A 142,976-nucleotide genomic window follows, 5' to 3' on the forward strand; every position below is an offset into this window, starting at 1 on the left:
GCACAGGTCGTCCATGAATGTGAGACATGTGCTGCCGTCAAGGAACTAAACTGTTAAAGCCCCTTTGGTGCAGGGGGTGATGGTTAAAATATAAATATGGGCAGGCCTGGCAGATTGGTTATATCACACTCCCACAAACTCAGCACGACAAACGCTGTGTGCTTACAATGGTGGAAGCAGCCACGGGTTGGTTGGAAACTCAGGCCGTGTCCCATGCCACTGCCCCGAGCACCATTTTAGGCCTTGAGGAGAAAGTCTTATGGCGGCATGGCCCGCCAGCAAGGATTGAGTCAGATACAACGGGACACATTTCTGAAAGAACCTCACAGACACTTGGGCCAGAGGACACGGCACTGAGGGGGCGCATCACATCCCCGACCCTGCACCAGCCTCGGAAAATGGAGCGGCACAATGCATTGCTGAAAACCACACTGAGAGCCACGGGGGGTGGGACTTTCAAACCCTGGGACGTGCATTTAGCAAAAGCCACCTGGTCAGTCAGTCCCAGAGAATCTGCCCACCAGGCTGGCCCTGCTCAGTCAAACCTCCTACGTACCGCGGATGGGGGTAGAGCCCCCGTAGTGCGCATCAGGAATGTGCTGGGGCAGACCGGCTGGGTTACTCCTGCATCGGGTAAAGCTAAACCCATACGAGGCATCGCTTTTGCGCAAGGACCTGGGTGCACTCGGTGGGTAATGCAGAAGGATGGAGAGGTCCGACACGTGCCTCAGGCAGATTTGATTCTAGGTGAGAACAGCCAATGAACCGGACTGCCGGATAACCCTGTTATGGCAGTTGGTGTCTTGCAGCATCCCTGTGCCACGTCCAAAGCCTCCTGCTCCACTAACTGAGCCAGCTCTGCCTCATTCCTCAGCCTTAGAGACTGTCAGGGCAGACGGAACCCGAAGTTACGGACTAAATGAACTCAGCAGACGTTGTGGAAGGATGGCCCAGAGACTGAGGGAATGAGATCTCTGAGACCCAGGGGAGGGGTGGTGGTGCCTTAGGATGTGTTTGGAAACCTGAGCATGACGTCGGTGGTGTGGAACAAAGGGTGGAGACTGTCCTGCTTTCGACAAGGACGGAGTTAACTTTCATGGCAGTATTTCACACCACATGATGCCATGCCCGGGGACAGGGGGGGCTGGGCTCTCTCAGGCAGACGCCAACTTTGGGTCCAGTCCAGTCGGGTGTTGCTGCGGGGTGGGGTGGGGGGGCGATCACTGCGCCCGGTAAGCCACTGCTGCATTTTACCCATTTCTTTTTGCACTCACTGTTTTTACTAAATATAACAAATTCTTTCTTTTTATTCAACCTATGACTTTTCTTCTTTTTTGTCCCTCCCCTATCTCACGTCACGGGATGCGGAACACTCCAATGGCCAGGCTGGGGCTGGCACTCCAGCTGTACCCCCTCCCAGCTCAAGAAAATTAACTCTACCCCAGCTGAAACCAGGACAGTGTCATAGCAGATTAAAGATACTCCTGAGTGTAGGAGAGAACTGGACACAGGCCAGCAAACGCTTCAGGTGATCGCAAAGTAGGGATGGGGCAGTCTGGAGTGTTTCTGTCGGGACCGAAGCAGAAGGCCCGGGGGCTGTGCCGGGGTGTGAGAACCCTCTGGGACGAGCCCGAGGGTACGGGAAGGCGCCGAGGGGACATGATGGGGGCCTGGGGAAACCCCAAGAGGAGCTGTCGGCCAATGGCGAGCTGGGTCCCCACCCCCCGCAGCGGAACCCTGCCCCACCCGGCCTGGGTGACGCGTCACAATGTGACCCCCTTTGTGACACGTCGCCGTGTCTCCCCCGGCACCGTACCTGAGCAGCGCAGCCCCGCAGTGCCTGACAAGTCGGGGAAGGGACAGGGCAGGAGCACAGTGAGGAGACTCCTGAGCACAGCCCGCGTCTTCCCACCACACCCGGGGATTCCCTTAAGCTGACCCCCCCCGCACTGTCCCTCAACCACTTCCCTCCATTTCTGAGGATGGCAGAGAGACCCCCCAGCAGCCCCAGGGTGGTCTGGGAGGAGGTGGGGGCTCCCCAGGAGAGCAGCTCTCCTCCGGAGCCCCACGAGGTGTCCATGGTCCAGCCCCTGCAGATGGGTGAGTAGAGGGCTCCCCGGGGCGGGCTCGGTGCCGGGACCCCGTTCCCTCGGCGTGGGGCCATTTAAAGCTCTTCGCCGTCTGGGAGGCTCCTTGGCGAAGGTGGGGTGTCCTACCGACTCTTCCCTGTTTCCCTGTAGGCGAGACGCTGCTGGAGGAGGATCCAGAGCTCCAACCAAGACGGGACTCTGAGAGCACCTTGCTGCTTTCTTCGCTCGACAGCAGCGACATGACAACGGTAATGAGCTTCCCCCTCGCGGGGACCCTGGTCCGTGGCATCAGCTTGTGCAAGAAAAGGGAGGGACCCAGGGATGGTTGAGCTGATCAGCCGTGCAGCACCGTCGGCATGCTGGGAGTGACACGTCTCCCCCCCCATCCCTCCTCCCGTAGGTGTTTGGCGAATACCTCCGGCCTTCTCAGAGGACGGACGTTCTCCTCGTGGCCATCGAGGCCTTGACAGCAGATGATGTCCAAGACAGGCAGATGGGCAGAGACATGGTGGACACGGCCATGAGAGACCCCGCGTCCTGGCTGACGGATGTAAGTGCCCCGTGGCTGGACTGTCCTCCTGTGTTAAAACGTGTCAAGCCTTGTTCTTCCCTCCTGCCCTAACCCGGCTCTCTCAGGCACCCGAAACCCATTTCAAGGCAGCAGGGAGTGGGTGGGAACGGCAGCACCACCCTTACCCATGTCCCCTCCAGGTGCCAAAAATTATGAGATACATCCACAAAAATGTGGAGCACATCCGCACGGAGCCAGCCCGGAAAAGCTTGGACTCGCTGCTGCTGCTGCTGACCAGGTGGAGCTGCAGGGAGGTGGTCCGGAGCCTTCTGAGGATCTCTCCAGCGTGTGACAGGTACCGGCCCTGACAGCCTTGTACCACGGGGAGAGTGGCCCAGAGACTCTCTGGCTGCCAGACCCACGGGAAACTGCGGGACAGCCCTGAGGAGCAGGGCTCTCCATCCCACCACGCTTCCCCCTTCAGCCAGAGCTGGCCCAAGCGGAGCCCCTGCCCCACGGGAACAGAACCTCACCCCCCTCTGCCTCCCCGGGCACCCCGAAATGAGGGGGTGGGCAGGGCCGGGCTCCGGAGGAGCCGAGGCAGCCCGACTGACCGAGTTGGCTCTGGCTCCGCAGCGCTGCCGTGGCCATGTGGGAGGTGATGATCTCCATGCCCTGGGATTTGAGCAGTGTCTTGCTGGAGCTGGTCGATGTGCTGCAGGACCGGCGGCTGCGCAGGGTGTTCAGCTCTGCCGCGGAGGACGCCTGCATCTACCCCTTGGCTGTGAGTGACCCACGCCCAGCCCCACCGCTCTGCCTTCCTCCTCCTCCTTCCCCTGCTCAGCACCAGCCAGACCCCCGTGCCACACGCTCGGGCCCACCCCACGCTGGTTTGGCCCCACCAAGCCTGTCCCGGCACGGGCAGCGCTCTGCCCTCCCCCCTGCCTGCATCCCCCTGCCCAGCTCCGCAGCCTGGAGACCCCGGGAAGGGGCAGAAACCAGAGTCAAGGCGGTTGCTGGTCCTGGGTCAGAGACGTGGGGACGCGGAGGTGGCTTCAAGGGGAGAGGGACGCTTGCCATGGAGCGTGCTGGTGTCGGGGCGGGAGCCCTGCAGCTCTGCTGGTCTCTCACCGCTGTCTCCATTGTAGCTCCTGCTCTGCACTGACATTGCCACGGAGGAGTTTGCTGCCCTCTACCAAGCCCAGCGGTACCTGAGGCGTCCCAGCCCGGTGATGCTCTCGCTGGTGCTCACGGGCCTTGTCACGCTCTCAGAAACACCTGAAACGGTGAGCGGGGGGTCGGCAAGGGGAGCCGCATCAGCAGCTGGGGGCTGGGGCGGTGGGGGGGGGTCTTTCACCGCTTCACAAAAAGGCAACGGTGTGTTTCGTACAGGCCAGAAAACTCCCGGTGCTGCTGCCGGACGTACTGGAGACCCTGACGGATGCCGACGCCGATGTCAAGAGGAAGGCTCTGGTGGTGTTCATCAACGTGCTGGGTCACATGGAGAGGGAAGAGGCCGACCTCATCTCCCTGAGGCTGGCGGAGAAGCTCCTGCCCCTCTTCGATGATGTAAGGCTGCCACGGGAGCCCGAGCAGAGGCGATGGGTGAAAGATGGCTGCCCTCCAGTGCGGCCATGCGGGAAGCATTTGGGCAGGGGTCCCCCCCTTGCTCCTCTTGCGTAGCCTTTTGGGGCTCTTCCCCTCCCCGCTCCTCTTCCGGGGCTCCGGGGCCGTTGAGCCGCAGCTGCAGGTCTGGCCGACGGCTCCTGCCTTCAGGATCCGGCCCCGGAGCAGCTCCTCTCCCCCGGCCACGCTGACGCCCCTGCTCCCCATGGGCCGGGTGCTGAGCTCCCTCTGTCCTCTTCCCTGCCAGGAGTGCAGCCGGCTGCGGGAGCTCTCCATCCGCCTCTTCAAAGACGTGATGAAGATCGCGATGGGGAGAAACAAGAAAAAAATGGCGAAGAAAGTGCGGAGCGTGCTGCTCCCACTGTTATTCCGTACGAGTGACCAGGTGGAGAGCGTGGCCAAGGTGCAGTGACCAGCGACTGGTGTCGCGGGGAGGGGCGTGCTGACACCACGGGGGTGGCCTGGGCGTGAGGGACAGTGGGAACGTGTGTCACCGCGGGGTCCCGCTGCACTGGTCCCAGTGCTGCAGAGCTGGAGGGGGAGGTGGGGTCCCCCCGGCCCACAGGAAGGGTCCCTGCAGCCCCAGCACGAGCAGGGCCAGAGAGCCTGGCACAGACAGTTCCCTGCTCAGCCGGGGCCGGCTCCCAGAGCGCGGCATGGCCCCAGCAATGAAGGGGGAGCCAATCCCGGGATCACCCCGTGCCCCCAGCTCAAAGCCAGGCCCAGAGCAGGAGGATGCCAGCTCTCCTTCCCCGGGCTCTGGTGCCATCTCCCAGCCTCTGCTTCTCCGCAGGCTTCCCGGGACACCCTCATCGCCTGTGGAGACTTCCTGGGCTGGAGCAGGCTCAGCTCCGCGGCCAAGACGTGGCAGACAGTCCTGATCGGAGAGTGCTTGGTGAGGACAACCCCCAAAGCCCAGGGCTGGCTGGACGGGGGCTGCGCGCCTGGGGCAGGGGGCACCCCTGGGGAGGGCTGTGCCGCTCTGCATCGCCGCCCTGCCCCGGCCCCGCTGCCCCAGCTGCAGCCTCCTTCCCTGCCCTCCAGCACGCAGCCCCCAGGGGCTCTTCTCCAGGAGAGCCCGGCCCAGCTGGGCCCTGGCAGCGGGACGGAGGGGTCTCGGCACCCCCAGCCCCCTCTGCCTGCGGCTCTCTCTGCCCCTCAGCCCCACGGGGCTCCCGGCTGGGAGACGGGAGTCACTGGGAGGCAGCGGGGGTGCTGGCACGAGGGACTGGTCTGGACGGCTGCGGAGGGTCCGTACCAGCCCCGTGCCCTTGTGCTTCCACAGATAATGCACAACAGGAACAGGGTGGATGACTATCTGCTGCAGTGCCTGCCCTACCTGAAGGACCCTCAGGCCACCGTGCGAGAGGAGGCCGTCAGGTTCATCGGTGAGTCCCCGGGGCCCCATTTCTGGCCGCCCAGCCCCAGTCCCCACTGGTGGGCTCGCTGGGGGTCTTGCTGGGTCCCAGCGCCCTTGGGTGCTGTCCTTGCCAGGGGCCAGCCCTGCCCAGGGGGAGCCGAGCTCTGACATTAGTTCTGTGCCCCAGGGCTTGCTGTTCGGCAACAGAAGACCCGCAGCCCGGAGAGCGTGTGGGAGATCTGCGACGGTGAGTAGGGGACAGAGCCCGGGCAGGTGCTGCCGTGCCCGGCCCCGCCCCAGGAAAACGCTCCGGGGGCAGACGAGCCGTTTCAGGAGGTTTTTTTCAAGAGCAGTTTCACAAAGTTGTTTGTGTCTTAACACATAGGTTAGCATATCTCTTTAGTAAGGTCTGGAAAGTGGAGGAATTATGTTTTCTCACCAAAAAGGAAGGGAATTTGTGGGGAGAGAACAGCCCTCTCTGTCCTGCCCCTTGCCAGGAGGCTGATGATGTCCAGACTCCACACTGATGCTCAGATCAACACACGGGCTCGTTGAGGGCACACACAACTCTAGACCAGCTCGTATGGCAAAGAGAAAAATTACTCTGTGGCCTGGCCCAGTCCTGAGCTCCTTTGTGTGCCGGGGGCACACGGGTGGTTCCTGAGCAGCAGCTTCAGGCGCTCTGGGGGTCTCACCGGCTCCTCCTGGCAGGGAAGGAGATGGATGGGGCTGGCATGGGCTGGGGGGGCCCTGGGGGTCCCTGCGGGCACTGGGGGCTCACGGCTGCTCTCCTCCCTTCTCTCGCAGCGCTCCTGCCCTTGGGGAAAGACCCAGAACTCTCCATCAGTTCCCTGGCAGCCGACACCGTCACGCTCCTGACAATAGAGCAGAGTCCGACACCAAGGTGGAGCCTGCGGTCGCTGTGCTGCTGGCTCTGCTGAGCCTCCGAGAGATTAAATTCTCTGGAAAAAGGCCGTACTTAAATATTGGGGGGTTTTAAATAAAGGTGGAGCCACAAGCTGCTGGGACTCCGTAGCATCCTTCCCACAGGCACCACGCCGAGTGTGCTGAGCAGGGTCCCCCCCGGCCTCTGCCGCTGCCCCCAGGACCGCACACCCGCACCCAGCCCGGAGAGGAGGAGGAGGAGGAGGGAAGCTTCAGCCCATCCTGCCCCTCCCGAGATACCTCAGGGCACAAAAAGGCACCCGTGTGCCAAGCTGGCACATCGCCATCTGTCCCAGCACCAAAATCCTCTCCTGTACTGGGGAGCTGGGCTGGTTTTGACTGGGCACTGGTTCGTTGCTAGAACATTCTGGGGTCAAACTGGGGGATTCTGTGATTCAAAGAGAATTTGGGGGTGAAAGTGGGGGGCTTTTGGGGGTGCTGGTGCGGATTTTGGGGTAAAACTGTGACGTTTTGAGATTCAAGATAGATCTGGGGATGTAAAATAGGATTTTTGGGGGTGCTGAGGCTGATTTGGTGTCAAACTGGGAAATTCTGCGATCCAAAGTGGGAGATGTGCGAGTCAAATGCGGAAATTTTGTGGCAAAATTGGGGGATTTGATGGCGAAACATGGATCCTGGGGCCACGGATGATTTCAGGGTGAAAAGGGGGTTTGGGGGTCTCACTCCACAGCACCCAGGTGAGCGTGGGCCCGGTGATGGTGTCAGCGCTGTCCCCCACCCCCACGGCTGGAGGACCACCCGAGCGTCCAGGGCACCTGTCAGGGTCTGCACAGCACCTGCCCAGGGCTCCCAGTCACCCCCAGTTACCCCTGCCCCCCCACCTCCCTCCCGGCTCCTTCCCAGTCCTTCTCCTTAAAGCCCAGACACCTCTGTAAGAGTCGGTCAGAAGATCAGCATTCTCTCACCACTGTCATCAGGGACACGGACAGCGAGGTACCCAACAACGGCCTGCTTGGCCTTGCCGATCCCTGGAGTGGGATGTGGCGCAAGGGCTCCAGAACACAGAACTGTGCGGCACGGGCACTGCCGGGCTGTTCCCCCGAGCGCCGACCCGTGCGACACGGGCACTGCCGGGCTGTTCTCCTGCGCACAGAGCTTTGGTGCTCAGTGTGGGGCTCGAAGGTTTGAGACAACAGCAGATTTGGTCAGTGTGTCATAACAATTCGGTAGAAGCATTCATTATATCGGCTTATCAATTGCTGGTCATAATGTCGATCACTTGGCGCCTTAAAATTTCATCGCCTCATTTGCTGTATATCGTCCCTCTGCTGCTGCTCACCACCCGTGGGAGGTGGATTAAGATTTTTGTTTTGCTGAACTGTGTAACACTGATTGATGGCACGATGAAGTTGTCGGTCCTGCGGCTACTTACAACTGTGTTTGAGAACTTGGGGAATTCTGAATACCCTCGGAATGCTGAGACGAACACTGTCGTCTTACCGCTGGGAGCCAGCGTGTTCCCGCAGGGTTCAGGCTTTGTTCAGGGCTAAGCAAGTATTTAAGAGTATCACCAGGAGATCTATCCCCAGGTTGGAGAATCATGAGTGGCTGGGGGTGTGGGACAGCATGGGCAAGGGCCCAGGACAGCGGGCACCTCTGATGTGTTGGAACTTCACTCCCGAGCAGGTGCAGAATCCCAAAAAACTAGTGACGTATTTGGAAAAAGGTATGGTGCCACCCGGGTAATTCCAGAGAGACCCAGCTCACTGCAACGTGCTGGGGCCTGGCCCGTGCCTACCGCGTCAGTGTGCAGAGGTGAACGCCGTCCAGCTGGCCTTGGATGAGCGATTGCTGGCCTATTGCTGAGCGAGAAAGGTGGCCAGTGCTCTGTCCTGCACTGACTCGTGGGGGGTGGCAAACGCGCTGTGGGGGTGGTTACGGCAGTGGGAACGGAGCCGCCGGCAGCGCAGAGGCAAACCCGTCTGGGCTGCCGGGGGAGGGCGAGATCTTGCGAGATAATGGAGCGCGGGAAGCTTCCCTGTGTGGCTTTGGTCCTGGGAAGCACACGCGGCGGGCTGGCTGTGTCCACTGCGGCGCTTCTCTCTCTTTTGTCTCGTTTATTGTTATCGCTGTTTGTTGTTATGGTTGTTGTTCAGATTGTTATTTATTGCACTGTTGTGTTAGATTTCTTCTTATTTCAACCCCGGGGTCTGTGCAGCACTTCCAGCCTGTCCGCCTGAGGGTGGCGGAGGGACAACAGCAACGTGGTCTCCGGTCCCAGCAGGGCCTAAACATCAATCAGTGTTACACAGTTCAGCAAAACAAAAATCTTAATCCACCTCCCACGGGTGGTGAGCAGCAGCAGAGGGACGATATACAGCAAATGAGGCGATGAAATTTTAAGGCGCCAAGTGATCGACATTACGTTCCGTCGGGGACAGATGGAACATAGAGATGGGCTCATGACCGAGGGGTGGACTTAACCATGGATGTTATTGCACAGGTCGTCCATGAATGTGAGACATGTGCTGCCGTCAAGGAACTAAACTGTTAAAGCCCCTTTGGTGCAGGGGGTGATGGTTAAAACATAAATATGGGCAGGCCTGGCAGATTGGTTATATCACACTCCCACAAACTCAGCACAACAAACGCTGTGTGCTTACAATGGTGGAAGCAGCCACGGGTTGGTTGGAAACTCAGGCCGTGTCCCATGCCACTGCCCCGAGCACCATTTTAGGCCTTGAGGAGAAAGTCTTATGGCGGCATGGCCCGACAGCAAGGATTGAGTCAGATACAACGGGACACATTTCTGAAAGAACCTCACAGACACTTGGGCCAGAGGACACGGCACTGAGGGGGCGCATCACATCCCCGACCCTGCACCAGCCTCGGAAAATGGAGCGGCACAATGCATTGCGGAAAACCACACTGAGAGCCACGGGGGGTGGGACTTTCAAACCCTGGGACGTGCATTTAGCAAAAGCCACCTGGTCAGTCAGTCCCAGAGAATCTGCCCACCAGGCTGGCCCTGCTCAGTCAAACCTCCTACGTACCGCGGATGGGGGTAGAGCCCCCGTAGTGCGCATCAGGAATATGCTGGGGCAGACCGGCTGGGTTACTCCTGCATCGGGTAAAGCTAAACCCATACGAGGCATCGCTTTTGCGCAAGGACCTGGGTGCACTCGGTGGGTAATGCAGAAGGATGGAGAGGTCCGACACGTGCCTCAGGCAGATTTGATTCTAGGTGAGAACAGCCAATGAACCGGACTGCCGGATAACCCTGTTATGGCAGTTGGTGTCTTGCAGCATCCCTGTGCCACGTCCAAAGCCTCCTGCTCCACTAACTGAGCCAGCTCTGCCTCATTCCTCAGCCTTAGAGACTGTCAGGGCAGACGGAACCCGAAGTTACGGACTAAATGAACTCAGCAGACGTTGTGGAAGGATGGCCCAGAGACTGAGGGAATGAGATCTCTGAGACCCAGGGGAGGGGTGGTGGTGCCTTAGGATGTGTTTGGAAACCTGAGCATGACGTCGGTGGTGTGGAACAAAGGGTGGAGACTGTCCTGCTTTCGACAAGGACGGAGTTAACTTTCATGGCAGTATTTCACACCACACGATGCCATGCCCGGGGACAGGGGGGGCTGGGCTCTCTCAGGCAGACGCCAACTTTGGGTCCAGTCCAGTCGGGTGTTGCTGCGGGGTGGGGTGGGGGGGCGATCACTGCGCCCGGTAAGCCACTGCTGCATTTTACCCATTTCTTTTTGCACTCACTGTTTTTACTAAATATAACAAATTCTTTCTTTTTATTCAACCTATGACTTTTCTTCTTTTTTGTCCCTCCCCTATCTCACGTCACGGGATGCGGAACACTCCAATGGCCAGGCTGGGGCTGGCACTCCAGCTGTACCCCCTCCCAGCTCAAGAAAATTAACTCTACCCCAGCTGAAACCAGGACAGTGTCATAGCAGATTAAAGATACTCCTGAGTGTAGGAGAGAACTGGACACAGGCCAGCAAACGCTTCAGGTGATCGCAAAGTAGGGATGGGGCAGTCTGGAGTGTTTCTGTCGGGACCGAAGCAGAAGGCCCGGGGGCTGTGCCGGGGTGTGAGAACCCTCTGGGACGAGCCCGAGGGTACGGGAAGGCGCCGAGGGGACATGATGGGGGCCTGGGGAAACCCCAAGAGGAGCTGTCGGCCAATGGCGAGCTGGGTCCCCACCCCCCGCAGCGGAACCCTGCCCCACCCGGCCTGGGTGACGCGTCACAATGTGACCCCCTTTGTGACACGTCGCCGTGTCTCCCCCGGCACCGTACCTGAGCAGCGCAGCCCCGCAGTGCCTGACAAGTCGGGGAAGGGACAGGGCAGGAGCACAGTGAGGAGACTCCTGAGCACAGCCCGCGTCTTCCCACCACACCCGGGGATTCCCTTAAGCTGACCCCCCCCGCACTGTCCCTCAACCACTTCCCTCCATTTCTGAGGATGGCAGAGAGACCCCCCAGCAGCCCCAGGGTGGTCTGGGAGGAGGTGGGGGCTCCCCAGGAGAGCAGCTCTCCTCCGGAGCCCCACGAGGTGTCCATGGTCCAGCCCCTGCAGATGGGTGAGTAGAGGGCTCCCCGGGGCGGGCTCGGTGCCGGGACCCCGTTCCCTCGGCGTGGGGCCATTTAAAGCTCTTCGCCGTCTGGGAGGCTCCTTGGCGAAGGTGGGGTGTCCTACCGACTCTTCCCTGTTTCCCTGTAGGCGAGACGCTGCTGGAGGAGGATCCAGAGCTCCAACCAAGACGGGACTCTGAGAGCACCTTGCTGCTTTCTTCGCTCGACAGCAGCGACATGACAACGGTAATGAGCTTCCCCCTCGCGGGGACCCTGGTCCGTGGCATCAGCTTGTGCAAGAAAAGGGAGGGACCCAGGGATGGTTGAGCTGATCAGCCGTGCAGCACCGTCGGCATGCTGGGAGTGACACGTCTCCCCCCCCATCCCTCCTCCCGTAGGTGTTTGGCGAATACCTCCGGCCTTCTCAGAGGACGGACGTTCTCCTCGTGGCCATCGAGGCCTTGACAGCAGATGATGTCCAAGACAGGCAGATGGGCAGAGACATGGTGGACACGGCCATGAGAGACCCCGCGTCCTGGCTGACGGATGTAAGTGCCCCGTGGCTGGACTGTCCTCCTGTGTTAAAACGTGTCAAGCCTTGTTCTTCCCTCCTGCCCTAACCCGGCTCTCTCAGGCACCCGAAACCCATTTCAAGGCAGCAGGGAGTGGGTGGGAACGGCAGCACCACCCTTACCCATGTCCCCTCCAGGTGCCAAAAATTATGAGATACATCCACAAAAATGTGGAGCACATCCGCACGGAGCCAGCCCGGAAAAGCTTGGACTCGCTGCTGCTGCTGCTGACCAGGTGGAGCTGCAGGGAGGTGGTCCGGAGCCTTCTGAGGATCTCTCCAGCGTGTGACAGGTACCGGCCCTGACAGCCTTGTACCACGGGGAGAGTGGCCCAGAGACTCTCTGGCTGCCAGACCCACGGGAAACTGCGGGACAGCCCTGAGGAGCAGGGCTCTCCATCCCACCACGCTTCCCCCTTCAGCCAGAGCTGGCCCAAGCGGAGCCCCTGCCCCACGGGAACAGAACCTCACCCCCCTCTGCCTCCCCGGGCACCCCGAAATGAGGGGGTGGGCAGGGCCGGGCTCCGGAGGAGCCGAGGCAGCCCGATTGACCGAGTTGGCTCTGGCTCCGCAGCGCTGCCGTGGCCATGTGGGAGGTGATGATCTCCATGCCCTGGGATTTGAGCAGTGTCTTGCTGGAGCTGGTCGATGTGCTGCAGGACCGGCGGCTGCGCAGGGTGTTCAGCTCTGCCGCGGAGGACGCCTGCATCTACCCCTTGGCTGTGAGTGACCCACGCCCAGCCCCACCGCTCTGCCTTCCTCCTCCTCCTCCTCCTTCCCCTGCTCAGCACCAGTCAGACCCCCGTGCCACACGCTCGGGCCCACCCCACGCTGGTTTGGCCCCACCAAGCCTGTCCCGGCACGGGCAGCGCTCTGCCCTCCCCCCTGCCTGCATCCCCCTGCCCAGCTCCGCAGCCTGGAGACCCCGGGGAGGGGCAGAAACCAGAGTCAAGGCGGTTGCTGGTCCTGGGTCAGAGACGTGGGGACTCGGAGGTGGCTTCAAGGGGAGAGGGACGCTTGCCATGGAGCGTGCTGGTGTCGGGGCGGGAGCCCTGCAGCTCTGCTGGTCTCTCACCGCTGTCTCCATTGTAGCTCCTGCTCTGCACTGACATTGCCACGGAGGAGTTTGCTGCCCTCTACCAAGCCCAGCGGTACCTGAGGCGTCCCAGCCCGGTGATGCTCTCGCTGGTGCTCACGGGCCTTGTCACGCTCTCAGAAACACCTGAAACGGTGAGCGGGGGGTCGGCAAGGGGAGCCGCATCAGCAGCTGGGGGCTGGGGCGGTGGGGGGGGGGTCTTTCACCGCTTCACAAAAAGGCAACGGTGTGTTTCGTACAGGCCAGAAAACTCCCGGTGCTGCTGCCGGACGTACTGGAGACCCTGACGGATGCCGACGCCGATGTCAAGAGGAAGGCTCTGGTGGTGTTCATCAACGTGCTGGGTCACATGGAGAGGGAAGAGGCCGACCTCATCTCCCTGAGGCTGGCGGAGAAGCTCCTGCCCCTCTTCGATGATGTAAGGCTGCCACGGGAGCCCGAGCAGAGGCGATGGGTGAAAGATGGCTGCCCTCCAGTGCGGCCATGCGGGAAGCATTTGGGCAGGGGTCCCCCCCTTGCTCCTCTTGCGTAGCCTTTTGGGGCTCTTCCCCTCCCCGCTCCTCTTCCGGGGCCTTCCGGGGCTCCGGGGCCGTTGAGCCGCAGCTGCAGGTCTGGCCGACGGCTCCTGCCTTCAGGATCCGGCCCCGGAGCAGCTCCTCTCCCCCGGCCACGCTGACGCCCCTGCTCCCCATGGGCCGGGTGCTGAGCTCCCTCTGTCCTCTTCCCTGCCAGGAGTGCAGCCGGCTGCGGGAGCTCTCCATCCGCCTCTTCAAAGACGTGATGAAGATCGCGATGGGGAGAAACAAGAAAAAAATGGCGAAGAAAGTGCGGAGCGTGCTGCTCCCACTGTTATTCCGTACGAGTGACCAGGTGGAGAGCGTGGCCAAGGTGCAGTGACCAGCGACTGGTGTCGCGGGGAGGGGCGTGCTGACACCACGGGGGTGGCCTGGGCGTGAGGGACAGTGGGAACGTGTGTCACCGCGGGGTCCCGCTGCACTGGTCCCAGTGCTGCAGAGCTGGAGGGGGAGGTGGGGTCCCCCCGGCCCACAGGAAGGGTCCCTGCAGCCCCAGCACGAGCAGGGCCAGAGAGCCTGGCACAGACAGTTCCCTGCTCAGCCGGGGCCGGCTCCCAGAGCGCGGCATGGCCCCAGCAATGAAGGGGGAGCCAATCCCGGGATCACCCCGTGCCCCCAGCTCAAAGCCAGGCCCAGAGCAGGAGGATGCCAGCTCTCCTTCCCCGGGCTCTGGTGCCATCTCCCAGCCTCTGCTTCTCCGCAGGCTTCCCGGGACACCCTCATCGCCTGCGGAGACTTCCTGGGCTGGAGCAGGCTCAGCTCCGCGGCCAAGACGTGGCAGACAGTCCTGATCGGAGAGTGCTTGGTGAGGACACCCCCCAAAGCCCAGGGCTGGCTGGACGGGGGCTGCGCGCCTGGGGCAGGGGGCACCCCTGGGGAGGGCTGTGCCGCTCTGCATCGCCGCCCTGCCCCGGCCCCGCTGCCCCAGCTGCAGCCTCCTTCCCTGCCCTCCAGCACGCAGCCCCCAGGGGCTCTTCTCCAGGAGAGCCCGGCCCAGCTGGGCCCTGGCAGCGGGACGGAGGGGTCTCGGCACCCCCAGCCCCCTCTGCCTGCGGCTCTCTCTGCCCCTCAGCCCCACGGGGCTCCCGGCTGGGAGACGGGAGTCACTGGGAGGCAGCGGGGGTGCTGGCACGAGGGACTGGTCTGGACGGCTGCGGAGGGTCCGTACCAGCCCCGTGCCCTTGTGCTTCCACAGATAATGCACAACAGGAACAGGGTGGATGACTATCTGCTGCAGTGCCTGCCCTACCTGAAGGACCCTCAGGCCACCGTGCGAGAGGAGGCCGTCAGGTTCATCGGTGAGTCCCCGGGGCCCCATTTCTGGCCGCCCAGCCCCAGTCCCCACTGGTGGGCTCGCTGGGGGTCTTGCTGGGTCCCAGCGCCCTTGGGTGCTGTCCTTGCCAGGGGCCAGCCCTGCCCAGGGGGAGCCGAGCTCTGACATTAGTTCTGTGCCCCAGGGCTTGCTGTTCGGCAACAGAAGACCCGCAGCCCGGAGAGCGTGTGGGAGATCTGCGACGGTGAGTAGGGGACGGAGCCCGGGCAGGTGCTGCCGTGCCCGGCCCCGCCCCAGGAAAACGCTCCGGGGGCAGACGAGCCGTTTCAGGAGTTTTTTTTCAAGAGCAGTTTCACAAAGTTGTTTGTGTCTTAACACATAGGTTAGCATATCTCTTTAGTAAGGTCTGGAAAGTGGAGGAATTATGTTTTCTCACCAAAAAGGAAGGGAATTTGTGGGGAGAGAACAGCCCTCTCTGTCCTGCCCCTTGCCAGGAGGCTGATGATGTCCAGACTCCACACTGATGCTCAGATCAACACACGGGCTCGTTGAGGGCACACACAACTCTAGACCAGCTCGTATGGCAAAGAGAAAAATTACTCTGTGGCCTGGCCCAGTCCTGAGCTCCTTTGTGTGCCGGGGGCACACGGGTGGTTCCTGAGCAGCAGCTTCAGGCGCTCTGGGGGTCTCACCGGCTCCTCCTGGCAGGGAAGGAGATGGATGGGGCTGGCATGGGCTGGGGGGGCCCTGGGGGTCCCTGCGGGCACTGGGGGCTCACGGCTGCTCTCCTCCCTTCTCTCGCAGCGCTCCTGCCCTTGGGCAAAGACCCAGAACTCTCCATCAGTTCCCTGGCAGCCGACACCGTCACGCTCCTGACAATAGAGCAGAGTCCGACACCAAGGTGGAGCCTGCGGTCGCTGTGCTGCTGGCTCTGCTGAGCCTCCGAGAGATTAAATTCTCTGGAAAAAGGCCGTACTTAAATATTGGGGGGTTTTAAATAAAGGTGGAGCCACAAGCTGCTGGGACTCCGTAGCATCCTTCCCACAGGCACCACGCCGAGTGTGCTGAGCAGGGTCCCCCCCGGCCTCTGCCGCTGCCCCCAGGACCGCACACCCGCACCCAGCCCGGAGAGGAGGAGGAGGAGGAGGGAAGCTTCAGCCCATCCTGCCCCTCCCGAGATACCTCAGGGCACAAAAAGGCACCCGTGTGCCAAGCTGGCACATCGCCATCTGTCCCAGCACCAAAATCCTCTCCTGTACTGGGGAGCTGGGCTGGTTTTGACTGGGCACTGGTTCGTTGCTAGAACATTCTGGGGTCAAACTGGGGGATTCTGTGATTCAAAGAGAATTTGGGGGTGAAAGTGGGGGGCTTTTGGGGGTGCTGGTGCGGATTTTGGGGTAAAACTGTGGCGTTTTGAGATTCAAGATAGATCTGGGGATGTAAAATAGGATTTTTGGGGGTGCTGAGGCTGATTTGGTGTCAAACTGGGAAATTCTGCGATCCAAAGTGGGAGATGTGCGAGTCAAATGCGGAAATTTTGTGGCAAAATTGGGGGATTTGATGGCGAAACATGGATCCTGGGGCCACGGATGATTTCAGGGTGAAAAGGGGGTTTGGGGGTCTCACTCCACAGCACCCAGGTGAGCGTGGGCCCGGTGATGGTGTCAGCGCTGTCCCCCACCCCCACGGCTGGAGGACCACCCGAGCGTCCAGGGCACCTGTCAGGGTCTGCACAGCACCTGCCCAGGGCTCCCAGTCACCCCCAGTTACCCCTGCCCCCCCACCTCCCTCCCGGCTCCTTCCCAGTCCTTCTCCTTAAAGCCCAGACACCTCTGTAAGAGTCGGTCAGAAGATCAGCATTCTCTCACCACTGTCATCAGGGACACGGACAGCGAGGTACCCAACAACGGCCTGCTTGGCCTTGCCGATCCCTGGAGTGGGATGTGGCGCAAGGGCTCCAGAACACAGAACTGTGCGGCACGGGCACTGCCGGGCTGTTCCCCCGAGCGCCGACCCGTGCGACACGGGCACTGCCGGGCTGTTCTCCTGCGCACAGAGCTTTGGTGCTCAGTGTGGGGCTCGAAGGTTTGAGACAACAGCAGATTTGGTCAGTGTGTCATAACAATTCGGTAGAAGCATTCATTATATCGGCTTATCAATTGCTGGTCATAATGTCGATCACTTGGCGCCTTAAAATTTCATCGCCTCATTTGCTGTATATCGTCCCTCTGCTGCTGCTCACCACCCGTGGGAGGTGGATTAAGATTTTTGTTTTGCTGAACTGTGTAACACTGATTGATGGCACGATGAAGTTGTCGGTCCTGCGGCTACTTACAACTGTGTTTGAGAACTTGGGGAATTCTGAATACCCTCGGAATGCTGAGACGAACACTGTCGTCTTACCGCTGGGAGCCAGCGTGTTCCCGCAGGGTTCAGGCTTTGTTCAGGGCTAAGCAAGTATTTAAGAGTATCACCAGGAGATCTATCCCCAGGTTGGAGAATCATGAGTGGCTGGGGGTGTGGGACAGCATGGGCAAGGGCCCAGGACAGCGGGCACCTCTGATGTGTTGGAACTTCACTCCCGAGCAGGTGCAGAATCCCAAAAAACTAGTGACGTATTTGGAAAAAGGTATGGTGCCACCCGGGTAATTCCAGAGAGACCCAGCTCACTGCAACGTGCTGGGGCCTGGCCCGTGCCTACCGCGTCAGTGTGCAGAGGTGAACGCCGTCCAGCTGGCCTTGGATGAGCGATTGCTGGCCTATTGCTGAGCGAGAAAGGTGGCCAGTGCTCTGTCCTGCACTGACTCGTGGGGGGTGGCAAACGCGCTGTGGGGGTGGTTACGGCAGTGGGAACGGAGCCGCCGGCAGCGCAGAGGCAAACCCGTCTGGGCTGCCGGGGGAGGGCGAGATCTTGCGAGATAATGGAGCGCGGGAAGCTTCCCTGTGTGGCTTTGGTCCTGGGAAGCACACGCGGCGGGCTGGCTGTGTCCACTGCGGCGCTTCTCTCTCTTTTGTCTCGTTTATTGTTATCGCTGTTTGTTGTTATGGTTGTTGTTCAGATTGTTATTTATTGCACTGTTGTGTTAGATTTCTTCTTATTTCAACCCCGGGGTCTGTGCAGCACTTCCAGCCTGTCCGCCTGAGGGTGGCGGAGGGACAACAGCAACGTGGTCTCCGGTCCCAGCAGGGCCTAAACATCAATCAGTGTTACACAGTTCAGCAAAACAAAAATCTTAATCCACCTCCCACGGGTGGTGAGCAGCAGCAGAGGGACGATATACAGCAAATGAGGCGATGAAATTTTAAGGCGCCAAGTGATCGACATTACGTTCCGTCGGGGACAGATGGAACATAGAGATGGGCTCATGACCGAGGGGTGGACTTAACCATGGATGTTATTGCACAGGTCGTCCATGAATGTGAGACATGTGCTGCCGTCAAGGAACTAAACTGTTAAAGCCCCTTTGGTGCAGGGGGTGATGGTTAAAACATAAATATGGGCAGGCCTGGCAGATTGGTTATATCACACTCCCACAAACTCAGCACAACAAACGCTGTGTGCTTACAATGGTGGAAGCAGCCACGGGTTGGTTGGAAACTCAGGCCGTGTCCCATGCCACTGCCCCGAGCACCATTTTAGGCCTTGAGGAGAAAGTCTTATGGCGGCATGGCCCGACAGCAAGGATTGAGTCAGATACAACGGGACACATTTCTGAAAGAACCTCACAGACACTTGGGCCAAAGGACACGGCACTGAGGGGGCGCATCACATCCCCGACCCTGCACCAGCCTCGGAAAATGGAGCGGCACAATGCATTGCTGAAAACCACACTGAGAGCCACGGGGGGTGGGACTTTCAAACCCTGGGACGTGCATTTAGCAAAAGCCACCTGGTCAGTCAGTCCCAGAGAATCTGCCCACCAGGCTGGCCCTGCTCAGTCAAACCTCCTACGTACCGCGGATGGGGGTAGAGCCCCCGTAGTGCGCATCAGGAATGTGCTGGGGCAGACCGGCTGGGTTACTCCTGCATCGGGTAAAGCTAAACCCATACGAGGCATCGCTTTTGCGCAAGGACCTGGGTGCACTCGGTGGGTAATGCAGAAGGATGGAGAGGTCCGACACGTGCCTCAGGCAGATTTGATTCTAGGTGAGAACAGCCAACGAACCGGACTGCCGGATAACCCTGTTATGGCAGTTGGTGTCTTGCAGCATCCCTGTGCCACGTCCAAAGCCTCCTGCTCCACTAACTGAGCCAGCTCTGCCTCATTCCTCAGCCTTAGAGACTGTCAGGGCAGACGGAACCCGAAGTTACGGACTAAATGAACTCAGCAGACGTTGTGGAAGGATGGCCCAGAGACTGAGGGAATGAGATCTCTGAGACCCAGGGGAGGGGTGGTGGTGCCTTAGGATGTGTTTGGAAACCTGAGCATGACGTCGGTGGTGTGGAACAAAGGGTGGAGACTGTCCTGCTTTCGACAAGGACGGAGTTAACTTTCATGGCAGTATTTCACACCACATGATGCCATGCCCGGGGACAGGGGGGGCTGGGCTCTCTCAGGCAGACGCCAACTTTGGGTCCAGTCCAGTCGGGTGTTGCTGCGGGGTGGGGTGGGGGGGCGATCACTGCGCCCGGTAAGCCACTGCTGCATTTTACCCATTTCTTTTTGCACTCACTGTTTTTACTAAATATAACAAATTCTTTCTTTTTATTCAACCTATGACTTTTCTTCTTTTTTGTCCCTCCCCTATCTCACGTCACGGGATGCGGAACACTCCAATGGCCAGGCTGGGGCTGGCACTCCAGCTGTACCCCCTCCCAGCTCAAGAAAATTAACTCTACCCCAGCTGAAACCAGGACAGTGTCATAGCAGATTAAAGATACTCCTGAGTGTAGGAGAGAACTGGACACAGGCCAGCAAACGCTTCAGGTGATCGCAAAGTAGGGATGGGGCAGTCTGGAGTGTTTCTGTCGGGACCAAAGCAGAAGGCCCGGGGGCTGTGCCGGGGTGTGAGAACCCTCTGGGACGAGCCCGAGGGTACGGGAAGGCGCCGAGGGGACATGATGGGGGCCTGGGGAAACCCCAAGAGGAGCTGTCGGCCAATGGCGAGCTGGGTCCCCACCCCCCGCAGCGGAACCCTGCCCCACCCGGCCTGGGTGACGCGTCACAATGTGACCCCCTTTGTGACACGTCGCCGTGTCTCCCCCGGCACCGTACCTGAGCAGCGCAGCCCCGCAGTGCCTGACAAGTCGGGGAAGGGACAGGGCAGGAGCACAGTGAGGAGACTCCTGAGCACAGCCCGCGTCTTCCCACCACACCCGGGGATTCCCTTAAGCTGACCCCCCCCGCACTGTCCCTCAACCACTTCCCTCCATTTCTGAGGATGGCAGAGAGACCCCCCAGCAGCCCCAGGGTGGTTTGGGAGGAGGTGGGGGCTCCCCAGGAGAGCAGCTCTCCTCCGGAGCCCCACGAGGTGTCCATGGTCCAGCCCCTGCAGATGGGTGAGTAGAGGGCTCCCCGGGGCGGGCTCGGTGCCGGGACCCCGTTCCCTCGGCGTGGGGCCATTTAAAGCTCTTCGCCGTCTGGGAGGCTCCTTGGCGAAGGTGGGGTGTCCTACCGACTCTTCCCTGTTTCCCTGTAGGCGAGACGCTGCTGGAGGAGGATCCAGAGCTCCAACCAAGACGGGACTCTGAGAGCACCTTGCTGCTTTCTTCGCTCGACAGCAGCGACATGACAACGGTAATGAGCTTCCCCCTCGCGGGGACCCTGGTCCGTGGCATCAGCTTGTGCAAGAAAAGGGACCCAGGGATGGTTGAGCTGATCAGCCGTGCAGCACCGTCGGCATGCTGGGAGTGACACGTCTCCCCCCCCATCCCTCCTCCCGTAGGTGTTTGGCGAATACCTCCGGCCTTCTCAGAGGACAGACGTTCTCCTCGTGGCCATCGAGGCCTTGACAGCAGATGATGTCCAAGACAGGCAGATGGGCAGAGACATGGTGGACACGGCCATGAGAGACCCCGCGTCCTGGCTGACGGATGTAAGTGCCCCGTGGCTGGACTGTCCTCCTGTGTTAAAACGTGTCAAGCCTTGTTCTTCCCTCCTGCCCTAACCCGGCTCTCTCAGGCACCCGAAACCCATTTCAAGGCAGCAGGGAGTGGGTGGGAACGGCAGCACCACCCTTACCCATGTCCCCTCCAGGTGCCAAAAATTATGAGATACATCCACAAAAATGTGGAGCACATCCGCACGGAGCCAGCCCGGAAAAGCTTGGACTCGCTGCTGCTGCTGCTGACCAGGTGGAGCTGCAGGGAGGTGGTCCGGAGCCTTCTGAGGATCTCTCCAGCGTGTGACAGGTACCGGCCCTGACAGCCTTGTACCACGGGGAGAGTGGCCCAGAGACTCTCTGGCTGCCAGACCCACGGGAAACTGCGGGACAGCCCTGAGGAGCAGGGCTCTCCATCCCACCACGCTTCCCCCTTCAGCCAGAGCTGGCCCAAGCGGAGCCCCTGCCCCACGGGAACAGAACCTCACCCCCCTCTGCCTCCCCGGGCACCCCGAAATGAGGGGGTGGGCAGGGCCGGGCTCCGGAGGAGCCGAGGCAGCCCGACTGACCGAGTTGGCTCTGGCTCCGCAGCGCTGCCGTGGCCATGTGGGAGGTGATGATCTCCATGCCCTGGGATTTGAGCAGTGTCTTGCTGGAGCTGGTCGATGTGCTGCAGGACCGGCGGCTGCGCAGGGTGTTCAGCTCTGCCGCGGAGGACGCCTGCATCTACCCCTTGGCTGTGAGTGACCCACGCCCAGCCCCACCGCTCTGCCTTCCTCCTCCTCCTCCTCCTTCCCCTGCTCAGCACCAGTCAGACCCCTGTGCCACACGCTCGGGCCCACCCCACGCTGGTTTGGCCCCACCAAGCCTGTCCCGGCACGGGCAGCGCTCTGCCCTCCCCCCTGCCTGCATCCCCCTGCCCAGCTCCGCAGCCTGGAGACCCCGGGAAGGGGCAGAAACCAGAGTCAAGGCGGTTGCTGGTCCTGGGTCAGAGACGTGGGGACTCGGAGGTGGCTTCGAGGGGAGAGGGACGCTTGCCATGGAGCGTGCTGGTGTCGGGGCGGGAGCCCTGCAGCTCTGCTGGTCTCTCACCGCTGTCTCCATTGTAGCTCCTGCTCTGCACTGACATTGCCACGGAGGAGTTTGCTGCCCTCTACCAAGCCCAGCGGTACCTGAGGCGTCCCAGCCCGGTGATGCTCTCGCTGGTGCTCACGGGCCTTGTCACGCTCTCAGAAACACCTGAAACGGTGAGCGGGGGGTCGGCAAGGGGAGCCGCATCAGCAGCTGGGGGCTGGGGCGGTGGGGGGGGGTCTTTCACCGCTTCACTAAAAGGCAACGGTGTGTTTCGTACAGGCCAGAAAACTCCCGGTGCTGCTGCCGGACGTACTGGAGACCCTGACGGATGCCGACGCCGATGTCAAGAGGAAGGCTCTGGTGGTGTTCATCAACGTGCTGGGTCACATGGAGAGGGAAGAGGCCGACCTCATCTCCCTGAGGCTGGCGGAGAAGCTCCTGCCCCTCTTCGATGATGTAAGGCTGCCACGGGAGCCCGAGCAGAGGCGATGGGTGAAAGATGGCTGCCCTCCAGTGCGGCCATGCGGGAAGCATTTGGGCAGGGGTCCCCCCCTTGCTCCTCTTGCGTAGCCTTTTGGGGCTCTTCCCCTCCCCGCTCCTCTTCCGGGGCCTTCCGGGGCTCCGGGGCCGTTGAGCCGCAGCTGCAGGTCTGGCCGACGGCTCCTGCCTTCAGGATCCGGCCCCGGAGCAGCTCCTCTCCCCCGGCCACGCTGACGCCCCTGCGCCCCATGGGCCGGGTGCTGAGCTCCCTCTGTCCTCTTCCCTGCCAGGAGTGCAGCCGGCTGCGGGAGCTCTCCATCCGCCTCTTCAAAGACGTGATGAAGATCGCGATGGGGAGAAACAAGAAAAAAATGGCGAAGAAAGTGCGGAGCGTGCTGCTCCCACTGTTATTCCGTACGAGTGACCAGGTGGAGAGCGTGGCCAAGGTGCAGTGACCAGCGACTGGTGTCGCGGGGAGGGGCGTGCTGACACCACGGGGGTGGCCTGGGCATGAGGGACAGTGGGAACGTGTGTCACCGCGGGGTCCCGCTGCACTGGTCCCAGTGCTGCAGAGCTGGAGGGGGAGGTGGGGTCCCCCCGGCCCACAGGAAGGGTCCCTGCAGCCCCAGCACGAGCAGGGCCAGAGAGCCTGGCACAGACAGTTCCCTGCTCAGCCGGGGCCGGCTCCCAGAGCGCGGCATGGCCCCAGCAATGAAGGGGGAGCCAATCCCGGGATCACCCCGTGCCCCCAGCTCAAAGCCAGGCCCAGAGCAGGAGGATGCCAGCTCTCCTTCCCCGGGCTCTGGTGCCATCTCCCAGCCTCTGCTTCTCCGCAGGCTTCCCGGGACACCCTCATCGCCTGCGGAGACTTCCTGGGCTGGAGCAGGCTCAGCTCCGCGGCCAAGACGTGGCAGACAGTCCTGATCGGAGAGTGCTTGGTGAGGACACCCCCCAAAGCCCAGGGCTGGCTGGACGGGGGCTGCGCGCCTGGGGCAGGGGGCACCCCTGGGGAGGGCTGTGCCGCTCTGCATCGCCGCCCTGCCCCGGCCCCGCTGCCCCAGCTGCAGCCTCCTTCCCTGCCCTCCAGCACGCAGCCCCCAGGGGCTCTTCTCCAGGAGAGCCCGGCCCAGCTGGGCCCTGGCAGCGGGACGGAGGGGTCTCGGCACCCCCAGCCCCCTCTGCCTGCGGCTCTCTCTGCCCCTCAGCCCCACGGGGCTCCCGGCTGGGAGACGGGAGTCACTGGGAGGCAGCGGGGGTGCTGGCACGAGGGACTGGTCTGGACGGCTGCGGAGGGTCCGTACCAGCCCCGTGCCCTTGTGCTTCCACAGATAATGCACAACAGGAACAGGGTGGATGACTATCTGCTGCAGTGCCTGCCCTACCTGAAGGACCCTCAGGCCACCGTGCGAGAGGAGGCCGTCAGGTTCATCGGTGAGTCCCCGGGGCCCCATTTCTGGCCGCCCAGCCCCAGTCCCCACTGGTGGGCTCGCTGGGGGTCTTGCTGGGTCCCAGCGCCCTTGGGTGCTGTCCTTGCCAGGGGCCAGCCCTGCCCAGGGGGAGCCGAGCTCTGACATTAGTTCTGTGCCCCAGGGCTTGCTGTTCGGCAACAGAAGACCCGCAGCCCGGAGAGCGTGTGGGAGATCTGCGACGGTGAGTAGGGGACGGAGCCCGGGCAGGTGCTGCCGTGCCCGGCCCCGCCCCAGGAAAACGCTCCGGGGGCAGACGAGCCGTTTCAGGAGGTTTTTTTCAAGAGCAGTTTCACAAAGTTGCTTGTGTCTTAACACATAGGTTAGCATATCTCTTTAGTAAGGTCTGGAAAGTGGAGGAATTATGTTTTCTCACCAAAAAGGAAGGGAATTTGTGGGGAGAGAACAGCCCTCTCTGTCCTGCCCCTTGCCAGGAGGCTGATGATGTCCAGACTCCACACTGATGCTCAGATCAACACACGGGCTCGTTGAGGGCACACACAACTCTAGACCAGCTCGTATGGCAAAGAGAAAAATTACTCTGTGGCCTGGCCCAGTCCTGAGCTCCTTTGTGTGCCGGGGGCACACGGGTGGTTCCTGAGCAGCAGCTTCAGGCGCTCTGGGGGTCTCACCGGCTCCTCCTGGCAGGGAAGGAGATGGATGGGGCTGGCATGGGCTGGGGGGGCCCTGGGGGTCCCTGCGGGCACTGGGGGCTCACGGCTGCTCTCCTCCCTTCTCTCGCAGCGCTCCTGCCCTTGGGGAAAGACCCAGAACTCTCCATCAGTTCCCTGGCAGCCGACACCGTCACGCTCCTGACAATAGAGCAGAGTCCGACACCAAGGTGGAGCCTGCGGTCGCTGTGCTGCTGGCTCTGCTGAGCCTCCGAGAGATTAAATTCTCTGGAAAAAGGCCGTACTTAAATATTGGGGGGTTTTAAATAAAGGTGGAGCCACAAGCTGCTGGGACTCCGTAGCATCCTTCCCACAGGCACCACGCCGAGTGTGCTGAGCAGGGTCCCCCCCGGCCTCTGCCGCTGCCCCCAGGACCGCACACCCGCACCCAGCCCGGAGAGGAGGAGGAGGAGGAGGGAAGCTTCAGCCCATCCTGCCCCTCCCGAGATACCTCAGGGCACGAAAAGGCACCCGTGTGCCAAGCTGGCACATCGCCATCTGTCCCAGCACCAAAATCCTCTCCTGTACTGGGGAGCTGGGCTGGTTTTGACTGGGCACTGGTTCGTTGCTAGAACATTCTGGGGTCAAACTGGGGGATTCTGTGGTCCAAAGAGAATTTGGGGGTGAAAGTGGGGGGCTTTTGGGGGTGCTGGTGCGGATTTTGGGGTAAAACCGTGGCGTTTTGAGATTCAAGATAGATTTGGGGATGTAAAATAGGATTTTTGGGGGTGCTGAGGCTGATTTGGTGTCAAACTGGGAAATTCTGCGATCCAAAGTGGGAGATGTGCGAGTCAAATGCGGAAATTTTGTGGCAAAATTGGGGGATTTGATGGCGAAACACGGATCCTGGGGCCACGGATGATTTCAGGGTGAAAAGGGGGTTTGGGGGTCTCACTCCACAGCACCCAGGTGAGCGTGGGCCCGGTGATGGTGTCAGCGCTGTCCCCCACCCCCACGGCTGGAGGACCACCCGAGCGTCCAGGGCACCTGTCAGGGTCTGCACAGCACCTGCCCAGGGCTCCCAGTCACCCCCAGTTACCCCTGCCCCCCCACCTCCCTCCCGGCTCCTTCCCAGTCCTTCTCCTTAAAGCCCAGACACCTCTGTAAGAGTCGGTCAGAAGATCAGCATTCTCTCACCACTGTCATCAGGGACACGGACAGCGAGGTACCCAACAACGGCCTGCTTGGCCTTGCCGATCCCTGGAGTGGGATGTGGCGCAAGGGCTCCAGAACACAGAACTGTGCGGCACGGGCACTGCCGGGCTGTTCTCCTGCGCACAGAGCTTTGGTGCTCAGTGTGGGGCTCGAAGGTTTGAGACAACAGCAGATTTGGTCAGTGTGTCATAACAATTCGGTAGAAGCATTCATTATATCGGCTTATCAATTGCTGGTCATAATGTCCATCACTTGGCGCCTTAAAATTTCATCGCCTCATTTGCTGTATATCGTCCCTCTGCTGCTGCTCACCACCCGTGGGAGGTGGATTAAGATTTTTGTTTTGCTGAACTGTGTAACACTGATTGATGGCACGATGAAGTTGTCGGTCCTGCGGCTACTTACAACTGTGTTTGAGAACTTGGGGAATTCTGAATACCCTCGGAATGCTGAGACGAACACTGTCGTCTTACCGCTGGGAGCCAGCGTGTTCCTGCAGGGTTCAGGCTTTGTTCAGGGCTAAGCAAGTATTTAAGAGTATCACCAGGAGATCTATCCCCAGGTTGGAGAATCATGAGTGGCTGGGGGTGTGGGACAGCATGGGCAAGGGCCCAGGACAGCGGGCACCTCTGATGTGTTGGAACTTCACTCCCGAGCAGGTGCAGAATCCCAAAAAACTAGTGACGTATTTGGAAAAAGGTATGGTGCCACCCGGGTAATTCCAGAGAGACCCAGCTCACTGCAACGTGCTGGGGCCTGGCCCGTGCCTACCGCGTCAGTGTGCAGAGGTGAACGCCGTCCAGCTGGCCTTGGATGAGCGATTGCTGGCCTATTGCTGAGCGAGAAAGGTGGCCAGTGCTCTGTCCTGCACTGACTCGTGGGGGGTGGCAAACGCGCTGTGGGGGTGGTTACGGCAGTGGGAACGGAGCCGCCGGCAGCGCAGAGGCAAACCCGTCTGGGCTGCCGGGGGAGGGCGAGATCTTGCGAGATAATGGAGCGCGGGAAGCTTCCCTGTGTGGCTTTGGTCCTGGGAAGCACACGCGGCGGGCTGGCTGTGTCCACTGCGGCGCTTCTCTCTCTTTTGTCTCGTTTATTGTTATCGCTGTTTGTTGTTATGGTTGTTGTTCAGATTGTTATTTATTGCACTGTTGTGTTAGATTTCTTCTTATTTCAACCCCGGGGTCTGTGCAGCACTTCCAGCCTGTCCGCCTGAGGGTGGCGGAGGGACAACGCCAACGTGGTCTCCGGTCCCAGCAGGGCCTAAACCACCACAGGCACCTTCTGACGCACCCTCACTTGCCAACATTTGTCCACCTGAGCAGGAAAAAAAAGTTGTGTGAGGTCTCCTTAGTCTGCGAGGACAGACCCTCGTTCCTCGCAGTGCTCTGAGACACCGTCACGGTGCCGAGGGCACCCACAGCCAAACCAGCCGAGGCCACCCCTGGCCTGAACTGGAGGGAAAACACGTCGGCAGGGCAGGCAGATGGGGAGGCACCGTCCTCAGAAGAGGAGGAACAGGGGAAGGTGGCAGAGAAGTGAAGCACCACCTAATGCCCAGGTCCAGGTGAGCCAGCCTTGCTCTGTACCCTCCAAAGCTTCCTCAGACGAGCCGTAGCCCAAGTGCTCATGCAGCCACAGGGGCAGAAAGGGCAAGAGCGGCAAAGAAAACCCAACCGAGAAGGTACGTGTTACACATGGTCTGTGCTTTACCTTCTTAACAGGCTCATTTATAGTGATGAGCCGGTGACGGGGGAACTGGAGCCGATTCTGGAGCTGGATGGTTTCTTACTGGCACTGCCCACGGTGGAGAGTGGAGGACTCGTCTGTCCTTGGAGACGCGGAGCGATGGCAAAGCCACGCTGGCACGGAGGCGGACGTGGAACGTGGGGCCTCCTGCTACCTAGGGGACGGACAGAGCATCCTGCTGAGAGCCCCGGTGACATCTGCTGCTGTCCCCGACCCTCCACCCGCCCCGAGAGGCGTACGGGCATGGCGGGGTGAGGAAGGTAGTAGGTACCTTGACGGGCAGGAGCACGTCCACCTCTCCCAGCGGCAGCTTGGCACTCTGCGGGTCGAAGCGCACTTCAAAGATCTTGCTCTCGCGGCAGGGCAGGTGCTTCACGCGGTCCAGCTCCACACGGAAACCTTGAACAGATGGAAACAAAGCAGCTGAGATACACAGTCGACACAAACGTGTCACAAGCAAGTTAAGGCCGTATGTCCTGGCTGGCAGCTCTGTGAAGGACCCCTTTGTACCTGTGGAGAAGACTGCCACTCCTTCTCCCTTGTCACTGCACAAGGAGAAAGGGTTTCACAGCCAGAATGCAAGACCCACACAGTAAAAAGGAAACATCTCAGTTGAGGAGCTCCAGCCATTCCTTCACTAGGCATCCCAGGGAGGGATGCACAGACCTCTCCAAAGGAGAATTTCCAACTAAGATTCCCCCATGCCATGGTGCTCCATGAAAAACCATTTAGAGGAGGCACCTGATCACCCTTCAGACACAGCGAGGCACCGTTTGCTGCTGCCTTACGTCACGGCCTGTTTCGGAAGCCTGTTTTGATACAGCAGAGGACCTCACAGACTGCCTTCTCAATAAAGGCTGAACAGAAGTGCTATGGCATTATGAACTTTTAAACAAAGCACTTCCAAACCACAAAGGGTCCATCTGTTTGCAACACAAGCCTCTGGAGTGCCCATCAGATGCTGCTCATGGTAGCCAAGAGCAGAAGATGCTGGGAGGTGACCAAGGCGATCAGCCCGCCCAGCCCCGGCAGGGAAGTGTTAAGGCGGGCCCGGGCGGGCCGGGTCTCTGAGCGCTGCTGGCCAGGAGGACTCAGGCTCTAAAGCACCAGGCAGCGGGTCCCAAGGAGGAGAAAGGTACACATACAAGCACTCAGAAAACCTCCCCATGCCCAGTGGCTTAAGCTAAACTGTCAGAGACAGCTCCTTCGAGCCCACGCGAAGGCTCTCCAGCACTGGTTACCTGTGCCACGCAGGACCCGTCTGTCAGCGCGGAAGGACGCAGGGAACTGCCCGGTGTTGGTGACCGTCACGACGTGCGTGGGGGTGTTACCAAGAACCACGCACCCAAAGTCCAGGAGGTACTCGGGCAGCTCGGCTCTGAAAGGAGTAAGGACAGTCCTTAAACCACAGCCTGGCTACATTTCCAAGAGCATGGAAGATGCAAATAAAGTGTGTATTTCTGGATTCACTGCTGTAAAAACACAACTCAAGCCCATGAAACCCAAGGCCTGACCACCTGGTAATAAGACTTTGGTAAGTCACGAGGAGCACAGCACCTAGGTTTTATCAGCTACCAGTGGGGCCTTAAAACGTTTAAAATGGATACTGGTCACAGCTCCTCTGCTGTGGAAAGCCACTGTAGGTAAGTCCAGCGGACCTCCACTTGTCTCAATGAAACAGCTAAGCCCGATGTACAGCCCCAGCCTGGAACTGCTGCAGGACCTTGTCGTAAGATTTGCCTGCGCAGGAAATCTTCACTGCTCTGCAACCTGATCTGTCCCCAAAGCAGCGCCAGCAGATGCAGTAATCAACACCTAAAGATTCACGGGAGGGGCCTTTTCCAGAGCAGTCACACTCGGGAACGCACCTACGTGATCTGTTTTTGCAGAGCATCTTCCTGAGCCGGAGCCTACCGTGTCCGTGCCTCCTCATGGAGGAGCAGAAGGAAGTTATCGAGGTAAGCCCTGCAGTCCCACCAGCACCCAGGCCACCTGATTTAGGGTTTGTCAAGGGTGTGTCAGCCTCTGCGGTTCCCTACTCTTTTTGCTCAGTGTGGTCTGTTAGCCAGAACAAAGATGCCAGCTTTGAGTTGCCTCTTGCAGAGCTGGTCAGCAGGGACGGTGCTGGTGCTCTCTGGAAGGGCCTGATGCTCTGCACTGGCCCCCTCAGCCCGAAGAGCAGGACCCAGCGCCTGTGGGGAGCTGAGCACCTCCAAAGCTCAGGGTGGCTCTGTGGCAGTGAGGACACTCAGCTGCTCACAGGGAGTATGTCAAAGCTAGCAGGATCAGACCCTTTCTGGAGTCCCCACTACCCCCAGCTCTGCAGACACAAGGAGCTCTCAGGAGCAGGGGGGCACTGCTGGGTGTTACCCTCCTGGAGACAGGGTACGGGAGCCCCGACTAACCTGAGAAGCCTCTGACGAGCGCGCTGGTCAAAGGCAGTGGCCTCTGGGGGACCAGAGGTGAAGGCTTTCTGCTGCTCCAGGGCGTGTTCCTCTATCAGCAGCCGCTCCATCTGCATCTGCAGCCCAGGGTCCAGCTGAGGGAAGGAAAGGCGGCGGCGGGTTAGCAACGGTCCTTCCCAGGCTCCCCCCTGCTCGTGCTGGAGGGGTGATGGGGTCCTTCTGTCTTGCAGCTCAGTGTCTGTGACACCTCCTGCTCTCTCAGTCAGGGCCTCATCTCAAGGGCAACAAACTCCAGCATCTTCACCTGCCCAGTCACTGTTACAAAGGCTGATCTGGACAGACAGACAAGCCAGGAACCTTCCAGAGCTCCAAGTCTTTGCCTGCCCCCAGCCAGTGCCAAAGCAGCTCCAACAAAAATCTCTCTTGTAAAGGGAGCCACGATAAAGCTGCTGTCTCTGAGAGATCAGCACTGGCAGCACAGTCCCAGAGCACAGTCAGGCTGCTCTATTAAGCTCTGTAAACCCGGCAGGGCTTGGGTTGTGAGCAGCAAATCCCCCCGTGATGACCTACATCCCATCACGAAGTGCCATAAATTTCATCACTTGAGCAGGGTCTTCAGGATCTCTCCCTGGGGCAGCCCCGGGGGCACTGCTGAGCTGTGCAGGATCATGGGCAGGTGTGGGCAGGGAGGTCCCAAGTGCCAGCAGGGCCCCGGGAAGCCTGCTGCGGGCTGCCAGGGACCCAGTGACACCGGGGGAGGGTGGCACGCGTCAAACGGGGCAGCAGCCATTCTCACCACGGCCTCCAAGGGATCTGGGGGTGGCTCCGCGGCCACGGCCTCCCCTGCTTCCTCTGTCCGGCCATCTTCTTCCATCTTTTCTATCACCTTCTTGAGGACCTTCTCGTATTTTTCATTTCCTGAAGGAAGAAAATATCCACAAATGGAAGCGTGGCACAGCGCCATTCCCACTGAGGCTGGGAAGCCCCACTCCCCCGACCCTGGCCTCTCCCAGAAACACCCTCCCCAAGCAATGTATGGAAAGTGGATGCTGCTTCTCCTCTATCAACCCTGATGTTCACTCCCACCCATCTGCCTCCCCACATGGGAGCACCTCATCCCCTGCAATGTGATGCAAATCCAACCCTGCCAAAATCCCTGCCAGCCTGTGCTCAGCTTTCCAGAGCATTTCCGTCTAGCCATCACCTTCCCAGGACCCCGACACATGCTGGCAGGCTCTGCAGGATGGTTCCTGGGGCAAAGCCCACACGGGCTCATCTGCCAGAGTTTCGGGAAGCAAGCGGGGGGGGGGGGGGGGGGGGTTGAGTGTTGGTCTGACAGCCCTGAAACCTCCAGGCATGGTGGAGGCAGGTGTGAGCTGCCCTACGGGCATCTGACATGGGGGAGAAACAGGGGCCCCTCCTGGGGAGCAGACAGGCCGTGCTCACCTTTGATGTTCCTGGGCAGGTCCAAGCAGATCCTGGGAAAGCTCCCCTCTCCTTTCAGGGAGATTTCTTCAGGCTCCAGGTGACCCACTTGGATCTGGAAAGTCCTGCGGAAGGCTCCAGGCACTCCTGGCAGGTAATAGACTTTGAGCTCTTGCTTCTTGCCGGGTCCAACGTAACCCTGCAGGATGGGGGAGAAGAGGGAGGGAATGCACCAGAGAGGGTTTGGTGGAGGGACGGCTCAGACGACAGACATGCCGAGAAGAGAAGGCAGGTTCTCATATATAACAAAGTATCAGACAGCATCGCCTTCTATCTTTCTTGTACCCAGAAGCTGAAGTCTCTTACCCAGGTCCTTCGGAGGGCCCGTAGGGATGCACTCCCCCAGGACAGACCCACAGACCGCCCCCTGCTCAGCATGAGCACAGCTCCGCCCCTAACAGTGTTTACCCTCTGCTAGCAAGAGCCAGGCTGAAGAAATAAAAGCTCTTTTGCCAGCAACTATGCAAAATAAGTGAAGTGCCCACAGTACATCAGTTGCCACAGTACATCAGCTGTTCCCAGGCTGGTGGTGAAGGGCTTGACCCCTTACAATGATCCCAACCAAACACCTCCTGCCTGTGCGGTTACCCCAGGGTGCGTGAGCCTAACCAGACTCACGGTGACCTGCAAACATGCATCTCTGGAAAGGCAGGAGCAGAGACTAGGACGAGATCTAGGGAAGGTGTTGCCAGGAAGGGCACCTGCTCTCCGGGCTTCCAGAAAGGCTGCCCCAGCCCCAGGCTAGGCTCACGCCAGCCAGGCTGAGAGCAAATGCAAACGGACAGCAACACAGCCCTGGGTGACGGGACACAGCCGCAGCTTCCCTCGGCTCGCCCTCTGCACGCTGGGCTGGACCCTCGGCTCCCCGCTCCCCTTCACGCTGCAGGGAGAAGCTGCTGCGCGGGACAGATCCTGCCACTTGGTGCCCTGAGCCCCTGGTGCAGCGCAGAACACAGCTGCAGCGAAAGCCAGCCCTGCCAAGCCGCCAGCGCCGGTTACAGCGACCGACTGCACGGGGCCAAGCAGAGCTGGGTCTTGGGAAGCTGGCAGGAAGAGGGCGTCAGTGTGTCACTCCTTGTAGGAGACAGGCATGAGGAAATGTGAACGCCGTTTGGCTTCCTCTTCCCAGTACAAAAAGGGACGAGACAGGAATGCTGCTCCAGCCCAAAGCCAGCCATGCCGGACTCAGAAGTTGGGACGGTGGGATGCTGCAAACTCCTCACTGTTCCAGCCCTGCCCCTGCCTGCCCCCCTCACTGCCCCACAGAGCTGCTGCGGAGCAGCAAAGCTGGGGGAGCGGGGGACCGGAACAGGGGAGGCTACAATTTCTGCCAAAGCAGCTTCATGCCCAAGTGAGAGCATTGGAGTCCCGCTCAGTGCTGGCAGGGGCCTGCCAGGGTGTGCTACAGGCAGCGACAAGGAGTAAGCCCTGTCCGATCACACAGCCTGGGCACGGTGACCCCCAGGAGAGCCGGCACAGCCCGGCCCCGGTGCCCGCACAGCCGGGGCGCTCAGCAGTTGGGGTCCCCAGAGCCACCGAAGCGCTGGTGCCTCCGGCCGGTGGCTGCTGTGTGACGGCAGGGTCACCCGCCGGCAAAGGCCGTGAAGGGGGGCCATTAGGACCGCGCTTGCTGGACCCTCCTGCCCCCCAGCAGCAGCTGCTTACAGCCCTGTCTCTCCTGTCTGATTTTGTGCGTTGTTTTTTTTAAATTTTGGTTTTTTCCCCTACAACCCCCTCCTAGGCAGCCTGACCCAGAGCCAGGGTCAGTCACTCACCGTGCTGGGCAGGACCAGGGGCACGCCGGGCAGGGGGCTGTCTGCGGTGCCCGCGCTGGGCTTCAGCACCTCGTAGGTGAATCCCATCTTCCCGCTGTTCTGCAGGGTGACCTCTGCTTCGGTGACTTTGTTAAACAGCTGAAGAGAGGACAGAGGAGTGGCAAGATGAAGGCACAGGCCTGGTACTGGGAACCTCCTTCTGCTTTCACTGGGATGTGAGCAAGTGAACTCAGCACAGGACAAAAGCAGAGGCAGAGGAGGTACGGGCACTTGAGTCTCCCCGGCTAACCCGGGGAAGCCACCGCCACAGGGCGCCCCTCAGCCCTACACAGGAACAGACACCGATGGCGGCACGCAGAGGGGCACTGCCAACCACAGAGATCAGTCATAAGGAAAGCAAAGAGGACACAAGCTCTCTGCACCTCACACCCAGCTGGAACAAAGGAGGTGGCATCAAGACATTGCAGAAGAAAAAGCACCTGCAGCGACAGCAAAATGGCAGACAGGGCAACACAAACAGGGCCAACGGCTGGAAATACCTGTGGGGTTTTTAACTGAAAGAAGTGGGGATTGTTCTAGGACATTCTCTCCAGCTACACTGACTGGGAAGCCCAAGTTAGCTTCCTCCCTGGTTTATTCTGATGATTAATCAAGACCATCAAAAGAGAGCGCCTCCTGGGACCTCAGGCTTTAGGAGCGGATCAGCAGATGGACGTCTTGAGGCACGTCCCCCTGGAGATCACTACTGGGACCCTGCCTGCCCCAGGAGGCGGCGTTAGTTACCTTGAGGAGGAGGAATTCTCAGCTGGAGGGGGGTGGAGACGGCCATTAAGAACCAGCTTGGATGCAGGACGTATCACTCCAAGGTTGTACTTCCAAGCCATAGAGCCAAAAAAGTAGTTGGGAAGGGGAGAGAGCCCCAGCCCTAGGAGGGCAGCAACCCGCCGGTGATGGTTTCACGACAAGGACCTCTGCCAAGAGAAGCTGCCGTACCTGCAGCCCGCAGTCGATCTCCGTGACGTCTAGGAGGTAGCTGATGAGCGAAGCCTCCCCCCTCAGCGCGATCTCGTAGGTCGGGCCTCCCTCCACCTTGCACAGCGCCGTGACACGGGCGGCGATATTTGTGTGGCCAAAGAAGGTGAATGTGACCCGCTGGCTCTCGCCTGGCTGCAGCACACCGTAGGGCGGCAGGACATCGAAAACCTGGAGGTAGGCGAGGAGAGATCAAGATGTCGAGCGTGGAAATTGAGGCAGAAGAGCAGCCACGGCTTGGAGCAACGTACAGACATGGCTGGAGGGGGCTCTTCTTCAAACACAGGCAAAATCACCTTAATCTCATCCTGTACCCATTCCACTTGCCAGTAATTTGGGCTATCTCCTGGCAGCAAGGAATTCTCTTTGCTGCAGAACTTGCCTTGAAAAGCACCTTTTACTGCCTTAAGAAAAACACAGCACTCGGAGGTGAAAGCCCTTAGAGCTGGGGGGAGGACTCCAGCCCAGCTCATCTGACTCCTGATGCTTTTCCCTCTCTCCCATTCGCATGTTGCACTCTCTCAAGCTGCTACAGCAAAAGCTACTGCAGAAATTTCCTGCTGACCACTTGATTAGCAACGAGATGAATAACGCCCTGCAGAGCTGCTGCGCAGGTCAGCCCTACGACACGTCCTGCGTGGCCTCTCCAGTGACCAGCTGCTTCAGCAGCACTGTGTGATGGGCTTGGAGGGACGCGAGGCACTCTGCAAGCAGCAGTGAGGGCCACCAGTGGGAGAGGGGGGGCTACAGAACTGCTTGCCACACTGGAATCGTGGCACAAGATGGATTCCCACTTACCTCCTCCATTCCCAAGCTGACAGGCTCTGCCTCCACAGACTGCATCCGTCTGTTGATCCCCACCAGGCTCTGGGGAGGCACCAGATCCTCCACAGCCCCTTCCAGCTCCTCAGCAGGGGATGGCAGCACCTGCAAAACAAGCACCATGGGCTGCAGCGAGCAGCTGGCTGGTCTGGGTGAGACCGCTCTGCTGCAGGCTCCGCCACCTCAGCCAGCCAGGAGCAGCTGAGACGGGACCTGGGTGCAAATCCAGTACGGGTATGTCCATGCCAACCGTTGAGCGGGTCCAAGCCCACCCACAGGTGAGACACGGGCTCTGCCTGCACTTCCTACGTGCAAGCGTGCATGGGGAAGCTGAGTGCACCCAGCCCTGGCAGAGACCTCAAGGGCATTTTGTACCCTTGCGCCAGACCAGCTTTGATCACTCCTGCCCAGGGAACGTGCCCAGAACCCCATGCCTCGACAGGTTAGGTGCTTCATGGCAAAAACAGGAACACAGCTGCAAGTGTGAAGTATCAAAACCAGGAAAATGAGGGCTTGGCACAACTCTCCAATTTCAGAGAGTGCTTAGGTTTCATCTCGTGCACTCATCAGTGCTGGAGAGCTGAGGATCTCCCCCAGGTCATTACCCTGAACGACACCTTCCTGAAGAAGGCAGCCGAGACGTTCTTCTGTCTCCCAGCAGCTGAGAGCTGGTGTTTGACCTCAGAGGTGCCATCTTTCAAAAGGAACCTCGTCCCTGGCCTTCTGTCCCCTATTTAATAAGCGAGGGCTTTGTGAGTGCTTGTGCAAGGTACTGATACCTGCTTCTTCAGTAACATGAAGAAGTGCTTTGTGCTGGGGCCTTGGCATCAGCAGAATCTGCAAGAATATTTCTGGGCCATCTTTACACCTAATCAGAGGTTACATCTCCCTGGTAGATGAAGCTCAGAATCAGACGATTCAATGCTCCTTCTCTCGAGTCCACATTTTCAAGCCTAGCAAAGCTTTGCCAAGCGCCTATTCCCAAAGATTCTAACCCGCATCCTTCCTAGGCCTATGGTCTCCCACCTCCCCAGGGAGGCTACGTGGATATTGCCTTGATACAGTCACACAAGCAGAAGATGAAGCTGCAATCCAGACGTATCCTTTGCAGCACTTTTGGATCCTACTTAGCCACATCTACTAGAATTCCTCTGGTTTATTTCTGCATACGTGGCAACAAAGCAGGAAATGAAGATAACTGCACACTTCTGTCCAAAAACATTCAGCCACACTATTCTTGATGTCTACGGGGTATCATTTCTCATGATTCAGGAAGAATGTGCTGTTATAATGTTAAAGTGACCGATATTTGGATGTGAGCAGGTGCAACCCCTCTCCTTGAACTTAATGCCAAGGCCAGTGCTTTCAGAACTTCCCATGCTTTCCTGCATCCTTCTGTATTGCCCCAGGAGCAGCCTCTGTCCCGCACAATGCAGAACAAGGCGCCAGGTCCGACTAGCACGGACGTCAGGCTCCAAAGCACCGAGGTTCACCAGGAAGGTCAGCAGACCAAAGGCCATTTTCCATGCCAGGAGGAAGAGACAGTGACTTTGCAAAGTCTCCTTTTATCAAAGACAGCTCTGTGGCCGTCCCTGCGATACTGCAGGTCTTGGGGGAGAGAAGGTGGTACCTGGACATCACAGTACTTGGCACAGCTTGATACAGGAAGGAAACCGGAAGCCTTCACATCCTGACGCCGATAAAAGCCTCATTTTACGGTTTAAAAACAAGTCCAAAAACCGCAAACTCAGCATAGGTCTGTAGGATCCCAGTGGGCTTCTTCCAGGCAAAACTATCCGATTTCTCCCTCCCCAGAAGCCCGTGTCCAGCTGCTGGCCCTGCTGCCTGCCCAGCCCACCCCCAGGGCACATGACAGCAAGGCAGCAAAAAGGGGGGTTGGCACAAGCACGGCTTTTTGGTGGCAAGCTGGGGGAGGCAACGCAAGCGGTAGGTGTACGAGAAAATCTACCTTTGCTTCCAGGGAGCCATCTGCATCTGCTGGCTCTTGGGCAGGATCCCCTGCAGCTCCCAGGGCTTCGGCTGGCTCCTCCACACCTCCATCCCCGCAGCTGCTCCCGGCAGACACCGAGCGCTCCGACCAGGCGGCTCCCTCCTTTGGTGGTTGGGGTTTGGCGAAAAATGTAGGTACTGGAGGGCTGAACCTGGAAAATAACGTAACCTTGATTGTGGACCTGCAGTGGGAGGGAGGGAAGCCTGCACGAGCAGCTCCTCGGCAGGATGCGGCCCCCGGCTGGGCACTGCTGCTGTGAATTCAGTAACGGGTCTGAGCCAGCAGCTCCCAAACCAGGATGGAGCAGGTCAGCATACGGGGCTGCCTAGGGATGACGCTGGTGTAGTGGCGGCGCAGGCAGCTGGCAACCGGTTGCAAGGAGAAATGGAAGAGGACACGGGTGAAAGCCTTGTAGGGAGGTAAAAATCACAGCAGGAAAGGAAGAGACACACAGACTGTGCAAAAAGGTGAGCCTGAGACACAGAGGGGCAGATCCGGAGAGCAACAAGCCAGTGCAGAGCCGCCAGTGCCCTCCCGAAAGCACCCACAGTGCAGACTGGGCCTCCCCCACCCAGAGGGCCAAGGCGAGAACTTCTGCAGCTCCACCAGGTGCTAACCCGGAATATCTCCCCTGACACCATCCGCAGCTGCAGGTCAGCGCAAGCAAGCAGCAACGCCCGAGGCTTTCTCCAAGCGCGTGAGGCAGGAGCAGGGATAGAGCCCGGAGCCTGCTGCGCCCTAACCCCGACAGAGCCCAGCGCCGTGCGGGGCACCCACGGAGCCCGGCACGGGACACCCCACACACGCGGGGCAGCGTGGAAAGACCCGCTGAGCAACTCACGGCTGAACAGCCCATTGATCCCCGAGCAGCACCGAAGCAGCAGCCATCGGTGCTCTGGGGAAGGCAGCTTTGGGCATTTGTAATCAATACACGGCACACGCCGGTGACAAGGTGCAGCTCCCTGCTGTGCCACCGGCATGCCCTGGTGCTGAAACACCTAAAAGGTAAACGCTAAAAGGGCAGCAGCTCTGCCGAAACAAGGCTGTAACCGACGTGGCACTTACCAACGGCATGATCACCTCCCCAGCAGCTTCTACACGCAAACCATTTGAGGACCAATGTGGCAAATGGTTCAGCAAAGCAGTTCAGCAGCTCCTCTTACTGACAGAGCTGAGTTGATAGTCTGACCAACACGTGCCAGTAAAAAGCGTGTGGTTTGACACTCTCAAACACTCCCAGTGACTCAGACCACATTCCCTGTTGCAAAGCGCAGCAGGTGCTCACGGTAACTCTGTTCACCCTTCCAGTGCCCCGTGGAGGGACACGCTGGAACCGTGCCTGCCTGTCACCACGCCTATCTGCACGTGTTCCCGGGGGCCAACAGGCCCATCGTTCACAGCACTGTGGGTGCTCCATTCCCAGCTGGGAACTCGGGGCCTTTAACAACGTGCTCCCAAATGAGTATCTGTCTCTGGCTTTGCAGCTTATCATTAAAGGCTGGCTTCCATTTCTGGATTAGAGGCTCTGCTCCGCACAACCCCCGAGAGATCCCATCTGACTCGTCCTTCCTGCAGCCACAGGCAAGAACAAGGCTGGGCCCGGGAGACCTGCCCCAAGCAGGGACCGATGAGCAGCAGCGCCGTCACCCCTCCCCAGGCCCCCCTCTGCCTGCTCCTGGGACCCCAAGGGGGACCCCAAAGGCCACCTCGGCACCGTCCACGTGGAAGAGCAAAGCAGGGCTGGAGGGGACGAAGGCGCGCGCTTGCCCCTGCAGAGCATCGCCCATCTCCAGTCCCGCCAGCGCGACCTTCGCTCCTCTCAGCCGAGGCGCCTTAACAAGTATTGGGGAGCCCTGAGGGGTGACCCACCTGCTCCACACCTCCAGCAGCCACTAACTTGGGCATCTGCCTCAGGATGAAACCAATCCAGCTCATCTGCAACAACGGTGCCTCCGGGCAGCCTGCAGCTGAATGCTGCCTGTCCCTGGTGACAGGGAGATGCCCGCAGCACAGGGGCAGACACATCCAGGGCCCGGAGCACTCGAAGCCCTCCAGCTACACACCAGTCCGTGCACCAGTTCAGCCCATGGCTCTGGCCATTGTCATGGTGACTGTCCCAGAACTGCTAGCTGTGACCCCTCCTAGCCAGGAAATGAAAGCGCAGCTCTCCGAGCTGCTTGTGATAAATACTGCAGATTAAGAGCAGCTCCTGAGGAGGGGTAAACCCCCAAGATGCAAAATCCAGAATCACTTAGGAAATTACCCTCAGTTGTATAGAAGGGCTTGAGGCAACTTCATGGGTTTGTGGTGCCGAGACAACAATATTTCTCACTCTAAAGCAGAAGCCCTCTGGGACCTGGTGCTGGGAGATGATGTGCTTAGTGAGTCCTGCTGTGGAGAAGCACAAAGCACGGCGAGGGACTTTTTCCAGTGAGGGAAATCAGAATATGAGCAACAAGAAGCGTAACATGAAAAGGAAGGGAGAGGGGAACGCAAGGTGTCAATAGAAAGCTGACCCCTGGACAAGAAATCTTCCTGGTGCTGAAGAAAAGGGGGTTGTCTTCAAAAAGGAGAAGAAAGGGGAAGATAACAAGATGCTCAGCATCAGCCCAAGCTTTAGGCAGCTCTTCCCCTCCAGCACCTCCTGGCCAAGGCTGTGAATGCAGGGAGGAAGGCCAGGAGCAGAGAGCAGCTCCTCCACCTGCAGAGAGGACCCATCCCAAACCAGAGGGGCCGAAGGGCTGTGGACGTGCCTCCACCAGCACCGTGGAGCGGAGATGGAGCCTCCGGACATAAGCAGGTCAGCAGTGTCTGATTGATGGTGGGAGTCTCTGGTGATCGGCTCCAGCAAGGCCAGATGGATGAACCGTTAAACTCTACTGATCTCACCTTCGTGACACCTGACGCTCGATTCCCTCGCTGTCAGACTCAGTTTGATCTGATCATTTAGAATACGAACAGTGCTTAATGTGGACCAGAAATCACATCTGACATGCTGCCCTTCTGCCAGGCTCTTAATGAGCCACTTGAGGTGCTAATAGCTTGGAGACCATCTTCCCTTCCAGCTCTGCCACAGAGAATCTCATGGTGTCTGCTGAGGGACCCACAGAAAGTACATTTCTGCTTCATTAACATACAGAGCAGAAGAGGGAGCTGCCACAACGTCCCCAGTGCATACGAGCCAGTGAAGGGGCTACGCCAAACCCTTCGGAGCAGCGGCCGCTATCCTGCCAGATGCTCAGGACCCTCAACTGCTCCCGACTCCGCAGAGTTGGCTGACTTGGCCTCCCCTGGAAGAACAAGCACCTGCGGGCTCGGGTCCAAAGCCAGTTTAGGTGGAGACAGGGTAATTGAAAGCTGAAAACTGATTCAGCATTCACATTTCCAAAAACCTAAACTCGTTCTAACAAAAGAAAAGAACAAAGATAGACAGGCAACTGGCCAGCAAGTGGCCCCCAGAAGAAATTAATTCTACACAGGCTTCGCTGTAACATGCTCACTTCTCTGTTATTATAAAATACATCCATTGGTCTACCATCAAAATTGGATTTTCTCTCTAGCTTGCAATTAAACCCTAATCTAATTGACCAGGAGATGACAGGGGCCTCCAAGCAGACAGAGCTTATAGCTCTGCTCCTCCTCCCCTGCCCACCTCCCTCCACCTGCTTTTGTGGGCTTTCCTCTGCATTGTAGGGTCTTTTCTTGCAGGTGCCGTGCATCGAGAAGGGCCACACTGAAGACGGGTTGTTACTTGGTAAGATCCAGCTGTGAACAGGCTACCCCCGTGCCCACGTCTTCTCCCCCAAGCTCTCCTCATAGCCACAAGCTAATCTCCAGTTCCCAGTAGGTTGTCTCCTCTGAGCCAGATCCCAGTTCTCTAAACAAACCTGATTATTGATGATCTCTATCATTTGTAATGGCAGCACTTCAACGCACAAGGGTTAACTTTGCTGGGTTTCCTAGGGCGCTATGGAAAAACCATTTGCTGCTGTAATTAAAACTGCCCGGACTAGACTTTTGTGCTATGCAGAGAGGCCACAGCGGGAGGAACTGCTAGAAATGTGTTTATAAGTGTGCTCCAGCACGACCGCTCTTCGGCTTGGAAACCACAGCCCAGCGCTGGCTGGCCCTGCTTCCCAGGACGTTCAGACAAGAGCTCCCACCAACACCTAGAGCAGAACCTGCCCTCTCCCTGTAAGGGACTACATAGCTGTTTGGGGAACGTGATGTGCAATTTAACAGATGAAAACTCATCTCACCAGTGTGGTGTTCGCCTCAGGCCACAAAGGCCTGAGAAAGCAGCTTCCCAAGAGCAGCCTTCCTTCCCAGGGGAACCAGCATGGGGGCTACAGCAAAGCAGCAGCAAGAGACTGGGGCAGCAGCACATGGTTCTGGTGGCAGTGCCTGTGTAGGTTCTTAGTGTAAAATCACAACACATGGGGTTGGCAGGGAAGAAAAAGAGGTCACATCATACATCTGCTTGTCCCAGTGCCTAAGTACAGATTTGTAGCTCCAGAAATAAAGCAGGACTCCAGGTTACGGATGACGCGAAAAGCATTGGTAGCATCTCACAGCCCCAGCTTGGCTGGAGAACGCTGTCTCCTTCCCAGCGTCAGACAGGTGGAGATCACTTATTCCCTGAGCACCTAAGCCCGACCACGGCTGGGAGGTGTTACTCCCCCAGGGAAAGTTGGAAGCAATTTCTCAGACCACAAGCAAACAGCCTTGGTCTTTGCCAAGCACAAACAGGAGACGAGGAAGGAGAAGAGCTTCAAGGAGAGGGCAAAGGGGCACATACCTCATCTGGCTCACGCGGCTGTCCATCAGGAACGACCAGTGGTACTGGACAAGAAGCGGGCTGCAGTTGGTCATCTCGATGTAACGCACACCTTTGGTGTCGTTCAAGATGCAGCCAAAGTCCAGGGCCGTGGGCTGGATATGGAGATTTGGGAAGCAGACTTCTCCCCGAACGGTGACCTGCTCCTCATGAGAATGCTCCAGAAACCGTATCTTCAGAACCTTCTCCACTACCCGGCTACACAAATCCTCTTCATAAGCTGGGTTAAATCTGATGGAGAGATGAAGTTCCTCCCCTGTCTCCAGCTTCACGGGCTGCAAGGAAACGAAGAGCATCAATCACCAGTGTGATGAAGTCCCAAGGTCTGGCAGCATGGAACGTGTAAATGTTCAACGTGTGACCCCAGCGTAGGCCTCTCCGTTCATCCTGTCTTTTCTCCAGTGTGTGCCTGACTGCAAGCCCCACCACACACTGTCTGAGACCATCTCAGGCTCATCTCACTGTGCCCTGCATCAACACACGAGGAAAATAAATATTCTTCTGCTCAATTCGGGCCCCACAGAAGCGATGTGCTAAACACACAACTAAATCAGCACTGGCACACCAGGGCCTTTTGCCCCAGCTCTAGAGGAACTGCTTTGCCCTCCCGGCACTGCAGCCTCACCCTTGCAGGGGCTAGTCACTGGCACAGCACAGAAGTGGTGGCCGTGCCTACAACAAGCGTTTGGCAGAGCCCACGTCCAACACCTTCCTCCAGCAACAGGGCAGGGGCCAGGCAGCGGCTGGAGGAGCTTCCTCAGCCTTCCTGGAGGCAGGGCTGCCCCTGAGGAAAGCCAGCTGCTCTGGAGGGTGTCTCAGAATGGCTGCTGGAGAGCTCAGTGACTTCCAAGAGACACCGTTATCCACGGCTTGCCCAGGCCTAGCTGCCTGCTCCCCTCTCCTCGCGCCTTAGAGCCAGGATGTATTTCCCCAGTTCAGATGATATTTCGTTTCCTTCAGCAGCTCGTTCCAAATCTGATTTAGTTCAGGCCAGTCTACCACTGAGTCTAAAGAAGAAACTTCTCTACTAGAGGACCTCCCAACAGAAACGTACCAGCACACCCCCCTCTTCAAACCCCACAGCGGGAGGGCCCACGGCTGCTCACCTGAGCGTCTGCAGAGAGGGGCTGCCGCTCCGCGTCGCAGATTAAGAAGGGCTGCTCTAAGGCCAGGACGACGCTGAGTGGCAGGGCCGAGGCGTTTCTTAAAGACAGAGGCTGGTGCTGCAGAGTTAGGACATCACTGGGTCGCTACAGGAACAGGACACAAGGGAAAAAAACGACGTGAAGTGGCCACCGAACTCCTTCCCTTTCTGATGCATTTCAAGTTTTTCAACCCCAAAAGTGCATACACCTCTATTTATATTTTTATTAGTTTCTACCCTTCTAGGTGGTTTTTCTCGAAGTATATCAGATCCTTTCATGTTTAGAAACCACAGCATCCCCCGGGGACAGGGAAACACTCTGGCACACAGAGGAGGGAACAGGACCCCGAGAGGAGCCAGCTGCAATGATCAAGATCAACAGCAGAAACTGAACCCAGAGCACTTGTCTCCGTTTTGTATCCTCTCTCGAGAAGAATGGCACAAGAGGATTTTCACTCACATACAGTCATTTCTTACAGCCTTATCAGCTCTAGTAGCCTCATAAGAGCAGTGATGCTGGTCAGAGGAGAAAAGCGAGCAGGATTTGGCCCATAGCGGAGAGCCTGCAGCAGCCTAAGGTTGGCTTTGAGCATCTACAGGCACATACAGCCAGGAGAAACCTCAACAGTTGGGCCGCAACGGGTGTCCTGCTGCCCCTGCTCCAGCGACAAGCTGTCTGTAGCCTCAAAGCTCAGCTCCGCCTAAGCTTATTTCTTCCTGTTTATGCATTGCTCTGGGCTTCCTGCATCGTTTATATAAAAGAGACAGTGTTTGGGAAGCTGGTTCTGGAGGTATTGATATCAAACAGCTGCAGTGTCATTAACACTCGAATAATCAGAGTGCGTGGCATCAAGGAGACCACAGGCGGGCATCAGGGACAGCTGAAAAGCTTCTAATTAAGCCTGAACTGCCCGCTCACAGGAATTTGTGCTTCTCTGGAAGCCTGGGAACCAGAGGAGAGACCTGAAAACACAGGAACTAAATAAGGAAATACCTTCTCTTTTTCAGACACCTCGCGGGAGAGGGAAAGGTGATGCAGGAGTCAGGATCCAGAGGCTAAAGGGCACCTGCTTTGCACTGGTGTTACCACTGCAGCTGAAGGATGTCTGCAGGTCCTTGGAAGAAGGTGAAGCTTGGGGAATTGCAAAGAGCTCCCACACCAACAGCAGAGAAGGCCAAGAGAAACAAGAGATGACAGGTTTTTCTCATCGGCCTGAGGAGCTGACAGGAATCTCAGTTCTCAGCTTCCCTACAGGATCGGTGTTCAGACATCACCGTGCCTTGGGGGATATCCAAAAACCTCCCTTCACTCCGAGTACAGGAACTGCTGTCTCTCTAAAGTAGCCATGATGCCTCTCAGCAGAGCAGCTGTTATCTCATTTTTACTTGGGTGAAGTTAAAAACCAGTCCCATCTCTAAAGACACCCTCACTTACTTTACGAAGCCCCTCAGGAAGGGTGAGGAGGGGGTTTAGCATCGCTCAGATGCAGCACTCTGCTCGCCCACCTGCAGCCCCAGCACACGAGGTGGCTGTGCAAAGCCCACGCTGTTCTCGTGGGTCCCACACGTCTCGCCCTGTGCCCTCGGCTCAGCAGCTCAATTCTGTCTCCACATCAGGAGGGCAGAATACAGCTGGTGGGTCTGCTCCCGATCCCAGAGGAGCAAATATTGATCTCAGTGTTAATGACAAAATCTTGGTCCAGCTCAACTCCATAGTCAAAGCCCCAGGGATTTGGGACTTATTTTCATCCTTTGAACACAAGCACACCCCCCACCAGGCTTTCAGTCACCAGCCACGCTATAAAATGCCGGGATGAAATCCAGAGACTTACCTTCTCCACCCGGAAAGTGATTTCCCTGGAGGACATTTGCAGGACAGGAGCAGTGAACTCGCAGGTGACATCCACTTCCATTATCAGAGCCTTCTCTGCCTTGCTCCCCACGACGGCGTGGCACAGCAGCCGCTCCTTCACCACCTGCACGGAGGAGTCACCCGTCACCCGGCGGGGCCCAGCAGGGCGTCCCCAAAACGCACTGCGTTTGCTGCCCACCCAACCACAGACCCTATTACCGCCATCAAGTTACGGCCACAGGGCTCCTCAGCAGCCCCCTCTTCTTTTTATGCTGCGTCCCAGTTATTCTGCTCTCAAACGTCCGTAACGCCACACCCCACTATCCACAAAAAGCCCTCGTGAGTCATCATGTGCTGCTACAACTGTAATAGTCCCTGCCCCAGGTTATTACTGTTTTGATTTGTCCCACTGCCAACCACAAAACTTACAGACAGCTGTAGGAACTGACTAAAAAAATAATAATACAACTATATTAAGGGAAACAGGTGATAGAAGGGCCAATGCTAGCAAACCCTCCCTTGGAAGCTTAGGGGACAGGATCCATGGGAAAAACCCAAACAGCCAGACTGCCTTCAGGTAAAGGGGGGCCCACTCATTCCTAGCAGGTACTGTGCCCTCCTAGAGCTGGTTTTGAAAGAAACCTCCCCAGGAAAGAGAGGTCTTGCAGTTCACATGAAAACCCTCGGCTTAAGCTGGATGCTCTTACACTTCACACTTTTTCCTGATTTCTCAGGGTTTCAGTTCCCCCAAATCCTCCCTCCATTCCTCACTCTTCCCTCTGATACACCACCCCAACCCAACTCCTCCTCAGAGTCTACGGACTCAACATCATCCGTGCTGCGTGTGCGATGCAGGGAGTTGGGCTGCTGACCAGCCTCAAGAGTATTAAGTTCTCCAGACCCGAGGAAGGTGGAAAGCCCACTCCCAGGGTCTTGGCTTTGACTGCAGGAGCCAGGTAGCCACAGCTCAGCTCACAGATCCCCTTTTGGCTTTCCAGGCAAGACAGCCTCACCTGCACTCTGAGCACTTTATTTCCTTTCTGGTACCTCTTCCCTGCTTCAGCAAAACCTCTGGGCTCCAAACTGCACAGGGACAGTCCCATCGCAGTCAACCAGGTGAGTAATCAAGTATTCCTCAAGCTACCACCAAGGCAACAACCCTTTACAACACCTTTCAAAACACAAGTATCAGCAGGAGGTTGGTGCAGATTTATTCCACATTCGCCTAAACCTCTGGTCTTGGAGAGAGGGGATGCACACCAGGGTTAGCTGGCAGCTTCTCTGCAGAGTTGGATTGCCCCTGGAAAGAAGGGTCCAGGGAGGAGAACGCCCCATGACCCTGCTGAAGTCTCCCCCCCGAGCTGCCATCCAAGGGTGCTGCGAGACCTGCCTGCCCTTGGCACCCCGGGACTGGCTGAGAGACTGGGGCGAGCTGTTATGGAAATACTGACAAAGTCAAGCTGTCAGTTATAACGATCCCTGCGACCAGTTTCCCACGTGGATGAACATCACCCCAATCACTACAGCTGACACACCGTGTTCATTTTTCTGCTCCAGGACTCAGTGCTAGACAAGCCCTCTGCCCATGCTTGCCTACAGAGGAAAAACAATGCTACTCCCAGACACTCCCTCCCTTCACAGGTGGTTTGTTTTACTCACTGCTTCCCCCACATACATTACTTGGCACTTTTTAGTTTACTTTCTGCCTGTGTTCCTAGTCTAAGCATAACTTATTTTCTCTGCCCTTCCTTTCTGCCTCAGCACATGACACCTTGTAACCTGCCATTTGCCCCCGAAGGAGCAATATCTCCTTCAGCCCGTGTTTTGGTACCAGCAGGTTGGGTTTACGGTAGCCATGGAAACATGAAAAAGCCTTAGGAACTGATGGTGGCCAGCAAGGAAAGCAGCTGGTGCTGCATGCTAACTTGTGCTGTTAGAACAGTTTCTGAAAGCACTTGCTCCTGATGGGGAAGGCTCAGCCCTCGGGGGGGACCTCACCTGGGAAATGCTGGAGAAGCCTTCCAGCACCATCTCCACAGTCTTGCCCGGCATCAGCTCCACCCACGACGGTTGGACCTTAAACACAGGGCGGGCAGGTCTGGGGCTCCGGGAGGAGCCTTGGCCCTCGGTGGTGCTGACAGCAGGGACGCGATCACGCTGGCGAAACGGGCCGAAACCTGCTGTTGACCAGTAGAGCCGATGGGTGCGCCGTCCTTTGTTTGTTACCTTGAAGTGGTAACAGCAGGGATCCAGGCTGGAAAGGAGATGGAAAATGTCACGGGAGCTGCTATCTCCCAGCTGTCACCCAGCTTCAGCACCCTGATGGCGTTACCCGACTGCACACTCAGCAATAAATGCACCTCCAAAAAGGCTGACCTAGCTCAAAGCTTCGGCAAAAGCCAGACCTTGGTTGCCCCTAAGTTTATCAGCATCCAGCAGCTGCTCTGTTTGCGTACAGCAAGGAAGAGCTGCATGAAGATCATCATCTCAGCTGCTGCAGACAGAGCATCACCAGCCTAGAGACCGCCGGTGACCCGGGCACCCCCTGCCTCGCCCGCCCCGGCACCCACGTTATCCCCTCACCCCCCATCCCTTAGGGAGCATCCAACCTCATCACCCCCAACATGTCGTCCTTTGCCTGAACCGTGCAGCTGGTTTTGTGGTTTGGGAAAGGTACATGCAACCGTGAGAACACAGGAGCAACAAAGTTTCCCCAGTACAAACGTGGCAGCAAGAACAGGTCTGGCTGCTGAGGGGATGGAGCAAAAACGAGGGGTGAATAAACAGAGGTAGATACAAACCAAAATGAATATTCAACAGAAATTGATTTCTTCATGTAAAGAAACACTAACTGCAGGCCAGTCTGGAATAATTATTTTACCCTCTATAAATCTGAGCACAACCAGGACATGAGTTGTTCCTGGAACAGTTACTGGTTTTCTGAAAAGGACAGAATACACAGCTTACCAAATGCATGTCCGCCACAAGCAGCTAAATACACAGACCTGAGAGTATAGAACAAACCAGCCTTTGAAACAGACTGTGAAAACATGATGTGTACAAGCTTAGCGTGAAACCGTTTATGTGCTGGACAGCACAGATGAAAGCCCGGAGAAGCTCTGGGTGGATGCAGAATCTGTGGCTCTGGGAAAGCCCAACTCATCTGAGATGTTACCTGGGCCCCGTCTCAGCTCACCTGGGGCAGCTCTGCAGCCGACAGCAAAGGCAACAACTCCAGAGTCTGCAGAGCAAGACGTGAAGGGGGGCAGAGGACCATGACACAAATCACACTGACATCACCCACTCCGTTGGGTAGCCAATTTGTGGCTGCACAGAGCACAGGACACGCCGGACAAGCACCAACCTCCCGGCGACGTCCCTGCTCTTTCTACCCTGAAATTTAGGTATCGGACCACTACGGACCCTCTGCAGCCAGGGAAAGGAACAGGCACCTCAGGAAGACTATTCTCCTCCTCCCAAGCGGTGTCCAACACAAGGCAGGCAGCGCTTTGAAAGGTTTATTTTTCTCCCATTTACGGGAACATGCCTGGTTTCAGACACAGGCGTTAGGACCAGTGAATCCCCTCCCTTGAGCTAAGCTCTTTCATTAACACCTTCCATTTATCCTGCCCAAACTCAGTGGACTCCTACTCCTCTCCCTTCCAGAGCTGGTCCTGCAGCCACCCTCGCCTGCCCGCGCCTCAGGCTCCGCTGCGGCGGCGACACCGAGGAAAGCCGGTGGGAGAGACGAGGGAAGAGCGGCTACGTCTGGTGAAGAGCAGCCCAGCAAGGGAGCAATCTGACGGGTGATATGGGGCAAAGAAATTCTGCTGCTCCTCCAGGACTGCTGGGCACAAAGCAGCATCATTAATTTAGTCAAGGACCTGCTAACAAGCTACCACCAAGGTTTTCCGCTGTTGCGAGATGATGCTCCACAGGGAAGGGAAAAACAAGCCACGTTATTGCAAAGGGAAATATGTTTATACTTGTAATGTGGCATTTTCCACCCAGAGGCTTCCAGGACCTGCTGTTTTCCTCCAGATCTTTACTGGATAAAGTGAGGAAATAGAAGTATTACAACTAAAGACAAATCAGTGGCGATTTAACAGCTGGTTTCCATTTTGGTGGCTTTTGAGGGTACCTAACAACTTCCAAATGGCCACGGAAGGTTTCGAAAGGAAGGCCGGTGCCTTCAGGAAAACAGAGCCAGGACCTTGAGTGCTGAAGAACAACCAGCCTGAAGGACTACAGCAAAACTGCCCCTTGCTGAGCCCAGGGCAGGAGCAGACACTGAGAGATACCCTACCTGAAGTGGGGCCCCAAGTTGAGCTCCGGAGCAAAGGGTTTGTCAGTGACAATCGTGGTGCCAGTGCCAACAGCCCGGACGGAGATAACGTAGGTGTGGCTGTTCTCGATGAACAGGTTCACCTCGTCCTTGAATTTCTCTGTGTCGTCCAAGTTCGCTATGACAGCCACAGACACCTCTGTCTCGGGGGGAATCACTCCTTCACTGGGTTCAATCCTCCAGCGCGAGCATTTGCCAGCCTGTAAGACAAGCCGAAGACTAACTTAGCGTGGAAACCACGGACCCTGGGCTCTTGTGGGGTGCAGGAAAAGGAAGGAATAAAGATAGGAGGATAAAAACCAGAGAGGCTCCATTTCCCTAAATCCAAGCTAGTGTCTGGAAACAGCAACTGTGCAGGAGCTTCTACAAGCTGTATTTTACCTTCCTTTAACAGACTCACTTCATTAACCCAGTGCTGCCCAACCCAAGGGATGCCCATCCTCAGGAGGAGGTTATTCCCCCTCCGCTCTCTTCTGGAGCGCACGCCAAGGGAAGCTCCTTCACCTCTCCTGGCTTCCTGACAACGGGGGCTGGGTTGGCATAAAGGCTCAAGGCCAGAGCAAGCCAGGACGGCTCAAATCCCACCGCAGCAGCCACACGGCTCGGGGATACTGCTGAGAGCCGGAAGAATAACTCTGCAAAACCGGCTGATCAAAACCCTGACAGCGACATCTTCTTTCCCAAGAGTTACTCAGTGCTTCTCAACAGCCCCCGAAGAACAGACGCGCTCAGTTCCCACTGATCACCAGCTGCGGTGAGGTGCCCCAGTGCCCTCTGCTTTGGAAAATTCAGCTATAAATGTTCATAGCAGGGCAGTAAAGCGATAAGCAGAAAGCAAACCGGAAGGCACGTGCCCTGTAGGCATGGCCCGAGCTTCCAAGCACTCTCTTCCCTCTGGTTTCTCAAGGACCTCCCTCCACATTTGGGGCAGCGAAGGTGCTGGACCCCAGCCCCTCTAAAACCACGTTCCCAGGGAGCAGGCCTGCAGAGAGGAAACACACACCGTGCTCCCTGGCCAGCGGGAAACGCACAGGGAGGCTGATGTACAGCTTCCCAGTGTCCATCACGGTGGCGCCTGCACCCCACAGTTCAGTGCTGTGTTTGGGATGAAGGCACTACTCACCCAAAACTCTGCAGTATTCTAAGAGAAGAGGTTCCCATTCCCCACCCACCCCCCCCTTTTCTTTTTTTTTTAATGGAAAGAAACAGTGTGCTTGGAGGCCTGACATGATCCAAGCAAATGCTTGACCCAGGTGTAGTTAGCTTGAGTTTCCATCCGATGGATGGGATGGGATGGCTGCCCTAAGGGATCACTGAGGAGCCACCACACTCAGTTCTCTTGACGCTACTTAAAGCCAGTTAAAGTGATCTGGTCATTCTGGCCTTGCACAAGTGAAAGAGGAAGCAGAACTCAGTATTAAAAATGCAGCTGTACTTTACCAAGCCACAGCTCTAGCGAGAGCATTCACATCTTTGCCAGCCGACCCATCGCTCCTCACGGAGGCTGCACATGAAGGGGAAATGACACCCCGTCTCATATTAGTCGTGCTCAGAGCTCGTCCCAGGTGTTCCAGCAGTCCTGAGGTGGGGGACCCTGCGTTCTTCATTCCAAAGCTACTCTTTACCCGCACAAACTGCCAGTGGCAGAGGAGAGCTCCAGACCGCCCCGAGCCCAGCAGGAGGTGGAGGTCGGGGCACGAGGCCGGCTGGATGCTCCCACCAACCACCAGCCGCCTCCTGGCACCTCAGCACCAGCATCTCCTCAGCAAAAGCACAGATGGGGACCACTTTGGTTTAGCCTCTGCCCCAGAGCACCATCAAGGAGATGTTTTATGAAATCAAAACGCAGAGGCTCTTAAAAAAAAGTAGCGTGGCACTCACCGCCACTGACAACAGAGCCTAACTTGCCAAGCTGGGTTCCGCCAATAGCAGACTGCTGAGCGAGCTAACGAAGCTTGTCTCCATTTGTGTCCCCGGCCCATAGCTCACCCCTCCAGATCCCATCTGTGCTTCCTTGCTGGGCTGGGGAGATCAGGGCCACCTGCTTTGATAACCAAACCCCTCCTGCTTTTCCTTTGGGAAAAGCACCCGGCTGAGTCACTCTTGCTTCTAGGAGCATAATTGCCTTGAAGTTTCTACCCTTCTTTAATTCAGTTCACCAACAGGTGCAGCACGATACGTCAAATTTAGTTTCCCAAGACAAGCAGAATAACAATTTCTTCATTACTGAAAACCAGCAGTTCTGAAAGGGCATGAACTCATGTAAGATATCTTACATGAGAAAAGCCAAACTCCCTTGTGGCCAGGTTTCAGGCACCTTTTCCAAGGTCTCCTCCACACCTCTGCTCCCCTGTAGCACATGACAGACCCAGCATGGTCGTTATGCAGGCAGAAGAAAGCTGCCACTGATTAACAAAAACTACACCTCTGTCTTTTCTTTCCTGATCACACAGGCATGACATGCAGCTGCCTTCCATGGTGCCAAGAGGTGTCATTCTTAGTAGCTGAATAAATGATCCCCAAGAAGACAGTGACCAAGAACAAGTAGGAAGCGATCAAAGAACGATGCTTTTTCCTTTCTGCCTTTCTCCAGGGAGAGCAAACACTTCCATTAACCAATACAACTCTTGTACACTTGCCAATATGGCAAAAAATCCCAGACACTTGGGGAAAGAAGATGACAGCAGCAGCAAGGAGGAGAAACAGACATCTTTTTCAGCAGGCTGCATCAGTCCCCAGCTAAGCTGCAGCAGCCCCTTCACGTTGACCCGTTCCTCCGGTCTTTTCCACCCAAAAAGGCGCAAACCCTCCCCTTGCCGGATCCAGGGGATCCTCCAACAGGGCTGCCTGGCAGCTGGGAAAGCAATCTGACAAGGAGAAGCACATCAGACACACACAGGATTCAGCACGCGATGACACACTGGTCCCAGGGGTCACTGTCCTGCAGACACCCTGGCACGCAGGCATGAGCCAACAGAGAACAAGGCTACAAAGTCCCTGTGCTGCTCTTCAAACCCAAACCAGCCCCACCTCAATGCACAGACTTGGAGGGTTTTTAATTCTTTCTTTCTGGTGGCAGAGATGTTCAGCGCTGCTCCCCACAACTCAGAACATAATGGACTCAACTCATCCAACAGAGAGAAGAGGAGGCAGTACGGGGAAGCCGGTGCACGAGGGGTACTCCAGGTAATTCCTTAAGTCACCAGCCCAAAGTGAAGTTACCCACAAAAAAGCATCTTGGCTTGCTCAGATAATGCTCTTTTCTCCCATAGAGCAAGAAGAAATCTTGACTTGACAGGAACAGCAATTTGCATGTGATGGTTAATACCACCACCAAGGTGGCACCATGGCCATCTGCAGTACAGTGTTTTCCTTTCCTGTTTTGAACAAGACACCAACCTTTCACTTGCCCTGTTGCTGTCTCTTAATTTAACCTCATTCAGTTTGTTGAGCTGCCAGTCAGCGTGCTGTAACATTGCTGATCCAATGCTGCTGTGAAAATTTCTATCACAGCTCCTTCCTTTGAGCAGGGACCGTGATCTATAAGCCTAACAGCAAACAGCCACGGTTTCGAGATCAGCCATCAAACGGGAGGACAGGGAAATCACAGCTCACCGTCCTGCAGCAATCTCCAGGCAGGAAATCAAAGCAGCAGCTTTTCTGTCTTAGAGAACACAAGACTTGGGTTCAGGGGCACAACTGGATGCAGGATGCCCAAGTCACCCACCAGCTGAACTAAGGGACAGCCTCTGCTCTCAGATGTACCTGTGCAGTTCACCCTGACGCCCAACTGCATCTCAAGTTTTATCTCCAAAATCATTCAGTCCTCTCTTCTTCCCATCCATAAACGGCCAGGCAGCCTAAGGCGGCAGCAGCAAAGGGCAGAACTTCAATTGAGGCACCAAAGGAGGCAGCTGCTGGGGGCAGGGAGCAGCTGGAGCACACCTCGCCTGCCGCAGTGCTGCTCCCCCTGGCAGCTCAGCATCGGGGGATGAAGAGTCTGAAGAGCCCTTGCTGAAACGACTGATCGAGCAGGTTCTCAGGACCTGCTCCTTGAACACCTCCGTGAGAGCAGCAGCTGTCCTGAGAAGCCGAGATGCTCACGGTGGGGTAAGTCAAGCCTGTGGGGTCAGCAGGGGGGACTACGGAGCAGCAGAGCCCACCCTTACTGCAGGGCAAGAAACCATCCCTGACCCCCCTGCTATTATGGTTCTATTTATTGATCAGCCACAATATTTGCAGAGATGGCAGTGAAGCAGGATAGGACTCATTGCCCAGCCCCACGCCTTAGGGCCCTGAGGCAATGCAGAGGCAGAGACACCCTGCGAGCCCCCCGGGACACACAGGCTGCCCGGGGAGGGAGGGCAGGCGAGAGGCCGGACAGCAGTGCCGGAGCAGCTCTGCGGGTCAGGGCCTGCTATGAGCACGCAAACCCCGTCCTTCACACACCAGCACCACCCACCCCAGGTGGCTTGCTCTCTGCAGAGATGGAAAGCAGGTTTTCATTGTGGAATCAAAGCAAGCTGCCCTGGGAATCCCCCACTTTGAGGTTACGTTTATCCCCCAAACAGCTGGAAAAGCAGCACGAGGGAAATTCAGCCCCGTCCTTGGCCCAGGAGGCTGAGCCTGTACTCTCACACACTGCCTGATGCTCCAGCCACCACACCCAGTCCACAGTGCCAGGCCTGGGATAAGCAGCCCCACAAGTCCGACCCGCCTGGCACGGAGAAGAACAAACCCCCTCCCAACCCTGCTTTCAAGCCCCTCACAGATCCCCCCTCCAGTGGGGAGCACACCCCACCCGGCCTCAGCGCACGAGCCCGCGCTGGCTGCATCAGCCCTGCTCCCCCTGCCAGGAGCAACCCACCCCCCCTGGGCCGTGCAGCTTCTCACCCTACGCAGCCTCCAGGATTAAAGAGCCTTTCTCTGCAGCCAGTCTCCAGAGGTGCTCTGCAACGCGACGGACTCCACCGTGGGTACACCACCATTACACGTACATTCTTGTGCGACAACCCAGCTGGTTTGACTCCCAGGAGGTGTGAAATTCACTTCACTGCGAGCAGTTTGAGGCCAGACCTCGCACCCCAGTCTCTATCATTAACAGCAGTTCGACACAAAGCAAATGCAGTTCTAACGGGGAAACCGTGCGGAGACCCGTGCCCTTTCAGGAGCAAAGGGCCACGGCGTTCTTTTGGTCTCAGAGCTCCAAGCACACAACTCTTTGAGCTAAATACCTTCCACAAAATGAAGGGAGAACTTGCAAAAATGATCCAGACTCATTTCTGCTCAAACATCTAAACAAATTCTCTCTTTTACTGAGGGGTCCCCCAGCTAAAACTGTCCCCATACCAGGCTCCTCTTGCTGCGCTGTGATGGAATACGTTGCTTTCTCAATCATCTAGTGATATGCAAATGTCGCATATAAAAATCAAGTCACAGGTTACTTGTCAGTCACTTTTGTTGGAAAATAGCCCCACAGACACTTACCATCTTTGCCCTGAAGGAGGCAGGGATGATGCTCTGATTGGAGAGGTGGAGAGTTCGGGAAGCATCTTGCAGAACTTGGACACTGCCAAAATTTATCTTACGTGGATGAACATAGACAACTGGTCCTACTCCAGTGCTCGCTAAATGGATTTTCTGCTCCAGAAAGCACGTAGGAAAGATCAAAAAAAACAGAGAAAGTGTAACAAGATTAGACAGCTCTAAGGGTACTCCTAGACTGGGGTATCATTATGGCTGTTTGAAGTTCAGGGTTGTAAAACCAAAACAGAAGGCCTGGAGCAAGTGTGGGACCTGGACTGATCCCATTGAAAGCCACAAGCTCCCGTTATCGGGGGATAAAGAAACCCCGTTTCCCGTGCTTGCTTTGCCACACCTCCTCCACGCTGGTAACTCTCCCTCCTCTACCTTGTGCCTGCTCCCGCTCCTTTTACTGCTCAGTCTTGCCCCAGAGCACCCTCCCTGACTCCTGCTGCTGCACAGCACACTGGGACAGTGGCTTTAGTCCCAAAGCTGCACCTGTGAAAGCCAACACCAGCCAGAGGCAAAGCAGGCCCTCCAGAGTAGAGATCACACAAGTTCATTGCTTCTCATTTGCACATACGTGTATTCCTGGTATTATATGGACAATGGGCATTAATAATTAGTTACATCGTTCAAGCAGTGTTTGTTCCTTTTGACAGTCTGAGACCCAAAAGTTCTGTTCTTGCAGAACTGGCACAGACTATTGGAGAAGGAATGTTAAACCACCTTCTGACATCATTAAAACCATTCAGGAGGCTTTCAGGAGGTTTAGCAGCACCACTCCCCTTCATTTTATTAAAAGTTGGAATCCCTGTAGCTACTTTCAAAATGTCAGCCTTTCTTTCTGCTTAAAGCTTAAGGTTCCCAGGAATCCTCTGACATCCTCTCTCACGCTCAGAGAGATGAGAAGATGTTTTAAAACATCTGCTTCAAAAGTTGATCTCATTTTAAATTAAAGTGTAATTATATTTGTTCTCGATTTCAGCTAGACGAAGCCAGGACTCTACAGACAACATTCCCTTGCCTACATTTTGTGGTCATTGCTGCTGGTGTGTATGCCTGACTGTGAACATCAGCTTTCAGGAGGCTTTAGGCCACAAATACTTTGCTTCGTCCATTCCCAAGCTCGATAGAAAAAAAGTCTGTGCTCCAGGTGCAAGCGGTGTGGAGCCTCATGAGTCTTTGGCTGGGGCTCTTGGCAAAAGAGCTGACGGGTGTTTCTCAGACGTGATGGGCCTGACTTCCAGCGCGGCCTCTTACGCAGCAATTGCGTTAGCAGGATTCAGGGATGTCCCCGTGTGCTCCTGAACAAAAGGCCTAACGAAGCACCAGAGCTCTTCATCTAATTGCACAGCAGATACGAGACCCGGGGGTTGTTCTGGGCTTCAGACTGGCCTTCTTATCCCATCTGACCTAGCTGCGATTAAATGCTGTCTCAGACACCGAGATCACCACCTGGGATGACACCATCCCTCCTCTGCTCTAGGTGAAGGGAAGTGGCTGCAAGTATACGTGAGATTACAAGACCTCCTGACCTTGCTAATGTATAGGAACCAGTGAAGTAGGACGTTTAGTTTTAACATTAACCATCACTTGTGTTTCACTAGTTTTTCTTTTTCCTGTATTTTACTGCAATGTATATAATTTCATTTATCCTCTTTTCCTAACTACCCTCTGACATCTTACCCACTTGTAAAACATCCCAAAACCTGTAACCCCTTGCCTAGTGGAGATTGAACAGGCCTTGGACATTCTGGTAAACTCCCCGAGTACATCCCTGATAACAGGGACCTAAAAACGCGAGACAAGCGCCTGAGAAGATGCCAGTGTCAAGAAAAGCGACTGGGAGACGGTTTAAACCAACCCCCTCGGAACAAACGGGAGCCGAAGGACGGGCGAGGTCACTCCACGAACAGGCGTGGACACGGGGAACCTAAAGTTCAGCCAGAGGGCAGTGTGAGGAAGACGATGTGGACCACCAAGGGGGGAGAAGGCCCTCAGCCTAGTTTTACTACCCACGCTCAGACTGTGTAAATGAATTCTGAGAACCCATGAGCATAAGACTGCCTTTTCTAAGGAATCTGATGCATATGTGCGCTTTTTGTGTACATTAGTCAGAGTTTTGTCAGCAGGTGCAGCACTTGTGGTGGAGTGATGCCCAGTGCTGCCCAGAGCTGCGAATGCAGGATCCCTGCTGAGCAGTTCTACTCCGTTCTGACTCTGAGTGCAGCTCTTTGTTTCACAGGCCTTAGCTGTCGCGTATGCCACAAACCCCTTCTTTCCTTGTCCACACCAGCATATATTTTAAGGTCTCGTTTTCCCGGGAAGGATCCCCGGAGTTAGCAACCCTGCCTGAGGCTTCACACCCCACCAAGAGGAGTCGCACCAAGGCCCACGTCCCCCGGAACTCACCAGAGGGGATCCTTCACTCCCAAACACTGCAACATGAGCAACAGTGTCCTGCTCTCCCGTCACCTGGGCCTCCAGCGTCAACGGGACCTCCACCGAGCTGCGAGGCTGGACAATCCCCCACGGCACGGGGCTGGAGTACCACACAGAAGCGTCCTCCTTGTGTTCCTGTAAGGGACAGAGTCAAACGCAACACACAGGAGTGACCTTGGAGCAAACTCTGAACTCCTCAACATCTACCACAATGGCAATTCACGCACATTTTCAAAAATCCCTAGGAGAAAGCAGGAAGGTACAAAGCAAGATGCAAGACTTGTATGGGCTTAGCATCCTCAGGGGGTCCAAAAGCTGCTGCACCCACAAACACCCACTCCTGTGCTGGCAGCCTCCTTGCAGCAGCTTTTCACAAGCCTCTAACTTCTCCTGCATGAAAGCACCCCAAAGACTAGAATATAAACTGCTTCCTAAAATGTTTAAACTGCTTCCTAAAGTTTATATTCAGTAGGTTCCTATTTAACTGCTTCCTGAAGTTTATATTCAGGTAGCTTCCTTCTCTCAGCAACCTTTAGGTCTGAATATAAACCAGCAAGGTCTTAGCCAAAACCCTTTTTTTCCCTAATGAACCCTTGGCAACATCTGAGGGCAGGAGGCAGATGCAATGCCAAACCTGAGGAAGAACCCTGTAGCAGCCTGGAAGATCGCTGTCGTTCACAAGGGTCAGCATCTGCTGGTAAGGGTATTTTAGAGAGCACCGTCCGAACATCACGACGGGGTTGAGCACTCGCAGCGCAGGAACCACGCATCTAGGCAAAGAGAGGACCAAAAGGGAATTAGAGATACGAGAGAGCGTGGGGTTTGCTTACTCCCCAAGTAGCGTGAAACAGAGCACAACACATTTGTCAAATAGACACTTAATACCCCTACAGCGATAAATGGCCTTTAACTGCTTCTGACTCCAGCACCCCCTGTAAAGCTGGGGCAAACCCCGGGACTCGGCCTCGCAGAGGCTGCCAGGTGCCCGGGCAGCGCACGGTGCCCTGTGCCAGAGCTGCCTGATCAGCTCTGCCCGCTCTTTGCCCCAGGAGGCTTGCAGGGACCCTCCCAACAGTCCCGGCAAGGCGTGAGCTCTGGGGCAGCCTTCCCCCCGAGTGCTCACCAAGGCTCAAAGGGCACAAGACCCGTGTCTCAGTGAGAACGACTCCCTCCTCTCCCACACCGCTGTTGCCCTGCCTGAGAACTCAGCCCTTTGCCCCGCGATGGAGGGCACAAGCCACCCCTGCCTCAGGCAGCGGGGGATCACCCTCTCCCAGCTCCTGCACCCCACGGCTCCAGGCACTCGTGTTTTACTAAACCAGCCCAGGCACTGACTGGATGACTCTGCCTGGAGAGGGAACAGCACAGTGAACTCATCCCTCTTGGAATTAAACCGACACCCACCGCAGCACAACAGGGCTGAATCTGGCGGCAGCAAGAACAACTTTTGGCTTCACTCTGAGAACATTAATGCTCAAAAGAACCAGAGGGAGGCAGAGAAACCTGAGCTCACCTTCCACATCAAGGACTATTTTCCCCTTCATAAGATCTTGCTTTGAGCTTCCCCTCACCCGCCCTCCCATAAGCCCCTTTCCCATTCCCACGCGCCTTCGTTAACTGACCCAGACACCAGCTCCCAGCAGGCTGCTCGCTGCGGCCCAAATGGATGCTGTATTTTGGCTGCAGCCCAGCATAAGTCCACCACTTGCAGGAAGGAGGAAACATGGCCCCTTGGAAACTTATTACACCTCAAGCACCAAAGAACAGGCCAATAATGACTATCGTTACTGTTCCCTTTAGAAAAAGGCTCAGGGCCACGCCTGTCCATGGAGCACAGGTGCTGCTTTCAGAACACTGCCCATCTCACATCTAGCTGGGCAGAACTGGCTCATTAAGCAACACTTGTCACTGGGAGGTGGAGCCAGCAAACCACGTGCAAGGCAGCGTGGCGCTGGATGCACGAGGAGAGACGACGAGCTGCAGGGAAGGCGCCGATACCTGGCTGTGAGGAGCAGCGCCGACACCGCCCTGCCAACACCGCACACGTCCACCACCAGAGCCAGCTCGTAGCTCTGCAGAGTGTTGGAGCACAGGGTGACCTGGTGGAAGAGAAGAGCATCGAACACTTCATCACTGCCAAAAGCCATCGTGCACCTGTGCTGTCCTCCGGTTCTCGTTCCACGGGCAGGAAAGGGAGGATTTTGCCCTGACCCTTCTGCTGGTCCATGTGCAGAGCACACTTGCTGGGAGTAACAAAAGTCTTGTGACTAATCTGCTTTGTTAGATACACCTTGCGCTTACCAGGGCATATGTTAAGCACAATTACATTAATGCTCTACTCCCCACTGTATTAAAATTGAAGAGACTGATTTTTAGTCTCAACTACAACAGCATAAATACAGAGGCAATCTGCTGACTTCAACAGATTCAGCTTTACACTGGGAAGCTGAGGGCAAAAAATGCAGCCCAGCAGGTGCTGTGCAGTTCCTGGCTGCCAGAGCTTTGTCAGTCCCCACTGGAGATCACCGCAGTGAACACAACTCCTTCTGCTCATCGGGAGAGGAGAAATAAGACCGGGAAGAAAAGCAAAGTGCTTTCTACAATGACATCTCTCTTTTTAACAGCCACCTTCTGTCCTCAGCCTTCCTCTGCTCACTTTAAAATCAAAGAAACTGCTCCAAGCAGCTCTCAAAAACACATGAATGGCTTCTGCACTTGACCATATGGGACATGATCTTCAGCTGACCATTCTGGGAACAAAGCAGTGGTCCTTCAGAAAAGCCCCAGAGTAACCCAGCTAACAAAAGCCCAACACCAGTGCAGATATCCTCCCCGCGTTACGCTCAGAGCTAGCGGTGCTAAAGCCCTCCCATCCCTCAGTGGAGCTCCAGCTCCACCTGCCGAGCACATACGGCCGGACTCTTCCCATACCTGGATATCCAGGAATCCCAGGGGGCGGATGGTCCCTCTGCGGGGTTTTATGCTGAATTCTCTTGGCCTGAGGTGACGTTGGGCTCCCTTTCTCTGGAGTAGGTGAGCGTTGTCTGCCGCGTGAGCAAAACTGCTGACACTGGGCTCTCCCAGGCCGTCCCCAGGAACGCGAAGGTTGAAGGTCAGGGGCACCAAGGAGGTGTTAGTGAGGCGACACGACAAGGTGTGAGGAAAGCCTAGGAAAATGACACAAATATGAATTTATGCACCAACTGTCCCATGATTCCTGGTGTGAATAGCCTGTTGTGATAAAACCGGGCTTGGAGTTTGCTCTTTACAATCTGAAGTACAGCTAACTGGGAAGCTACGCAAAGAATTAATTGTCACTTAAGTTCCCTTTTACGCTGATCGCAGAGACTGTTCCTTGGAAATGCCCACTCTTGGCGATGCTGAACACCACAAGTTTCTCTCTAACTGTGAGGAGCTCTCTCACCTACCCCCAAACCAGCACCAGTTAGTTCTCTCTTACGAGTGTCCATCCAGACAGACCATTTATTCTGAAAATTCAAGCCGTAAAATGCCCCGTGAACTCTGCGAACACTCCCACAGTTTCAGTATATAGAAGCAGGGTATTGTCACCGAGGAGAAGCTACAGTGAAAGAGAGGAAGGGTGAAACTGGGAACGACAGCATGACCCAAAGCACTCTAACGCAGTTTCTCGAGGCAGGACCCTTAAGGCATCTCCTGTCTGGGGCTACCAGACTGAGCACATGACAACTCGCAGCCCCGCACTGGACGCAAACCTGATGCTTGCTCAGAAATCAGCAGGAGCCATGTGCCACCTCACCCAACAAACGGGACACGGCTTCCACACCGGACACTGCCCCGCACAGGTCGGCATCACTTGAGCTGTGATACTCGCCTTCCCTCACGGAAAACCAGCGACACAGCCACACCTGGGGGGTGTTCTGCAGAGACAGGACATCAGCCCACAGCCTGCTCTGGCCTGGACAGCTGGCTCGGCTGGCCAGCTCTGCGAGAAGGAGACATCTCCCGTGGCCTGCTCACCAAGCGTTGTCTGAATACAGACGGGGAGGAAAACCAGCTGCAGCCACAGCAGCCGTGTCCAACAACAGTGACCGCTGCCCGCCTCCAGCAGTTACTCCAGCAGGGAGGCAGGAGGGGCACAAAAAGGACAAACACAGACTTCACAGTTCCAAACGAGACCGAAGTCGCCAGATGCAGGCCAACAGTCAGCAGCACAGTTACAAGAAGCAAAAATACAATAGCTGCCTTCAGCTGAAGAGGCCTTATTAATGGAATGAGACCAAGGAGGATGAATCTCCTATCACATAACCACACTTCTGCCTGGTGTGTTTCCTGTTGTTTTATCCAAAAGGAAATAAGTGGCAGAGTGGTGATGGGGGCAGGGGAGAAGCGGCTCAGGAAAGGCAACGAGTCTTCTTAAAAAGTCCAGGAACAGCATGAAAACACAGAGGCATCCTGGGCACAGCTGATTTCACTTTTAAACTATAGATTATCTCAGTAAGAAGCCTTTGTGAGCCCCAGATGGAGAACCAGAAGCTGCATTTCAGCAGAGACGCTCTGGATGCTCAGCCACCGGCTCGGTCAGCAGAGCTGGGCCTGTGGTGGGGAAGGAGGAGCCCGTGGTCCGAGGACACCAGTGCCTGATTCAGAGCTACTGCTTGGGCACGTTACCTGGTGGGTGACAACGAGGGGCCCTCACAGCGTTAGTTAACATCTGGCACTAAAGGTCAGGAGGGTAACTGGTATCCTCGCCTTGCCACAGGAACATTTACCCAGAGCAGCTACAGGCCATACGCGGCTTAAACTCCCTTCTGCTGCAGTCCCGCCCCTGGGCCCTCTGGGACAAGGACTTTCACGGTCATTCTGCTGCCAAGGATTGGGAGGCTGGGGCTCCACAGACTCGTAGGACACCGGAAAATACTGACTGTATCCCTTGGTCCTATTTGATCTCACGATGGCACAAGACTGCCTAAGCAACCAGCAGCCCTGGCTTTAACACCCTGAAGGCTGCTATGGAGGAGCACAAGTGACAGACGGTCTTATGTTGAAGTGCTCTGTTTTGGTAATTCCCAGAGCTCTCAACCCGTGGCCCAAGAGCAGGGCACACTCACCGAAGGAGACATCACCGAAGTGGAGGGCAGGGACGTTGAAATGGAAAGTCGGTCCAATGACACAGCCCCTGCAAGGAGAAAGACAGGCAGAGGAGGCGTTGGCTGGGTCAGAGAGAATGGATTTCCTCACCGCTCGGGTGGGTAAAAGCTGCTCTCGGAACCACGGTGGGATTCAAATCGACCTGTCAGCCCTGTGCTCAGCACAGCACCCATGGGGACAGCAGGCAGCCAAAGCAAAGCGGTCAGCAGCCAACAGATGCTGCTGAGGCTCAGGGCACCGCGGCAGGGGGTGCCCCCAGGCTGCTGCTGGCCCCAGGAAGGTCCCGGAACAAGTGATGGCTCTGTGCCTCGGTTTCCCCACCCGGCATGTGATGGACAGAGGTGTCCACACACAAGGGGACTCACTGGAACGAGCCTTCCCAGCCACAGGTTCCCTGCTTTGGTATTTCTTAGCTGGAACTGGCGTTTCCACGGAGTATAGGAACACCTTTCTCAGAAGACCTGATCCACACAACCATTACACATGCAGGACTTAGAGACATGAACCCAGGGGAGCCCCAAACATCCACTGAGAAGAGCAGCAACAGTTGTACACAGCAGACACTTGAATCTTGGAGGGAAGTATCAGCTTGTCACCCGTGCACCAGCTGACACATCCCAGAGCAACACGTCTTAAACCGCCGAACACGGGTGTCCTGAACCCACCTCACCCGTCCTTCAACTCAGCAGACAGGCTCCAAACTCCAAAACTCACTCACATCCGCTGAAATCAGTACTTGAAGCTGCACAACATTCATTCATTGATTTCATGGTTGATGACAATCAATGCCAGCTCTACCTCCGTTAAAAATCAAGGGCCACAGTGAACAGTGCCTACTCATTTTATTCACAGGACTGCCACTCTCATCATCCACAGGTTCTGCACATGAACAGACCCCAGAGTCCCGCAGCTAGTCCCAACCCACGAGCATGAGAGGTGATGCCGAGGCTGCTGCTGCTGCCTGTTTGGGATGGATTATTAACAGAGGATTTTAAGAACACAGCCTCTGGCTGCAGCCACCCAGGCTGGCCCATCCCCAAAGCCTTGCTGTGTGTCTGGGGGGGTGGTCCAGACCAGCTACCGCCCAAAGCTGATGCCATCCCGCTGCCTGCTGTGGCCCAAGGGGGAGCGAGCTACTGTAGGAAGGAGTCACTCCAGCTCCTGGGTTCCCGGACTGGGCAGCAGGCATCTCCACACCTTTCCTGAACAGCCTCCAGTCAAACTGGTTTCCAGCACGGGTAGTCACTTAAAGCCCCGGGGCCCTCACACAGACACACGTGAGAACCTGCTGCTGGCAAATCCTGTGCAAACAGTGTCCTGCAAAGTCACAGGGCCACCCGCCCCAACCACGAAGGCAAAGCTGCTTCCCAGAGGAACCCAAGACTCTGAGAGTTAAACTGGCTATTGAGAGCACAGGAGGCATGGTCACAGGTGGCAGCAGGGTGAGGGAGCTGATCCTGCCCCTCTCCCCGGCTCTGCTGAGACCCCCCTGCAGGGCTGTGTCCAGCTCTGGGCTCCTCAGCACACGGAAGACGTGCATGTTGGAGCAGGGCCGGAGGAGGCCACAAGAATGATCAGAGGGGTGGAACACCTTTCCTGCGAGGACGGGCCCGGAGAGTTGGGGTGGTTCAGCCTGGAGCAGGCTCCGGGGAGACCTTACTGTGGCCTTTCAATACTTCAGGGGGGCTTGTAAGATTGAGTTTGACTGGCTTTGTAGTAGGGCCTGTCATGACAGGACAAGGGGTGATGGTTTCAAACTTCACGAGGGAAGATTCAGACTAGATATAAAATTTCTTACAGTGACAGGGGTGAGACACTGGCACAGGTTGCCCAGAGCGGTGGTAGATGCCCCATCCCTGGAAACATCCAAGGTCAGGCTGGACGGGGCTCTGAGCAGCCTGATCGAGTTGATGATGTCCCTGCGCACTGCCGAGGGGTTGGACTAAACGACCTTTAAAGGTCCCTTCCAACACAAACTACTCTACAATTCTACCGTTTCCTCTCGCAGACAATTACACTTCATTTGCTGCTGCAACTGCAAGGTTCAGACTGGAGTCAAGGTTAAAAAGCCTTGGCTCTTAGTGTGAGGATACCAGGATCCAAGCCAAGACTAAGACCTTAGACAACACCTTTTGTTCTCTGTTTCATCCTAAAATGAGGTAGGGGGGAGATGATTACCCAGAGACAGCTACAGATGTGCCCACCAAGCTCCTACAACCCTCCTCACCTGATCGTCAAGGTCACAGGCTCAGGGGATCCATTCACACTGAACCTGAACTCTTCTGTGAACTTCCCCAGGACGGTGGAACTGAAGGAGATCCGGATGACTTGGAGCCCCCCCGGCAAAATGATGCCCTCTTGGGGGAGGAAGGTGAAGCAGGAGCCCAGAGCTGGAGCTGGAGGGACCAAGCTGAAGGCAGCATCGATGGCTCCTTTGTTAAACAGGACCACCTGCAGCAGCAAGAAAGAAAAAGGGAAATACATAAGGAATCTTCCTTTCTTACAGAAGGCTGATTTGTTTTCTGATCAAGCAAATAACATCTGTAAACAGCAGAAGATGCTGTGTGCTGCTGCTTGGCAGAAGCCAAAGAAAATCCAACAGGACAAGTTCTGCCTGTGGGTTTTTCATGCAAAGCAGCGACAGCTTCGTAGAACCAGTCGCTTGGGGTTTATTCCACTGACACGGAGCAGCCCACTTCGACCTGCAGCGCAGAGGAGCCGCTCAGCATCACCAAGGCGATTCAGACCTGTCCCTAAGAGCAGCGAAGGGCACTTGCAGCTTTACTAGTGAATCGTCACACAAGCGATTCTGCTCCCGACGAGTCCGATCCTGCTGAGGGCAGAACACGTTGCAGCCAACAATTTACTGCAGGTAGAAGACACCTCAGGGCAGCACCATCACCAACTTCAGAAGCACTCCCCAACTCCGCTGTGCTATGTAATTTAGGTTTCTTATTTTTTCTTTAACGGGATACTTTCTTAGTCTTTGCTCAAACAGACATGTCAGGAAAGGATGAGCATGCGGTGCACAGCAGCTCCATCTACTCCAAAGATTTTCTCTTCCCTAAATATTCACAGCCACCACCTAAGACTTTACCATTATCAGAATAAACTGCAAATTTAGAACTAAGCCGTATTTTGTTGAACACTCGAGGGATCTGCTGCCTCGAACAAGCGACACAATCCCACGGCACTTGTTGAGATTCAGCTCTTCTCACGTTGGACCAGCAATGCCCGCAGCTGCTGCGAGTACCAGCACGCTGTCGGCCACCACCAAACCCACCCGTGGCAAGGCAGTAAAGGTTCTGATTGCTGCAGGGTGAAGTCCTGCCATTTCCATGGACTTAACTATCTGCTTTGGATTTCTTTTCCCTAATTTTTGTCCTTGTAAAACCTGGTAGAAAAGTTGAGACAGAAGCAGAAAGATGTCCCTTATTTTTTCATTTTGTAGCTGCTGTTAAAAATATTCATGTATTTAAGCTCTGCAAGGGTGACCTGAAAACTACTCTCTCCTCTCATGTCTTTTACACCTCAGTTACAAATTGCACTCAGGGATCCTGCGCTGAGCTGAGGTTTACCTCCAGTCTAGCTGCTCAGCACAGCACTAACAGTGTCACCTACTTAGTCACATTTTCTCAAGTAATGAACATAATAAAATGATAGAGAAGCAATAAAGTATCACCATTAAAAATGCATAGAGAGCACAATATTTTGGTAAGAAAACACCTTAATGTGTCCTTCCCTGCCACAGTCCAGCTTTTGCAAGTATTGCCTCCTTTTCTACCTCTTTCACTTGCCCTATCTTCTTTTTTTGCAGAAGACTTGACGTCATTGGCAGGGGGAGGCAAATATGTAGAAAGTGCCTTTGCTTCCCTTCCAGAAATGCTTTGCTCCTCATAGAGATGCAGCAAATCTGAAGAGTGGCGAGAGACTGGTCAGCAAGGGGAAGCACTCCCAGTTCCGCGGCCAGACCCCGCTCTGAGCCAGGGGCTGGACAGCTTTCCTCCAGCTCCCAGGACCGGCAGCACGCACTCGCCCGAAAACTGCCTGCAATGGCCTGGAGTTCAAACACAGTACCTTTGTTCCAGCTGCTTTCTAACAGCCGGGGTACAAACGCGCATTGCATCCAGGGCTGAAACAAAAGCCTCTGAATATTTTTTTTTTGTCCCAGTGTTGCTTTCATGTGTCAAGGGGGTACTTTTTCACAGGAAACCTCCCAGCTGAACCCCAAGGAAGGCTGACAGAAAGCAGGGATTAAGACTTCACAAACCACATAAGCACCTTTTAGATCCCATCAGAAGTATCCAGATTCTGGGAAAGCCCCCAGACTTGACTAGTATGTCAAATAGTCCCTGCTCACAATGACCCGAGTTGCCAGAAATCCCACAGGTCCACGAGGCTCACTGCAGCCCCGGGAGCCATCAGGGTCCCCCCCAGCCCCTCAGAATCCCGACTCTCACCTCATAGCTGTGCTCCAATCCAACAAACACCTTCCCGATGTCCAGCCGCTCACAGCTGAAGCGGAGCCGAGGCCCTATGCCTTCCCCTTGGATGCGCAGGGGCAGCCTGGTCTCGCGGCCTGCAGAGAGATTTCCACTTCAGTACAGCGATTCCCTCTGTTAGTCCGGACTGTCCCGGCTGCCTCAGTGCCACTCCCTGACTCTGGGCTGGATGGGACCAGCTCTAGGTGCTCCACGAGGAGATACAGGAATACAGGACTCTTCCCTGCCCGCAGGAGATATGCCTTGGGGCTGGCTTCTAATTTCTAACCAACCCCTCGGGCTGGTTTCTCATTTAGCCATCAGTTTGCACCCTGAAAAAGCGCTGCTGAGTTGAAAACACAATCGCTGAATTTCTTCCCATGTGCTTAGATGAGCTCTGAAATCCATTCAGTGAAGGCACAAAGCTCATGAAACAGAGCTGAAGATAAAAATACGCCATCTGTACTGATGAAATCGGAGACAAGAGCACGGAGGCCGAGACGTAAGAGCCCAGGCAAGGCAAAGCTCCCTGCTGCCGGCAGTGTGCACCTCTGAGCGCTGCCTAGAGCGGGCAGAGCATCTCGGCACTGCCCGCGCCTGACACACGGCTCCGTGCCCGGGGCTCCAGGGCTCCCCTCCTGCAGCGGCACCTAAATACGACAGGGCTCTGTGATCTCCAGCGAGCAGCACTCGCCTGTGCCCACCACGATACCGAGAGCTCAGCTTTGTAAAGACGCCTTACCTGAAGCATGCTGAACCCGTATGGAAAACCTCACTGCTGAGGTCAGAGAAGCCGTGAACATACTGGTAATACACACAGCCCTTGCTGCAAAGGGAACCGAGACGGCAAGGCTTACAGCTGAACTCTAAGATGCTCATCTTCTTCCGTAAGCCTGCTAAGATGACAGGGTGGGATCCTGGAGCAGCTTCAAGTGCCTGAACCCTAGCTCCAGTCGGGGCTTGGGTCTCCCTGCCACCCCATCTACTCTGCACAGAAAGTGAGTAGCACAAGGGGAAAAAAGAAAGGCCCAGAAGTTGTATCTAACCTTCAGTGTAGCTTTCGTGCAAAAATATTCCTCTGTCTTTTCGTGTAATGCTCGCCATTAATTAACGATTAGGGACCGAAGGTTGATTTATCGGCTGCATAGTTATTCCAGAATGTCCAAAACTACTTCCTATTGCAAAGAGCAGCCCAGGTGGGACAACACAGTGATGGGGTCACAACTTGAAAAAACTCTCCTGGGAACAGCCCTTTCAGTGATTGCTGACTTTCTGGTCTTGCAACCATGGAAAGAGGATGTTTGATAATGTCCAAGCCAGAAAGGAAGAGCAAGGGAGCTTTTGCTGAATTCAACATTTTTTAAGTGGATCCAGACAAAGCCCAGCTGACAGCAGAGATGAGAGTTAGGTTGCACAGCTCAGGCATTAATTGGAGGGCTGTGTATTTCTGTTTCACGGACACCCTAAAAGAGACAGTATTGGGTGCCATCTGTCAAAAGATCACTCCACCTCGCATCACATGTGGCTTAATGTTCTTTCTCTTTCTGGACACAGATCATTTGCCCAGCTCTGTTTCCTACAACTCTCAGACCAGCTCAAGGCTTTCATGCAAGCAGTTTTCCTATTTCTCTGCAACAAAAACACTCTCCCAGCACAACCCCTGCAGACGCCTGCAGCAAAGCGACAGACGCCCCCAACACCAGAGCAAAACTCCCAGAGCCAGGAGCACAGCACTGAGCAAGGAATCCCTCGGGAGCAACGTTTTAATTCAATCCTCTCCTTCCACAGCTCTAGCAACTGCAGCTGGCGGGCAGGAAGACGCTTTGTTAACACAAGCCCTGGGTAACGACTGTAGGTGGCCTTTGCCAAGTAAAGCCTACGCAATTACAGTATAAGGAAGAAGCTGTTTCGTGACACTTGTATCCCTCAGCTTAGGGCCGTAAGGAGAGCAACAAAGCAGCTGGGTTAGCGACTTCAGCACACTCCAGAACAGGCGCCTGGCTACTGGAGGAACACGGGCCTCGCACCTCTTCCTCGTAGATGGGGAAAAAACATCATGTTCCCTGGATGGAAGACTGACAGCGCTCTCCCGGTCTTGAAAAACACCTTAAGCAGCACCACGCAGAGACAGAGAGGAAGGACGAGGTCACCCGAACCCCGCAGCCTGCTGCAGGCACTCCCTGCCCCGTGCTAGCACAGCAAAGCCATCACCTCTCCCAGGGCACAGAAGGTGCAGCTCAGGAAGGCCAGAGACAACTGCTCCCAGCAAAAGACACGATGGCACTTCTGTCAGACAGGATGAGCATAAAGCTTGCCTAGCAGACTGCTCGGACTCCGATTTCCAGGGAGGGCGCTCACCCCGCCGAGCACAGCAAGCCCTGCGCAACCAACCCGGAGGCACCACAGACTCAGAGCCACAAGGTGACAATTCCCACGTGCTGGCCAGAGGTGTCCTTCTGCAGACAGCCCGTGCTCAGCAACCCGAGGCCTAGCAGTGTTGGGGTAGCGAGAGGGGATCCAGGCTCTGGAAGCACATTTGTAGCTCAGCTCCTACCGCCTCAGGACTCCGATGATGCATCCGTGTAATAAGGACTCCTCCTGGAGGCAAATGGTCTACGGGGACTTGCTGCTCGCCCACTGAAGCTGTTTAGCTCTGTAGCTCTTTGGCCTCTACAGACACCTGGCAGCAGAGCAAATGCTGGCAAACCCACGGCATGAGAACTTATCCCGGCACTGCCTCGGCTGTTCTGGGATCAGCGACCCAGGCTTGTAGACACACATCCTGAGGGCTGGCCTTGGACAGGAGACCGCCTGGAAACCGCAGGGGCAGCGGGCACGTGCCAGCACCCTGATGACCACTGACCCTTCCTACCAGCCCCACGAGAACCGAGGGGGCTGCAAGACCACGTGCGCCTCCACTGTGGGTAACAGAAGCAGGAGAGAGGAGCTGTACCTGAGATGTCGCAGTAGACCGTTTGTTGATAGACTCTGGCCTCTTGGGGTCTGAAGATCACATTAATTTCAGCTGAAGAATTTGGCCAGATATCTCCCTCCTGAAACAGAAGGAGACAGCAAACCATTTATCTTCAAATGTCACATCTCTTGGTTTTGAACACAGCCCGCTAGCCTTCATTCACAGCATCACTGAAGAGCAGGAACAAGCAACAGTTACCAACAAAATTTATGGGAGTTTGGAAGCAGCTGCAAAAAAGCTTTCTAAGTCTCTTACCTTTACTGGCATCTGGTAGAGGCATTTTGTTAAGTTAGGGCCATAACAAAGCAACCAAAGTGGCTCACGCTCCAGTAAATCAAGCAGGATTTCTCCAGAGGTACCAGCCAGTTTAAGAAAAAGGTCCCTCTCGCCTCCAGACCTTCCCGTATACACCTGTAGCACCCTGGCTACGTGACGACTTTTACTCAGATCAGGAAGGATTTAACTAATCAAACAGAATTTTCCATTCTTAGCTACGAGGGTGCTGCCTCTTATATCCTTCACCTGTACATGCACGTAATTATTTAACATACTGCGGTGAGTGGGGCACTCAGCACCAAGCAGAACGAGCCCTCCTGCCCGGGGATAGAAGAGCAGGCTCCTGCCCGCTGGCGGCTGCTTCTGCCCTGAGCTGCGAGCAGCCAGCCAGCACGCAGGCTCCTCCAGCTGACGGATGATCTGGGAAAGGAGCTGAGACACAGATGCACCCTGTTTCTCTCTGCAAGGTGCACACACTCCTCTTTCCCTGAACACTGGCTCGGACAAGAAGAGACGGGATTTGCTTACAGCTCCACACCTCTTTCAACCAACAGGCTCTTTTCCGTGCCATGCTCTTGCTCAGGGATTTAAGTCTGAGCCATGACACCAGTGTGTCTGCAACTCTCTGCTGCTTCCTCGGGGTCTTCTCTCTCTGCTTCTCGCCCAGAGAGTCCCGGCACTGGCGCTCAGTCCCTGGGAGCCTTGTCGCACAGTTTCGAGGCATGCCGGGTTTCTAAAGGCTCTCACTTCTTGCAACGGGTTTAAACAAAGACACCACTTACACCCCCTGAACCCCTAGCATTACAAATGTTTCTTTGTGGGTTTGTTGACATAAATATAGGCACCTCTGACAACTGCAGTAATACTCTACAAGGAAGGAAAAAGGCCGTTCATAAAAGGAGACGAACAGAGTTCTTTTTTATCAACAAAGCGAGGCTTTGATTCTGCATGCTGCTGGGTATCCTCGCTGCTTTGTCCAGAGGAGTCTGGAACTGAGTGGGGCCTCCAGCACTCCTGCAGCATAAATATTAAATAACTCTAATACTTCCTTGGCCCTTATAGCTCAAAGGACAGCCCCCACAAAAACTGAAGAGCTATGACGTGGTGAGTTACTGGGCTGCAGCTGTGAAGAATTCCCTAATGCACAGCCTGCTGAGTTAACAGAACAGAGGGAAGAACTGTGAAATAGCTCACAGAAAATACTGCGAGTTATTTCTCCTGGGAAATTAAAATAGGCTGTTGAAGAGGCTCTTTGCATTCCTGCTACCGCACAGGGGAAAGAAGAACGGCTGCTTGAAAGGAAATGCTTCATTACCCACCCTTGCAGGCTACTGCTACACGCGTCCGAGCCTCGGGGCAGCTCAGGAGCCAGCCACGTGCCCGGGCTACGTGCTCTCTATAGGATGGCAGTCGAGTCAGAGCATGGAGAGCCACCGTGGACAGGTGGACAGACGTAAAACCACGCAGTGCTGCGAACATGGTATTGCAACACTTCTGGCTGAAACGCTTCTGGCCTCAGACAGGCTGCAGCTGGCAGGTGGCATAAAATACAGACGGTGGATGTACGATGGAACAGCACAACCACTCCAGCTGTCCTACCCTGGCTTTGCTACAGCATAAAGCACGGTGATACGGGAGGGCACGGCACACCGGGACTCACAGCCACACAAGTGATCTCTCTGCAAGAGCCCAGCCGTAAATACATGCAGAACCCATTTCTCCTCCCTCAGCCCCTAAATGAGGAGAATCTGCTAGATCTCCACCCGTCGGAATAAGAAAAAGCCGGTCTTGAAAAGCCGGGCACCACCAACTGCTGGCCAAATCACCTGCTTTGCTTTGCAGAGGGGGGAGGCAATCCATGGAAGGAAATCACTGCTCAAAGCAGTCACAGAAACAAAACACAGAGCTGGCAACAGAAGTACTAAAATGACACTCAGAGTGCATCCTTCTCAGCTCAGGGCACTCAGGAGAAAGGCAGGGCCAAAGCTAACACCTGCCTCTTTCCATAAATAACTGAGCCCACAGGGAGCTGTGGGACGGACCATGGCATGGACCTCGGCTCCCACTGGAGATGGCGCCTTCCGACAAAAAACAAAGTGCTCTGCAGTAGCCTCTCCTCTGGATGGGGACCAGCTTGGCCCCCCAGCTGAGGTACAGATCTGCAGCAACCAACAACACTGTCACCTCCTGGCCCCACCTCCAGATCAACAACAGTAGCACCTTCGTAACCTGGACATGTTGTCGACCACCTCCATCAGCCCAGAGTTCACACGTGACATTGAGGAGTCACCACCAGGCAAGGACAGGACAGTGAGGACTTGTCGAGGTCAGTGTAACAGCAACAAGTCCTCGCCCTCCCTCTCCTCTGGTTGCCCCTTCCAAGGAGTCAGCTCCCACGGGTCTGCAACGGGACTTAGAGCCGAGTTGTGGCGGGGAGGATGCAGCAAACAGCAAGGACTTTGTCCCTTGATAGCCACCCGGGCCTCTATCACGGCCGCCTCTGCTGACGCATCATGTGCAGATGTAAAAATAAACCGAATTTCAGATGTGCTCGGAAAGTCAGAGCTGCATATCAGCTTGTTTCCCACAGGCTTGGACAACTGCTCAGAATGTTCTCGGTCACATGGTAATTCCAAAAATCACACCTCCTCCTCTTTGTTATTTTCATCAGCGAGTTAACCCTATACAGGCTGAAGTGACCTGCTGCAGCTGCTACAGACTGCAGCACCTGAAAATACTGGCAGCTAGCGGTCCACTGGCACAGCAACGCTTCTGTGCAAACCCTGCAAAGCCATCCTGCCCAGAAAGCGTTTCCAAGACTACTCTCCCTCCACCAGCTTCCTGACCTCTGGAAGCAATTATTTCCTCCCGTCACCTGTTACAAGGGTTTCCTTATTCCGTGGGGTGCTCCCACACATCACGGGTGAGAGGTGGGAAGAAGAGAGCAGCCCCTTTTGGCCAGAAGGTCTGAGGCAGCAAGGTCCCATCTCCGGGGGGCCTCTCCAGCAGATTTACATGGCAGTGCCAGAAGGGTGTCTGCCCAAGGTAAGAGTTACAGGGCTGTCACCGGAGAGAAGGCTGTGGAAGCCAGCAGCAGTGGGTTTTTAGATGCTACATTTGACAAAGAGGAGAAAATACTTACTACCATTTGATTTAAAGACACACATATGCCAGGGGGAAAGACAGGCACGAGCAAAACTGAATGTGAAACTGATGGTTCCATAAATAATGGAATTAATGCAAATCAAAAGGTTGATAATGCTGGACAATACAGAAGGGCAGAGACTCCTGCGGTAGCCCTCTTGAGTCAGTCCTAGAGCAACCTGTGTTAACATTAACACAGCCATTCAGGAAAGGTTTCCCCTCGAGACTTGAGGCCAGGCCACGCTTTACGCCCATACGTCACTACACGGAGTGCCACAACTCGGCGCTGTGAGCAGCCGGAGTTCTGGACCTCACCTTAAGGCACTTCAGGAGCTCAAGAGCAGGTTAAGCTACTTGTGGACACAGTCCGACTAAAGCAGCAGGAGCCCTGGGACACACTCCCAAAGGAGCTCTGACACACCACAGGCTGCTCTTAATGCTCAGATGATCAGCTCCCACTCTCGGCAAGATTCCCACCGCTCTGACACAATCTCTTGGTCACATCATGCTGCTGTCAGCTACAGTGGTGTGAAACTGCAGCTGTGCCAACATTGGTGGCTCTCAGCCTTATATGGGATATAGGAGTAACTGACAAGAGGATTCCCTTCCTTGAAAAAAAAAAAGCCACATTAGTTTCACCTATTTTAAAAGGAAGAAGAGGTTGAGATTATCCTAGGATTCACTCCAGGATGAAAGGACATTTTGCATTGCTCGAACAGTGGGCATCCTTCATCTCAGATCAGGGCAAATACTCAGAACCGGGGCTCTGGCTGACTTAATGATATGGGGTTTTGTTTGCATAAACGGAAAAGGCCCCCCAAAATTCTGTACCTATGCACAATGAAACTCAGAAAGTCCATTTAAACCTGCCAGCCTTGTGTGCAGGCTCACAGATGACACTGGAAGGGAGATTCAGCCGTGGTATCCGTCCAGGTTACATGAAGAGATTGGTATGTCTGTGATCACACTCGGGTTGAATTTGGCCTCCTTTCCACAGAGGACCGTTTCATTTCTCAGGTCAGTATGTGAACTGAGAGTGCTCCAATATCCTCTGTTAATCCCCACACGCTATGCGTAAGCTGTGCCCTCCCTCATGATTATCCATAGCTCTCAACAGTGTAAGGACACTACGAAGGGCCCTTAATTTACCACCCTTGCAGCAGAGCTCAGCTTTAGGCAGCCCCTCGCTCTGCCAGGAGCCCACAGAGATGCTTTTTGCAACAAGCTCTCGCAGCCTCCCTAGAAACCTGGTGTTTTCTCTCAGCACGTCAAGCCAGCTGATGCAGGGACCTGCCAAGTGACCTCAGCCAGGGAGGAAGAAGGAAGGGAGGTTCTCAGCTATCACTTACCAGCGGCTCAAGGGTGAACACATCGTCGGAGAAAAGCATGGAGTCTCCTTGTGCCTTTTCCTGCTGGATCTGGAAGGGGCAGGAGAGAAGGGGAAGGCGTTCTCGGAGAGCAGAGTCCACCTCGCACTCCCTCAGATGATGACCCATCTTGCCCTCTTTCCGCCTCTGCAGCCTGCAGCCACGGGGAGAGACAAACCAAGCAGATAATTTCATGAGGAACATATTTGCAGAGACTCGTGTGAGCGCAGGGGCAGCAAAGCGCTCGGGGAGGATCAGCAGCAGCTCAGCGAGGGGCTGACCCCAAGCTGCGGGGTCCCGCACGGGTCAGGTTATCGCTCGCTGGTCACTGCCACGGCACGCAGGTTTACTCCACGCTTACAAGCTCAGAAGAGGTTTCTGAAAGCCGGCAGCCCTCGAGAGCCTCCCGGCTCAAAGCCTCTGCCACAACTGAGGGAGAATCCACCGACCACCCCAACTGGCTTTTCCTACCACAGAGCTGCCTGGGGGAGGCAGATCAGGATGAAGGAGCACCCACTGCAGGGCTTCACTGGCACGGGGAGACGCAGCTGGGTTTCAGCTGCAGGCCACTGGCACCACTCCTTTTTTCTTCCCCTTTGGACCTGCAGGGGTAAGCAAGCTAAATGTGCTCTCCGTGCCCTATACTGCCTCGCACCAGAGGATCCCAGAGCACTGTGAAAGCAAACCAATGAATTCAGGCATCACATCACTTCGGTGAAACCAATGGCTTGATGTGCATGGAAACAGAGGCCCTGGGAGGGGAAGGCACTTTGCCCGGCATCACCCACTAAAGAAGTCTGGACCAGCATCTCCGAATCCAAACCCTTATGTCCAGCCTTGAACCACCTTATCTTTTCCCTCTTTTTGGCCGTCTCTGTAGGGCTTTGACAGTTAATCTCTCCCTTACTTGGTAGCTGTAGCAGAAATCATTCTAGAGTTTAACGATCACAACCAAGAGATAAGGGAGCGCTGCTACAGAGCAGTTGCTTCCTAGCTGGCACATCGCTGTCCCCTCTGCACGCTCCAGCCCCCGGCCATAAAGAACCAGCAGGTGACAACTCTGGGGGGACGAGCGGAAGGCTCCATGTGTAGCAGATCCAGGCAACGTAGTATAACCAGGATAGCAATCATCACCCAGCTAAATTCAAATGCAGTTTGAAAGGAAATACGGTCATGGACTTTACTAGCTGTACAGACAGAGCCTGGGGCAAAGGCTGGCACCAGCACCAAAAGCACTTGCTTTGGCTCGCCCCCCCTGGAGTGCAGCGGGAGGTGTTTCTCCACGGCTGACCTACAGCCCTGCGCGTGAGGAGGGCTTCCCGCCACCGATGAGCAACCCCCAGCTCAACCTCCATCAGCGGACAACAGTTCCGCCATTACATCCCAGAGAGTCCTGCAGGAGGGAGACACAGCAAACCCCTGGATACACCACCTAAGGATCCAGGTCTTCTGGGGTCACAGCCCAGAGCAGGGTCCTGCACCGCCTCCTCTCATGGACAAAGTCCTCTCTGCTCCGAGATCTCTAAAGCTTCTCTGGCAGCAGGACAGTGGCCTCGGAGCTATGACCATCCCTGGGATTGCAAGCAGGAGGAAAAAACATCCTGATCAGACTCTAGGACACCAACTGGCACGAGATCAAATGTAATTGGAAAAGAATCAGGTTGAAGTGAACTGTGGGGAAACCTGGCTGCTTCTGAGGATCACTCAGGAGAGGATCACTCAGGGTCCAATCTGAGACAGGCAGGTGAGAAGAGAGCAGTAAAGGAATGGTCCAGGCAAGTGCCCAGAGAAGGTAACGAGGTTTTCTTTTAACACACCGAGCTTGCACTGCGTAATTCAAAATAGAGAACAGTGGAAAACTACTTTTGGCCTTCAAGGCATTTCTGACCTAATTCTGTTGAACTTCATTGGCTCAGACCCTTAAAGAGTGCTCCAGTTTAAGGCACTTTCCTGATCAGCTGTGAGCTAACTCCTACACACCTACATCCATGCAAGGCTGAAAAGTCCCACAAGGATTCCCTTCATCACCCAAACTTAAGTGTCATTTCCAGTTCATCCCCCCAGGCTATAAGTGTTTCTCTGCTGCCTGAAAGGGGAATTTCAAAGCTTCACCACAGACACCCTTGGAAGAACCTGCCCCATCTCTCAGCACCATGAAGACACAGGCTGCTGCAGCCCGAACGCGCTCTGTCCCGTGCTGCCCTGCCTTCCCTGCAGAACCCTTCACCTCCAAATGCTCCCCAGTCTCTGAGGAAGGGCAGAAATACCTCGTTGTGCTGGAAACCGGGACAGTGCAAGGCAATTCAACATCCTACAGCAGGACGGCCTCAACTTGCTGGGCCAGCGCAGCCCTTTACCCTGCACGTTCCTAGAGAAGGAGCCTGCCACCTTATCGAAGCTGCAGGGGAAGAAGCTGCAGTGAATATCGCAACAGTTGTGCTACCTGCAGCTACGTTAAGTGCTGCTACTCAGTGCAGTCCCGGGTAACGAGGGCTGAGACTTTCCTCAGCCTCATGGACCCTCCATAGCCCGGCGGTCTCTGGATCTCAGTGGTTTGCGGCTCCCACGAATGCAAGTTTGCTCTCTGAGGAAATCCAGTCACTGCAATCAACCTTTCCTCCCCAAAACGCCATCCTCAGCTGGAGTATGGATGGAGCTGGAACGGGAGGCACTGAGCTCCATTACCCTAAAGCCCAGGGACACGTAACCCGGTGCTCGGCAACCTTTACTTGTCCTAAACCATCCACCGCAGCAACACCACCTGAGGCCATACGTTAGTTTTACCCCTGGGCAGTGTATCTTACTGAACTAAATCTTTCCAACGAACCTCAGCTTCTGATGATCCTCCTCTTCCTGAGTAGGAAAAGCCTTCCACTGGAAGTGGACTTTGATTTCACTCCGATTGTGGATGAGCACAGATCTGTGGTTTGACAGCGTGAGGTAAGTCTTCTCAACCGTCAGGTTGCTCCTGGCCAGCCCGATGTTGACATCTACAGCCGCTCCATAAAGGCCCGTGTGAATATCTTCACCTGGAAAGAAACAAAGGGGAGTCTTTGCTCATCTCGCTTGCTGATGGAAGAACGAGGAACCAAGCAAACCACCAGCAACAGAAGAAACTGTTACAGCTTTTAGCTGTATTAGCAGTTCCACAGATCCGCACATTTATCACAGCCTGACAGCTGCCCGTGTGCAGGATGAGGATGTCCTGGGCACCACTGCCAGCACCTTATTTCTGGCTGTGCTTGTACAGATTTATCCCCAAGGTGACAGTATTTACAGTGAGATTTTTCAGATGTGCCCAGGTGGTCTTTGGGTTGCCATCCCACTCCAGTCACAGGGGACTCCGCAGCCAAGTCATTCAGGTGACCCTGAGGAGTCCTTAATCCAGGAGCTGAAGCTCCCTTCCTTGCCCTGGGTGCGCAGAGCCACAAAGGCGGCTCTGAGCCTGGGTCTGGGATCCACAGCAAACAAGCCAAGACTCGCTTGAGGAGAGCTTTGCTCAGGAACTCAGCCCTCCACATAAATTGTGTCGGAATTTGATGGAAAACAACGCATTAATCTGCCAAATACCCCGGTGGTTCCTCAACAGGCTTTTAGCACGAGGCTAGAGGCTCCCTCAGCAGGACTAAAGCCACTGAGAACTATGGCTGTGCCCATCTCTTCTGGGGAAGCTGCTTTCTGGGGTTCTACACCAAGAGGAGACAGGACAGTAACAGAGCAGACATTCCTCCCTGAGGGCTGGCTCTTCTTGGACACGCTGCCTCCTAACACTCACGTATGAGTACTGGCTCTGATCTCTCCCCTCAGAAGGAGAGCGCCTGCCCCCAGACTTTTGCTTCTGCGTTAGTCTCGCAGAGCCATCAAAGGGAAATGACCTGCATAATTACTCTTACTCCTGGCAGCAATAAAAGCATCCCAGTACAGAGGGTCTGTCAGCCATGTACAAGCTCAGAGGGGCTTTGCTCTTTACTGAAGTTCCCTGTGCTGACAAAGAGATCCCCAGGGATGTGGTGACTGATGGGGAAAAACTGTGCAGAGGAATTTCAGCACCACCCAAGAGATCCCCTGGACTAGAAACACGTTTTAGCACCTTGCCACAGGGTCCGGTGGGCACTGCAGGCACCCACATACAAGCACAGAATCTGGTCCTACACGTTGAAGACCACCCATCAGACCATAGGAGGTACTTCTTGGAGTCAAGAGTCTAATGCGAGTCAGGATTTAGGGAGCTCTGAGCCGAGAAGCCATCCTCCTTCCACAGGTCCCAGCATCTCTCCAGCACCTCCTGTCTCTGGCAGCCTCCTTCACCCGCATGGGGCGCCTGACGCAGATGTTCTTGTTCCTGGCTGCTGCGGGACTGCCGAGTTTGTTGTGCACCTCTGGCACAGCTCTGGGAAGCTGTCACACATCTCCTTAACCACGTGCCCCTGAGCGAAGCTCACCCTCCCACGCCAAGCTGGGGCTGCACTGTCGGGTTGCAATAAACATCACGACTGCAGCAAACCGGGTCTGATGTACAAACAGCAACACTCCGGGCAACCAGCTTGGGCATCTCACTTGAGCACCGCTTGAGAGCTAGAAGAGCAGCTACGCTTTATGAATACTGACTTGGTTGGGACTGGACTTCACAAACTTATTTTCCCACATCCACATGGGGCGGTCTAAAAGTCATCCGGGAAGGGCCGAGCCACCAGCAGGAGTTTTAGTGGCGCTGAGTGCCGAACCCCTTCCAAACCTGTGTGTGTGCTTGGCCTGCAGGCTTCAGAAACTTCTTCTGATACCATAAACTGATGTTAAGGGGATGAATAGGGACGTGCTGTAGCCCAGAACATCCCAAGTCACGCTCATCTCAGTATGAGCTGGGATTTTTCACACCCAGACCCACGTACATGGAGGAAATGGAGGAGTTTGGACATGTAAAGCAGCGAAGGTCAAATTTGCACTGTAAACCATTATGCTCTGAGCAGCAAAGACATTTTCTTCGCATTCACCTGTAAAGTTTGTGGCAACACAACTACCACCACACAGACAGTCTATCCAGGGCACAGTACCTGTACTCCTAACCAGGACAGTCTAAAGGATGCACCATTCAAATCAACAAAATAACGGGCAAAGGGAAGAGCTCCACGTCTGCCTAAGCAATGCCAGGGACAGATTTGACTCAAATCTGTCAGCAACAACTAAAGCCACGCAACATGCACCTGCATCAGTCACACCAACAACAGTGTGATTCACTGACAACTCCTGCCACTTGTGAGCAAGTCAATACAGACACACAGTAAAGCAAGGAAAGCACCGCCCAACACCCTACACTGACGTTTTGCTCTTAGTGCCTCTGTTTCATGAAGAACAGTCTGTTGGTGGCTCTGAAAGAGCAATCCAGCTGCTTTTTGTATCCGCGTCCCAGGGAGCCTGACTTAGCACAGGACAAAGCAGCCAGGGCTCGCCGCGCCAGGCTGCGTAGCATGGTCAGCATGGGTAGCACGCTCTGCGCTACACCTGCAACAAGCAGCTTTTAAGACTGATGGATTAAATGTTTCGGTTTCCCTTCGGCAATTAATCTCAGCAGCCTTTTACTTATTTGTATGCTTCAAAGCTTGAGAGACAATCCCTTAATTATTCCCTGCTCCCCTTCTCAGCCTGTGGTTTATTGAAAAATAACTGCAGCGCCGTTCTGACAGGCAGGAACGAATCCTGCCTTCATCTCCCAGGTAGCTGCACCATGTTCTGGGGAGGTTGCCCATCCCAGAGCCAGCTGATAGTTTGGTCCCTGTGGCCTGTCCATGAAAATCACCTTTGCAAAGATTAACCGTGGAGGAATCAGGTGTTTCAGTAAGAACAAGGCTCAGCTTTTCAAAGCAAGCTGTGAAGATCCTGGCCCTGGATTCTTCACTTGGACTTTTCATGTCACATGGTATAAACCCCACAGCCCTAACCTCTAGTGTAGTTAGCCCTGATCTAACCCAGAAAAAGATCTATCCCTCTGAAGTTTATCCTATAGGTTCCCTGTATGCATACAAATGAGGCACCTTTTGTCATTCTTTGTCTGAAATTCCAGTAGTTCTGTCAAGAAAGTGTTACCCAAACCAATGAGCTTCTCTGAGTGAGCATAAACCATTCTCTGTGAATGTGTCGTTGACTGAAAAATATTAAACAAAGCTATGACAACTCAGAAGGCTACAAAGAGCATCTGGAATATACAGGAGCATTTCTAGAACTTCTATAAACTCAAGGCAATAAAATGCTCATTTTGGGGCTAAAGCATCACAGTCACACCTAGGTGAGGACATCACACCTCCCAGGAACGAAGTTCAGGAATAGGGACAAAACAAACCTCTCTTTCAGGCAAGAGAAACTGCCCACCAGATGCATTCAGGCAACTGAGGAAGTGTCTCGACCAGCATCACAAGATACCTCTGCTGAACCAAGGCAGACAGAAGCATTTTAACATCACACCTTGAGTTTTTCCCACTTACTCTTAAAGTGACTTACAAAGCTGACAGCATTTTCTGTGGCCTGAGCTGCTTCTCGTACCCTAGTATAAATCTTACACCTATCTTGGGAGGCAGCGAGCACTCCCTGCCAGACCCCAAGAGCCCAAGAGCCCTGGCTGCTTCAGCCCTGTCAAGTGTGGGATGTAGATGGGTAGAGGGCAACATAAAAAAAGGGTCTGTGGCAAGACAATGGAGAAGCAGTACAGGGGACAGAGGGGTGTACGAGACAGGGGGCCTTCAGAGAGAGTCCGACACAGATGTGCGTTCCCCATATTACACTTCAAACAGAGCATTGTCTAGGAATAAAACTTCACACCTGCATGTGCACACTGCAACGGAGAATCAAGGGTCCCCCTTCCTCCACTCAGCAACTCCCAGGAAGGCAGCAGGCCAAAAATCTCATTCCTGCTCGAGGGGATCCACTTTAACAACCCCCTAAACACCAACTATTTGTCACTTTCCCCCGCGGTAAAGGACAGGCGAGGTACACCCGGAGAGGGAATTAAGGTGGCTGCGACAACGGGCAATGATGGCAGACGACTGTCACGGGGCGTGCTGGGTGGAGAACACCGCGTGGACACCAGGGATGGACCAGCACACAGCCAACAGGACACACAGAACAGGCTCAGCCTTCGCCCCTTATCTGCTCCCTTCTAAGCACTGAAACGTGCAGAGGTTTTGAAAGAAAAGCTTTTAGAAGGGGTTTGCAAAGCAAGTTTAACATTATTCTGCTTAGAAGGGGCTCTGTTCTGAAGGATGCAGCGAGCGTGCACCACGCAGTGCCCAGCACTTACCCGTGTCATAGTGAACTACCAGGGAACCGGAATGATCCCCGGTCTTCAGCGGGTGAAACTCCACTGTCACTTGCACGGCATCACCAATCCCAAGAGTCCCGATGGAGGGCTCCACAGAGAAGGGGCTGCAACAGAGAGAAAGAGACACATCAGGGCTACTGTGGGTGATGCGGGGACTATGCTCCTTTTGCAGCCTGCTCCACTTCAGCTCACTTGTGCAAGCAGGAAGCAAACAAGCCACAGCCAGTAGAAAAAAACAGAACACAGAGGATCTGAAATGGCGCTACGGACTCTCACTTCCGAAGAGATCCGGCTCTCCGAACACCCTGGGGTGTCAAACCACCTCACCTCGCCCCTACTCTGCAGGGAGGCTCAGGAGTCCGACCGCTGGCAATACAGCCAGAGGACGGGTTCTGAGGAGCACAGAGAGGGTGAGAGCGATCTGCCTGCACAACCTGACGCTGACTTCCGCAGGAATCTGTCTTTTCCTGACACCTATAAACTCCACCTCAAGAGATGCAAACGTCAGGGCATTACCTGTCCCAGGGAGACTGCAGCCCAGCAGTCAGACAGGAGGGAGAATAAGTGTCTTTCTGGAAGACCAGAGAATAATTATGGCTTAAATTGCAGAATTCCTTCTCTTTACCTTGAAAACAGCCTAGTTTACCTAAGAAAGGGCACGTTTCATCAGCATTACGATGAAAGCTGCTCTAAAGAGCAATCAGAAAAAGCTGAGTAAGTGCAAATGCAGATTAGAGCGATACAGTGACATGGAAACAAGACTTGGCAGGAGGATCCCATGTACAGCCTGAACCATCAAACCCCCGGCTACATGAAGTGCCATGACCAGAAGCACATCAAGATGACTAGAACAGGAGGTTTTCTGTGCATTCACAAGCACTGCAACCTGGGGCTCTGGGTTGTAATCCTAACTCGGTAACTGTTTGCTTGGCCCACCAGGTTTGGAGGTTTTTTAATAGCTCGTTTTCTTCTGACATGCTTTTTAACTATGTCCATTTGTCGGCTTGCTTTGTTGTACGATATCTAAACTTCCACAAGTCCAGATCTCCCAATGGCACCTTGCAGGCCCCAGTTTGTATAAACTTATCTAGCCACACCAATTTAGGAGAGACCTGCCCATCAGTACTTGCCGAGACCTTGCCTGTTATTGCCCTTCAGAAAGATTCATAAGCAATTTCATAATGATGTATTTGGGCATTTACATCTTGCTTACTTTCACCAGGCAACAGCTCCCCACCTTGACAGTTGGGCATCCCGTGATGATACCAAAGGCCAAATACTCCTGACAGAATTGAGAAACACGACTGACAAGTGAACAAAGCGGGCGGTTCTGTGGCCCAGGCTCTCAAACCACCATGCTGCCTCTTCTCCTGCAACCACACCTCTGGCACACGCAGTGTGCAAGGAGGCTGCAAGACACTTCAAGTGCCGTGGCGTGTTTATCTCCTGCAGCCACCCTTCCTTTGGTCTACTGGGGCCTTATAAAGTCATTTCAGTTTGGGACGATCGATTTCGTTACAAGCTACCTCCAAACCCAAGGAAGACAGTAAAGTTACTGTTGACTGAATTGCCTCTTCTGTCCACTAAGATCTATTGCAGGAAAACAACAAAGGTCATTTAATCTTCGCATATATTATTTGTTAGTAACGGTCAAGCAGCATAACTATTCCAGTAAACCCAGTCTGCTACACTCAAAGCACCCAAAACTCCACCTCTGTGCTGAAAAATCCTGTGTGGAGTCAGCACCTCACAAGCTCTCTGTACTTCCCTCTTTCACTGCACCTAGGCTCTATTTTCACGTCCTTGGATGGTCTTTGCACGTCCTACAGGAACTCGCCAGTCTCACGCCTCCATGTAGCGTATGGGAACTACGGGGAGGGATGCAAGGGGGCTCGAGGCACTGTGCCTCGCAGGATAATTTCCTGAGCCTTCAGAGCTTGGTGGGGACGTTCCTAAATGGATCTTATCTCAGACTGATCCCCTCTAGCCCCACAGCATGGCACAGCACAACGTCAGCAATGTCAGGAGAAGGCAGTGCTGCACTGAGATCTGCTTCCAGACACCATTTTCAGCTCCAGCCTACTGGGATGACATTTATCTATGGGAATGTCATGGAGCAGACACTCATTATCCTGCCTTGACAATGAGACAACAGGAAGAGACTTTCTCTATTTATACTATTATGATTTTTTATTGCCATGCTAGGCAGTTAAGACCTGGATGTGGACCTGCAGAGGGAGGAGAAGCACTAAGCCAGACTGCATAACAGGGAGTGCTTTGGTGGTTTTCTCCCTTCATGAGAAAGTGGTCAAAATGCAGCCGTGCTTCTGGTAGAAACCATGGCAAGGGGGAGCCCCGAACGGGGAACACCAGAAGGATGCCGAATCGGCCCCATGGCTTCACTCAAGAGCTCTTCACTGGAGGGAAATGCACAGCAGAAAACATCAAAGCCTTTAGATAAGTAAGTAACAGGCAGGGAATGTCATCATGAAGTGGCCAGATGCAAGAGCTGAGGGGAAAGGTTAGGACTGGAGATGGACTGAAAAAATGCACTGAAGGTGAAGGCAGACAGGTTATGCTTGATGCCACAGAGAAAGAAATCCAGAGAAAAGCAGCAAGGAAATGTGATATGAGCAGCACGATGGACTAGGAAATGGTGGCATCTGCAGCTGACTTGTGAACGGGCAAGAGCCTGAATATGCTCAGGCCAGAAAACACAAGTTTAAATTGTTTAGATAGAGAATAAAGGATACAGAGGTCACCTGATGGATCTGTAAGCTTAGACACCTCTCTCACTCCCTTCTACTCCACTAAGCCTCCTCCTCTTCCTCTCACATGCAGCCATGTATTTTTAAATACTCATCCAAGAGTATTTAAAAAGAAATCTGAATGAAAGTCAGGGCAACTTAATTAGAATAAAATGCTACTTATATTCAAAGATTTAAATCATCTGTTTGAAACTTCAAAGTGGCTTTCAAAAGTTCATCATGAAATGGAAGAGATGGCAGATGCCCTCAGCTGCCAAGGGAAATCGTATCAGCTTTCCATCCCTGTACACATGCAACCCAGTTGTTTAGAATATTTTTTTGTGTAGTTTGAAATAAAACCTTTGCAATGCTTCCCATTTCTTCCTTGCAAATCAGGACTGAAATATTTAATTGCGGAACTTCAGAAACTCTTATAATCCATATCAAACAGGATTCGACATGTGCCCTATCACTCAACAGAAGAGTTGGAGTATACATTGCAAAAAGTGCTAGACTTTACTGAGTATTTATTTGGGTGGAAACAACTGGATCTGGAGACCCCCGAGGAAAACTCTGCAGTGATTTACAAGTTCCTGCCTACGTGTTTCCCCAGGGAAAAGCAGCAGCCTCCTTAAATAGCATCCCAGAAGCCTGCTGAAACAGCCTTGCCAGGCTTTGGTGGAAGCTCCTCTTGAACTCTCACATTTCACAAGAGAAAAGAGCAGCCTTTTGAGCCCTGCTTTCCTGGAGAAGAAGTTGAAGAACTCAAGTGCACCCAGTCAGACCGCTGGTCTTTGCTGCATTCTTGACCTCAGCTCCTACACCAAGGCCTCCGGGACCAAGCAACTCACCACAGATTACCAGCCAACTGAAGCCGTTTCCCTGCAGCTGCATTACCCTCTGCATTCAGCAAACTGGGAAACCAGCGACTGTCTTCCGAGACCTGAAGGAGCAGGACAGGCTGTCCACAACACAACTCATGTCAAGCATTCGATTCGGGACCACCGGAACACCACAGCGTTGGCTTGCAGCCTCCCAGAGCATGGGTGTCTTTGGCCGACACTGCTATGGAACCCCTTCAGAAGGCACTCAGCATCAGGAGGTTGCAAGCTGGATACTTACAGATTCGAGCACTCCGCAGGAAATCTGGGAGAGAGAAAGCTCTAGAAGAAAAGGCCCCCAACCCACGCACCAGACACTTGCTGCATCTTTTGCCTGTGCCCTCACTAGCATGCTGCTTTGGGGCTGTGGTGCCATTTTGAAGCCAGTGTCTGCTCACCTCCACCTAAAAGCTCACTCTACTTAATATCTGGTCCCAGGGACCAGACCAAACCGACGGGAAAACAAAGTGCCTGGACCACACAGTGTTCTTGTCAGGGCCTCAATACCAATTGTTTTCATTTACGATCTCGAATGGCACTCGCAAATAAACACACAGCTGCTGGGAAATTCTGAAATGCCTCTCACCACCTCACAGCTTGCCCATCTCTTAACACTGCGTTTGGTCTACAGGAATCAAGCTCCTAGAGCTGTCACCTGCCACGCACAATCTTACACAGCCCAAGGGCAGCAGGTTGCCTTCCTTCGTGTGCTCTGTTGGAGACACCACTGCAGTACAAAACCTCGCTGCAGCACACCGAGTTTTATCAAAGGTTGCATCACGCTTAAAACACTATAAGCAACAGCAAAACCCACGTGTCCTGCCCGTTTCCAGCTACGGCTGCAACACGGCAGCTCAGATGCTCTGGTGCCTTGTTGTTACCGTTTACCAACCACATTATCAGGCAACAGTGTTTTGCACAAAGACGACGAGCTCCTTTACCTCTCAGTGCTGATGCGGTAGCGAGCCTCCCGGTTACCGATGTTGCGAACCAGCAGAGTTTTCTGGGAGCTGTACTTGACTGGACAGACGGAGAAGTCCAGCTGGTCAGGGAAGTCCAGGATAGCTCGGGCACCTATAGCTCGGATTGGCACGATAAATTTTTCCCTCTCTGTGATGCAGGTGAGCTGGTAGAAATAATCCTGCAGGGAAAGAAACAGTCTCAGCACAGTGCATTTAGTCCCATCCCATGGCGGAAGGAAAAACGCTGGTTGCTATGACTCTGAACAGTAGCATCCAGTAACCTCAAAGGGCTTTTTACCTTAATGACCTTTCATTCCTGTAGCGTGAATTGAACAAGGCGGTTAACTCGCAAAGAAGAAACAATCCCATCGATTCACCTGCTTTCACAGCAAGCTGGCAGAACCAGACAAAATTATCTGATACTCTGACTCGGGGGCACCAAAATAGAGCAATTTCATGGAAGGGATTACAGCAGTAACAAGAACCCGCTTCAGTCACCACTGCAGATGATCAAAGGCTCCACCAAGCACCCAGTGGTGCCACAGCACTAACTCCAATCCCAGCAACGCAGCGACCTCACTGACGCTGGGCAGGGGATGCTCGGGTGCCTTTTCAAAAGGACTTTGCCACATGCACGACCAACGCTTAGTCTTTGGTGAAATATTCAACAAGATGGACACGGGAACTGTTTTAATGTCAGGTGAGTGTAGGGTAAGTGTGTATTTCCTACCCCTTCCCAGAGCATTAGAGACAAGGCTGGGGACACACACCCTTAAAAAGCTATCTGATCTATCTCCCCACCCCAGAACTGGCTCCGCTCTGCGCCCAACCTGTTCTTGCAAGATGTCTGACAAGTCCTTAAAAGCACTAACAAGGCCACCTCTGCCCTCAGCAGCCTATTCCAGCTCTACTCTAGACTTAAGAGTTCTTCCTGTGTCCAATCTCCGTGCCCCTTTCCACTTTTCACTTAGCCTCATGGGACATGGGAAAGAGCTTTGCTTCCTCTCTGCTGCAGGGCTGATGCCTTGTTAGCATGCCTACCTGAGGCAGGTGGCAGCAGGAGCTGCAGGTGGGACACACTGGGACAGCCCTGCCAGAGCAAACTCAGCTGTGCTACTCCCCAGCACCGGCTTGTTCACAAGAGAGACAGACAGTCCCCCCAGCTGTCTGGCATTTAGCAGTAGGAAGCCAAATCAAACACCAAAATCGCTGTACTGTAGGGAGGAGCAGATACATCTCCAGACGGACAGTGTGGCATTGCAGTGCTGCAAGTATCCCCTTGCCCCCGCGGAAATCACTGGTAAAGCTGTTGCAGCAGGGCCAGAAGCCATTACCTCCAGCCTCACCTTGTTCTCCTCCGGGGTGAACAGGATGCGGAAGGTTGAACACATGCCAGGCGCGACCTTACAGCACACACCACCGGGCCTGGTCAACTTGAAGTAAGGCGACGGCTCCAAGACAACCTTCACCAGCCGAGGAACCTGCAGGGAAGACAGGAAACTATGATTTTGCCACTCACGTGGAAACATGAGGAGAAAATACCTGGCCGTGCCCTGGGGACATCCCTCCTTAACCACCTTTCCAAAGCACTTGTAACTCTCGAGGCTGTCACAACCTGGACTGGAAGCCCAGCGAGTCGCAAGGGTGATCCCCTTGGGTTAAATGAAGGTGAAATGAACCAAATGTCCAGTTAAAGTGTTTTACTTGTGGTAGAAAACAATTTCAACTTGGAAAAGGATAATAAGCAATGTGGTCTCTTTTAAATCTGTAAGAAAGAAAAGAAAGGAAAGAAAGGTGAGAAAGAGTCAAAGCAATCTGGGTCACCACCCCCGGATCCAGTGTTGTCTCAGGTCCGACCATCTTGGCTGGCGGGTGCACACCCAGCCAAGGTTCTGCTGCCTTTTCAGTTCATCCTATCAGCTGGTTAGCACACTTCTGCTTCTGGGGCAGAAATGCTCACCTCTCGCCAGGCCTTGTCGCCTCTTCAATGGCAAAGGCACAAAGCCGTTAGCAAGGCCAGCACGGCGTCTGGCTGACACAGTGGAGCCACACGGTACCGGGCTTACTCAGTGCAGCCAGTGATTCGCGGTCTTTGGGCTTGAGGGGGAACTTGTGGTTTCACTCAGTTTCCCCCCTCTGAGGCCCACATAGGGTGTTTGTCGATACAACTGCAAGGGAGTGGGGGTGCAGCCCTCCACACACTCCCGCTCCCTGGGTGACATTCCTTAGACTAACCACAAAGGCCACAGCCGGTCCTGGAGGCTTTCTGTGTCCATGAATGTTTGAGGCATCAATGCCTTCAGTTCCTCACAGAGGTGCAGGCACCTAATACACCAGGATGGAATCCATTCTGCCAGGGCAAAATACCTCTAGGCCAGAGGCAGTCCTGACGTCTCCAAACACCCTTTGCTCCCAGCAGTGCCCGGGGTCAGCAAGTTCCAGGAGCCAATTCCACACTGCAAACAGTCACCAAGCCCCTTGGGAGAGGAGCTAAGACCTTCAGCAAAAGCCACCCAGAACAGCGCTGAGGGTGGTGAGGAGCAGCCTGAAGACAGAAAAGCAACTCAACAACACACAGGGAGGAGCAGTAACCATACAGCAAAGCACTTGTGTATTTGAATGACTACACAGCCTCTGTCTGGAATATACACTTCGCTGTCAGCTGGATTTTTACGGAGCAGACAACCTCAGGCTACTGTGCAGTACAGGTCAGCGTGATTTGGAGGAACCTGCAGAACTGGTGAGAAAAACTTGGAGACAGAGTACAATGTCGCTGGACATCACCAAAAGCCAGCAAAATTAGAATATAACCACCTCTCTTGGGATTATCATCTCCACGTTTGTGTACTTAAATATGCCAAGGATTTCCCTTAAAGCTCATCTTTCTTATACACCAGAGCTGTCCAATGGCTGAGGTCTTGCTAGCTTCAAAACTAATTCCTTCTGGAAAAAATCAACAGCTCACACATTGCCTCCCCTTTAGAGGGCACACAAATCCCAAGGTGCAGCTGCACAGGTTTATTATTTCTTACTGGGAATAGCAGAAATGCTGATGCAGATATTCTTGTCCACTTGAGGAAGCACAAATAGAGCAAATTGACTGTTTGCCTGTTGGCCGGTACTTGGCAACCACAGATATTTTGAAGCGCCATCTGGATAACGGAGCAGCTGAAGTCAAAAGACTTAATGAGAACAAGGCAGCGCCATAGGAACAAAGAGAAACTGAGGCACATTTTAATCAGGAAAGAGGATAGCTACAGCAAAGAGTGCCCAGAATCAGCATGGGCCCCTGTCCAAGGGACACCCACGCTGCTCTCCCCAGTACTCCCAAGCTAAACCAGGCCAGGAGCGGGGCAGGACTCTCCAGGAATAACTGAGGGACCACCCTGCAACTGTCTCTGCCAAAGGGTCTTCCATTTTCAACCATGCCCCTGCCAAAACCCGTCATCTCAGAATATACTTTGGCTTCTCTTGCTGTTCCCCCACCTGCAACATGCCCTGACAGCTTTTTTTTGTCCACTTGTTTGTTTTCCAACAAGACTGGTAGATTTGGAGGGGGTATTAATTCACGGGCTCTCACGTACTCTTCCATCTGCCCATCCTGCCCTCCTCTCACGTGCACATCTTACTCTTCATTACAGAACAGTATCTTTAATTACACCTTTCTTTTTCTGAACCTTCTCTGATTCCAGCACACTTACTCTTACATGTCAAGAGAAACCCCTGCGTGTACAATGTTCTCTCCCAGAGCACTTTCCCACTCAGCTCCTTTCCCACCAGCTGCTCTCGGCACCTGCCTCATTCAAGCAAACGTTTCCCCTGCCGAAATTCAGAAGGTCTCAATTTCCCTCTTTACAGTGCAACCACAGTGCTGACGTTTTTCAACTTCTCCTTCTCAACTTTCCTGGGAAATCTCAAAACAATCACAACTTTTTCAAGTAAAGGTGGAGACCTTCAAGAGAACATTACACTGGATGTGCTGAGGTTCTCCAAAGGGAAAGCAGAGAGCCACACTGCTTAGAAAAACCTGAGCAGAACTGCATTAGGCTTAGCAGGAGCCTAAAGTGGCACCTAAAGGCCTCCCAGTGCTTCTGCTAAAGCAGTCCGTTTCCCCTGCTGCTTCAAAACACCCTCCTGGAGTGCTAACGCCACCAACCATAACTTCCTCCAGCACGACGTGGAAAAGCCTCAAGCCCTGGGCTTTGACACTGAGCTGCACAGAGGCAGCTGAACAGGCTGCGAGAGGCAGAGGTGCCCTGCCAGAAACAGAGATTAACCAGGGAGCCACCAGCACATGGTGCTCACTCGAGGTAAAGCAGGAGAGCAGGTGACAACTGTACAACCCTCAACATCCCCATCAATCCAGGCTTTCAAGGGCAAGGACGCTGACTAGAAAAGCTCCTTTGTGTTAGATACCACCAATGCGTGGCCAAAATCAGGGGGAGAATCCCCAGCATGGGAAGACTTCCACCCTCTTACAAAATAAAGGTGGTGAAACATTTTATTCTGGATGTGTTGTGCTGCAGCAAACTCGTTATGCGGTAAACCACAGGAATTACACTGCTCTCCTCCTCCTCCAGCATGGTGTTAAACCTCCGCACCCCAGCACTTACCCTGTCAGTGTTCCTCAGAATCAGAGGCACTTCATAGACCTCGAAGGGGACGTAGTTCTGAAATACCACCTCTGAAGGAAAAGGCTGAAACAAGCTCTGGTCCAGGTCAACTGCTGAGAACTGGAGAGGCAAGACAGAGCGGTGAGAGGAGGCTCAGCTGCTGGCAGAAAGATTCATGACACAATCTGACACCGATCTCCAGTGGAGTACAGTCTCTTGGTGAGTACGTCCGTGCAGCTCACGCTAGGGAAACAGCCCCCCACCTGTGTTCCGAGCTGATCAAAAGTTTCTGGACCACACTGAGCAGGCTCAAGCTAAGAAGCTCTTTTGGTGGGTGTTCCTCCAGGTTTCCTTCTCCAGAATGCAAGGCAGCGCCTACTGCCAGCAGAGCCCTGTGCTGACGTGGTCACACAGCTCCAGAGCCCTTCCTGAAGAGCCACCAGCACTCACGGAGCAAGCGAAACCCAAGAATTTACATGAGACTCCATGGGAAACAATTTGGGGATGATCTTTACTCTGAGACAGAGAGAACAAGTCCCACACATCCCTAAATATCTTTTTTCATCGAGAACCTAGAAACCAGTTAGAAGACAACACTACCAGGTGAGGTAAAGCTAAAAAGAAAGTAAAACAGTAGTTGGGGAAAAGACAAAAGAGGTGAATGCTGGATAGTGATAAGGCTTAGCTCTTTTCTCAGCATTACTGGGCAACTTGAGTAAGACTGGACTTGGCATCCTTTTTCCACAGGCTTTAAAGAGATGCCTTACTGCATTCCATTATTGCCATTTCATTTAAGGCAGAAAGGCATTAACTCATTAAATTTATTTCACGCAGACATGCAGAAGCATGTCTGAAAATATACACAAAGGAGCAAATGTTTACAGAGCAGAGGCAACACTTGAGAAAATTCCCCCCTGCTTTGTCTCCCCTCTCCCAGCTGCACTGCTCCCACTCAGAAGACCCAGGCAGGCCTCCTGCTTCTCCACAGGAGCCACGCTCACACGGCAGCTCCTGCCTGCAGCACGCTGCCAGCCCTGGGTGCGCTCATCTGACGCGTTCCCAACCTCCAGTGCTGCCTGGGGCAATCCTTCACCAATTGGTTACAGGTCTCTTGTTGGCAATTTTCCACTCAACAGCCTACCTCAGCGATCCACCCGTTTGGACTGTGTGCTATAGTGAGCAGTCCTGTGAGAAAAGCAGCTCGAACAGACATCTAAGAAACCACCGACCCACAGAAAGCACTTCCACTCCCCTCTGCCCAGGGCGAGTCCCCTGTATATCTGGCAGCCTGAAACATCTAACACCCTGTGAAGGTCCCACACATTGTTCCAACCCAACACATTAATGCACCGTTGAGGGAGTCCCACGACCACAAGCATTTGACAGGGACTACACCAAAGCATGAGGTGGCTGCTTCACCAGGAGGATGGAAAACAGCAAGCTCAGTTCCCTGCGGCCTGCCCCAGCCTTCCCCCAGCATCGTACTTCAGCAGTGGTAGCTAAACTACAGCACAACCCACCAACTTCAGCAGAGGTTATTTATACTGACTTAGCACAGATCAGGACTTCCAACCCCTCACCAGGGAAAAACATTCTACCTTTCCCCATGTTTTGCCAATTATTAGGCCTAGCATAAAGGACACAGCCAGCACAAAGATGAACCAATAACCAAGTTGTGTTTGATACAAAAGGGTCAGTCCATGGGTGAGCGCTGGGGGTACAGACAAGTCGGTCAGATTATACACAATCAACATCAATCCCACTGACCCCAACAACGACACCGCATGACCAGCAATGGGTGGGATAAATGGTGACACGCAGTCTCTCATAGAAGGGACGGGAGACAACCGAGTCAACGATCCAAACACATCAGACCAAGGAAGCCACAGACTGAATCTCTGCACAGCCCGCGTTTACAAAAGCCAGACCTGAGTGGAGCCCAGTCCCAGGGAGGCGGGAGCCCCTTCCCCAACAGGGAGCTCTGCACAGGGCACCCACCTCACACACAGACACTGCCCCTCCTGCCAGGGGTCCCAGCTGTTATCCCTCAGTGGACACCTGACCTTGGGTTACTGACTGCGGGACCCCTGGGGCTCCTTTACCCCATGGCTCTGTCTGCCAGGCCGCCCACCCTGGGGGGAAGCCTAAAGGCAAACTCACCCCCCTTTGGGAAGGGCTGGGGGAGTCACCCGTATGTCAACCTTAACTTGGGGCTGGGGGCTGAAACCCCAGCATTTCACCCCAGCAGAAGGAACTCCACCACCACCAGCAGTTTGAAAAGACAACAAGCCCTGGGCACTGAGGTATTCAGATGGGCCGGAGGCGCGCCTGTCACAAACACACACCCTCTTCAAATGTCACACCAAACAGCACGGAAAAGGGCGGGAAAAGGTTACCTTGTGATGGGAGGCTTCACCCATGTCTAGAAGCTGGGTAATCCGGGGCCGCCTCATCTCCCGGGTGCTGGCCAGCCTCTGCTGGGTGGTAAGAGACATCTCCTTCAGGAAGGCAGAGGGAGTCAGCTGAAATGCAAAACACCAGCAAGAGCTACAGAAATGCCTTTCTGCAGAAAGACTTTTCCTGTTCAAGTGCCACTGATGAGCCATTTGTGATCACAGACACTACGGTAGTCCTGGAAGTCCCGTAAATTACATGCTGAAATATTTAACATCAGTAAATTAATGATATAGAGCGGAATACACACGCTCTAAGCAAGTGGCTTTGTCCCTTCAGCTCCTCCTTCATGAGGTGATGTGACATGTTTGGGGATTTCTGCTCTTCGGGTATTTGTCCCCTCTTGAGTTTTGCTGGATTGAGCCAGAGACCTTTGAAGAGAGCGGGGAGGAGTTACCAGAAATCCCCTAACGCCACCCTTGCACAGTGCTCACACCAACTCGCAGGTGGAGATGGCACTGCTGGGTGAGTCAGAGGAAAGCAGACGAGCAGTGTTGTGCCAAGACGGAGGTGGAGAGGAATGGGTCCAAGTTTTCGTTATTTCTTTTCCATCGGCACTTGCTTCCTCTCTGTTCTGGCCACACTGACCCTCCGCAGGAGGATACAGAGATGTCTCCTTGACAGAGCCTCAGCACTGGGCCACCCCCAGTGAAGGGAGCTCCAGCCAGCAAGGGGGACAGCTGTGGGCGGGAAGGAGGAATCACCCTGCGTCCCCACTGCTGTTGGCAGGGCTGCATCTGTGCTCCACACAGGACACGAGATACCGTGAAACAACTCTTCTGGAAGCTATTCCATCCGGGACAGCCGTGTCCTGTCAAGACTCCGGGCGGTTTGAGCAGCCCACCACATGCCCAGCAGCCCAGCGGTGTGGCCAGGGCAGCACTGGCAGGTATGCCCCTGTGACAGGAGATGTTACTGCCCACACAGCAAAGAGGACGGAAGGCAGCACATTTGTGCTTCAGCTCTTCCCGTGCAAGGCCCAGTACGTCCCTTTATCTCGGCTCCACTGGCACCTTCAGGCAAGACCCTGGACTCTCCCTGAAGCAACACAGCCCACCCCCCCGCACCATGACAGCCCCCTCCAACAGAAGCACGGCAGCAAAGAGGTGGGGAGTGGTGCCTGGCTCCACAGCGCCCTGACAACGGGAGGGGAAGGCAGAGGAGGGGCAGGGGCAGCTCCTACCCGGCCCCCAGCAGGTACTTACAGGCACACGCCGCTCTGCCTCTCCGACCAGCTTCGGAAAACAGCGTACTGCCACCTTTCTCTGGAGTCCATCAGCCATTTTGGAGAACCTCATGGACCGATGAAACTTGCCAGTGGCCATGACTAGGAAAACCTGGAAGGAGTAACAGGGATACTCTGAAAATCCAGAATCCCATTCATGGCAGACCCAAAGGACACACCTGTGTCTCCAGGCTGTGGCATCATTCCTAAGTGGAGGACATAAGGGTGCCCCACACTGTTTCGTGATTAGACCATGTTTAAGTGGCAGAGTTAAGGTTCATAGAAGTAAAACTCCATAAAAATATTCCTAGAGCCACAATAGACTTTAGCTGTAGGTGCGGTCCCACGAGCCACAACTATTTCTTTTCATGAACTTCAGCTGACAGTGAGACGGACCAGGGTCCCTTCAAGGCTCTGCTGGAGAGTCCCCAGCTCCACACACTATAACCTACTGCTGTGGCTCCTGCCTTAAGTCTTTCCAGTACCATTTTCCCCTTCCCAGCATCCGATCTCTGCTATCCTGGCTTGGCAGCTTTGCATCTCTGTTTTTATTTACTTATTTTCTGGCATCTGGACCACATCTCATAGAATCCTTTAGGCTGGAAAAGGCCTTTAAGATCATCGGGTGCAGCTGTAGACCCAGCACTGCCAAGCCCACCAGCCCTTTCCCTGGATGTACGCAGGAGCTGCTGCTCAGAAAATCACCTACGGATTTCAAATGCAGGAGCGAGGGCCCCCTGCCCTGGGCACCCCCCTGCCCCAGGTACCCCCCTCTCGCACAAGGGATGTCCCCAGCCCCGCGGCATGGGGCAGGGGGTGTCACCTCCCCCCTGCCCTGAGCTCCCCCACAGACCTGGTCCCTGCTCTGCCCCCTCCCAAGCCCCCCCAGCCTGCAGCTGTGCAGCCCGGTAGCACTGACACCCAGAGCCGCCCTCCGGCTTTCGGCCGGGGAGGGGACGCAGACACCACCCCCCAGCATCCCTCACCTCTCTCAGTCCACGGGCGCTGTGGGGACACACTCACGGGAGGATCCCCACTGCCATACTGGCTGTTGCCCCCGTTGCCAGGGCAACTGGGCATCACAGTCAGCCCCAACAACACCATGGCAACGGCGGGGACACGGTGGGGGGCAGCTCCGGGACACGGGGGCAGAGGGCACAGGGATGCTCAGCGCCCAAAGCCCCCAGTGAGCACAGCCAGCAGGCCCTGAGACCACCTCCAGCACAGCGCCCGGCTCCCGCACAGCCGCAGCCCCGGGTGCGGCACCCCGGCTCGCGGCAGCGGCTACAGACAGTCCCTCGCTGGCCCCGTTCCGCTCTGATCCTCTCCTGGGCCTCACCATGCCTGGAGATGGAAAAGTCCTCAGACAGATCCCCCCTCTCACAGAGCTCCCTGCCCAGGTACACGGGTGCAGCTGAGAGAGGGAAGTGCAGGAGGACCAAGTCTCTTCCCGGCTCCTTCCCACTGTCCGGGCTTATCGGTTCCAAGAAGGCCGGCAAGCCAGCCACAAAATGAGTGTCAGCCATCGCCCCCAGGGGAGGCCCATGCTTTCAAAAAGAGAGCCCAGGAGCTGAAATTCACACCACCCGCCATGCTCAGGACCATGCACTCGGAGGAGCTACGGGGTTTATATCGCTGCCCTCTCTCCATTCCTGGGCTGGGACATACCCACCTCTGCTCCCTCAGGGACCCACAAGCCCCTCTTCCCTTGCCCACACTCTCTCTGCCCCATGAGCTCCCCTCTGCTTTCCTGCACAATATCCAGCTGTCACCAGCAACCTCAGCTTGGAGCCACCATTCCCAGGTCACACTTGGCTCTCAGCTGCCTGCCTGCCTTTCTGACTCCAAGAGGACACATGTGGGGCAGCCCAGGGCGTGGAGAGGGGATCACACTGGCACACAGCCCAGCACAGAAACAAGCCAGCCACCTCAGCCCTTCACACGAGCCACCCTCCTCCATCCTAGCAGGGTCTGACCCAAGCAGAAACACACGAGGGTACAGCCAAGGGCAGCAGCAGGCCTGCGGCATTACTGACCTCTCTCTTGCTGCAGTGCCAGAAGGACACCGGGCACCATCAGCCTGCATCCCCCAACAGCCCTGCTGCAGGCTCCGAGACAAAGCCCCAGCACAGGCACTGCCCAGGGAGAGGAGGGCAGTGCTGGCACAGGCACCTTACACCATCCATGGCAGCGCTCCCTTCCCCCGTTTTACCCCATGAATGAAGAACTCCAGCGCTCAACAAAGGGACTGACTGCGACAAACTGGTTTAGATGCTATCAAAACATTTTCTACCAAATAACTGCAGTGAGATCACTTACCAACTGCATCATCATGAAGTCCCAATCATGAATTCCCAAATGGGCAGCCCAAAATCCTCTCTAATCCAAGCAGCATTTGTACTTGTTTTCTTCTGAGAAAGAAGGGAAATAAAGCTGGCTCCTTTCAGCCATGTTTCCCCTGACTTCCTCTGAGCAATGCAACCCCATGTTGCAGGGGAGAACATTGCATTTTTTTGGTAGCACACACCTCAACACACAGCCCTGGGTTTGCTTTCTCCCGTTTTATTCTCATGTTCAGCATCATTTTTTTTTCCTCACTTTCTGTTTATTTTACATCTCACTTCCAACTCTGAGCTGCTTCTCTACTCCTTTTCTAAATCAAGACAATACCTCGAATGTCTACATTTTACACACCCTGACATTAGCGGTGCAGCCATGAAATCCAAAAAGAGTAAATGGGTCATCCCCCACTGCTTTTTGAAACAAAGCAAAGTCCTTGGACCCAGCAAGTGTAATGCCTTCTAGCTTTTCTGTTTCTGTAATACTGTGAAACCATTTAATCCAGCCAGCTGTCTCTGTGTAAATGCAGAAGAAAATTTACAAGCCTCAAGCAGTTAATCGCAGCTCAAGGGGAATCTCTGACGTGGAGGCTAGCAAGGCAGGAGCTGTGAGGCTGTGCCTGCCAGCAGACAGTGCCACAGGGAGGTGGGCCAGGTCTGGATGGAGGCTCAGGCCTGACTCAGCAGGGCACTGCCTTTAGGCATCTCGGCCTAAACAAGAAAGTGGGCAGCTGTCGAGGGCACTGATCACCTACGCAGTTACAGGATGCTTCGACAGTTTTCCTGGGGCTCGCTCTACCTTGATCCCACCGTCCTGGTCTCGTGTTTCCTCTGGCAGCTAAAACCCACCTAAGTCCCCACCATATTGAGGGCAGAAACACGCTGCAGTACCAGCACCTGTAGGAGCAGGGCTTAGTGGCCTTTCCCAGTCACAGAGGCAGAGCAGGGCTCGGTCTCTCCTCCTCCACACCCAGCTCTTCTCCTCAGCTGGCAGGGTCCTGCCAGGGCATTCTCCATCCCACCCAGTGCCACGGGGCACCACAGGCTGGGGAGCACCAGGCCCTCCTCTCCTCCACCCAAGGAGGGCACAGAGGCTCCGTCGGAGCCCAAGCACATGGCAGCTCTCTACTGCTGGGCATCTCACGCATTTAAAACCATGGCAATACCTGAGCACCCACAGCCCAGCAAGATCCTCCCATGCTCAGCTCCAAGGACCACGCTAAATGCCACAAGTGGTCCTTCTCTCCAACTTCTCCAGGCCAAGAAAAAAAAATCTCACGTGCTTTACCTGCTCCACAACACCTTGGTTGGCATTTGGAGCTTCTGGCATCACTTGGCAGCTCCATTTGCAGCGGGACGGGTCTCCTTGGCTCCTGGCTTCACAGCAGATCCGTCACCCAAAGCCCCAGCAGGTCCAGCACCTCTCCTGCAGGGCACTTGCAAACACCAACGTCTGGTGCTGTGACCTGAAGCAAAGGAGAGGAAGATTAAAAACCCAACAGCTCTAAGTGGGACACGGGGAAGGGACAAGCCCAGGCTGTGACATGCATTTCAGCCTCAGCCCACAGGAGCCCCGGGCACAGTCACGGCAGCTACAAAGCACCACAGCGTGTTCAGAAGCAGTGCTGGGAAGGAGCAGCTGGCTTGCTTTATGCCTTGTGCAGCGCTGAAGGACAAGCCGGTCTCCTCGCCACTGCCAGGACAGCGGGTGCAGCTCCCTGCAGCACTCGGGCTGTGCCCAGAGGTGCTGGGGCAGCCTGAGGGCACCAGCTCTGCTGGGCCAGGAATTTACAGTGTGAGCGGGCATCAAGAAAAAAGGCAAAGTGGAATGTGGCTTTACCTGACCCGGGCAGTCACCTTCACAGGCTTCATACAGCCATGCAACTGATTCACGCAAAAAAGACTCCACAACTCGAATAGAGTTACACAGCAGGGATGTTTACTCCAGCACCGGGGTACCGGGGTGCAAGGGGATTTCTCCACAAAGCTTGCACACCCACCGCACTTTTTACCAAAAACTCATAGAGCGTGGACATCCATATTCACTGGATTACATACACAAACATACATATGCATGAGTAAGGCTGGGTTAGTTTGAAAGGCTGATGTCAGCAGTTTATGTCATCTTTGCACCTGCCCATTGCCTCCTGGTGGGCATCTCCAGGGGCTTTGGGAGGAAGGCTCCGAGTCTTTCTTACTTTGTTTTTTTCCCCGGGAGTATGCGCAGATTCTCTTGGCCAATTTCTTGAATAACAAGAGTGGTTTTCAGACAGTTTACTTTCTATATTATCTAAGAGAACCAATAGAACCAAGTTGAAATGCTGGGGTTTCAGCCCCCAGCCCCAAGTTAAGGTTGACATACGGGTGACTCCCCCAGCCCTTCCCAAAGGGGGGTGAGTTTGCCTTTAGGCTTCCCCCCAGGGTGGGCGGCCTGGCAGACAGAGCCATGGGGTAAAGGAGCCCCAGGGGTCCCGCAGTCAGTAACCCAAGGTCAGGTGTCCACTGAGGGATAACAGCTGGGACCCCTGGCAGGAGGGGCAGTGTCTGTGTGTGAGGTGGGTGCCCTGTGCAGAGCTCCCTGTTGGGGAAGGGCCTCCCGCCTCCCTGGGACTGGGCTCCACTCAGGTCTGGCTTTTGTAAACGCGGGCTGTGCAGAGATTCAGTCTGTGGCTTCCTTGGTCTGATGTGTTTGGCTCGTTGACTCTGTTGTCTCCCGTCCCTTCTATGAGAGACTGCGTGTCACCATTTATCCCACCCATTGCTGGTCATGCGGTGTCGTTGTTGGGGTCAGTGGGATTGATGTTGATTGTGTATAATCTGACCGACTTGTCTGTACCCCCAGCGCTCACCCATGGACTGACCCTTTTGTATCAAACACAACTTGGTTATTGGTTCATCTTTGTGCTGGCTGTGTCTCTTATGCTAGGCCTAATAATTGGCAAAACACAAGTCCAACTTCATTAACTAGTTTCTATAGTCTAAAGTAAACAAGGTGGAAAAATCTTTAGTTTATGACATGGCAGCAGTGGACAGACCCTGAACAACTGGGTCACTGGTATCAGTTTCCCACCCTGTGTGGGCAAGTGTGGCTGTGGAGACTATTGCACTGGAACTGAAACACCCCCGCTACAAAGGAAAGTTTGCCTTCAGGGTCTTTTTGGCAAAAAAGTAAAACTACCATTTTTAGTTTTAACACTGCTAATTCTTCATCAATTGCCCCGAATAACACTGGTGTTTCTCTAGCCTAAGCATGACCTGGCTGTGTTTCAGAGGAGCAGAGAGAACTGCCCATGTGTGCAGACACCCTTCCAGCAGCAGGCCAGGCAGCCGGGACAGCAGGAAAACACCGTTGCATACATCAGCCGTGTGCTCACCGAGAACAGCTGATGCAAACCACCCCTGAAGGGCATCACCCCACACTGCCACTCAGATTTCTGTGAACTTGGCTTTGACAGCTGACACAGCAGCTCAGCAAACTGGGGTGCTACCTTGTTATTAGGGGTCTATTAGAATCACTGTATTAGGGAACTGTCAGCACTCCCATTATCAATTCTTTGCCAGGGGTTAATAACTGAGCTTTAAAATCTGCTTTGGGATGGGATTTTGCATCCGGGTGTGAAAGACTTTGTAGGTGCAAGAGAAAAAGGGCTCTGGGTTTTTCCTCTTTTCTCTGAATATGGAGCATTATAATGCTTGGAAACACCTGAGAGCATTCTGAAATACAGTGCCTGACAAAACAGAGCAGCACTGTCAGAGTTTTTAAGAAAATAATTCAGCATGAATGTCTTCTTGTGGTTCTGTGGATGTAAAACAGACAAGAGATTTGTGAGATGCAGACAGGTCCTGCCCAGTCTCCTGTGACTTCAGGCAGGTAACAGTGTCTGGGTGCTTCGCCTTCCCTGTCTCTGGGAGAAGGATAACTGGTGTAATGTCTACACGTGAAATGCTCTCACCAAAACCCAGGGCACACACTCTGTGACTGATGTGTCCTTTTCAATAGCCACTGCTGACCCTTGCGCACCTGCAGACTCTCCCTGCTCTGCATGCCCAGAGATGCTGTGTGGGACAAGTCAGGCCACCTGCAGACAGTCAGGGTCAGCCTCATCCATAGACCTGGCCCATATCATCATCAGTGAGAGGGCTGATACCAGTTTCAAGATCCTGATTACACCTGGACACTGGAGAGAGCTCAACACACATATTACAACAGCCTGACCATTTGTTAACACCCAAATAACTGTACTGGGAAATCTTTCTAAGCTGTTTAATCAAATAAATAAAAAAAAAAAATGTGAGCAAGGCTTTTGTTTACCCCAAGATTTTCAGATTCACCACGGCTGGTATTAGCTTTGGCCGCCTCCCTATTATACCTGATCAGAAATCGGTGTTACAGAAACTGATCTTTTTAAATCCTAGAGAACATTTTTGCCTCTCAAAACCAGAACCTCCCGTAGATGAAAGGTAAACCAACAACAGAACAGCTCTTGGAAGTAGCACCATTAGAAAAATTGCCCTGATTTCAAAACCGAACAAATTAACTCTTCCCGGCAGATTCACAGGTACACTTCTTCCCTGAGGGGTTTTACGCAGAGGGACCCACATCAAGAGACCCGAAGCCCGATGCTGCAGCCTGGCCACCAGCAGGATCTCGGGGCAGGCTGTGAAGGGAGACGCTGCAGTTATCGGCCTCTTCCACGGCACCACTGACCAGGGCAAGGAACCGCGGTGTCTGTACAGGGAAAGTGAGCTCTGGGCTTTAATCCTCCCACACTACAGCCACAACCACTTAATGCTTGCAATGCTTCGTCTCGGGAGTATAGCAGTGCCCTTTTCTAGAAAATAAATAAATAAAGGCTGCTCCATAAGTACTTAAGGCACAAGCTAAGTGACAGCAGAAATCAGAACGAGTAAAATAGTTGAAATCAACGCTTTGTTGCACCAGTACCACTCACAATGTACACGTTCTCACTTCAGATAAAAAAAGTATTATTTGCCTATAACTATGGCTTCAGAAAATGGGTAAAAGAAATTGCCTTTGATTCACTACTAGAATTACATTATTCCTTCAAATAAACCCAAACAAGCAAAAAACCCCCCAAACATTTCCTTGTTTCACTCCAGGTAAGTGGTAAAGATAAAACACACACTCAATACTCCTTCCTACCACACAAGATGATCTGAACATCCAAATCCCCGGCGCTCCTCAGACCCTGGAGCCGCAGGAGGCCGCCAAGGGACCCCGCGGGCGGTGTGACGGTCAGTGGCAGACATAAACCGCCCCTGCTTTCCCTCACATCTCTGCTGTCTCAGAACCGACAACAGCTACGACAACGAGAAGTCTCACCTAAGCCACTGTTTGCAGCAAAAATCTACACGAGGTTTAAGTATTTTACTGAGCAGCGATCAACTTAAATCCACAACAGAGTCTGCTTTCAGAAGACTATGCTAAATTGATAGTAAAATGACCACACATACTTTTCCTGAAAAAAACGGAGGTTGACTTTCTGTTCTCTTTGGATCAAATGACAAGTATTTTAATGAAGTCCTGCTGATGTGAATGTCCCGCTGCGGTAGGTGGTGTGAACTGCCGCAGAACCTGGGAGGCCTTTCCCTCGCTGGAGCCTCTGCAGCATTTAACCACCCACCGAACTACAGCAGGAATGAGCTTCCACAGGGCTCGGCCACGCGGAGCCCGTGTCACCACACTGTCTCTCTCTCGACTCGTGCTAACGCAGAGCTACCTCACAGAGTTCAACAAATACTAGATTTCATATCAAACAAGATGACCCAGCAATTTACAGGAACAAACCAAGGCCTCATGTTTTACAACTAAATTCAGATTCAGCTGACAGACACAATGAACTTTGCCAGCAACAAAGAACCTCCAATAAAGACCGTTAACAAAAAAAAACCCAAAACCCCCCCGCCAAAAAACTCTAAACCCCATACACTTAGAAAGACTGGGCAAGGCCAGAGGAACACATTTTATCCCCATTTTAAACAACGTGTCAGGAGGAGACAAAGTAAGAAAAAGCAAGCAAACAGAAACACCCCACAACACTCAAACCTCAAAGAGCTATTTTACAAACTACCTTGTAAAATCATCATCATCATTCAAAGACTTCTCAGAATTTTTCCATCCAAACATCCTGGGTGGTTTGTAGGCGTTACCTGAGCCACAGCCCCAGCCTACAGATCATGACGTTACAGAAGGGGAACTTCAGACACAGTTACACAAGGTGCTCGCTGAGGGTCAAACACCAAAACAGCATCAGAGTTTAAAGCAGTTTCCAACTTTGGGATTTGGGATTTCCCACAGACTTGGGAATTTTTAGAATCAGATTCATTCATTGTGAAAAATAAGAAAAAAGCTTCAACAACTGTGTGTATGTCTCTATGTGTGGATCTCCTAAGTTAAATTTACTTCTTGTACAGCAAAGTACATGAAGATCTCCGTTTTCAGTATTTTCTTTCTTCTAAAAACTAGGAAAAAGCTTGCTGAATCTTACTCAGGGATTGCAAAGTTCAGACAGCTCGTTCAGTCCGTTACAAGCCTCACCACCAAATTACAGCTGCAGTCTGAGTGAAGGAACGGGTCACTACGCACTGCTTGGCCTCTTCCACGAGCAAATAAAAGGTCTCTCTTCTCAAAATCAGTATTGATACAGAATCCATACTGGCAAAGGAAGTTAATACACTCTGGATTTAACCAGGTGAAAAATTACTGTATCCTCATTCTTCACCTGAAAGAAAATACACCAATAATTTGCAGCATGAGATGTCTGTAATCAGCATCAGTCAGCGGATAAATCTTCTCTTGCTGCTTCACTCTCTGAGTAATATACAGATGTGTGTACTGAATACTTCTAGAAGTACTCCACTGTTCTAAAGAAGCCAGTTTCCTAAAGCAAAAGGCTTATTCTACTTCAAACAAGAGAAAGAGCAAACCACTTTAAAGTTTTACTGTAAATACTGTCAGGCGATACTCATTCAAGGTACAAATCCTTTTCCAACAAGTAACTCCTTTTGAACTACATGGCCCTACCTGTACTTCTCTTAAGCAAGCTGTCTGTCATAGGTTTTACTACAGAATTAAGCAGAACAGGACACCAGATGAAGAAATAAATTAATGTAGTTGGAATATATAAAAAATGTCATGGAAAAAGTGTTGCTAAAAGCAGAGCTTTAAATTTAAATATCATTAAAAATACATAAATAAATGAAGCAGGGTATGGAAAATTACGCTGCTGCGTTCCTGGTCCACACAGATTGGTGTGCACACCTCATTATTTAGGGTTTTTTACAATGAAAACCAGGGTTTCTTGAACAAGTTCCACCAACTACGGTCTCATCATGGCCACCCGAAGGCAAACAGGTTAAGCAAGAACTGTTCATCCCGGTTTCAGCTCCAGCCGTTCAAAGGCACTTCGGGGTGGTGCCACACAGGTTTGCAGAAATTAAAGAGCGAGGTCAGAAGCACAGCCATCAATCACCAGACAGCAAGCAACACCAGCAGAGGCAGCAGGAAAGGTTACAGCTAAGAATCCTACAAGAGCCCCGAGGAAAAGAAGAGGATTGAGGGGAAAAAAAAAAAAAAAAAAAGAGGAAAAAAGATGATAAGAGAAATTAAGTTTTATAGACAAAAGTGATCTTACAGAGAGGAGAGTGAGGAATATTAGAAGAGACAAAGACTACAGCATTTGGGAGAGAGAAAAAGCCTCAGTGCAGCAGAGCAGTGCAGAGGCACAGTTCTGTTCTCCTCACGCTACTCTGGAAGCTCAGCTCTCTCCCATCTGCCTCCTTTCAGCTGCCTCTGCACAGACCCCGCACTTACACGGGCCTGGCACAAATTTAACCACACACGGCACTTCGGCATCTGTACAGATCGGACCACAGAAACAAAGCCCGATTCTGAACCCACAGCAATCGGATCAATGGTCAGGACCCAGAAGGCGTTATTAGAACAGCACAACCTCCCCCGCAGTGCCGGATCACCCACCGCCTCCTTGTTCACCGGCCACGTACGCCCGTTCCTCCTCCTCCATCCCAAGCCACATCCTCACAGCCCATTCATTTTAATCAGCCCGTCATCCCTGTGCCCTAAATTCCACAGTCTAAGTGGTTTTCTGAACACAAGTTTTCTACTAGGGACTGCTTTGCTGTGTAGGCTGTAACCCTTGGAAGTAAAAACGGATCCAGTAAAATCCTTTTTCAGAAGCCTGTCCGCTGCCTAGCAGGAGAACAGCAAGCAGGGCTCCCCTCACAGACCTTCCACCTTCCTCGCCCCTGCCAGCGCTCACCCCCGCCCCGTGGGCAGCGTCCTGCCCCTTCCCTGGGGCTCCTCACCAGCACCTTCCCCGTGGGCACAGCTCTCCTCCAGCTGGAACAGCCCGGGAACAGAAGGGGCGGGCGGGCAGAGAGGCCTTGGGGCAGGGGGAACCACGAGCTGGCCCCCGGCAAGGCTGCAGCTGTCGCCCACCAAGAGGCGTCTGACCCGGCTGCCAGGCCAGGGCCGACGCCGGCTGCGTTTTCCCTCTCGGCACGACTCCAGCAGAGACGGACACAAGGACTGATTTCCAGGCAGCGCCTCACGGACAGCGGGTGAAGGGCCGAGGACTCTCCCCAGCAGTCCCTCCCGGGCCATTCTCACAAATACAGACACACGCCCTCGGCGAGAGAAACGGAGGAGAAAGCTGTCCCACGGAAGTGAGTGACCCCAGAGCCACCTGCCCCACAGCAGCCAGGGAGGACACCTGAGGCAGAAGGCAAGGATAACAGCCCTATCTGTTCCTGCCAACTGAGGGGAACCTCAAGTCTTTTCTTTTTAATGAAAAATGGCCAGAAATTAGAATAAAACAAGCTGGGTTTGTGTCTTAACAAAAGAGTTTTTAAGTTAAATTAGTTTATTTTGGTCTGCCCTATATTGAGCCAATAATCCTTGTTGGCTGAGCCATTCATTTTTTTAAAATTTGTTTTACAGTTCAGCCTCCAAACTAACCATCAATTAAATTTCAGACCTTTTGGTTTAGTACCTCAGTACAACTCCCACAGCTCTCAAGGATTAAGACATCTAGAAGCCACAGATCAAATACTTCTTGAAAACCTCACCTGTCTAACTGTACGTTGGACTCTTTCTTTTGTCACTGACTTACTTCAGTCTTTTTGGAAGAAGCACATTCTACAATAAATGAAGAGAGTAAGAACAGAGAAACATGTACAACCCAGAAGCATAAGGAAGTGACATTGAAGCACCAAGCAGTAACAGAAACAATTCCCCCTCATTCTTAAAACCCAGCAATCCTCTTATCCAAAACAGACAATGCTCATTATACAATATGTAAGCACTGTCAACATTCATAAAACCACACACATTACACCCTAAACACACATACTAAACACACTCCTATTAAACTCAAACCAACATCGCCATCACACAGGCTGGGATGAAGCACCCTGCCTACTGCAAAAACAAAACTAAGTGGAAAGGGCTGTGTGACGGTTTCACATGCAATTATGCTTTCTGAAGTCAACAGGCTCCACTATGCAGAACAACAAGTGCTCATCTAACAAATAATTAACCTTAAAATAGATCCATACACACATAGAATTAGATGAGCAAAACCGTGTGCGCTGTACACAGATGAAAGAAACAGAAAACAGCCCTTGCTCTCTTCCACTCTTCAGTACAAAGCATCACTTACTGTACACGTACCCACGGAGTCGGTTCTGATGAATGATGGCATTAAGGCGAGTTAAATCAACAGAAGAGTCCGGTGCCAGGGGAGTTTGGATATACATAAGGACAAATTCATTTCCTACAATTTCTAAAAAAAACCTGGTGTTGCAATACACCTTTACATTAATCCAGCAGATCCCGCACTGACAACGACTGAAATCATGAACTGGACTGACAGACCAGAGCTGCTGTACCATTTCCTAAGTCTTCAGATTGATCGCGGTGCATTTGTACTCCCACTACGAGGCTCCTGATGCGGATAAACGTGTGAAGGCCTGACTGTGAGGCCATGTGGACCTCACATGCATCAGCTACATCGTCCATTCAAAATGAAGTTCCACATATTAGCTAATAAATGAACACAGATAGAAACCTGCTCCAGAGAGCTCCCACTTCTGGCTGAAGTGGTATAATTTTGAGATCTGGTCACCAGCACCGGGCCCCAGAGCTCTCCCTGCTCAGCAATTGCTGTATTCCCACAGACAGAAACTGCTTTTAACCTTCACTTGGAGAGTCCGTCTGCTGAACTTGTGGCAGCTGCAGCTCTGAGCTGCAATAAAACCGCATGGAGCAGGAGCATCAGTCACCTCCTTCCTAGATATATTCACAAAAGCTGGAAACAAAGATTGTTCACACATCAGTGAGCAGGAAGTTCATGTTGTGAAGTGTATTGCTTCAGCCCATTAGCGGGGGATCACTTTAGTGTTCGCTTTCATGATTAATGCAAGAATCAGTCCATGCTAAAAACATGATGCCTGTCCATTTGTGGGACCTTTCACATATTTTCCAAAACCTATTCTTCCCCATACCTTGTACCATTCACGCATCCAGAAAAATGCTTTATGAGTTTTAATTTGGAATCTGTAATAAGGTTCAAACAAGAGACAATGGCTACCATTATCGATTAACATTTATCACAGCAAATCCTAATGCAGCTGCGTTTCAGACAGAAAGCATTTCCACGGATGAGATGGGAGGCAGCAATTTCAACGAAATAAAATCATAAGCGTCACCATCAAGCTCTGTGCATGCTCTGATAATGCAATTAGAGTGATCTCAACACACAACAGGTCTGAACTATGGAACGGCAATTAGTAAAACCCTTTTCAAATGTGCTGATGGACAAAAAGGACCCAGCCTGCACACCAGATTCAGAAATGAACAGTGCAGCTGCGCTCAGTAAAGCACTAAATGAACTGCAAAGCCCCGTGAGCGAGCTCAAGGGCTTGTGTACAGACACCTCACACAGCTGCACGGGGCTGCTGAAACAGCGTCCTTCAAACGAAGAAACGGGAATTCTACCTGGCAGGGAGCCCCCAGCAGAACCTGCCGTGCTTGGCGATGCCCTGGAACACAACAGCACGGGTCAGACCCGCCCTGATGTCTCAGGACAGGGAATTCCCGGGGAGCCCCTCGCCCTCCGCGCAGTCCTGCCCCCGAGGCAGCTGAGGGAGGGCTCTGCAGCCCAGCACAGAGTGCAGCCCGGTCTGCAGCCGCGGAGGGGTCACAGCAACATCTGGAGGGGCTGCAGCCTCCACCCTAAGGGATCCACCTCCTCAGCTGGGGCACCCGCTGGAAATTCCTGCGGCTGCCACGCTGCTGCCCGGACATGCTGCTTTCCACGGAGAAAGCTCATCACTCACCAGCGGTGTACCGCAGTAATGCTCAAACTGTAATAAACTATTGTAACTAATTTGCTAAGTTAAGCAAGGCGGGTACGATACGTTTGAATGATCTGTAAATGTTAAACCATGCCATCCTGCTGTCTAAAGCATTGTAAAAATAGAATACGGCACCCTGTGTGGGTTTTGAAATTATTTGCGACTACTATAACCTATATTACCATGAATGTTTGAATATATATATGGATAAAATATAAAGTATGCCATTCGGTTGGAAAAATGTAACCACTTCTCGGAAACCCCATCACCTAGAGCTGATAGATAACCACTTCTCGGAAACCCCATCACCTAGAGATAACCTGTAACTGCTGCTTGAAGAAAAGCCCGCCAAAAGATGGGGCCGTGAGGCTTTTAAGAGATCCAATAGGAGAAAAACGCACCAAGAGAGCAAGGCTTCGAGACTTTTAAAGGACCCAGTGGAGAAAGAGCAGGACAATCATCTGACAAGAGAGGACTGGTTAAGACAGTGGTACAGGAGTAAAGACGCTGCTTTTGAGAACTCCGTGTGTGTCTTGGTGGAGCGGAGACTCCCGGCACACCCAGCGCTGCTTTGGCTATTGTTTCTCACCCTAAATCAATTGAACCCGATTAAAAATACATATATATTTAAAAATTGGCTCGTTTGATTATAACAGCAGGAAAAAAAGCTTGCACACTTTTCATCCTCCCTGCCAGCCCGTGCTTTCTGCTTTTAGAGTTGCCAGACAGAACCAGTGAGAGCCAAGTAATTTTGCAAGGCACTCTTGCTCCTGTTTTTCTTCTAAATTTCCCAAGTATCTCTAGCACTTTTTAATATTTCTGAGCAAATATATCTATATCGAGTGCAACGAGCTGCACATACAACTGCTTGAATTTCACACTTCAAATGCAAGTGTCTGTGGATGAGTGAGCACAGGGGACTGACGCTCCCTGGTCTGTCTCCACAGACTGGCATAACATCAGGAGCAGTCCGTACAACTGCATCTTACTGGACTGACTAGTTCTGCGAATAATGAGCAAAAAAGAATACTCCACAGATGTGGGAGGAACCTTTCCATTTAAAGATAGTCGAAGTAATGCATTTCAAAGTCAAAATGTGATTATTTGCACAAAATACCTGTTCTCGAGAAAATACTAATGGTTTAAATCTGAAGACAGAAAGGACTGTTAATCTGCCTTCACTTACATTAATATATTCTCCTTTTTTTCACCCTAAAATAACTGGCTTCCCAATAACAGATGAAAATATCCTTAAAACTGTTTGTCAAAAAAAAAAAAAAAAACCAAACCAGATTCCATCAAAGTGTTCTGCAAAAACATCACTGCGACCCAACCCCACAGCCTGTTTCATCATCCGATCCAGCAGATTACGGTCCCAAGCCATTTAAAAGACACAATCACATATTCATCACAACTGACAAGGTTCTTTTCGCCCCCTTGTCATCATAAATATTTTCAAGCATGTGCCACAACAGTGTATGGCAGGATCCCATCTGGAATGAGATGTTCAAAGGCATCTGCAGCTTGTCACTGCCAATAATAACGTTACACTGAGAAATCCTGAAAGCGCCGTCACACAGTAACTGCAAGACTTGCTGATGGTCACCAGTGTTTTATGGAAACGTTTTTCTAAAATGAAAAGGAAGGACTTAGTGTCATAATACTGGATTTTGGGTGGTTTTCCATCATATAATGCAAATACATATAATTAAGTTGGTTAGAGGAGTTCCACCATATCTGATTTAAGAGTATATGAATCCAGCTTCCCTAAGCTCCTTCTGCGAAGAACAGTGGGCTCCATCAGGGAGCAATTCAGGGCAGGAATCCAATTTACATGTTCTGAATTGCTTTACAGAGAAGCCTCACTCTCTCCACCGACCATAGAGGAAAAACAAGCTTCTAACACAAGAATCCCAGTTCTGTGACTGAAGTCAGATGATGTGGATGCTCCTTCCCCTCAGAAATGCGCATCTCTAAAATCAAAACACATTCTGAAATACGACTACTTATCCCTTTACTGGTGAAACTGAAGACACATGTTGGAAAGCTGCGCCTCTACATCACACCTCTCCTTCCCCGAGGAAGAAACCAACCGGTGTCAGCAGGCGGCATCCCCCTCCTGATAACCAGTACCAGCGGGACCCGCCACCACGGCGGGTACCCAGCTCTGCCCGCGACACCGAGTAACTCACAGCACCGGTGCACTCCTCACTTGGGAGCCAGGATGGCAGCGGTCACACCAAACCCCGCTTTCTCCTCCAAGCACGTAACCCAGAACAAGTTCTCTACTGCAGGCACGCGTCTCTCACCAGTAACAGCAGCAGAAATGCCATTCTCACCCACCCTCACTCCACACCGCCTCACACGTGCAGCGGAGATGACAAGCAGCCCCCTTTACCCACAAAATGCCCGTCTTAAGTCACGCTTCAGTTCAATAAAGCTGAAACACCCACAGCAAACTCGCTGCCGTTGCTCTCCGGGCTGACAAGTATCACAATTATTCCAACCCTGCAGCCACCATAAAGCGTTACAGCCCCAGAGAGGTGGGACCCCGCAGCCTGCGTTTAACCACACGGGAGATCAGGAAGGGGCATGGAGAAGACATCGTTTCCAGGAGACTGTTCAACTACTCCCAGATTATTCTGCATCTGCAATGCCACACAGAGATTACTTTAGAAATCTGAGGAGTGTGGCCCACCATATCTTGAGGGCAGCAGGAAATATTCCAGAAGCTTCCTGAAGCACGTCAGGGGATTAAACACAGAAGATTCATCCACTTGGCCATATTAAGCTTAGTTAACATTAAGCTGACCACCTGACCTTCACCAATAGGAAAAAATTTAAAAATACACTAAAATGTAAAAAAAAAAATCCATACTCACCATTTTGCCAAAATGTAATATAGCCCGTTGCATAAAATTTATAATTGTTACACACACACAGAGCAAAGTATTTTAAGTAAGGTCATTAAAATAAAACACTTCAATTAACAACATTACAATTACCAAATACAAGGAATTACAATTCCCTGGCGGAAACCCGTAAGGCTTCCTTTTGGAGGCTATTTCTGTGGAAATAACACACAACCAATTTTCAATGCCAATTATCACGTAACAATTTCACTTGGGTTTTTTTTTAATATCTTTTAAAGAAAGGCACAATTGCAGATACTTTCGGGGGAAAAGAAAAGGAAAGGGCTATTGAGCAGCTCCTCCTAAATATCATGGTACAACACCTGCGGGACAACCAGAGGCTCAGGCCCAGTCAGTGTGGGTTTATGACAGGCAGGTGCTGCCTGACAGACCTGATCTCCTTCCACAATAGGGCGACCTGCTCACTGGATGAGGAAAGGCTGGGGATGTCATTTACCTCGACTTTAGCAATTGGTTACCCACTACCTCAGCAAGTCACTATTTTTAAAATATATTTTAAGAGTGACCTAAAAATCTTTGCTTCCTTTTCCTGCAATGTTTCATTTGGCTTATTAAAACGAACGCTGTACCAGTGACTTCATCTAATTATGCAGCACAGATCAGTCTTTGAAATGGAATTCCTCTTAGTACATAGACACGAACAGCCTTTTTGTTCATCTAGAATCTGAAAGTTTAAGAACTGGTTTTTGAAAAGAAGTGATGCTGGTCACGGCCACAGTGCTTTTCACGTCCTTATCTGTGAAGGGGCCCGTGACATACACATGCTGTGTCAGAATGCAGGGGAGATCAAATCTAAAACACAAACACCCCGGGATTTTTTCTTCCTATGAACAGAGTTCAGAGGCTAAAACACCATTAGACATGAGAAATCTAATGTTAATCTGAAGTCATGGTACAGAATCTGAAATTAATCAGCTGCCAAGAAATGGTTGCCATCGCCTGATACACAGAAAACAACATCTGCCTTGTTTGGCCACGTGGGACAGTGGATTACCAAAGTTCAGAAACCAAAGAGAACATCAGCAGCACTCCCTTAGCTCACGGAGTAAGACTGTCAGCTCATACAATTCGTATTCTCCTGGGCACTGCGGACATAACCAGCTCTCACACAGACTTCCAGCTCTGAACTTCCACAGCTGGAATCAATTTTAATTTGAGGATGCTCCGTGACTGCGGAACTTGGATCTGGCGTGGCCATTCCTACAGTGCAGCCAGCCCCCACACTGCACTCGGGCAGGGCAACATCTTCTGTCCAGGAAGAGCAGAAGGGACTGCCCCCAGAAAGAGTCCTCCCGTGTCCTACCATTTTCACACCAGAATTTCTGTCGCCTTGGTAACACTCCTTGGATTTCACTTCCATACACTTGTCCTGCAAACATCCCCTTGGAAACATCCAGGCTTTTAACCTTCGCCACATACTTTGGCATCAAGCTTCCAGGTTACACACCCACTAAAGCATTATTTTTTTAAAACTGCCTACACCTCATTCCCTGTGTCACTGCCAGTGACAATCAATAAACACAGATAATAAATTTTAAGCACAAAACCCAACTTAACTATAGTTTTGACTCCATTTTTTACCTCACAACTGATCTAGAGAACGTATATACTGGGGAAGCAAAAATCCTTCAAAACAAAAATCTTTAAAACTCGGTAACTGCATTTCCTGAGAGCACTCATTCCTTCCATCAAGTTGTGGAATTCAAATTAACTACAGCCTTCTCTCCTAAATCCACACATTTAACTGACTGCCACCATGAAATTTAAAACATTTTAGCTATCTGTGCCCACAAAACAACCCTCCTGAGTAACAATCATTCATCACTGACAAATTACAAAAGGTCTTTCCAATACACCCCTACAGGAACCAGGGCACAACTGAAGCGCAGCCGGCACTGGCTGAAGCACAACTGACACGAACAAAGGCAAAACCATCAGAGGGCAAAAGCAAGAATCCAGCTTCAAAAGGATGCTTCACCCCCAGGCACTCTGCTGCACCCGCAGACCTGTTTGTCTCAGCTGAAGTTTGCACTCCAACAGCCAGGTGCATTTTCTGCACGCAAGCTCAGCAAAGGGGTTCACAGGAGCACGGCAGTGCCCACCCGTCTGACAGAGCAACCCAACCCCTTTTTGTAGGGAAACACGCTCTGCAATAATCCCTGCGGGGCCCTGCCCGAACGGCTCTCCAAAATAAACAGCCACACCGGGAGGTTTTTGATGGTGTTACTGTGCCAAACTCTCACACCAGTATCATTATTTCTCACAGTCACTCTCTTTAATATTTACTCGGCATGTTCTCCACAGTCAATTGTGATCAGCTACAGTCCAGAAATGGAGTAAGTTTTCTAAAGCTTGGAAGACTGAAGTACTGAAACTCATCATTCCATATGTCTGTTAAGCTCCTCTTGACACACAGACTCTTGCCTTATTTCTCAGCTCATTTGCTACCAGAGCAACAGGCCACTTAAAACACTTCTGTGGCACTGCACACTCTGGAATACAAATATTTGGATTTTGCATGCAGGGCTCATTGGTGTTTTGCTACTGCACAGAAAAGCAGATGCCTGCCTCTGAAGTTTTCCCCTACTTCTCTCCTTGTAACACACCTCCTCAAGCCAGAGGTACCGGGGAGATGCTGAACGGCAACAGGGCCCAGTTCAGCAGCTTCTGCTCTTCAGCTGCTGCCGGTAACCAGGATCCTTCCTGCAGCTACACTACGGGCAGCCCAACACACAGCTCACTCACTGGCATGGCTTAAAGCACCCAGGTGCATTAGTTCAGAGCAAAAACAATTAATCTGCACCTTGACAGCTGGGTTTGTTTGGGCTTTCCCCATCCTTTTCTGACAGCACACACAAAAAAAAGATGTCTGCCCTTCTTTGCTTGTGCTGGTAGGTCTGTTGGATGTCAGTGAAAACAAACTAACTCAAATACATGACAGCTTTTCAGTCAAAAGGGGAGTTTAACAAAAGCTCCGTATCCACAACATGCCTCCTTGAGGACTTCAGGTAGGCAAGGATTAACCAAAGCCAGATCTTCAGGTGGTGTAAATGGATATAGCCTGTGGGCTTAAACAAATCAATCCTCATCAGTCCAGCACCCTGAAGGAGTGCTCTGCCCTATGTATTAGAAGAGGGAATAGAAAAATAACCCAGGGGGAGGTAAGATGACATTTCAAAAAAAAAAAAAAGGACAAAAGAACAAAAACCCCCAAACAAAAAAAAACAAAACAAGCCAGAAAACCACAAAAAAAAAAAAAAGAAGAATAATTACTCAGGCTTTTTTCTCACTTATAACTATAAGCCCCAGATCTAACAAGGCCTAGTTACCTGCAGACCTGCCTGTTGCAGTTAGTTCATGCTAATGTCTGAGCAGCTCCCCGCAGCCAGCACACACACAAAACTCTTCGAGGCTGACTCTCTGATGCTGGTGACAGAGCGAGCTCCCCAGGCAGCTCTTCTCTCAGCCAGAGACCGGACCGGAGTCCCGCTCCTCCGACTCTCAAAACTTACCAAAACTTAATAATTCCGTTTAACACTTCCATTCATTTGTCACATACTGCAAAAGCAACCAACAAATTCAAAAATACCTGGCGCAGATCAATACACACACACTCCAGCAGGACTGTAGGTAGCCAGTCTTGTTTCCATGGGAAATCAGCACAAGCTATTTTCACCGTGTTGTGTTTCCATCCATCCTCTGAGCAACACAATTTACCAAGGGTTTGCAAGCGTCGTTCTTGACTTCCAAACAGAAGTTTTTTGACAGAAGAACAGTTTCAAGAGGAATGGAGGAGACCACCACTATACCACCGGAGGAGCGCTAAGGGCACTGCAGTGAAATCCTCTTGCACTGGTGCCTGTTCCCCCCTGCCCTTCCCTCAGCACTGCCCAGCCCCACAAACACAAGGCCAGAAGGAAGCCACAAGCAATGGGGGCATTTAGCTCCACTGAGGGCAGCAGCACTACAGCACCAGCTGAGCATCCAGACACATAGGCATCTATTTGTAAACAGCTTTTAATTCCTTCATTATTTCCTACTAAAAAAACTCCATAGATTTAATATAGTTACTGTTTTCACCATCTAAATTAGAAAGAAACAGTGGTTTCTGAAAACCAGTAACAAAAACCTGGGCAACAAAACAAGTTCAAACTCCTGTACCTTTTCTTTTTTTTTTTTTTTTTGGAACTGGGGAAGTGGCCATCTGCACTGCCCTTTCAAGCCTCCCTCAAATCCCTGACCTGAAACAGTTGTTCAGCCCCTCACCAACAGCTCTCATGCCTCTCTCAAGCTGTTCTGTGTCACGTCTTGTTTTATTTTAACTGTACACACTCTTTAAGACAAGGACTTAGTCTATATGTAGGAAACGCTGCATAAGGATATAGTGCTGCGTGTTTTACAATTTCTCTGGTGTTCAGCATTTTGGAAGCCACACGCATTGTCCTGGGCAACTGCAAACTATAAGGAAAAAAAGAATCTGAATATGAGTAGAGAATTGATTCCTTTAGACATACTATTTTTTCCCTTGACTATTTTCAAAGCCTACAGAATCACAATAAAATTGCTACACTGTAGGAGCTCAACCAAAACCAAATGAAAGCATGAGAAAACAAACTCTAGAATTCTGACACCCTTTTCCCCCAGCAACTCCCGTCTCACCCGTCTGTAGTGAACAGCATCATCCTCAGGCCTCCTTGCACTGAGGCTACAACACAACTGCCAAGACACAGTTTTCAGAAACATCTTGCCCACAACATATTAAACTCCTTAAAAACAGGGTGAGTCGGAGTTTTTTGTTATTTTCTCTCCTCTGGTTATTAAGCATTTAGAGATCTGACAATATATTCCAAGAGCTGTGAACTTACATTTGCGTTTTACTGTACTAGAGCGAGTAAATGAAAGAAATCCTTTGTTCTGAAGCCTCCACTATTGCTGTTCTACATCCAGAACCGAAAGCTCCACAGCTTCCCTCCTGGCTGTCACCGAGAACATGGGAATTTTACACGCGTGTGTATGTGCACAGTATGTGCGCAGGATTTACCCCAGAGCTGATCCTTCCCGTGTTAGGCAACGTTATGTATCCCTGTCAGCAACTCACCGGGTGGGTTAGCCAAAAACTTCATTCAAGCCTTATCACAGCCTAGTCCTCTCCATCTGCTGACACTCTTCATTTGAAACTGTGACAGGTGTAAATGGTGTCTCTCCTGACAAAGAGGAGTCAGAGGCATAATCAAGTTCTTAGGCCTTCAGCTACGCCACCTCAGGTGGCTGTTTGCACGCTCCTAGCTCACGTCAAACACTAAGTGGGAACAGTTCAAACTAACTTCTCTCTATTCACCAGTCATACAGTGAAAAATGAATGCAAAACATTTTAAATGAATAAATAAATAAGTGAGCCCGGATAGTTCAGCACCGCACTAAACACAGCGAGAAGACACTTGCTTTTTCCACATCCAGGACTTCTCTGCTTTTACTTATTGCTTGCCTGTGGTTTCTTTTCCCTTACACTATCACTGTATTTTAGTATGAAACAACGACCCTGTACAGGGCAGGGCAGGTTTCAGGTAAAAGCAGCGGGCTTTGCAGGAAACAGTCGCGGTTTGTTGCCGTACAATGTAAAGGCGATAAAACAGTCCTCAGCCACAGCCCGTGTGAGGTTACAGGACCCCGGCGATACCCTCTGCCCTGCAGCGCGGGGAGAACGGGGCAACAGCTCCGAGTGCGAGCGACCCCGTGTGAGTAGTGACCGGCTACAGGGGTTCGATACAACCGCGTGTAAAACACAGGGCTGCACCGCCCGTCCCCCCGGTGTTAACGGCCCTGCCGACACAGGGGAGGGGGAAAGGAAGAAAGGAAGAGAAAAAACCCGAAAAGCACCTCAGCTCCTCCCCTGCAGCTCCCAGGAGCGGGGCGGCCGCCGCGGTACCGGCTCCCCCCGGTGCCCCCCCAGCGCCGCGGCCCCGGGACCCCCGCGGGCACCGAGCCCCCCCCGCCCGCCGCCCCCCCGCGCTCGTCCCCGCCGCTACCGGAGCGCGGCCCCCGGGGACCGGCGCGGAGCCGCGGCACCGGGAGCGCCCCGGCGCGACCCCCGCCGCCTCCCCTCAGCGCCCGGGAGCCGAGGCGGCCCCCCCGCCCGGCCCGGCCGCCTTACCCGCCCGGGCTCCTCCAGCGCCGGCTCCGCTCGGTGCCCGCCGGCGGCGGACGGGGACGGGCCGGGAACACGCGGCGCCGCCGCCCGCACCGGGGGGTGTCGGTGTGTGTGTGTGTGTGTGTGTGCGCGTGCGTGTCGGTGTTTCCGCCCGGCGCGGGGGGATGGTCCGTGTGTCCGTCCGCCGGTCCGTCCGACCGTGTGTCCGTCCCCGTGTCCCGTCCCCACCCGGTGCGGGGTCCCGGGGCCGCCCCGCCGGGCTCAGCGGCAGCGCGGGGCCGCCGGCAGAAGCCGCTTCCCCGCCCTCCGCGGGCGAGAGGCGAACCGCGGGGGGGCCGAGTGTCCCGCGGGAGCTCAGCTCCGCTCCGGGGGGACACGCACCCCCGCCGGGGGAGGGAGGGCAGGGGCGGCGCCTTTAAATGCCCCGAACCGAGTTCCTGACTCAGCTCAGACAGAAAAGGTAACACAGGAACAACCTGTGACTTGCGGAAAAAACTAACTCCACAACTGTGCAGTTGTAAAGTGGGTATGTTTATTCAGCGCCGGGCGCATGGGGCGTTGCTCCTCCACAAGCATGCGCACCCCTTGCAGCTCTCGTCCTGCTTATATATTACAAAATAATGCATATTCATAGAATGCTTATACATAAACATAATATTTCCCCGCCTCCCCTCGCTTCTCATGGTAATTAGGTCTCCTCCTCTTGCGTCTGCACGTTCAGCTCCTTTGGTGGTCACGAATTCCTGGGCGAGGGTCGTACAGATGAAGTATCTCCTCTTCCTCGCTGATGAACTTTTTACCTTATTCTTCTGCACAGCCTCAGTTGTTCCCTGGCTCCTAGCTAAACCGCAAGGCCAATTAGTGTTAGGATTTGAGGTGATCTATTGCTGATTTGTACTACTTCAAGGACAATAGGAAGCTTCTGTTTGAGCCAGAAGATAATATCTTAGCAACAGTGTCAGCCCCTGGTATGTCTTCGCGTATAGCCCCCTCATCTTGGCGCAAGCTCTGCGCCATCAAACTAAAATTCTTTAAATTCCCTATCTCATTCCCCCCTTTTCTTCCTACTTAGTAAATTCTTCTACTACTCAGACCATCTTACAGCTCACTTTTATAACTAAGTTGTGTTAGTCTTCACTACTCTTTTGAAACTCGGGTTATATTTTATCTGTTGTGTGCATTTGCTGTCTCGATGTTTTGCCCTGTATCATTCCTTGCTTTGTTCAGTTAATCCAACATGTTGTATCTAGCATGCAATTTACATCTACTGCTTCACCTGATGGTGTAAACAGATTCGTGCTGTTCGCCAATCAAAGTCTACTGCTGTATTAATCATTTAAACTTTATATACACATGTATCCTTGTTTATATTTAGGATAGGTGCTTTTAGGCCTAAATAACACATGCGCGTTGGGCTGGGGGCGTGGAAATTCTTTTTCTTGCTGCGTATTTGGACTTCCATTTTGGAGCTTTGGAATCTATCGCAACCATGGATCTGGATTGCATTTCTGCGCTAGCTTTAATTCTTTTTTTATCGGCTATTGCCTTATTTGTTATTGTAATGTTTCTATTTTGTCGGTGTGAATGTCAGTTTTGTAAGTTATTTTCACGTTCTTCTGCTGCTTCGCCTGAATCTCCTGAGCAGCAACCACTGCAATCCTCTGTTAATTCTCCTGCATCTCCTCCTCAACTATCGTCCTCTTCTGCCGCTGTTTTTACTGCTACTATCCTTGAACCTCAACCATCGTGTTCTTTTGTTGACTTTCCGGAATCTCAAGTTTAGTTTATAAGATGTTTTTGTTCGATAAAGTTAGAAATAGTAGTATTGCTTACTTGTTTTGGTTGAAAATCAAAATAGAACTTTCTAGGCTCATATGACGCATGCGCTTTGGGATAGAAAAGGGGGGGTGCGGAGAGCCTTTTTCCCATTGCGCATGCTGATCCCGACCCCAGCAGACCGGAGCAGCCGACCGCGTGGATCTGCAGGGCCGTAATCAGTTTGTGATATCTTTTGTTAAAAGAATGGATCACCTTTTGGCATTAATTTTGATTCATGTTGTCTTTTTTTCTTTACTGGCTATTATCTTACTTATCATTATTATACTTTTGTTTTGTCCTGGTAATTGTTGTTCTTGTAGAATGTCACTTCGTCCCTCTACTGATTCACCGGAGCCTCAAACTTAGTTTATAAAATGCTTAGGCTTTGTAAAGTTGATTAGTTTTAAACATGTTATATTTGTTAGACAAAAATGTTTAAATATTGTTAAAAATATGTGTTTGTTAGATAAAAATGTTAAATATTGTTAAAAATATATGTTTGTTAGATAAAAATGTTAAAAATGTTTATTGTTAAAAATAGTGTTAAAAATATTGTTAAAAAATATATATACTTGTTAAACTAAAATGTTTTGTAGTAGTTAAGAATAATGTTAAAAATATATACTTGTTAGTTACAGTACTGCACTTTTCCTAGCTTTTCTCTTTCTGTACTGTTATCTTTCACACCACCACAACGGCAGCAATGTTGAGCCATGGAGCGGTGTAGAGACTTTTGGTTTGTCTCAGCATTGCTGCCTCTAGGTATACCACTTCCTGGCTACAGCATCGTGTTGTTGTGGAGGAGTATGTTTAGGAGGCGACAAATAGTCCCTGGCAAAACCACGACATCCACCAAAGGCGAAAAACAGCAGCAGCCTTACCAGCACCCACCGAGCTGCACCTGCGCGCGAGCCAGGTGGAGGGGAAACCACGGCGTGGCTGAAGACGCCACAGATCGGCCCCTCGCCAGCACGACCACCATGGACACCTGGGCATGCGCGTATGGAGGACCATGGGGCGGCACATAGAACAACGAGCCCCGTGGAAATGGACGGACAGATCGTGAGGACGGGGACTATAAAAAGACAGACTGTGTACTCCTTAGTAGAGGGGAACCAACTTGGAGCCAGGAACGTGGAGCGTCATCGGGCCGCCAGAACATCGCTGGATCCCTGGTCGTGGTGGTGGTAATTAGTTGCGCTTCTATCGTGTTCTTGCTTAGGGATTCTGACTTTTTCCTTCTTTTTCCTCTCTGTCCTATCGCTTTGATTAATTGTTATAGAGAATAAAGTTTCTAGGGTTATAAAGCATCTGACCTCATTTGTGTCTTAATCTCGCTTTTGGCTTGGTTCGTATTCGTAAAAGAGCTATATGGAGAGATAGAGGCCAAGCCAAATTAATCTCCTATAGCTAATTCAGTGTTAGTAGAATCTACCCCAGTCTTTTAAAACTCGGATTATGGTATAAAGCTTCATACATAATTTACAGGCGTTTTGTAAGTCTCCAGTTCCATAGATATATAGCTACAGTAAGAATTAACAAAATTACTACAGATATCAAAAGAACTACTACTGGGTGAAGGATTGCGTTAAAAATTCCGGCTGCCGTTGGTGACCATCCGAGGAGGGTGTCCCACCAATGATGTTCTCCTACCTTTCGTACTTTCATCAAAATCTCGTGAATTTGCTCCGTATCATGTCTTACTACTATTAGCATCTCCTTCCCTTTTTGTTTTACTTCTTCTAGAATGGAAAGTAAGTCCTCGTGCTGTAGCATCTCCTTCGCTCTCTCCAAATTCATTCCTATGGGGGTAGAACCTATTCTTCGATACAGAGTATATTTTGTTTCTATTACTTGGGAGCTCAGAACAGGGCTGACATAGTTAAAGTCACAACCTTGGATTTTTGTGAAATTACATACACAATGATTGGAGTGGTTTCCTATTTCCATTTCATCACCATCGACTATAAAGCTCTTACAAGAAGTGCGTAAACATATGCACCCCCCTCCTATGTATATTAGAACTGTATTGTGGTTAGGAGAGGGTTGTACTTCAAAGTTGCACTCTTTCTGGTGGGTGTCCAGGCACATATCTTGAGACTCTATGGAGTTTCCTTCGCAGACATATCCCTGATGTCCCATGTTCGTGCACAGATCTGTGTCAATAGTCTGCCATTTATCCCCTTGTTGCCACACCCACCCTTTATGTCCTACCGGATTGATTATTACTCCCTTATGATACAATCCTATGGCAGTAATAGGGTAGATTTTATACTGTGTAGCCCTTGATATGGCCAGGACGAAGGCGATTATTTTATCATTCTTATCATCATATGTGAAATTTACTAATTTCCACCAGGACTGCAATTCTCTTTCTTGACCAAGTGCTTTATCCCAAACTACCTTCCGAATTTCCTTAGGGAGGATTCCTTCCTCCCCTTCTCTCAGAATATTGGAAATAATCGATTGTATCCACATTTGTGCTTGTATACAACTAAGAGCCAAGGATGTGTCTTTCTGTAGAGCCTCCATCCCTTCTACCACTAATGAATGGTCTTTGATGTTAACTCTCTCCCAATCAGGGAGAAGTTTTGATGTTAGCCATTGGTGAGTCCCTAGGGCTAATAAGGATGATTTTAGAGGCCGTTTTAACTGATCCAGTTCTTGAGTTACTGTAGCCAATTTGTTCATTATTACTTCTGAATCTACACTATTCAATACCCCCAATCCTGTCCCTAAAATTCCTGTCGCATCCCTTTTTTGTCTTTGAACAGCCCGAGCCTTTAGCCAGGCAGCCCATCCCCTTTGCGTTGTTTCCAGATATGGAAGGCACTTTGGTTGTATGTCTGTCAGATTCACCTGCAAATGCACTTCCACCTGTTTTAGTGACCACTGGGGATTAAACAATAGGACGTGCTGGCCAGTTTTCCGTATCACATGTGGACCTATTTTAAAGATTCTTGGTTTTGACTTTAGCACTTGCCCAGCAATTGCTTTTGTACCTCTTACAGATGTGACAGGTGGCAGAGTGGTTGCAGTAGACTGCATGGGGTCAATTCTGACCCTGTAGAACAATGCCTGTCCCCTTGACCCTTGTCCTAAGCATGTTACAAAAGTTGTCTTGGTTAAGGTAAAGTTAAACCAACACATTGATTTCCCTTTGCACGATTCTCCAAATTTATATGGGGACCCTATCATTCTCACACCTATCATAGTGTCTTCTAACACTGGAACTAGACCGTCCTCATGATATACTTGACAACCCACTGTTATTTCATCTCCCGTATTTCCTTCTAATTGGTCGATTTCATCCTTATCGTCCCTTCTCCACTGGTCCCCTTGGTATACCTTATTGTTGTTAACAACCACCATGGCTAGTTTTGTTCTTAAGTCCACATCCTTCACCATCATGGCATGATTTTTCTGGGCGTGATTCCAAGGCCAATCTTTGGGTTCCTGGGCACAGGCAAGAAGGATAATCCTAAAACATATTAACAGTTCCAACTCACGGTTGATCATTTTGAGGTCTTAATCCAAAAGTTTTTGTTTGAATCTGAGTTTTAATGGTCCAGTTTCTGTCACCTCCCAGCGTTGTTTAGGAGCCTTCTTGATCCTAGTATGATGTATCCATGATGTGTGTTCTTTAATTTTTACTGCAGTAAAGGTCGTAAGCAGCACCTGGAACGGCCCCTCCCATTGTGGTTCCAATGTTTTTTCTGCAAGAGACTTAACATACACATAGTGTCCAGGCTGTATATCGTGTACCGGTCCGTCTAACCCTCTACCACAAGTTCCGAATACATGTTTCCCAATTTTGTTAAGTTGTTTGCTTAATGCTATCATGTATGAAGTCATAGTTTCCTCTCCAATTTGCATTGACATTCCCTTTTGCACTGCGTAAGGTCTGCCATATAACATCTCAAAAGGACTCAACCCTTCTTTGGCCCTCGGTTTTGCTCGTATGCGCAAGAGTGCCAATGGGAGAGCTTGCGGCCAGGTCAGGTTTGATTCCTGACCGAGTTTTACTATTTGCTGTTTAATCAAATGATTCATTTTCTCTACTTGGCCACTGGATTGGGGACGATATGGGGTGTGAAGCTGCCAATCTATGCCCAGATAGTAACTGACTTGCTGGACTACTTTGGAAACAAAGTGCGACCCCCTGTCTGAGGATATGGTCGCTGGAACCCCAAAACGTGGAATTATTTCTTGCGTTAATACTTTTGTCACTTCTCTGGCTTTAATCGTTCTGGTGGGGAACGCTTCTGGCCAACCTGAAAAGGTGTCTGTTAATACCAATAGGTATCGATACCCCCCTTTTCTCGGCAGTTCTGAAAAATCAATTTGCCATTGTTGTCCTGGTCCGTTTCCTTTTCCAATCCGACCTACTTCTAGATTAGGGGTATTCTTAGGATTAGTCTGGAGGCAAAGGTCACACTGTTGAGTCACCTGCCTTACTATGGTATACAAATTTCTGGCTCTAATATTCCTAACTAAATATCGGTATAGGGCCTCTGCCCCCCAGTGTCCTTTTCTGTGCTCTTCCCTTACCAGGTGTCTGGTCAAATAAGAGGGAATTACTATCTTTTCTTGGGGAGTGACAGCACAACTTTCTTCATTATATGATCCTTCCAGATCTGCAATAAGCTTTTTGTCTTCTTTCGTGTAAATAGGCTTACCTTCTAAGATAGTCTGTCCATCAGGGACTAAAGCACCCTCCATTTTTACCTCTCTTTTGGCTGCTTGTTTTGCCTCTCTGTCCGCCAGTTCATTTCCTCTTTCCAAGTCGGAATTCACCTTTTGGTGTGCCTTAATGTGCATGATTGCCACTTTTCTTGGAAGTTGGACAGCTTCCAGTAGCCTCAGAATTTCCTTCCCATGTTTAATGTGTTTCTCCTGTGAGCTTAGCAGTCCTCTTTCCTTCCAGATTGCTCCATGAGCATGAACTACCCCAAAGGCATATTTTGAGTCCGTATAAATGTTCACAGTTTTGCCTTGGGCTAATTCTAAAGCACGGGTCAGAGCGATTATCTCCGCCTTTTGTGCAGATGTACTCACAGGCAGTGGTTCTGATTCCAGTATCTCTTGGGTGGTAGTAACAGCGTACCCAGCATATCTCTTACCGCTCAGGACATAACTGCTCCCATCTGCAAACCAGTTCTCTGCATCTTCCATAGGGCTGTCCTTCAAGTCTATGCGGCTTGAATATGTTGCCTCGATAGTCTCCAGGCAGTCATGTTGCACCGGTTCTCCTGTGTCTCCACTAAGGAAAGAAGCTGGGTTGATAATGTTAGTCACTACAATCTCCACATCATCTTGTTCCACCAGTTCAGCCTGATATTTTAGGAATCTTTGGGGTGAGAGCCAATGCCCTTCTTTAATTTCCAATACTGCCGACACTCTATGAGATACTAATACAGCCATCTTCTGGCCTAATGTGAATTTTCGTGCTTCCTGTACATTTAGGATTACCGCTGCAACCGCTCGTAGGCATCCGGGCCAACCCTTAGCGGTTGTATCCAGTTGTTTGGAGAAATAGGCAACTGCCCGACGGTATGGGCCTAAGTCTTGTGCCAATATTCCCAATGCAATTCCCTGTTTCTCGTGTGAAAAGAGAAAGAATGGCTTACTTACATCTGGGAGTCCTAAAGCCGGAGCTGACATCAGGGCCTTCTTTAGTGCTTCAAAGGCCCGTATGGCCTCTTTATTCCACCGGAGGTTCTTCTGTTCAGGGACAGTTAGTGCATACAGTGGCTTAACAAGCAGTCCATAGTTATAGATCCATAGCCTGCACCAACCAGTCATTCCCAGGAATGTTCGCAATTCTTTCACTGTTTGTGGCCTCGGAGTCTGACAAATTGCCTCTTTCCGAGCTTGTCCTAAGGTCCTTTTCCCAGCACTGATTTCGTAGCCCAAATAGATCACCTCACGCTGCACTACTTGGGCCTTCTTTTTAGATACCCGGTAGCCCTGAAGTCCCAGAAAATGTAAAAGGCTTACCGTCCAGGTTACGCAGGCCTCTTTTGTCTTAGTGGCAATTAGGATGTCGTCTACATATTGCAGCAGCTGTCCCTCTTCAGGTGGAGCTGGGGCTTCCCATAGTTCAAGGTCTTTGGCTAGTTGGTTGCCAAATATAGTGGGGCTGTTTTTAAATCCTTGTGGCAGCACTGTCCAAGTTAACTGTGTTTTACGTCCACTTTTAGGATTTTCCCATTCAAATGCAAATATTTTCTGACTGGCTTCGAGGAGAGAGAGACAAAAGAAGGCATCCTTGAGGTCTAAAACAGTAAACCAGATTAGTTCAAGAGTTAGCTTTGTTAACAAGGTGTAAGGGTTTGCTACCACTGGGTAGAGATCTTCCGTTATTTTATTTATTGCTCTTAGATCCTGAACTATCCTGTATGACCCGTCGGGTTTCCGGACAGGTAATATGGGAGTATTAAAATTAGATTCACACTCCCTTAATAATCCTATTTGCAAAAACTTTTCTATAACTGGCTGGATCCCTTCCCGATCCTCCTTCTTTAAAGGATATTGTTTAATTCTTACCGGTTGTTGTCCTTCTTTAAGGTTTACCTCTACAGGTGGAGCATTCTTCGCCCTCCCAGGGGTATCAGTGGCCCATACTCCGGGATACACTTGATCGATAATTTCCTCGCTAATTTCTCCTTCTGTGGGGACACTAGTTAAAGATAAGCTCATGATTTGTATAAGTTCTTGGTTGTTTACCTCCAGAGTAATCTCTCCATGGTTAAGGTTAATGGTTGCTCCTAATTGTTCTAACAAGTCTCTCCCCAGGAGCGCTTTTGGGGAGTTCGGCATATACAGAAACTTGTGTATGCCTAACTGCTTTCCCAATTCATATTTCAAAGGTTTGCAAAAGTATGCCTCTTCACTTTGGCCAGTGGCTCCCGCCACCATGATATAATCTTTCTCCAGGGGTACTAAATTCATGTTCAAAACTGAATATGTTGCTCCAGTATCCACTAAAAATTCTACTTCTTTTTGTTCTTTCCCTCGCTTTATTGTAACCAGCGGATCCGCTAGGGTAGATTCCCTGGGTCCCCGTCATTGTTCTTCTAAATTAGCTAATGTCTGCCGCTTTCGGCGGTTTCCCCTTTTTCCTGTGTTTCCCCATTTCTCTGGACACTTGTTCTTCCAATGTCCGAACTTTTTGCATATAGCACATTGATTTCTGTTAAGCAGCGGTCGCTCCGATCTCCTTTGCTCCCCTTCTTTTATTAACAGCCAAGATTTTCTTGTGCCTGCGGCGGGCGGAGGAAGCAAGCAGCCGATTCAATGTGAATGATAGAGCAAGCTTCAACTTTATTGAAAGAAATCACCCCTTATATAAGCGCTCTACAATAATCATGCATACTACTCACACATCTATTGGATACATGTAAAAGGCTCCATTATAATGTCCCAGCCCCTTGTGGCATTTCGGATATGTCACAACATCTTCCCTCTTCTGGCCTGCCTCCTTTCCCAAGGTTGTTTTTACCATCAAGGCCGTTGTGTACCTCAGTTTCTCTCTCTGTTAACATAACAGTCTGTTGTTTGGCATAACTGTACCCTGGGTTCTTTTCCTTTGTTTACCTCAGATGGCTGCAATCAGCTCCTGCAGAGACCCATGGCCTTGCTCTCTGCAAGTCGTTCTCCAACATGTGCCCTTTCTTGTAGTCCTCTTCCCTATTCCGAAATACCCTCCATGCCTCCTCCAATAGTGTCTCTAAGTTCCTTCCCCCAGGAGGAGGTACCTTCTGAAGTTTTCTCCTAATATCCCCTGTGGCTTGCCCTAGGAACAGAGAAACCAGATGTTGTATCCCTGCCTCTGAACTCGGGTCTAAGGAAGTGTTACAGCGCATTGTATCTCTCAGCCGATCCAGGAACTCTGATGGGGACTCGGATGGACCCTGTTTAATTTCATAGAGTGTTGCCCAATTTATTGTTTTAGGGATAGCCCTTTCCATTCCCTTTGCAATCCACTCTCGGTATGCTCTTAATCTTTCCACATGTGCAGAGCGATTGGGATCCCATTTCAGGTCATCATGTAAGGGGAGGAACTCCTTATAGTCCCCCCCAGTAGCTCTATAGTGATCCTCAGCCAAATTTTGTGCTGTTTTTAAAACCAGCTGTTTTTCAGTCTCAGTTAAGTGATCCAGTAGCAGCTGCATGTCTTCCCAGTCAGGGTTGTGTTGCCTTATAATGAACCGAAAATGCCTAGTCACACTCTCAGGGTCATTTCGGTAGTTTTTAGCTTTCTTTTCCCATATCTCTAAATCAGAGGTAGAAAACGGCACCTTAACCAACATAGTGCCCTGGGGTCCCACCGCCTCTCTGAGGGGTGCTTGGAGAGCTTTAGGAGCTCTTCCCCGTGTCCTGGAGGAGATTGGGCTATCTGGAGAAATGGACTGTTCCTCCCAGTCCTTGTCCTGTTCCTGGGACTGAGGAGGGGGTTTGAATAGGTCTTCCAAGCTCTGCTCTTTCGCCCTTCTAGTCTTATCTGTTCTAGTACACCTCTGTCCGATGCTGCATGACGAGCAGCACCTTTTTAGTTTTCCTTTAATTTCTCCCTTATAATCCTTTTCCAGGGCAAGCACTAAAGGGTCTTGTGGTGGGACTAATCCACAATCCCTCTGCCACTCCGGGTGATTCCGGAGGGTGAAAAACATATCTGCGTAGGACACCTCGTCCCACTTCCCCTCTCTCCATAAAAATATTAATTGCAGCAGCGTGTGGTAGTCTAAGGTCCCATTCAGTGGCCATTTAGACTTCTCTTCCAGTTTGTAAAGTGGCCACCACTGATTACAATATTTAATCAGAATTTTCTTGCTTTCTGTGCTTCCCCTCCCCGCTATGTCTTTCCAGTGTGTTAATATACAATCTAATGGGCTTTTCTTTACAATTCTTCCCTGCTTATTCCCCATTATTATTTCTTCTCAAAATCCTTTCTTTCCACTTATAGCAGTCTCTACACTGTCTTTCAGCCGAGAGGTTTAACGACACCTCTGCTTCCCAGCACTCTGCACACCTCGACCTCCTCTTATCAGACGCACAGTACCACTTACATCGACAATCTACGCCCTCTGCTAATACCCATGCTTGGTGAGAATTCCCTTACCGGGGGGGGCAGGAATACAAAGAAAGCAGGGGATTCTTCCACGGACCCGGGGGTATAATCGGCTGGTTGTTCCCAATCCAATGCTACCAGCTGCCCAGAAGGAGTTGTGTACAGTCCTTCTAGCAGGTATAAATCATCTCCCCATGCCAACCATTTATTCCTTCTACACAAATAATCACTAGATTCCAACCCAAACCAACAGAGAAGGGATCCGCTTTCCCGGTTCATGCAATGTTTTCACAAAACATACAAAGACAGTGCATTACTTAAACAGATAGAAACTTCTCGTTTGTTTTGCAGCGGCTGCGTCTCACGCCCTGCAGGCATGCAGGCACACAGACACAGCACCGGCTGCTCTCACTCAGGCAGCAGCGGCTGCTCTCACTCACAAAGCCGCAGCTGCCTCTCACCCTTAAGGGGCCTGTCACACCTTCCACTCACACCACAAAATAAAACAACACCTAGGTCCGTGTAGCATATATCATAAACCATTAACAATTTGCCGTAAGTTCAAAACCAGTATATCCACAAGTAGTGCACTATACAATAACAGCCTGGAAAAACAGGGTAAGATCTGACAGGTGACGGTAATTGGTAATTACCAGTGCCCTGCCCAAATGCAAACTGCCTCTTATATACCAGTCATCGGTAGTTTGACCCAAAAGACCTTACACCTTTCCCTCGGCTTTCCAAAACCAGAACCAAATGGGTATACCCCCTCCTTGGGACTGCGCTGTGCGCCAGACGTCTCTGCGCGTTTTACCAACAGCCCGTTACCCTTTAAACCTACCTTTGTCCGCGATTTAGATGGTCCTTGTCTACTCCCGCAGTGGACAGCTGGGAGCAGAGTTCCTCCGAGAAAAGCTCGGGGTGTGCACCTAGGATGTCCACCCCTCAGCAGTGTCCCGGCAGCCGAGTAGAGAGTCCCATCTGGGGTGCCAAGTTGACGTGCGGAAAAACTAACTCCACAACTGTGAAGTTGTAAAGTGGGTATGTTTATTCAGCGCCGGGCGCATGGGGCGTTGCTCCTCCACAAGCATGCGCACCCCTTGCAGCTCTCGTCCTGCTTATATATTACAAAATAATGCATATTCATAGAATGCTTATACATAAACATAATATTTCCCCGCCTCCCCTCGCTTCTCATGGTAATTAGGTCTCCTCCTCTTGCGTCTGCGCATTCAGCTCCTTTGGTGGTCGCAAATTCCTGGGTGAGGGTCGTACAGATGAAGTATCTCCTCTTCCTCGCTGATGAACTTTTTACCTTATTCTTCTGCGCAGCCTCAGCTGTTCCCTGGCTCCTAGCTAAACCGCAAGGCCAATTAGTGTTAGGATTTGGGGTGATCTATTGCTGATTTGTACTACTTCAAGGACAATAGGAAGCTCCTGTTTGAGCCAGAAGATAATATCTTAGCAACAGTGTCAGCCCCTGGTATGTCTTCACGTATAGCCCCCTCATCTTGGCGCAAGCTCTGCGCCATCAAACTAAAATTGTTTAAATTCCCTATCTCACCTGCTCTCTGCAACTCACGCTTAAGGAACAGGATCGAGTTTTCAGACTTTTTTCTTGCTACCGGAGCCTTCCCACATCACGTACCAAAGTGAACTCTCTTCCTCAGTCAGGACATCGTTGGAGTAAACCGAGTGACAATTCACGAGTGACAGGCTGCAGATCTGTGCCCCGTCCCCTCAATCGCAAAAAATAACCCGCATCCCTCAGTGAGCTGCAGAAACACGCTGGCCTGGCAGAGCTCAGTCTCCACAGGAACAAAGCATGCTCTTCATTCATGTTACAGGCTGATTCGCCCCAATTGATATAAGTCAGAGCCAATTAAAATTTTAATTGTTTATTTAGCAAGCGGCAACAAGCAAAGCAGTGCTGGGCGGCCGCGGAGTTCAACTCCGCCAAGGGCGCGCGCCCACTTCCCGCGAGTCTTTCTTTTTATATCCTCCGCTTTCCGGTACCGGTGTCTCTTTGAGGGGTGCACTCCGCGTCTGCGCGCCTTGCTGCGAGGGGTCGTCCTCTGCCTCTTGGTGGGCGTGGGGATGAGGATGAAGGCGCTGTGTCTTCCTCGCGTCACGAACGCCTCGTACTCCTTGCTTCCCTTGCTTCCTTCCCCCAACCCCCTCTCCAAAGTGTTAATGAGTCTTTGTTGGACTGCCGAAGAGGAAATGGCATTAAACAGCCAGGCTAATTACCTGTGTTGCAGTGCTCCAAACTGCAAGTTTGATTTGGCCCCTGATGGAGAACTGACCGCTTTAGAACCCAGAAAAGGATCAGTTGTGCTTGGTCATCTTTTGTAGAGCCTGTAAGTTAGATGTGCATTTTCCACTGGTGATTTCGGTCCAGCTATGCTATCCCTTCCTACACTTCAACTTAAACACCTATTTTAGGACAGGGGAAATCCTCCCTCTGAAGATGCTGCTCTCTGTTGAGCCAAACATCCCAGTAGCTGTCTATATTGCAGCTCTCAGGTCATAGAATCACAGACAGGTTTGGGTTGGAAGGGACCTTAAAGATCACCTAGTTCCAACCCCCCTGCCCTGGGCAGGGACATCTTCCACTTGACCAGGTTGCCCCGTCCAACCTGGTCTTGAACCCTCCCAGGGAGGGGGCAGCCACAGCTTCTCTGGGCAACCTGTGCCAGGGCCTCACCCCCCTGACAGGGAAGAACTTCTGCCTTAGATCTGATCTAAATCTCCCCTCTGTCAGTTTAAAACCATTACCCCTTGTCTTACCCTTACACTCCCTGATAGTCCCTCTCCATCTTTCCTGTAGCCTCCTTTAAGTGCTGGAAGGCTGAACCCCCCAACTCTCTCAGCCTGTCCTCACAGGGGGGTGCTCCAGCCCCCCCAGCATCCTCGTGGCCTCCTCTGGCCCCTCTTGAGCAGGTCCGTGTCCTTCTGCTGTCGGTGCCCCCAGAGCTGGACCCAGCCCTGCAGGGGGGTCTCCTGAGAACACAGGGGCAGAATCCGCCCCTCGCCCTGCTGCACACCCTGCTCTGGGTGCAGCCCAGCACACCGTTGGCTTTCTGGGCTGTGAGTGCCCTTGCCGGGTCATGTTGAGCTTCTTGTCAACCAACACCCCTGAAGTGCTGAGGCTTGGACAACCGGCCCAAGCCAGAGTTGACCTATAGATGAATCCCGTATATTTTATAACTGATAACCATTGTGCTAGTAGGTGTTGTACTAAGTTATAACGACCCACTTATACTGATGTAAAAAGTGTTAAAGTATTGGAATACTGCAGCCTGAACAACAGGCCCCAAGCTGAAGCTGCTAACTCAGTCTGTAATCATTCACAAAGTCTGTAAACTCGCTAGTGAAAGAGGCAGCTTAGACACAATAGAATCAGGAGGGAGGAGAGAATGTATCCAACTGCCCTTGTTCAGCCCGTTCAAGGCCGAGAACCCAAGTATCCGGCCTTGTTAGAAACTCCCTTGGTTTCCCCCCCTGAGCCCTGGCCAGGCTTTGGGTGGAATCCAACAGGAGGATGAAACCAGAAATTTCCCGCTCAGCACAGAGGTGCCGGCTGTTCTGGCCTGTCGATCTCTGGTATCTAAGGCCGGGCCCGTTTGCAGCGACTCTGGCAGCCTCACCTCCGGGTGGAGGCACCGCGTAGGGTTTCCCCTTGCCGGGACAGGCTCCGCAAACCCTCGCTGTGACCGGGGCTGCCCCGCCACTGCGGGGCTGGGTGATGATAATATATGCAAGTGGTGATGTATTTTTCTTAATCTCCATTCTCTCTCTCGTGTAGGAATGATTTAATGCATTACTCTGTTTTTTGCCGTTTGCTGCTTTAAGTGCACTCTTCCGCTTTTTCTTACTGCATGTTTTCTGTATTACACTGTTATCACTAGTAAAATACACCTGCTCTTTTCACCCTGGGGTCTAACTGGTATCCTTAAGCAGCAGAACAACCCCCAAGTCCTTCTCCTCGGGCTGCTCTCCATCCCTTCTCTGCCCAGTCTGTATCTGGACTAGGGCTGGCCCTGACCCACGTGCAGGACCTTGCCCTGAGCCCTCTGGACACGCGGCAGCTCCACGCTGGAAATCCGGTTGCCGTTGCACTACGGCCAAGGCCCCGCCGTGCTGCAGTGGGCCAAGGCGATTCTTAATGGCTCGGCTGATCCACTGGTGCCCGCCGCATGAAGGACCTGCCCGCTTCCTTCCACAGCTCCAAAGGGTAAATTAAACGATACGGTGAAACATATTACACTTGCGGCTGGCTCAAAGGGAACAGAACAGCATTAGGCAGCCCCGGTGCTCATTAAACGCCTCTGACCAGAAGGATGTAATGAACCAGTTCCATTACCACAGTAATTTCTTCCTATCCCGTTTGGTGGTTATATATTCATGGGGGATGTGGGGAAGGGAGGAGATCCGTACAGACTGGTGCATTAAGATACGTTACGTGTGGAAAGATGACCCCGGAGTGTGTGGCTGACAGACAGGAGAGGCGAGGCAGAGCAGAGTATCCCCAAGCCCATTGTAATGCCATCAAACTGACCTGTAAAAAAAAATATACAAACAATAAAAAGGGGACCCTCTGTTCTTGGCATCGGCAGCTCTGAGGTTGGTTTAGTGACCGGTGATCGTTAGGAGCCTGCCAGAGCTGCAGCTGAGCTCTCATACACCCCAGCTGTCCCAGGGTAACCGGGGACGTGGCGTCGTGTCCGTGCTTTGGGGTGTCCCTGTACGACAGGAAGGTCCAGGCAGCTCCCGGCACCTCGTGGGCAGAGCTGGCGGCGTGGCACCGGAGCTGCGCTTGCTTCACCTCACTGCGGCACGGCCTGGGGGGGGAAGAGGGAAATCTAAGATACAGCTGGAAAAGGAGCTGTCTTCCCAGAGTTTTAACACTGCACTTCTCTGTCTTTCAGTCTGGTTGTAACCAAGGTAGTTTTCTAAATTTTTACAGAGAGAAAATCCGTGATTAAAATCCATTTTAGTAAAGGACTAATCAATTTATATGGGTTGCTGTAGAGTCTGATAAATCAAAACCGGGTTGATTATAAACATGGCTTATAGCCACTTTATAATACCCTCCAGTGATGTGCTTATAATAATCCATAGCGCCCGCTGCTGCCGTCGGTAACTCATTTAAAACACCAGTTAGTATTTTTTTAACAGGCTAAAAGCACAAAGGTGAGTAAATATTCCTCTATACTCGTGAGTCATGTGACCTTTCATGGGTGCAAATTTGGTGTCAAATCAATGTCCATCAAAGGCAAGGAAGGACTCCCGTGGCTTGAACAAGAAGCTGGAAAAATGATATAATTGTAAGAAAAATAATACTGAGTGGGACTTGAGCCCTGTGTTGCCCGAGAGAGGCCCGAAGCGGCTGCGCGGGAGGAGGGGTACAGGCGAGGGCAGCCCAACCCCCCTCTGGGCTGTCCAGCCGCCCTGCATCACTCCCAGCGCCGAGGGCCTGCAGAGGGCCAGCGGCTGCTCGCGGGTCCCGTGTTCAATAGTCATGGGCGGGTTCATCCTGGTGAACGTCTCTGCCCCTCCTTTCACAGAATCGCAGCGGGCTGAGGCTGAAGGGGCCTCCAGAGGCCGTCTGGTCCCACCCTGCCCCCGCAGGGCCACCTCGCTTCAGGTGATTAAAGGGTCACCCTTTAATCTCTTTTCCCTCTGACCCTGCAGCGGTACATTCCATCACGAAACCACAGAGCACGTGAAAAACACAATGAAGTTAACATTTATATGATGAGAGACATTGTAAGCGGCCTTTTGGGCTTCTGCCTGTCTCAACACTGCTGCTTCACGACGCCCCCATCCCGCCCTCAGCACCCTGTCATTGCGAAGGAGAACGCCTTGAAGATGGAAAGTCCCCGATGACACCCCGACGTCCGCCCGCGGCTGGAACAGCAGCAGCCTTGGAGGCGCCCACCAGGCTACACCTGCGTGGGCCGGGCGGGCGGGGCCAGACGGTAGCGGCGAGGAGAGGCTGGAGGCACCGCAGGTCGACCCCCAACTGCGGGAGAGCTGAGCACGCACACGACCAATGGGACCAAGCAGTGCCCGTTTATTACAGCTCAGAAAGCCCTTTTATAACGTTCTCCCGCACACGTGAGGAACACGCAGTACAAGTCCTCAAGACCGGACAGTTACCTTAGCCCGCGCTTTAAACCTTCTTATGATTGGATAAAAGGTGCCACATCAGCCGTGCCAGGCTCCCCGCCTCGTGGAACTTCCTCTCCTGTCCCAACCCCTTCCGGGGGTTGTTTGTCTCGTCGAGTTTCTCCCCCCTCGCTCAGGGTCACATCCTTATCGCATTCTTGCTCGGCTGAGACTCTTATCAGTCTTGTTCTCACACAGGATTGCTCACATGGCCAGTCTCTCGCAGAAAGCCCTCTAGAAACCCAACATATCCCTCTTTTTGGTTTTGAGCAATCCAGATTTCTTGCAGGCCTTTTTGTACCGAATGTCTAACACAGGAAACTAAGCATGGCAAAATGACAGCAAGTGTGATAACTACAAGAATTACAATAATTTCCCTTTGTAACAAGTCTTTCAATCATCCTGTGATTTCCAATGAAGCAAACCATTCTGAGAAGGGTGACGTGACAACAGTTAACTTCTTCATGTTATATTTCAGTTTTCTCAGATTCTTATAGATAGATACCGAATGGTCAGATGAATTCATACAGCACATTCCTTCAAACTCTTCACACCCATGCCCTCGTGCTAAAAGCAGAAAATCAATGGCAGCCCTATCTTGAAGTACAGCATGTCTAAGACTCTTGACATCCATAGCCAAATCACCTATTACATTTGACGTCAAGTTCATTTGTTTAGCAGTCCAACATGCAAGGCGAGTGACTAGTTGTAATGCCTTTTTGGTCCCAACTGGAGACACTTGCCAAAAGGCTGTGGTGTCCATGCGCCATTCTCCCGCTAAGCAAACATCTTGTTTTCAACAGTTCAGCCTCCTTATCTCCTTGCTACGCATGCAGTTTCTCAGCCCCTTGGCTTTGCAGGTGTTCTTCACACCAGCTACAGGCTGTTGTTACAGTGAGGCCACTCGGTCTGGATCGCTCATAACATGTCCGTTGTTTTCTAACCATTCCACGAATCCCTCTTTTTGTTTTTGAGCGATCTAGACCCTTTTTATTGTTCCGTCCATCGTTTTCACAAAACACTTCCACACAGAGCCTAACATCATTAAAAGATTACAATGACAATCAAAACTGTTATTCAATATAAAACCAAATCATTTAACCATCTAGTACTGGTAACCTTTTAGCTGAATCGTTATTAAATACTCTTCCTTCTTCAAGATGTAAACTCATCGTGTAAGCATCACTACAAAACCAAGTGTCGTTTACTGGTACTGCTGAAGGAGTCACATTTTGCCATCCTAGCTAGACTGTCTGATTATACCAACCATGTGTCAGAGTTGTATAAGGCCGATGCCTCCCAGATCTCCTCTTTCTTTGTTTTGCTGCGGCACCTGCAAGACTTGTTTGAGAGCTGTATCAATCAGGGCTTAGACAAACTTCAAAACACAGCATACTTAGAATAGTTCCACAGAAGGTTAAAAGAATACAGCAGTTACAATTACTAGTTAAAAAGAGTAGGCTAATTTCACTACCCATAATCAAGGGATATGACTAAATACTACAAAAACAAACAGTAAGGAAAATACAGAGTAGCACACTTACTTAATGGGGTACTAACACTCAGATCTGCAATTGCTGGGGAACCCTGGATGCAGCGAGAATTCAGAGTGCCCTTCCGCACAAACTGGAAACCCTACGTGATGCGTCCATCCGTAGGGGAGGCATCCAGCGTCGCTGCAAGCAGGTCCGGCCTTTAAATCAACTGGCCAAAATAACGGGCAACTTTCTTTGAGCAGAAACATCTGATTTCATCCTCCTGTTGGGTTCCACCTGGAGCCTGGCCAGTACTCCAGGGGGAAAACCAAGGGAGTTTCTAATAAAGTTAAACACTTGAGCTCTTAGTTTCTAATAAGGTGAAACACTTGAGCTCTTAATTCTTAATATAGCTAAACAAAGAAAGTTGAATACACACATTCTTACAGCATTTCATCCTTAGTAATAACTACATTCCATCTAAACTACATCCTTCACTAGTGACTAGTAAGCCTAGATATCTCATTAAGGAGTTACAATTACTGTTAGCATTTTCTCTTAAAAGAATTGGCAGCTGTAGTGTAGTTTGTCCTGTTGCAATAGCAAACATTACTCAGACATTCCGCTTAAAAGATCAGTCGAAGAGACCCCAAACTGTCGGCACAGGGGCACCCACAGCACCCACAGCTGGATCCTGAGTGCTGGCTGCCTCTCACCCTCAGCTGTGGTTGCACACACCTTGTCGGTGACCGTTGGAGACTGAGACCTGTGGAGACACCAGCATCACCTCTTCCCCAGGTTATTAAAGAAAATGGTCCTTCCCAGTTACCGCTTTTTAAGTTTTTTGTTAACACTTCAGCTTTACTTTGCATTTCTTGTTGATCTGGTATCTGTGATGAGAAATGACACAATATTGGTGGCACCTGTGAGACAGGGGAATGTTTAAAAGGTTCATGACATATCACGCCTTATTTATCCTTTCGTGAGGTGTAGATTGACACCCTGCATCTCCCCTTTTTGTTGCTGTAACAGACGCTTTACCTTTACTGAGAGTACATTTTACTAGAAGTCAATCTTGTGTCACTGTCTGAGCCCAAAATATTTAAGGGGTTCCTGCTGATTCAAATCCTGAGTCATTGCGGCTCCTTGGTGTACTATTAGGGGGAGCCGCAGTAAAGTAAGCAAGCTGAAAAATTTTTGACCCTTTTGTTACAGAACACAGGGGTTCAGGCCATAATTCTGATTGTCCTCTTCATAAGCAACATCTACGACCCCTGTCAGGTTGTAGATGATCTCTTGGCAATATTTCCATTAGGCAGGTGGTTCAGAGGCTCACTCTCCCCGCAGAGCATGCACCTAAATTCAAGACAACAGTTAACACAGAATGACTGCCTCCCGCTGGAGGAGGTATTTCACCTGTAACACTGAGAACACTGAGCCCGAACAGACAGCAGCGCCGATGACTCTGCAGCTGCAGCTGGGCCGCGTCTCACACACGCAGAACAATCACACAACCACACAAGGAAGTTTCCCACACTCCTTACTGACACCACATAAAATGACAAACGTTACAAATGCAAAGACTCCATTAAGAACATGTAAAGCCAGTGCTGCATGGCAGCGCCAGCACCTGCTCTGTGAAAAACCTGCCGCCTTTGGCTTGGGGGGGTGGGTCGAGCGCACGGTGCCGGGCTGGGCCGCAGGCGGTCACTCCGCGGCGGGGGGGCTCGGGGGGGCCCCGGGCCGCTGCTGCCAACTCCATCCTGCGCGCCCCACCCACTGCTGGACCCCGCGGACTCCCCCGATGCCGCCTCATTCCCCTTCTGACGGCATCAGGTGCCCTTCGGGTGTGCTCAGCTCTGGCCGCGCAGCTCTCGGTTCAGCCCCCGCTGCCCGCCGCGGACCCGGCGGCGCGACCGGCGAAGTCAACAGGTTTTTTCCCTGAGCTAACGTGATGGGAGCCGCTAGGGGCGCCGGCATCGGAGGCGGATTGTCAGAACGAGATGCTGCTCCGATCGCTGTAAAAGCAGAAGCGTCCGCAGCACGCTCGCTGCTCAGCTCTTGCAGAGTCTCACGGGTTTGTTTCCAGAGTGTGCTGTAGCTGCTCACTGCTTCTGCTGATTCCATCACTGATCGAATCCCAAAGCTGTTTCCCTACAGATTCCCAGGTAGATATAAGTCCCTTTTCTTGGCTCCACCTTAAACTTTCCAGAGTGAACTTATATTTTTTCCCCCTCCTAGAGAGGACACGCTGGAGGAGTTTCACCACTGCCTGTTGGTCCTTGGCAAGGGCAGCCCCATTGCTCCCCGGCCGCCGCCTCTCGCGGATCCGTTATCTTCAAACTCTCTATCTCTCCCTTTTACGTTACAGCGCGCTGCTTCTCACCTTCAGACACCGGGGCAGTGCCTGGATATGTCGACCGGCTTTCTCCCCTCAGACTGCACTCCGACGAGTCCTCTCTAGCGAAGACTTTGTGCCAACCTTGAGGCCCCCACCCAGGGACGCCACTCGCGGGAGAGCTGAGCACGCACACGACCAATGGGACCAAGCAGTGCCCGTTTATTACAGCTCAGAAAGCCCTTTTATAACGTTCTCCCACACACGTGAGGAACACGCAGTACAAGTCCTCAAGACCGGACAGTTACCTTAGCCCGCGCTTTAAACCTTCTTATGATTGGATAAAAGGTGCCACATCAGCCGTGCCAGGCTCCCCGCCTCGTGGAACTTCCTCTCCCGTCCCAACCCCTTCCGGGGGTTGTTTGTCTCGTCGAGTTTCTCCCCCCTCGCTCAGGGTCACATCCTTATCGCATTCTTGCTCGGCTGAGGCTCTCATCAGTCTTGTTCTCACGCAGGATTGCTCACACGGCCATTCTCTCGCAGAAAGCCCTCTTCAATCCCAGCCCCCACCAGCAAGACCACTGTGACCACCTGGGCCTGCGTGCACGGAGGACCACGGGGCAGCAAATATCACCACCAGCCCCCGTGGAAACGGGCGGACTTTTTGGAGAACTCGTGGGGACGGGGACTATAAAGGGGCTGCGTGCTCCTCTCTCGGGATGCTGCTGCTGCTGCTGCTGCTGCTTGTTGGAGACCTCGACGGAGCCAGGAACGTGGAGCATCATCAGCACCAAGAACAAGCCGACGGAACATCACTGGATCCCTGGTGGCGGTGGTGGGAATTAGCTGCGTCTCTACTGTTCTCTCGCTCAGGCATTCTGACTTTTTTCCTTTCTTTTCCTCCCTGTCCTATCGCTCTTATCAGTGGTTACAGAAAATGAAGTTCCTCAGGTTGTACAGCATCTGGCCTCGTTTGTCCTGAGCTCGCCCTTGGGACCCTTTAAGAACCCTCCCTGATACCGGATCGGGACACTGCCCCAGAGATCCAACCCCAGAGATCCAGCCCCACAGCTCACCCCCTGCCCCATAGATCCAGCCCCATAGATCCCACCCTGCCCCATAGATCCAGCCCAGTGATCTGCCCCTGCCCATAGATCCTGCCCTGTCCCATAGATCCTCAGCCCCATAGATACACCCCACAGGAGGAGGTGTGGGGCAGAGGAATCAGGGGGCCCTGTGTGGGGCTGGAGGATGTTCCTGGCTTTGATTAATCAGTGGGGCAGGAATCAGTGGGTCAGGGATGAGTGGGGCAGAGGAAGAGATGGGGGGCAGAGGAATCAGGGGGCCAGGTGTGGGGCGGGAGGATGTTGCCAGCCTTGACGTCTCAGTGGGGCAGAGACAGATGAGACGTGTGGGGCAGGAATCAGTGGGGTAGAGGAGGTGACGTGAGGCATGAAACCAGTCTGTGGGGCAGAGGGAGGTGTGGGGCAGGGAATCAATCAGTGAGTCGCTATGGGGCAGGCGTGGGTCACTGTGGGTTGCTATGGGGCAGCTATGGAGCGCTGTGGGGCAGCTGTCAGCTGCTATAGGGCCACTGTGGGTCACTATGGGGCAGCTGTGGGGCACGGTGGGTCCACTGTGGGGCAGCCATAGGTCACTGTGTGTCGCTGTGGGGCAGCCGTGGGTCGCTGTGAGGCATCCATAGGTTGCTATGGGGCAGCCGTGGGTCGCTAGGGAGCGGTACCTGTGGGTCCCGCTGTTGCGGTGCCGGCCAGGCCGGGGGAGGATGGGAATCTGTGGGGCAGCCCCATAACGCCACCCAATAGCGCTGCCCCACACCCTGACCCATAACCCCTGCCCCATAGCAACCCCCCTGTCCCACAGTGCTGCCCCCTGGATCCCTCTGCCCCATAGCAGCCCCTCTGCTCCACAGCTGCCCCACATCCCTGCCCCATAGTGACTCTGCCCCACAGATCCCTCTGCCTCATAGTGCCACACCATATAGCCCCACCCCACAGATGCCTCTGCCCCATAGCAGCCCCTCTGCCCCACAGTGCTGCCCCCTGGATCCCTCTGCCCCATAGCTGCCCCACATCACTGAACCCCAGCAGGTCGGAGGCCGAGCCAGGCCAACTTGGGGGGCAGAGGTGGGGAGTTATGGGGCAGCCCCATAGATGGAGTGTGGCGGGAGGGGATTCTGCTGCCCCATAGATGTGGGGGTCAGCGGCCCCTAAAGCCTCAGTGTTGGGGCTGGAATGTTGGGGGGGAGCAGAGACCTCCCTGCCCCACATGTCTGGGGCTCACACCCCCCTGCCCCACGTCTGGGGCACTTGTGGGTCAGGGAGGGCTCAGGGTCTTTTTTTTTTTGGATTTGGGGTTTTCAGCTTTTTTGGGGGGTTGAATTTTGGATTTTTTTGGGTTTTGTGTTTTTTTTCAGTTTTGGTTGTTTTTTTTTTTTGATTTGGGGGGTTTGAGTTTGGGATTTTTGGGGGTTTCAGTTTTTCTGGATTTTGGAGTTTTGCTTTTTTATGTTTTTCAGCATTTTATGGTTTTTTAGGTTTTGGGATTTGGGGTTTTGGGGATTTTGGTGGTTTGCAGGTTTTTAGGGGTTTTCAGTTTTGGGGGTTTTGATTTTTTTTTGCTGGTTTGGGGTTTTTCTGTTGTTTTCTGTGTTTTGGGGTTTTTGTGTTTGGGCTTTCTTTGGGGTTTTGGGGGGATTAGAAATTTGGAGCTTTTGTTTTTTTGAGAGTTTAGGGGCATTTTGGTGTTTTGGGGGGTTTGGGGTTTTTTTAGGGGTTGGGGAGGTTTTGGGGGTTTTGAAGTTTTTTGAATTTTGGGTTTTAGGGATTTGGGGGGTTTTTGCGTTTTGGGTTTTTTGCTGTTTTGTTTTTTCTTGGGTTTTGGGTTTTTAGGGGATTTATTGGTGGGTTTTTGTGGGTTTTGGTGGTTTGGCTTTTTTGGGCCTTGGAGGGGTTTTGAAGGTTTTTATGTTTTGAGGACTTTTTGTATTTTGAAGTTTTTAGGGTTTTGTTTTTTTGTGGGGTTTGGGGATTTTTTGCATTTGGGGTTTTTTTGGTGGGTTTTTTTGTGTGTTTTGGGGTTTTTTTGTGTGTTTTGTGAGTTTTGGGGTTTTTGACTTGGAAATTTTTGGTCTTTGGGGATTTTGGGTTTTTTTTGAGTTTTGAGTTTTGGCAGTTTAGGGTTTTTTTTAGGTTTGGGAGATTTTGGGCAGGTTTGGGGTGTTTTTGTGTTTTTGAGTTTTTATTTTTGCCTTGTTTTTTTTATTATTTTTCAGTTTTTAAAATTTTATTATTTTTTCTACGACATCCCCAAACCCGCCGCTGCCTTTGCTTCTAAATTCGCTATTTCTGCAAAATAAGTTCCATTAAATTCCATTTAATTAAAGAGTCAAAACCACCCAAAATCCCTCAAATTGGCAAGAAATCGGGAAAAAACACCAAAACGCTCCCGAAGCCGTGAAGCTCATTAACCAAAAACCTGCTTTTTCAAGTGTAATTTTTGGGGCTGTTTAGGCAAAAAAAACCCCCGAAACAACAAAGAGCTCAACTCCGCTGGGGGAGAAACTCGCAATTATTTGGGGAGAAAAACATCGCGGAAAAAGGCTCCTGGGGCCCTGAAGCTCCTGGGTCATCAAAAAACCCAAACCTGCCATTTCTAATGTCGTTATTTTTAGTTTTATTTGCTCACACTTCATTCAATATTTATTCACGTTTAGATTTATTTAAACCGGTATTTTATTACATTTTTATTGAAATCGGTATTTTTTATATTTATATTTATTTAAACTGATATTTTTTATATTTTTATTTACATCAAAATTTTTTACATTTTCATTTAAATCCATATTTTTTCACATTTCTATTTATTTAAATTGATATTTTTTACATTTATATTTCAATCAATATTTATTAATTTACGTTTATTTAAATCGATACTTTTTTACTTTTTTAATTTAAATTGATACTTAACAGTTAGATTTAAACAATATTTACATTTAGAATTAAGTCGATATTTTTTAAACTGATATTTTTTTACATTTATAGTTGAATTTATTTTTTTACATCTGTATTTACTTCAATCGGTATTTTTTACATTTAGATTTAAATCGATATTTTTTACATTTAAATTTGAGTCGATATTTTTTACATTTAGATTTAAATTGCTATTTTTATATTTGTATTTATTTAAATCAATATTCTTTTACATTTCTATAAATCGTGGTTTTTTTCATTTTTACTAATTTAAATAGATTTTTTTACATTTATATTTATTTACTGAAATCTCTCTATAATTTTTGTGTATCCCCCCCCAAAAAAATCCCATCTCAATATTTACATTAAATAATGGTTTTTTTCCTAATTTTTGATAAATAATGTTTTTAATTTTTTACATTTTCGCTCTTATTTCCATCATTACATTTCTGATTTCATTCCCATTTCCCCATTTTAGCTCCATTTATTTGATTTTTATATTTTTACCCAATTTGATGGGTTTTTCCCTCCCTCACCGGAGGCGCTGCCTTCCCCCCCCCCGGCCCGGTCTCCTCTGGCCCGTTCTGGCCTCCTGGAGGCGGCCCCGGGGATGGTGGATGATGTGGGGCGGGTTGGGGGGCGGAGGGAGACGGGGGATGGCTGGGAGGAGGACGGTGGGTGGTGGGAAGGGGGGTGGCGCATGGCGGACCGGGAATTGTGGGATGGCGGTGTCGTGGATGAAAGTATTGACACGGTAATGATTTAGAAAAATAATCTAGATTTATTAATAACAACTATTTGTCAATACAAAATAACTCA

The 142,976-nt window shown here is 52.7% G+C and overlaps 1 protein-coding gene across 1 annotated transcript; it reads right to left on the reverse strand.

Annotated features, from left to right (window-relative positions):
- Positions 1-26,745: 26,745 nt before the first annotated feature.
- On the reverse strand, positions 26,746-95,996 carry LOC141954941 (hydrocephalus-inducing protein homolog). Its single transcript, XM_074895048.1, has 33 exons — positions 95,810-95,996; positions 95,494-95,603; positions 94,451-94,582; positions 93,188-93,313; positions 90,792-90,911; positions 87,525-87,659; positions 86,158-86,357; positions 81,568-81,692; positions 77,107-77,308; positions 74,262-74,433; positions 69,472-69,571; positions 66,498-66,616; positions 64,265-64,488; positions 61,998-62,065; positions 59,839-60,074; positions 58,906-59,006; positions 57,542-57,677; positions 56,878-57,042; positions 54,427-54,579; positions 48,901-49,139; positions 46,593-46,848; positions 41,560-41,873; positions 36,720-36,912; positions 34,727-34,795; positions 33,890-34,099; positions 32,897-33,034; positions 31,083-31,260; positions 30,498-30,554; positions 29,637-29,679; positions 28,473-28,609; positions 27,503-27,630; positions 27,275-27,385; positions 26,746-26,799 (listed from the first exon to the last, which is right to left on the reverse strand). Exons 1-33 carry the CDS (start codon positions 95,994-95,996, stop codon positions 26,746-26,748), a joined length of 4,938 nt encoding a protein of 1,645 aa, XP_074751149.1.
- Between the last annotated feature and the right edge of the window lie 46,980 nt (positions 95,997-142,976).

This window comes from Athene noctua, unplaced genomic scaffold (genome assembly GCF_965140245.1).
Source record: "Athene noctua unplaced genomic scaffold, bAthNoc1.hap1.1 HAP1_HAP1_scaffold_42, whole genome shotgun sequence".
Classification (NCBI taxonomy): Eukaryota; Metazoa; Chordata; class Aves; order Strigiformes; family Strigidae; genus Athene; species Athene noctua.

Excerpts from the sequence above, each read along its gene's own strand:
- LOC141954941 (XM_074895048.1), bottom strand. The coding sequence starts at position 95,996 with ATGGCTGACACTCATTTTGTGGCTGGCTTGCCGGCCTTCTTGGAACCG. Across the intron at positions 49,140-54,426 it reads CCTCCTTCAGGGCAAAGATG|GCTGGCAAATGCTCGCGCTG; the intron begins GTAAGTGTCTGT and ends CTTGTCTTACAG. Across the intron at positions 41,874-46,592 it reads GCTTCTCCAGCATTTCCCAG|CCCGTGAAGCTGGAGACAGG; the intron begins GTGAGGTCCCCC and ends GTTTCCTTGCAG.